This window comes from Meriones unguiculatus, chromosome 11 (genome assembly GCF_030254825.1).
Source record: "Meriones unguiculatus strain TT.TT164.6M chromosome 11, Bangor_MerUng_6.1, whole genome shotgun sequence".
In the NCBI taxonomy this organism is placed as follows: Eukaryota; Metazoa; Chordata; class Mammalia; order Rodentia; family Muridae; genus Meriones; species Meriones unguiculatus.
Genome location: NC_083359.1, coordinates 110038134 through 110142867, shown reverse-complemented (window position 1 = coordinate 110142867; position 104734 = coordinate 110038134). Strand labels below are relative to the sequence as shown.

At 45.6% G+C, this 104734-nt stretch overlaps 2 protein-coding genes across 6 annotated transcripts; one reads left to right on the top strand and one right to left on the bottom strand.

Annotated features, from left to right (window-relative positions):
• Positions 1 to 6840: 6840 nt before the first annotated feature.
• Positions 6841 to 57084, bottom strand: Ints7 (integrator complex subunit 7). Of its 4 annotated transcripts, XM_060364930.1 has the most exons (21): positions 56770 to 56995; positions 52636 to 52765; positions 51793 to 51939; positions 48689 to 48826; positions 40340 to 40386; positions 38399 to 38598; positions 37740 to 37862; positions 32200 to 32317; positions 29665 to 29799; positions 28269 to 28366; positions 24444 to 24683; positions 20913 to 21050; positions 19609 to 19815; positions 14355 to 14549; positions 13860 to 13963; positions 12588 to 12656; positions 11347 to 11479; positions 10150 to 10248; positions 9634 to 9819; positions 8111 to 8264; positions 7788 to 7922 (listed from the first exon to the last, which is right to left on the bottom strand). In XM_060364930.1, exons 1-20 carry the CDS (start codon positions 56861 to 56863, stop codon positions 8142 to 8144), a joined length of 2724 nt encoding a protein of 907 aa, XP_060220913.1. In that variant the 5' UTR covers positions 56864 to 56995; the 3' UTR covers positions 7788 to 7922; positions 8111 to 8141. The 4 variants fall into 4 exon arrangements, with proteins under 4 accessions (XP_021481834.1, XP_060220914.1, XP_021481837.1 ...); XM_021626159.2 differs by lacking the exon at positions 8111 to 8264 and having other exon boundaries at positions 6841 to 7922; positions 56770 to 57084; XM_060364931.1 differs by lacking the exons at positions 8111 to 8264; positions 56770 to 56995 and adding an exon at positions 52144 to 52196 and having other exon boundaries at positions 6841 to 7922; positions 52636 to 52742.
• Positions 57050 to 99382, top strand: Dtl (denticleless E3 ubiquitin protein ligase homolog). 2 transcript variants are annotated; one of them, XR_009584700.1, is made up of 16 exons: positions 57050 to 57371; positions 61974 to 62099; positions 62896 to 62994; positions 64076 to 64137; positions 64223 to 64343; positions 65323 to 65388; positions 66817 to 66929; positions 70474 to 70547; positions 71794 to 71897; positions 72122 to 72226; positions 76217 to 76329; positions 82145 to 82234; positions 85125 to 85260; positions 92071 to 92900; positions 94343 to 94820; positions 99139 to 99382. XR_009584700.1 is itself a non-coding variant. In XM_021626163.2 (15 exons), the coding sequence occupies exons 1-15, from the start codon at positions 57320 to 57322 to the stop codon at positions 94439 to 94441; spliced, it is 2190 nt and encodes a 729-aa protein (XP_021481838.1). In that variant the 5' UTR covers positions 57050 to 57319; the 3' UTR covers positions 94442 to 96324. The 2 variants fall into 2 exon arrangements, 1 of the variants encoding a protein (XP_021481838.1); XM_021626163.2 differs by lacking the exon at positions 99139 to 99382 and having other exon boundaries at positions 94343 to 96324.
• Positions 99383 to 104734: the final 5352 nt, after the last annotated feature.

Genomic DNA, 104734 nt, shown 5'->3' with positions numbered 1-104734 from the left:
GACACTTGTAAAACCTGTCCCAGGCCACTCTCCTGAGACCCTTGTTGGCTCTCAGGTCAGTCCCTTCCCGGCAACTCTGCTCCCAAGGGCGTGCCCGACACTTCCTGTACACTCTTTCTGTGAGTGTTCTCTAGGGAATTGATCCTGCCTTTTGGGATCCTTCCCACCCTCTTGGGCTTGAAGAGAAGTCCCTCCCCCTTCCTCCTCCTCACTGAGCACTTTCTTGGAACTCCCTGTGTGCACCTGGCTGAGCTCAGGCTGACTAATCAGAGGCATGCTGTGCCTTCAGTACTGAGAAGAGGTGTGGGCTGATGGTGCCTGCGTGTGACGCACAGCCCACCGACCTGCCATGGGGTCTGGGCTGCCCTTAGCTCTAGGCAGCTTCTGTCGCTGGGGCTTTTCTTGGGGAGGTCATTGACCACTCTGCTTGTCCCCCGAAAGCAGTCATGAAGGAAGGTCTCAGTGATGGCTCTGGAGAGAAGGGTCGGGTTCACCAAGGACTGGTGGTCTGAGGGTTAGAGCAGCCAGGTGGTGCTGGCCGCATCCAGGGTGCCCGGCACAGCTCCCCTGTCAGCTGCCTGACTATCTGGGAGCCGTTGACAGAGGTGTGGCTGAGGAACGTGGGCTTCAAATGCCTTCCCCCACTGGCATCGCTGCAGAAAGAGAAGGGGAGCCACACATGGAACAGCTGCCTCTTTCGGCCTGTGTGATCTGCTAAGTACCTGTCTACAGGTAAAAGGCCTAGCACACTGTGGGCTGCACTTATGTCTCACGGTGTTGGTGATAAGAAAACACACACATGCTTTTTCCATCCCTGTGATAGGTCTTGGGACGTAAGTAGTTGAGGTGAGTCCGTTTCTTACTGTAGCTCTATAAAAAATTAAATCTCATGAATATTTTCTTTACTTAAGTAATACACATACATTAAGGGTCACATTAGTTTTTTATTTTATTATTTATTTAGTTGTTTGTTTTTGAGACAGGGTATCTCTGCATATGCTTGGCTGTTATAGAACTCACTCTGTAGACCAGGCTGGCCTCAAACTCAGAGATCTGCCTGCCTCCGCCTCCTGAGTGCTGGGATTACAGACACGTGCCACCGTGCATACAATTGAAAAATTTAAGTCTACGTGCGTTCTGCCTGTAGTGCGTCTGTGTATCACATGTGTGCCGGGTGCCTACTGAGGCCAGCAGAGGGCACTGGTCCCCTAGAACCAGAATTACAAATGGCCATGAGCTGCCATGGGGGCTGGGAATTGAACCAGGGTCCTCTGGAAGAGCAACAAGCGCAGCTTGGTCACATTTCTATTTGCTAGCCTTCCAGTCTCCTCCTACTACCTGAAAGCAATGCCTTGAAGCTATGAAGCCAGGAGTAGTGGTTCGCACCTGAAATTCTAGCCCTTGAGGCTGACAAGAGGGGATCCTGAGTTTGAGGCCAGTCTGCTTAGTGACTGCCAGGCTAGTCAGGGCCACACACCCAGACTCTGACTTAAAAAAGCAAAAACCAAACCGACTAACCAAACAAAACTTTATCTTGTTTCCAAGTTTTGCTTTTTGAATCAGTGTTTCTCAGTGTAGCAGTGGCTGGAAGTCACTGTGTAGACCAGGCTAGCCTTGAACTCATAAAGACCCGCCTGCCTCTGCCTTCTGCATGCAGGGATCAAAGGCGTGCGCCACCACGTCTCACTTTGTGTCTAATTTTTATACCAATATTTCAGGTTTAAAAAAAAATCTAATTGTTGTTTTAGGAAAACATCTTAGAACTATAATCTTTATAAGACTGCTGGCGCAAAGCCACTCTTTCATCTAGAGAACGCCTAAGCAGTTCATAACCTTCTCTACCAGGACTGGAATTTTAAAATAACTCAACAATTGTTTCCATTAAGTATAAAATAAATATATTTTTACTAGCATTTTTACCTTATAAGGACATAAGAATAATAACACACACACACACAATAAAGTATCTGTAAAGCCATCATCTAGCTTGGCATTACTAATGCCCAGAAGCCCCTCTGGCTTCCCCAGCTCCAGCTGCCCTTCTCAGAACCCCCTTCCTGAGCTGGATCTCCTAATGTGTGGCCAAGTGCTGTATTGTTTTCTTTCATAAAAACTGAACTGTAGTTGCATGCTTTTGTATGACTCACTTTTTAAAAAGATTTGCATTTTTAATTATAATTGAGTTAATTTATAATTAAAAATTAAACTGGGGTGGGGGCCCTGGAGAGACGGCTCAGTGGTTAAGAGCACCGGCTGCTCTTCCAGAGGTCCTGAGTTCAGTTCCCGGCAGCCATATGGTGGCTCGCAACCATCTATAATGTGATCTGATTTTTGGCGTGCAGATAGAGCAACCATCTATATAAGATAAATAAATAAATCTTAATTTTGGTATCTAAATTTGCACTTTTTATGACATACACGTGTGTACATGTGCCCTTGCACACGCTGTTCATTGGCCATCTTTCTGTTGTCTGTTTCCTGATGTCTTGTTTTTCGTTCTTGTTTGTCTATTTTTGAGACATGGTCTCCTTGGGTAGCTCATGCTAGTCTGGATCTCACTGTTTTCAGGCTGGACTTGAACTCCTGAGTGTACTGTCTTAGCCCCCAGGTGCTGGCATTACGGTGTGGGGGCACATGCATGAACACTGCATGTCTACCCCCTATTTTATGTGTTGGTTGTGGTGATTTTTGCTGTTCAGGAGCTTTATTATTTTGTGTAACTAGAGCCCCATTTTCTTACAGGTTCTGCCCTACCTGCTGTCAGAGCCGTGTTTGAAAACATACATGCAGAGTGATGTGGTTTTTAAGGCGTTTCGTTTGCACAGACGCAGAGCAGCTGGTGTGAGAACTGATGTCTGTGATTTCAGAGACAAACACGGTGGCAGTGCCCCCTCTGCCCAAAGACGGTCGCGTCCTGCAGGAACGGAAAGCCAATTGCGCTGCTATTTCTGGGAAAAGTGAAAAAGGTGGAGGGCACAGTTGTCCTCTTGGAACTCTGACGCTCAGCGTTACCCGAGGGGCAGCACAGCCGCTGAGAACAGCGCACTCTGCGGGGCCTGCTGGCCAGCCTCGGTGGTCGTTGCTCGGCTTGCACTTCTCTTGTTCCAAGGAGTGCAGTGGCTTAAATCAATGTGCTTCTGGGAAGGAGCCCTCGCTCGCATTAGCTGCCTCACTCTCACCCCTCTATGGCTCGGCGCCCTCTGTCCTACAGCTGTGGCATTCAGTACTTTCAGGATTTCTGAGAGCTTTCTAATGAGGACCCACAACATCAGGACAGAGGAGGTTCTGAAAGGGAGGGACGGGGACAGAGCTGCTCGCTGGTCACAAGGAGTCCCTCTGAGGATCCGCCACAGCGCCTCTGTCTCAGACCACCAGGCCCACGGCAGGGGATGACATGCTTTGCAGTCCTGTTTAGGGTCAGCTACTGTTGGCTGGAGGACTGAGCGGAGCAAGACCCAGAAGATGCTGGGCAATGACAGCCTTCACGTGTGTAGTCAGGTTGTCAGGCCTGGCCTGGAGGACCGGAAATGACATTAATGCTAGACCACTTGAATCTCACGTCTAAGTAGCGGAATATCACTAACAGCCCTGCTGTATGCTGGAGGCCAAGGATGCGAAGCTGCACGCCCAGATGGCAGGATGGTGTAGGAAAGGACACAGCGAACTGAGAAGGGAGGCTGGAGGCTGGGCGGCCCAGCCTGGGGGTGTCCTGATGGCTCCTGGGGCCCCAGCCTGGGGGTGTCCTGATGGCTCCTGTAAAGGACTTTGGATCCCACAGACAAAGATTGCCGCAGTGTGCTGGGAAGGCTGGAGGAGAAAGCTTTTCTCCAGACGAGTCTGTGAACTCAGCTGGTTCCCGGCTAGGGCCCACGGCTTGGGCAGCATTTGCAGGTACCCGCCGCTGGAAGTGTAGCGGTGGACCAGTCTCCCACTCAGGGTCCAGTCTCTCACGTTTGGACTGTGCCACTTCCTGTGTCTCACCCAGACTGTGAGCCAGGGGTTGTGGACCTTGTGGGAACTGAACTTGGGCCCTCTACATACCGGCACTCTTAACCCGAGCCATCTCTCCAGCCCGGCTATGAGGAACTTTCCTAAAAAGTAAATTCACAATACTTAGGAATTTCACTAGTCTGTGGAAACAGTGGTTACAGCTCTTAGTGTTGAGGAGAGGAGTGGCAGCTGCTGTGTTCCCAGTTACAATTCAAAGCTCACTTTGTGACACTTCAAACTGAGGCACCACGGGCTGAGGGTCCAGCAGAGCCCATGAGACATAGCTCTGACGCAAAACCGGTTCCCAGGGAGGTGACTGCTAGAGGGCTGCTGGCAGCGAGGGCAAACCCCCTAAGCACTGGACTCTTCACTACACCCCAACACACACCGGCTCTCGTGAGCCGCAGAGGCTCCGTCTGCAGCCCTGTGGAAAGAGCAGGTTTGTCAAGCGACATGGGGCCACCAGAAGCAGCCCTCGTCTGGTGTGTAACGGGCCCTCACCTCACTCACAGCTACAGCGGGAGCGGGCTGTCTGACCAAAGGGGAGCCAGAAGTGGGAGTCCCCGCACACTAGCTCAGGGACTGAGCAGCTGGCGGGCCCAGCAGCCACTGCAGCTCCTCCAGAACGCTCCCACGTTGCCCAGGGATGGTTGTGTTCTAGGTACCAACAGGGAGCCGATTCTCCAGTCTGCTGGCAGGTCCTGGCACAGAACGATCAAGCGCTGTGCCGGAGGGCCTGGCATCAGTGAGTCACGAGCAGGCCTGAGCCCTCGCCGCTGACCAGGCCTGGCTGCCTGCTCTGTCACTGAGCCACCCCACCCCAAGCCCCTGGTGTAATTCTGATGTGATGGAGCCCAGGGTCTCGTGACCTGCGTTACACCCGCCACCTACCTTCTCCTGAGCCACAGGTCCCATGGGGGGGGCTCATTTACACTAGAAAGAGCCAGCGCACCATTGGCCTCCTGAAGGAGTCGGCGCCTATGGTTTTCTTTGTATATTTGCTTCTAAACAAGCCAGTGACCCAGGATACACAGTGGTAAGAAAGCCCACTTTGGCCAGGTAAACCTCATGTTTCACTACTCAGTGTGGTCTGCATGGTGTGGGCAGAAGACTTAAGGATGACCCGGCCACCTGGCGCATCACACCTGGGGGGTGACGCGGTTAGTAGGTCACAGCCAGCCTCGGCCACACAGCAAGATTGAGGCCAACTTTGGGCTACTTGAGACCCTTCTCAAAAAGAACGAAACCACCAACCCTGAAAGCAACAGGACTGTAGTAGCACTGGTGACAGTGCCGAGCGAGCAATGGCGTGGCCTCGTGCTCCACTGTAGCAGTCCTGTGACACTCAGTCCCTCAGCCACTCACAGCAGCCTTGAGGCTGGCTTCAGGGCGGCTCCCCCAGCCGGGGTCGTGGGAGGAAGGGAGTTCCTAGGACATGGGGAGGCCCCGCCCAGGCGGAGGTGCCACCCTGGGCTGTGGTCCTGGGCTCCCCCGGAGGAGGCTCTGCTTCAGCTCCGGCCTCCGGGCTCTGGCCTGCTGGAGCCCCTCCCTCGGCTGTGTCAGTGGAATGAGATTCAGGGTAAATGAGCCAAGTAAACTTTCCCGTTACCCATGCTCAGTGTTTCCTCACCAAAGTCCCATGCCACACACAGCGCATCCATTCCCTGAGGTACTCGCATTACCATACTGGGAAACGGGCGCATTTCCTAACTAGCACATTTATCTTTCTAAAATTATTTTCGTTCTTAGTGTTGAAATTATAAACACAGTCCTCTCCCTGAGAAACAACTCAAGGTTGACACAAAAACACAGTGCGCAGCGCACCGAGCACAAAGCCAGCCTGTCTGGCGTCTACTGGACGCACGGAGTCATTCACAGCCACCTCACATTCTCAACTATCAGGACCTGCTTTTACACTGTTTGCTCTCCACATCTGCACTGGGGGAGGGGGGTGACCGCAGTACACGAAATCCAAGAGTTTAGAACCACAACTATCAACAATCCTTTAATAACACAAAATTTGGGAGGGCCAAAAAAGAAATTGGTGGCTTACTAGATTTTCTTTCTTTCTGGAGAATTCTTCTGTGAAGCAGTGTTAAAGAGACCTGAACTCACCGCCACACCAGCTGCTTAGGTGTGGTGGCATACCTCTAATGCCAGCACTCAGGCGGCAGAGGCAGTCTGTTAAGAGGCTGGCCTGCTCTACCTGCCGGGACAGCCAGAGCTACACAGAGATCCTGTCTTGGAAACAAAGGAGGTGCTTTTTCTGGGTGCTAATTGGGCTGGTGACGGAGTGAGTGGGGTCCTTGGCCTTGGTTCAACCTCTGGCATTTACGCCATTCACCCCCAATTTTTTCATCTTTAGTTTTTAGTCACTGGAAAGAACTGAATTAGATTGGAGAAATCTAGCCTAATTCAGTCATTCTGCAGAGACTAGAGTCTGACTCCACAGACAGGACAACTCACTGCAGAGGCCAAAGTCTAACACCAACTCAGCTCTTTCCATCTGGCAGAGCACAGCAGGCTCCACACGGGTCTTCCTGGCATCGGGCAGGCGTCCCCAGGGGCTGACCGAATGCAGACTGCGCAGCTGGGTGGCTTTGGGATGCCACTTAGAGTGGGCACAGCAGACCTGCACGTGCTATGACAAGCAGAATTCGCTATGCGGGGCAATAGCTCATAAAGCAAAGTGACCTCAGGAGAACCTACGTCGGCAATCACTTCTCAATCCCGGAGGTAATGGGACAGGAAACAAAAACAAACTCCCAAACACCATAAAGAAAAAAAAAAAAGTCAAGTCCTCTTATGAATCAGTATGACTTTGAAGAGAAAAAAAGTAAAACACAAGCAAAGAAATTAAGGGATTTATTTGCACAGGGAAGTGTATTTCCCCACAGCCCACAGCCTTGGTAGCTGTACCCAGGGCTTTTCTGGCTTTTCTGGCTTTTCTTGAACCTGCTCCCTGAGCATCCCCGATGAGATTACGTCACGGATATGGCTGTCCGGACATCGTTGTAGAGTCAATACCTCCTCCAGCAGACACCAGAGGGAAGGAGCACATGGAACACGAAGACTCATGCAAACGACTTCTCTGAGAAACAATAAAAACCTACATACAGTCACACGTCACAAAAACAACGCTATTCACGGCTACCTTCTCTAGGTAGCTGCTCTGGGGTCAAAGTTAACACAAACAGTTAGCTAACGTTGCTTCAGGGCAGGAGGCGGTGAAGCAGCAAGAGGCTCCCACCGTCCGGGAGGCAGGTGCCGTAGCCGGTCCAAGCCCAAATGCGTGGCCAGATAGTACTTCCGCTGCCTACGTCAGAAGTCCAGGGCTGGGCAGGTGGGCACAACAATTTGGCAGGGACACAGTCAAATATGTCAGCGGTCTGCGGCTGCTCTTGGAAGAAGAGCTCAGCAGCCAGGGCGGTGGCACCACTCACACTGAGGTGCAGGGCGAAGGAAGAATGCGGCCCCCTGGCCACGAGCAGGCCGCTTCTTGAAGTCCACTTTGAAGAAAAAGTCTTCAGAAGTCAGCGAGCCAGGGTGAGTCAGCCCCACACTGTGACACTTACACCGGACGCACATCAGACACAGACTTTCCCTGCGGCCCGAGGCTGTGCAGTGTGCTGGTGGCTCGGTTAAAAGCGGGTGTAGGCACTGCGCGGCTGCGGCTGCGGCTGCAGAGGCTGCTGGGCCTGCTGCTGCTGCAGGCGGATCTGCTGGGAATAGGGGTCTTCCAGGGATTTGACAAACATGGTAGTTCTGGGGCCAGTCTTCCAGACGATGCCATTGGCGTCTCTCACCGAGGACTCCACGGTGATGCTGTGCGTCCCGAGGACAGCGAAGTTCAGCAGGAACTGGGTGCTGAAGTAGTCGTTGTGCGGCTCCACCCTCTGCTCCATCTCATTGGTCACGCTGTCGAGGGGGATCTGGAAGACAGTGCAGTCAGCACAGCAGAGCCCTCCGCAGGGCTCTCGGGGGCCAGGTCCTGTCTAGGCTGGGGGAGGCCTGCCCACCGGGATGAGCTGTGTGGACTCCCACGCCCATGCCCGGCCACAGCCCAGACCACTGGGGTCCTGTCAACAGTCCACAGCCCATCGTTCACATAGCCACACACCTCGGAGTGCCTCAGGGCACAGGCTTTGTCACTACCCAGAGAAAGGCAGGGAAGAGACTGGAGGCTGAGCGTGCCAGGAGCAGGCACTTGGCGAGAGGACGCCGTCAAAGAACACAGTGATGGTGCCGACCCGTCCTTCCCTCAGCTTTTTAGCCTAAAACCATGATGCCAATGAAATGCTGTCTGTTTGTGTATGCACACACGCTTGAACACATTATATACTTGCTAGTATGGGTATATGCATGTGGGCATGCAAATGTGTGTCTGTGCGCGCATGTACAGACACGTGCGCGCATGTACAGACACGTGTGCGCATACAGTAGAGGCCAGAAGTCAATGCTGGTTGTTTTTCCTCAACCATTCTCCATTTCTTGAGACAATCTCATGGATTTGGCCAGGGTGGCTGATCTACACATCTTCACCCCATCCCCTAGGGTCAACTTTGTACATGGGTTTTGGGGATTCGAACCCAGATCCTTACACTTGCAAGAAGGCACTTTACCCACTGAGCATTCCCCACCAGCCCTTGGAAACCTTCATCCCATCTCCTGTTACACAGACTTAGCTCAAACACACCAGAGCAACCTGGGCAGGTCCTGGATTAAATCACTTTAACCCTGGAGCTGTCTAAGCGGCACTGCACAGGCACATGCGCAATACCCTGATTTGGACAGGAGCACCAACCTGACTGGTGCTAACACTGACCCACCTCAGGACACCTAGAGGATGGGACTCCCCAAGGCTCCCTCGGGAGGAGGTGACAGGCCTGCCCTGCACACACTGCACTATGGGAGGCTGCGTGAGCAGCTGGAACCCGAGATGGCTCCAGGGTAGGGTCTCACCGACAGGGTTTCAGGGCAGGAAGCAGGCGGGAGGCGCTGGGCCCCTTTGCTTTCCTGCTGGGAGCACAGGGCCAGGCGCAGGCTCTCTGAGTCACACAGGTGGGGGTGGGGGGCAATCAGAGGCTCAGGCTCACACAGCTCGGCGCCACACCTTGCGCAGAGCACAGGATTTACTGATCTCTGCTGGGATGCCCTGTCTGTCTGCTGGGATGGCCTGTCTGCCTGCTGGGATGCCCTGTCTGTCTGCTGGGATGGCCTGTCTGTCTGCTGGGATGCCCTGTCTGTCTGCTGGGATGGCCTGTCTGTCTGCTGGGATGCCCTGTCTGTCTGCTGGGATGCCCTGTCTGTCTGCTGGGATGCTCTGTCTGCCTGCTGGGATGCTCTGTCTGCTGGGATGCCCTGTCTGTCTGCTGGGATGCCCTGTCTGTCTGCTGGGATGGCCTGTCTGTCTGCTGGGATGGCCTGTCTGTCTGCTGGGATGGCCTGTCTGTCTGCTGGGATGCTCTGTCTGCTGACCCAAGCAAGGAAGAAAACTGACCAACAGTCTCCCCAAGGTCCAGCTGTGCTGCTGAGTTATGACCCCCTGGTCCTTGTGGAGGACCCTCACAGACGCCGCACGAGCACGGGCACGTGTCCCACCCGGAGCCAGAGCCCTGCACAGCACTGCCTCGTGTGAGTTACCTTGTAGTCTTGGCTGGATTTACTCTGTAGTGTGGAAGACACATTTAGACACACAGACTGAATTCTGCGGAAGAGTCCTGGTTTAGACCCATGCTGGACCACGCCTTCTACCTTTAATGCCAGCTGCTGGTTGTTCTGTACAGCAATGGGCTCTGCAGGGTTCCGGGGAGAAGGAGACAGAGCAAGCTGGAATAGAAAAGTAAGGTTAGCGCTAGCAACCCAAGCCAACCTTCCTTCCACAGACCCGGCTGCGCGCCTCACGGGAAACAGGCGGGCACACTCCCGTGACTGTCCCTGGCAGCGAGCTGGGCCCACGGCCCACTGAGCTGGCGCCACCCTGCAGAGGGCCTCCACAGCACGTGTGCAGGACAGAGACGCCTTGTAGCTCTTCTCTTCTGCCACGTGGCTGGGGCCTGAACTGGCGCCCGGTGCCGCTACTCACCACGCCGTCTCTCCAGCCCCACCTGGCTGGTTTCAAATCTATTTTATTAACCTTAAATGTGTTTTCTGCCTTACCTTGATACTGGTAGACTGCAGCTTTTGGAAAAAGTATCTCTGAAAGGAAAGAGGAACTTTCAGCAAGGCGATGATGGCATTGCAGAGGCAGGCTGTGTGCTGCGGGTGAGAGAGACAAGTCAGCTGGAAGAAACCTGCAAACTTCCCGATAAAGGGCGCGCTCAGCAGTTGGAGCACATATGCTCAGACGACTGTTTCCAAGAGTACACCACTCGGCCGGAAGGCACAACTACACAGAACACAACCATCCGTGTCAAGAGATGCAGTCAGTAGCAAATGCACCGGCTGCTCCTCCAGAGCTCATGGGCTCCATTCCCAGCTCGTGCGGTAGCTTACAACCCTCTGAGCAGGGCATCTGACACCTTCTCTGCTTCCTCAGGTACCAGGCACACACATGCCACACAAATAAACCTGGCAGCATGATGGAATCATGGACACTGTCCTTTGTCTCCCAGCAGGATTAGGCTTTAACTGAGCCCACAGGAGCTGAAAGCACTGAAAGCCCGCCTACATCAACGCGTGTGAGTATGCTGAACACAGCGGACATCAGCCTCCTTAAAGATGCCCCTGTCTGGACAAGGCCAGCCATCTACCAGGACGCCTGTTTTATAATAAGGTAGTCCTCCGTGTCCTTTACTCAAGACTACTATAATGAAATGGGCTGTTTACTCTCAAACATTTGCTATCAATAACTCTGTGAGGCTCTAAGCTCCAACTCCTGCTATCGGTGCACGGGTGCCAGGCCTCTGTGCCAGACTTACAGTCAACTGTCTTTGGGGAGATGGTCAGGGAGGAAATGACTGGTTACTGACGTAGTTTTAAAGCTAGTCTCAAGTGAGAGTAATGAGTCACTGCGGCTTCAGCTGATGGTTTAAAAAGCTGGTCTGCACCTACATGAGCAAGCTCTACTAAGTTAGTGTGACCACGCAGTCAGGAGATGGTGTGCTGATCCTCATCCCTGAGATGTGATGGGCAAGTGCATAAAAATGTACTCAATAGTCAAGACGTAAGGACAGCAAGAGGCGCTGCAGCGTCAGAATGGCTGCTCCAACCACATAAGCCCACTCACAGCCACAGACCATGGGTGTCCTAACCGCCTTGTGTGAAGTTTTCATAAAAAATAAAGATAAAGTGCCAGAGGTGTATTAAAAAAACCCCTTCCTCAACGAAAAGAGCGCATAAAATGAATCTACTTGCCATGTAGGAAACGGGGGCGTACTTCCGGTTGAGCGACCCCACCTCCTCTAGGACACGACTGTACACGGCCATCATCCTCCTCTCGTACTCGCTGTCAGCATGGGCGGCTCCCGTGCACCCGCACTCCTGGAAGCTGAGGCAGAGACCAGCACAGCTAGTCCACCCGAGCAGTGATCCCTCCACACTCCATGCACGGCTAAGAATGTCACGGCCCACTTCATCTTTTAAAAAGTCCTTCCACTCCCAGACAAGGTTAATCTGCCTACAGTCATGTCACCATAAGCAACAAACTGGAATTTAACCCCAAATCTGACTACAAATTGTTAACTACTCACAAAGGGGTTTATATTTGTCAGCACACAGGAAGGTGGCACCGGTGAAGGGGCCAGTGGGCAACATCTTTACATGACATCACAGAATCAACAAGAAAGGCTAACAAATCACCAGCTCAGCGCCCCATCACGCTTGGAGGGATGGTGTGAATGCAGAGTGAAAAGCACCGAGATGAGCAGGGGCTGCTGGGACAGAGCATGCTAGAAAACATGCTTAGATGCTAGATGCTTGCCTGCTGCCTGGGAGGAAGGAACTGTGCCTCTGGTGCACGGCCATGCCTCACTGGGAGCTGACTCGCAGAGCCGGCAGTGGCAACGCACTTGTGCTCACCTCTGCCTGACTCCAGGGTTCTATTCCACACTATATGCAGCGAGCGGGAGAACAGCTGTACAGCTGAGCCTGACACCCTCACGGAGACGACAGAGATCTAGGCCAGAGGCCACTCGGGGAGCCAAGCCTGCTCGAAGACAGGCTTCCCTGGCTTCAGACAGGGTGACCCGAGGGGCGGCACTCCACACACTGCTCTCCCGCTCTTCCTTATCGAGTACAACTGTTCTAAACAATCAGTTGTTGGGGGAAGGGAAAGAATTTTAATAAAGCAAATGAGGAGTAGCTTTGGGTTTGGGAAACCAGAAACTCAAGTTTAGCTTGGAGTTACTAACTAAATTTCCCTACCAAAGCTTAATTATACAAGAAAGTGCTCTATTTAAACAATCCTTTCTCCGTTGTCTTTCTAGGTCAATGATGTACATGCAGAGGGAAGAGCACCCGCCACATCTTTTTGTCCTAGCCCCGTGACCCGAGGCAACCAGGAAGAACACTTTGGTTTTCTTTTCTTTCCAGGACACTGTTGCGACAATCAGGTAAGAGCTTTTGAAACTTTATAAAGAAAGTGTGATTCAACTTACTTTGCTGATTCTGGGTCCAGAACCAGGGCTTCTATGGCATGGGCTATCAGCAGGCAGCTCTGCTGCTGTCTGGCATGTTAAGGTCACATGTGTAAGCATGAGGCCATTTCCTGTCTGAGTACTGATAGTCAGCCCTTTTACAGTCTGCATGCCTTCCCCCCACCCCCATGCTTGCTCATAAGGGATACACACTGTTTAGATTTACATCCTGTCCCAGGCAGGGTGTTTCAGGACCCCGTACAAAACCATCAACACCCATTTAAATTGCTTTCATAAAATCTGGAGAACCGGGCATGGTGGCACACACCTTTGATTCTAGTACTCAGAAGGATCTCTGAGTTTGAGGCCAGCCTGGTCCTAGAACAGCCAGGAATACACAGAGACCTTGCCTTAAAACACTAAAATAGAAATAGAAAATCAAAATTTTTCAGAAGTTGCCAAGAAGGGCCCTGAACTCAAAATTTTCCTGCCTCAGCCTCCCACGTGGCTAGGGCCACAGGCATGCTTCTTCATGCCCACCGCACCTCTGCTGATTTTCACCTTAGGTACAGCAATACCTCATGGGAGTTACAAACAAGGAAACAACTAAGTTTCATTGACACAGGGAAGGAAGGAGGGAGGAGAGAGGAAGAGAAGGGGTGAAGGGACAAGGAGGAGGAAGAGAGGGTAACCAGCTGAGGAAATTTCTTTGGCTGGCTCCTCAGCTGTGACTCAAGCAGTCTGCCCTCCCTACTGTTTTGTGCAGACACAAAGCTGCATGCACACTTGCCTGCATGCACACACCTGTATGGCAGCACACCCAGAGCATTCATTAGGCTTCAATCAGTCGACAAACCAAAATTCCAAGAACCTACTCACAAGCCTGACAGCCTCAGAGCAGTGAGACTGGAAGGCGCTAATAAGAAATACATAAGATTAATAAATAAGATAGCTTCAGGGGGTTGATGGACAGCTGTAGCAGTGCCCCAAGAAAGGGCTGGAGCTAAGATGCTTTGATGCCAGCACTTGGGAAGCAGAGGCAGGTAGATCTGAGTTTCAGGCCAGCCTGGTCTATACAGTGTGTTACAGGATAGCCAGGAATACACAGGGGAACCCTGTCTTGAAAAACTAAAACGAGAGAGAGAGAGAGAAAAGTAATTTTGCTCCTCCTAAATTTTAAAGGAGGAAATCACTAAATATGAGGATTATTTAATGTGTTTTAGTTGAACAAATTTACTCTAAATAACGGCGAAGGCTTCCCAAGAACAATGAATTCTGAGCAATACAGGATACAGCGCTACGTTCCTCAGAGTTGCCGAGTCAGCGTCAAAGGAAGCCTGATAGAGATCTCGGTACCGGGAAGCAAGGCTTCGGAATTCGTCCATGGACTGCTTCATCTACAAAGAGGGGAAACACAGATTAAAGCACAGGAAACTTGCCCTCGATAACAGTTCAAATAAAAGTTGAGCTGTCCTTCTCATACCTTTATCACATTAAATCAACAGAGATGGCTAATGAGATTATCAGTGTTCACAGGGCTTAGTAATTTACTTGTGCTATCTAGAAAGACACCTGCATTTTAGTGTCTGAAAGTCTTACTAAGGTACCTAACACTGTTACAGATGTTTCCAGCTGTTCAGTGTCATTCCGTTCTTGCTGGGGCTGTTGAAATAACACAGCATTCAATTTAGCTATACAGGTGAGTAGGTATTTGACACAAACCATTGATTTTAATTTGTACAACCTTTCTCTTCACAATATCCATGATGGGGAGAAATTGAGACATGCCTGATTGGAGATCCGGCCGCACCTCTGAAGATCATTTCCTAAGGTCATGGCGATTGTTGTGGCGATGGCAGGGGGAGGGCTTGTCTTCAGGCTGTTACAAGTACAAATGAGTTGCGAGAAGGCTTGGAGAAGATCAATCCTGAGTTTTACAAATTCACACTGAAAGCTTAGAGGATTCAGTGGTGTGCTGGCGGCCTGGAATAAAGAAAGAGGTTTTACACCGAGTACCCTGCCTCTTTTGATTCAACCAAGCCGAATTAAAAACTGCTCAGGAAAACAATGCACTGAGGACTTGGTTTTGTTGGCCTTTTTGGAGCTCCGCCACCTCAGGTCCTTCTATCCACCCCTTCACTTTTCCACACGACTCCCTACACTTTGCCCAATGTTTGGCTGCGAGTCTCTGAGGGGAAGAGGAGCCACTCAGTCCTGACGCGGCTTGACAAGCTCTCCTTTCCTGAGGGGTAGGGAAGGGAGCATGGGGGAAAAGCGAATAAATATTTTCATATTACTTTTATTAATGCCCTAATAAATGCCTTAAAAACTAAATGAACAGAATGCGAACAGACTGCGTCTCGTCTCTTCTCCATAAAACATCTCAGGCTGCTTTGGCACAACATGGCAGCACAGAGCAGTTATGTGGCACTAGGACTGTACATCACCTAGGATGATCTAAAGCACACGAAGAGTGCGGGAGTGTATGTAAATCTGAACTTTTCTTCATAATGGGACTTGAGCACCCAAGGATTGGGACAGCTATGCCACCCTATGTGTCTTGGAATCCATCTTCCTGGAAGCCACAGAGGATGCCTTGTCAGTTTATGCACAAGTCATAACATGGACAGGCAAATACCTAAACCACCATGAGAACCACGTGACCTCAGAGAAGCTCCCTGTTGGTAGCGCTGCCTGAAAACCTGAATATGGTGTTGACATTCAGTGGTTCCTCACTGCCCACATGGAGCTCGTCACTTGCTAAGCCCTCAGTGAGACATCACAGGAGGCTGTATGGGCAGTGTCATCTCCCTACTCCTTACCCTTCCCTACCTCCCTAATCTGCACTTTCTGTCACCACTGCTAACTGTGGGCTGTGAGGAAAAGAAGATCAAGCAGGAGAAACACATTTTTAGATAGTTCCATGAGCCAAAGCTGCCTTCTACTGCATAGTATCTTGAGTTTCTGAGCTGACGCTGCAGAAAAAGAGAACATCAGAGAGTGGATGATCACGAACACGAAGGTTCTGAAGGATGGAAGCACGAGAGAGAAGTTTCCAAGAGCAGGGAAGAAGCCGTTCACAGTGGACAGTGGACTAAGTCCCAGCAGCACAGCAGAGAACTACCACAACCTCCAACTGTCGCAACATCCTAGTAGAGAAGCCAGCAATCTATTTTCAATAAAAAGCACACACTGAAACTATGCTAATCTAGCAGCAGACGGATGCCAGGTAGAGCAGCATTTCTCCATAAGATGGCTGCTGCAGATACACTGGTGTGGCTTCTTAGTACCACCTCACGGTATTCTATCAGAGGGAAGCAGGGAATGTGAGCTGGGTTCCAGGAGCCGGTTACGCACTCCCATCCAGCCGGGCTGCACACGCCATCCTCCGTGGCACACCTGCTTTGTAACTGACCAGCAGAGTGTATACAGCTGCTCCTGATCCTCCACGGAAGCACACATTTGCCTGCACCATCTCCAACTACAAGCCTACAAGCCTTGAAGCACTGTGTATGCTGGAGAAATATCAACTATGCTCAGTATTTGACTGTACTGACTTTTAAATTTTTATTTATTTAATGTATCAATGTTCTGTGTGCATATATGTGGCAGGCCAGGAGAGGGCATCAGACCCATTGTAGATGGCTGTGAGCCACCATGTGGTTGCTGGGAATTGAACTCAGGACCTCTGGAAGAACAGCCCGTGCTCTTAACCTCTGAGCCATCTCTCCAGACCCCATGTTAACTTTTTTATCCTTTCAATGTTTTAACTATAAAACAGCTCATATTTAAGATACTAAAGAGACTATTTCAATTGTTTTGAATGTCACGTTTGATTTACTCTTGTAGGAAGATGGAAGGAGGGATTTCTCTTTCCTCTGCCTCTTCAGCTGTTACTCGCAATTTCTAACGTGTATCCCTGGGCTGGAGAGATGATTCAGAGATCAGCAGCACTGGCTGCTCTTCCGCATGACCCAGGTGCATTCCTGGCACCGATGTGGCAGCTCAGGACGACCTGTACCTCCAGCTTCAGGGGGCTCTGACACCCTCCTTTTGCTTCCTTAGGCATGCCTGTGATCCAGAGGCACACATGCAGGCTAAACATGCAAAGTAGAAATAAGTTTAATTTGAAATGAGTATTTTAAATTAGTGTGTGTGTCTACCATGTACGTGTCAGTCCCCACTGAGGCCAGTACAGGGACTTAGCTGCCCTGAGTCACAGGCAACTGCGAGTCACCTGATGTGGGTGCTAGGGGACAAGCCTGGGCCCTCTGGCGGGGCAGCTCTCTCACCTCTACTCACTGTTTTCAACTTAGTGTTTGTTACCAATTTTAGGAGAGACGGGAGTACAAGTAAGTGTATGTGACAGGGCTACGTAACTGAAAAGTGAAAGGCCCGGGCATTAACATTCTAACGTGATCGCTAAAACATGACAGGAAGAAGCTGGGAAGGCCCGGCTGATGATCTGAGGTGATGAGCTTGTGTGTTACAGGGAGGGAAAAGCAGCGTTAGTACAGAACACAGCAAAGACCAGTGTTTGTCATGGCCAATGTTAACAGGTCACAGTTCCTAAAGGACAGGGGTGGGGGTGTCGGGAGACACAGCCTACACTGTGTGAGTCTGCCAGTGTCACAGGGAGACACTGGGACATGGTTCACTCTTCTCAACTCTGGGCTAACGCTTAGACGGGCTCTCAGGCTAGCAGAGACAGAGAACGCCCGCCATCAATAGTCAGAGTCGCACAGTCCCAGGAAAAGAAAAAACAAACTTCCTTTCTGGAAAAGCAGTCCTAATCCACCTCAGAGGCTACATTCCACTCCACTGCTTTTTTCATGCCTTTCCCCCTAACCAAACAGTCATATTTGTGTTACAGATATAATTAGGCTAAAATAGAAAAAAAAAAAAAAAAGGCATGAAGATAGATGGATAAAAACAGTAACAAAGTTGTCATCTTAGCTACTTCTAAATATGTGCTTGGTTGTGTAAGCACAGTCACCATTCTTATACTGCAGGACTGAAACTGTATTCACGCCCATACCTATCCCTGCCTCAGGACCGGGCATACCGTCTCACTTTCTCGCTCTGTGAATTAGAGTATGTGTGTTCCTATCCCCACCCACTGCAAAAAAGGATAGAACCAGGGCTGGGCACCTGCCAGGCGAGTCTCAGACCTAGCCCTACACACGCACAATCTTCATTTCCAGGAAGCAAGAAGCCTCTATTATAAAGCATTGCACCGGGAATTAAACACTGCGCTGCCATTGGCACACAACTAGGAACATAATAAACACACAATTTTGAACCCTTCTCACTTCTCTCTTGTTTTTGTAATGTGCTGAATACATTTCAGGAGAAAAACTGCAGCCCAAAGCCCTACCTCAGGGACACTGAATCCACAAAGTCCAGTCCACGACAAAGGAGCTCATGCGTCAGCCATGTGCTCTACCTGTGCAGATTCCGTCTTTACTCTCCAGCAAACCTCATTAACTACAGACACTATAAAACCGGAAGAGTGCTAAATGTTCAACAGATTCTTCATAAAACCACTTCTATCTGCCTCACTTAATGTGAATCTATCTGCCTAGCAGATTAAAAAAAAAATATTTTTATGTAACGAAGGGTTTTGTCAGTAGGCACTGGACCCACTGGAAATGGAGTGCCAGGGCTGGAGCCACTGTGAGTGCTGGGAACCAGAGCTAGATCCCCTGGAAGACCTGGAGGCTGAGCACCACGCCGCTGCCTGGCACCATTTACCATTGAACAATTAATTATTTCCCATTCTACATAAACTAGAAAACCAAATAATTTTACTGATCCCAATCTGTAACCTCACCTTTAAAATTTCTATGATTTAACAACCTGACAACCTAAGCCTAACAACCCTTCCTTTTCCAGAACGGTCAATGCTGCTCTTTAAAATGGAAGTGGGCAAGAGAGTCTGCTCAGAGACTAGCCTGAACTTCAGGGTTGTGAGGGGTGAGATGGATCTTTATGTATTCTTGTTTTAAATATCTGTCCATTAGTATGATTTCAAATGTACCACAGTTGTCTGCATAGCTAGTCTCTCTATGACATCCATTCTTAGTTTCATTTGAAACACTGCTTTTGGAATGGCCTGGCCTTAATAATATTTAAAATGTTATAAACATATGCAAACAGGCCCCAGCTCAACACATACAATTCTTTTAGTTGGGTAACAATACTTTAAAAATGTTTAATAATAAGTGCATAACCTCTTCACATTCAAAGAAGAAAGACCTTTTGACTAATAAAAAAAAACACTCTTTTTAGGGATTAAGTTCTTATTTAGGGATGCAACTCATTTCAAGAAACTGGTAAAAATGTCAAGAAATAAGATATATTAAGGGTTTCCTCTCTGCAATCCTTTCCTGGCACAATAAGAATTGTATGCGACTGACTGTTGTTTCGGAAAACACAGAGGGTTAAACAGTGGCACATTAAGACTTTCAGCATTTTTTTTCTTAGTATAAAGCAGTGCTTTCAACCTGTGGGTCATGACCCCTTTGGGGGTCAAATGACTCTTTCACAGGAGCCTCTTAAGACCATAAGAAAACACAGATATTTACATTTTATGATTCAAAACAGTAGCAAAATTAGTTATGAAGTAGCAATGAAAATGATTTCATGGTTAGGGTCACCCCAACATGAGGACTATATTAAAAGGTCACAGCATCAGGAAGTTATTATGAAGTAAGCATCCCTGGGGATGCTGTGACAGAGTATCCACCCAGCGTGCAGATGGCTCCAGGTTCAATCCTCAGCACCTACAGAACACCCTGCAAAAACTTCTCTGGGCGAGCAGCCGGACAGGAGGGAGGAGAGGGGCCTTTGCTTGATGGAGGATCTGTGCCAGCTAGCATCCTACCAGCTAAGAATCTGCAGGAAGAAGCTCGTCACCTAAGAATGCTGACAAGAGTTTTATTTCCGTGTGTGTGTGTTATCTGACGCTGTGACAGGTATCACAAACTGTCAAAGTGAGAGGAGAGCATCTCACACCAATCACGACTGGGAGAGGACTCACCGTTAAGGAGGCGATCCCTTTGTGGTAACATTTCAAAGACTCAGCAATGCAGGAAAGTGCTGAGCTGAAGCTGTCCTCCTGCAGCCCAGTCAGACACTGCTCTGCGTGTGAGAACTCCTTCAGACTATTCAGCCAGAAGTAGAAGTGCTCTGATGCCACCTGCGTCAGCAAACTCTGGTAGAGCTCTTGGGCCATGTCATGGTTGCCCTGAGAGAGAGAGTTCGAGGTGAGGCTCCACAATGAGCAAATCAAAGACAAACCCAGCGCCAGTCTCGGACCCCGTCGCCTATTATGGAAGGCCTTGAGGCAGTCTAGGCCTTCCTTCAGAAAAACAGAATGAGCGCCTCAGTTCTCTACTAAAACAGCTCCCACAGGAAATTAGGTAGAGCGAGTGTAACCCAGGGCAGGATTTTAGTCTAAAACACACAAGGTAAGCATGTGTGCATCACTTTGCAGGCGCTTGGTAGGAGGTAGAGGGAAGTCCAGGGGCAGAGCACCATGGAGGCAGAGACACACAGGCTCCTGCAGTGCCAGCATGGCACGCTGTGCACAGAGCAGTCCAGCTCATGGTCCCCTTTGGGAGATGACACAAAGTGGCACCTTCCCCAGCAGAGCCTGGCTCCTCACACACTATTCTCCGGACCAAAGCTCCAGGTTTCTGCACTAACTACACTTTGTATTTCTTAAAGAAATCCAACGATCAGGTTGGAGAAAAGAATGAGAAGAAAGCCTGTGGGAAGCGGCCCTGGGTAAAGCAGGAGTCATGCTAACTCTGCCCGGACTCACACAGCCACCAGTTATTCCACTGACAAGCAGAACACAGTAACCACTCAAGAGGAAAGTTAACCTCGATCGTCTCCTTCGCCACCCTCAGAGCCCACGAGTAACAAGCAATTCCCGAGAACGGCCCCACGGGCTCATGTCTGAGCGCTGAGTCCCCAAGGAGTGGAGCTGCTTGAGGAGGTTACGAGGATGACAAGGTGAGGCCTTGCTGGCGTAGATGTATCAGTGGGGTGGTCCCGAAAGTCATGGCAGGCTCAGGGTCTCTCAGCCTGCTGCCTGTGGGTCAGGATATAAAACTCTCAGACACTTCCTGAGTACCTTCCTGTCTGCAGCCACACCTTCTGCCATCATGATAACAGCCTAACCTGAAACCACCCCAATTACATGCTTTCCTTTTATAAGGGCCATGACATGTCTGAGACAGCTTCCTCCTGTGCTGTGGGCTCTGAGTGCGAGCACATCCAGTAAGGTGTGTGCCCTGACGTCCCACCAAGCACCTCCACTCGGGAGGGAAGCCATACCATTCTGGAAGCCTGCCGGGCAATCCGGTACACAGTCCATCCACTGGAGACACTCTCCAGCTGCTGCTTGATGACTGCCTTCACCTCCGCAGACAAGGCTTTCTGGCTCGCTACAAAAATCACAGTAGCCAAACTTACCTAACAAGTAAAACAGACATGTTAAAGACCAAGGTAAAAATGAAAGATTAAGCGTATCAGGCCAGAGAGACGGCCTAGCGGGTAACCATGGGCAAGCCTGCCGACCCCGGTGCAACAACTCAGAGCTACACAGTGGAGGAGAGCTGGCTTCCTAAAGCTGTCCTCAGAGCTCCAGTGTGCACACCAAGGCAAAACACTACATAAGCACGAGAAAAAGGAGCAAAATGGGTTCTCTGTTGTCATTTTATTTATCATCTTCAAGTCTTAAGCAATTCATTTTTTAACTCAGAGCACTGCTTGTAAAGCAAGTAATTAGAGAAAATGATCATAGCTAAAGTCAAATGAATTTTGATCAGATCACATAGTGAGATACACCAGTGGAATCAGAGATCAATATAAATTACTAGCAAGTCAGGCAAACCACGAAAGCTGACTTACAGCGCCACACACAAAGCTAAAATATGCAAAACACTGTATAGATTACTGTGGACCACGTACTGAGCTTATCCAAGAGCAGCACACAGAAAGGGTGAAATCACATTCAAGAAGGTTGTTTCCACCCCTGCACAGATGTAGCCCAGGGCAGTTCAGTGTCCAAGTGGGTTCCATAGTAATGGGAAGAGGGACTGCCTCTGACATAATCTGATTGGCCTGCTCTTTGATCACCTCCCCCTGAGGAGGGGAGCAGCCTTACCAGCTCACAGAAAAGGACAATGCAGCCATTCCTGATGGGATCTGATAGACTAAGATCAGAAAGAAGGAGAGGAGAACCTCCCCTATCAGTGGACTTGGGGAGGGGCATGCATACAGAAAGGGGAGGAAGGGTGGGATCGGGAGAGGAGGAGGGAGGGGCTTATGGGGGGATACAAAACGAATAAAGTGTAATTAATAAAATAAAATAAAAAATTTAAAAAAAAGAAGAAGAAAAAAAGAAGGTTGTTTCCCCAGGAGTTAACAAAGGGAGAGTTAACCTATTCATACAATTCATTTGTCTTTAGCTGTGATCATTTTCTCTAATTACCTGCTTTATAAGCAGTGCTCCGAATTAAATTGCTTAATGACTTGAAAATGATAAGTGAAAATAACTGTCAACAAAACCCATTTTGCTCCTTTTTCTCCTCACCTCCCATGATGAACTGCCGTGAAAGTGTAAGCCAAATAACCCCTCCTCCCCACGCTGCTCTCTGGTCAAGGTGTTCTGTCACAGCGGTGGGAACCCTGACCAGGACATCATGGATTCTCATCTCAGGTGCATCTGAAACAGGGTTTCCAGAGCAGTTTAACTAGGTGGGGTGACTCATCCTGACCTCCCAGGGGGGGGGATCCTAGACTGACCAGCAGGTAACAAGTGGGGCACTCCAAAAGGCAATCTGCTTCCTGATGTCACCTGTCATGTGACCACCCTCTCAGGCTCCTCTAGCCACGCCCTCCTCACCACGATGGACAAATGTGTGAGTCCAAAAAGCCCTCCTCGGTAAGATGCTCTTTACCTTGTCATAGCAACAAGTAATTAAAACAGGGTGGAGATGGGGTAGACTGTAACTACTGAGCTAATTCTGTTTTCTTTTAAGACATGTGTCTATAGGGTTCTCATGGTCCTAGAACTGACTCTGCTGTCCAGGCTGCCTTTGTTCTGCATCCCTAATGCTGGGATTAAAGGCATGCCTTGCCTAGCACTATTTTTTTTTCAGCAAAGTTACAGATACAAACATTTTACTGTATTCCTTCTTAGATTAAAACAAAACAACCACAACAAAACCCTCATGTTTTACATTTTAAAATTGCCTTTAGTAGTACTAATAAAAAGGATAGAGATCATTAGTTCAAATGCCACTTCACTAAACAAAACTGCTAAGACATTATGCAGAGAGTGAGAGACTTTGAAACACTCAGCCCTACATGGGGTGTCTCCATCAAATCCTTCCCCTCAGGGTTCAGGGAACTCTCAGTAGCGGAGGCAGAGGAATGTCAGAGCCAGGAGAGCACCAAGAAAACAAAGCCCTCTAAAGCAACATGATCAAAGCTCGTATGAACTCAGAGAGACTGAGGCAGCCTGCCCTGGTCTCGGGCCTGCACCAGGCCCTCTGCATATAACTACGGTTCCCAGTCTGGAGTTTTTAGGGGATTCCTGAGTATTTGAACCAGTGAGTCTCTAATTCTTGTGTCTTCTCTTTTCCTTCTATTTGTCTTGTCCAACTCCAATATGTTAGTTTTTATCTTATATCTTATATTATCCTTTAGAAGCTTGTTTGTTTTCTAATGAGAAACACAAAGGGGATGGATCCAGTTTGGAGGGAAAAAGTAGTAGAGGAATAGAGGGAGGGGAAACCATAAATACAATAAATTATGTGAGGAAAAAAAATCTATTTTCCAAAAAAGGAAAAAAACCTCAAACTTGGTTAAATGGGTCTCTGTATCATTGATCCGTACTGTGGTCACTGAATGATGTCACTACCATGAGCACTGCCAGTGAGTTCCCAGGGCACCGTTTGAGACAACACATGATAAAGTAGTGTCAGTCCTTCGTGCAAATCTCCATGGAGGCACCTGCTCCCCTACACCTTATTCTTTCATGTACTCTACAATGCTCATCAGCCTTGGAGACGTCCACTGCTCCTGCTCCTTCCTAAGCTACCTTTGTACCAGGACTAGTTTATGTTCATTTTTGCATTTTAAACACATTTTCTAAGTTCACAATACTGTATTTTGTTTGTATGCAGCTGAGGCTATCCTTTAACTCTGAACACTCTAGCCCTCTACCTTCCAAAGTGTTAGGATTATGTTAGGAAATGTTCTACCATGTTCAGCTAAAAAAACCGTTTTAAGCCTAAATTTGACATGGCTTCTAAATCAAATGAGACAGGCTCAGGGCCTCTATTTGAAATGCTTGTGACCAAATGTGTTTCAGATACTGGGAATTTTAGCATAAGCTTTGTTCGCTGAGTGTCCTTACTTAAAAACCCAACGCTGCTTACAAGCTTTGGGATTCTGGGCAGCTCAGGCAACTTAACTTGTGAAGTGGGGGTTTAACTTCTAGAAAAAGCTCCAGGCAGCCAGGTACAGCGATTCATGACTGCAATCCCAGCCAGCAATCTGGGGCCAGAGGACTGCCTACCTGGGCTGTCCGGTCAGACCGTGTCAGAAAAGAACAACTACAAAATAAACAAACAAAAGCTACGGGCACTGTCTCATCTTTCAACACTGTGACGGCAGAAGCTAGGGCCTTCCACACTCTGGGCGGCGCTGTAGCACAGCCCTCCATCTCTAGTCCCACGTGGCCACTTTAACCTGTCTGCTTTCCAACCCGTGGCGAACAGTAGTGCTCATGTAGTTGTCTCCCAGCAGAGCGGCTCCCAGGGTCATTTACAGCAGGTTTAAAACACAGTTCTTTACCAGAAGTTCCTGCTGCTTGTCTGTGGCTGATCGTCCAATCACCTTGTAGAGCTCCACAAGGTCACCAAGCATTCCGTCCCCCAGCACCGGGAGCTGCATGGCGATGGCCGCCAGGCAGTGGCACATGAGGATCCGGGCCGCATCCTGAGAGCTGTGCAGTTGAGTCAGCAAAGTGTCAACCACCGACCGGCTCAAATGGGGCCGGCCCTTGGCCAGCTTGACCATACAGTTGAGAGCGATCTGTGCAGCAGACAGAAAACACCCCGGTTAGCGGCTGCGGCTATGGATAGAGGGACTGCCTGGCATGCATGAGGTAGCAATCCCTAGTGTGCAGAAGGGCTGAGGTGGAGAATGCACTGGCTACACCTTAAAGGTCCCGTAGGAAACTTTAAAGGAGGACACCTTGTACAAACTTTGGCATTCAAGGGCATGCTCTTTGTAGGCTCAGTGTTTTCTCCATAAGAAACACAAGACACTAAACCCACACCAGGACTAGGAAGCGCACTATGCTTGAAGCAAGGCCAGAATGTACACCAGCTACTCAAGTCAGAGTATTCAAAAGACAGATGGAATCATGGGAACCAACCCAGCTCCCAGGCTCCTCATCCCCACGGTGGATCTCAGGGTGGTGACGGAGCATCTCTAAGCTCCATGTTCTGCAAATGCATGCTCAGTTTACCGACGATCTGGATTCAGACACCCTCAACCTGCACTTTGTGAGCATCAGTGTAGGAAGATCCTTGCAATTTTCCTTTATTGCTCAACTGACACCTAAAACCTGACATCTGCAGTTTCTCCCTTAGGCCGAGTTTATGACCTGCCCATTACCTTAGCTAATGAAACTAACAACACAGAAGCCTCTTGCTTTCCCAATGATTCTTTGATCATGTGTCTAAAACTCACCATTAGCTCCCTCCCATTCTTCTATGATGACACACATCTCCCTAGTTCTAATCTCTAGGACAAATGGGCTCCCCAGTCTTCCCTTCACACTACACTATGCAAGCTGTATGACGAGCGCACATGTGACAGTGACAAACACAAAGGTGATCACTTTGTCCTCATTAGCTAGGTAGCTTTGAACATGTTTCTTTCTCCCTCTAAGCCTCAGTTTTCTGGTAAGTATATGAGGGAAACACACTTTAAGAAATACATACACACATCTTCAACAGCCGAGCACATATGACACAACAGATGAGGACAACGGGAGGCTTGTATGCACGACCTTAAAATTCTATTGTCTCTGCACTGCCTACTAAGTCAAGCTCTTTAGCAAGCAGATCTAACAGCTCTATACTTTCCCATTCTGTCATTAGTCATTCAGATACCATCCTTTCATGAAGGCACATGAAAGGCCTGAGTTGTCCGTAAATACTGCTTGTTTAGGCTCAACAATCCCGCCTAATTCCTAGAACTCGCTCTTCCAGGCTCTACTCGTAAGGCAATCACTCTCAACTCTGCTCTCACTAGCTCTGCTCCCACGTTTACAGCGAGGGCTTTCCTGCCCTGGCCTGGCACTACAGTTCCTTGCTGAAACATCTTACTGCAGACAGAAGAGTGTCTACCTGGAACCTTCCCGAGCCTCTTCACACAGTCACTCTAAATCCAGAATCTTAATCTGTAATTGCCCAGAGGCTCCTGAGCTGGAAACGACCTGAAAGCCTGCTCCTGAGAACTAGCTTTTGCGGTACCAGACGGTTCCAGGCAAGTGTCCAAAGAATGGAAGCAGCCAACAGTCCTTCTCAGTGACAACACAGTGAACCACAGCAATGACCAACACGACACAGTAAACCTAAGGCTGCAACAGTGGCAAATATGCCTTTTCAGTAACCAATAGCTCTCTACGTGGACCCGAGACCCTCTCAACAAGAGGGAAATCATGTCTGGCACTGGACATCTAGCCAATTCCCCAGGGCTTGAAAAGTCATGTATCTTGGAAAACCTACAACTTTATTAAAGCGGCATAATCCTTAACTACATTTTCAATATTTGATTTACAGATACGGACAGGCCTCATCCTTTATCAAGGAAATGTCTCTTTGCAACAGATAAAGATCATTACCAAAAAACAAAACAAACAAAAACTACCCCTCAAAATGCAGAGTTGTGGAGCCAGTCTTAATGGATATATCTACAACCACCTTACCTAAGGCTCACAGAACACTATGGAAGAGGGGCAGAATGACAGTTAAAAAGTGACAGGATCAGGGAGTTGCTGTGAGAATGTGTCTCCTAAAAATGTCAGGAACTACATCCTTAAAATCTCACCAACACATCTCCCTAAATATGGCCTGAACAACAACAACAACAACAGACATAACACGAGGAGGGGAAAGCCCAAGAGGCCTAAACTCTACAGAAAGAACACAGGCACCTAAAGGAACTGAGAGTGGGAGAGGCAGTCTTCCCAGGGACAAGCACACGGACTGGTCAGCCCGGAAAAGAGCCATACAGTAATACGATGCAGAACAATACAGGTAGCAGGTAGCATTGATGTATTTAGGAATATATATATGCACGCATGTGACAATTAAGGAAAAACAGAGGTCATAAATCTGAATGAGAACAGGAATTAGTATATGAGAAGGTCTGGAAGGAGGAAAGGGAAGGAAGAAATAATGTAATTATATTAGAATCTCAAAATAAGTAGCAACAACGAAGAGTCTTACCATGTAGTCTGGGAGACCTAAACTAACTGACAGCCAGGCCAACCTCCAACTCCTAACATCCTGCCTCTGTCCGGAAGTCCAACAGTACTGGACTGCTGGACTGAAGGTGTAAATTCTTTAAAAACAGAAACCCTTTCCTCTTTTCACATGTATGTGTCTGCAATGTGTGTCTGCATGTGTGCCTGCAGTTAAGCGACTCCCTAGGGATCTTCCTCACTGGCTCTTCCACCTTCTCTTTGTGGCATTCTCCCTCCCCCCACCTCGTGTCTCCCTCCCCCCTTCCCTCTCTGGCCCAGAGCTTCTGGACACAGCTGCTTTGCTAGCCAGCTTGCTGCAAGTCCGTTGTTTCTATCCCCAGAGCTGGGGTCACAGGGCTACCACATCCACCCGGTGTTCACACACACACACACACACACACACACTCTGGGATCTGCCTTCCGTCTTGCACAGCAAAGCAAACACTAACTGCTGAGCCATCTCCACAGCACCTGAAGGTGAAAATTCTTATCCACAGGTTTTCCCTTTGCTTAGGAACTAAAACTTCTATACTCCAAAAATTGGTAAATACTGAGACATCAATACCTAGTAATTTTATCAGGTTTTTATTTCACCCTCAATTCAAGGTTATCGCAGATTGAGAGCGTCAAGAGCTCTGCTGTTTATACTGCCAGTGACCACCAGAGGAGGCCACAGCACCTTAATAAACATAGCTCAGCAAAAACATCCCAAGCCTCTGACCTCTATTTTGTTTTCCTCTTAGAATATTACCAGTTGAAAGGCCAGTTTACCAAGTTGGACACAGTAGTACATGTTTGTAGTCCCAACACTCAGGAGGGCAGTGTGGAAGAATTCTTTCCATTTTGAGGAAATCCTGGGCTACACACTTCAGGGTAATCCCAGGCCAGCCTGAGCTACAATGTGACAATTTTTAAAGTGAATGTCAAGGGCAAATGTTTAAGCCAGGGGATGAAAAGCTACTGCCTGTGGGCTAAGTCTAGGGCCTACTGTGTCACAGCAGGGACACCTCTAGCTAACCCTCACACTTTGTCCCTGGCTGAGTTTGCCTTTTAACTGGGGAGCAACGGTAGAGGGGAAGGCCTGCGCTAGGAATCACTTTAGGCTATGGAAACAGGAGTCGAGTGAGTGGTGTCTTCACCTTCACTGTGGACTGAGCGCCCGGACTGTCGTCCTGACTACACAGCACCAGAAGGGACTCCAGGCCGAAGACAGCATCTTGCTCCAGCGACAAAAGATCTGGAAGAAAACAGTAGGCTTTAGGGTGGTCAGGGGAAGATTAGCACACGCAGAGAGAAGACATCAAGCCTAATGGTGAAGACAAACATGCAAATCTAACTTTCCTCGAGAGGGGGAAAGAACAATCAAAATATGAGCACTGTATATGAAAACTTTAAAAAATGACCTTCTAAAATCACATGCAGGATTTCTGAAACATAAAGGCTCTCTTCAGATACCTTCTTTAACTCCACATTATTGAAGATATATAAAGTACTCACATTAAATCAACAGGTAAAGTCACGAAGCTATGAAGAAAAACTGAACTATTACTATCAGCTCAGCTAGCAAAAATACTAGGGGCGCTGGAGAGATGGCTCAGTGGTTAAGAAAAACAGCAGGAGCACAACACCGGGCTCTGTCAGACACAGACTACGCAGGTGCGTTCTCCAGTGATCTAACAGCCTCTCTTATGGAGGACCAGCAAGCTCTGGGTATGTCCTGCAGCTGCAGCACTGTACTGTCAGACGCCTGGAGGACCCTGGGACTGTAAACACCACAAGTAACTTAGGTCACTGAGAACACACAGCAGTTTCCCATCACACATGCAAGAAATGTTTTTTGTTTTGTTTGTTTGTTTTAAAACTAGGCTCAAGTGTTCAAATCAATCGAATGTCTACTTTGAGACAGTTTCCCCAGTTTACTGTAGGACCTTGGCAAACAGTACAGAAACACGAGGTGCGGGGGACACAGTGCTGAGGAGGACTGCTGAGCTTGGGGCAACATGAACACTGAGGCAGATAGACTGGTCAAAGCGCACTTCCCGTTCTTGAATGCAGGCATGAAAATTTTCAAGCCTTCACTTAAAGATGTCAGAATACTAATGTAGATACTAAAATGCCTCCTCCCTGTTTGTGCAGGTCAGCTCAATGTTACATGTATCTAGAGATGCAGGCTAAGAAACTCTAAAAGCATGCTCCTGGCAGCTCAGGCACCACTAAATAGGAGCACCTGCTCTGTGAGCGCATGGCTAAGCTGCGTGAGAGGGAAGTGCCTGTCTCATGCAGGCCGTCTGTCCCCGCACCGCACACAGCACAGTGAACAGAGGGGGAACTGACAATGCCCAGGAGACACTGCACCTCCACAGTCACGTCAGCCGGGCTCCACACAAACTAGGCGGCCGTAAGACATTGTAGATGGATGCAACTGCAGATCAGTGCACACCGGCTAAAAACGAGGGACTGGGCTGCCCAGCCACAGAGGTCTGTTCACACTGCTCTCAAGAGCCACAGGAAGGAGCCAGTCCTGTGCACACTTACCTTTTTCTTGACAAGACACAGTTATATTCGTCAGTACTCTCACTCCATGAGCTGCGATGCCCCTGTTGCTGTGGTAACAGCACTCTTGGGCTAATTTGACTAAATCAGAAGAACTGGGAGAAGAACCTACATTTCCTAAACAAGCATAGAAAAGCAACACATCACAATTCATTCATATGGTTCAAGAAAGCAGTTCAGCTTGGAGGCTCAGTGTTCTTAGTTTTATGAGAAAATCTCTCGTAGAGTAACAATATTTTCTACCTGACTCCACTGAAAATACAGCACCACCATTTCTTCCTCCTTGGTTGGGGTGCCATCCCATTTTTCAATGACTGAATTTTAAAATCAATCTAGGCCTTTCTCCATAAAAACATTACTGAAAATTGCTGATAAACAGTGCAGAAGCCAAGACAACTATACGCTGCACTTCAGGAGTTGATGGATTCCCATCCAAATGGATGACGCCACTGTCATCCTTGTCAGATAAAGCAAGGTCAAAGAAGAACACATTGCTTGCTCCTTCCTGCCCCAAACAGCTGACGCTATACCTCAAAAGGTTCACATAAGAATCCATGAACACGCAGCTATCAAGGGTACTGGATTCAGGGAATTAACTATTTTTACAAAAGAAACCAGTACAAGGCTTTTCGTAGCCCATCATCATGGTCATAAAACTAGTTGACCACTCAGCACTCTTCTACAGTATTCTTAAAACAGATTTCCAAGTCTGTGAGGTAAGGCCTTCATTTATAGGAGACAGGCTCCCGACTCCAGTGTGTGAGCCTCAGGAACAATCAGAGCTCTGCCCCCCCACCCCCCCAGTTACATAGGGTTTCTCTGTGCAGCCCTTGGCTGTCCTGAACTCACTTTGTAGACCAGGCTGGCCTCAAACTCAGAGATCTGCGTGCCTCTGCCTCCCTGAGTGCTGGGGTTACAGGCATGAGGCACCACACCCAGCTGATCTCTGCCTTTTTTGCTCCTCTTACAACTCCTGTCCACTTCAACCTGTCTGTCTCACCAAGAAGACCTTAATCCTTGAGCATGAAGTCAACACTGCTGAAAACACAACAGGCAGGAGCCACGATGGTAACATACAGAACCATCTGCTGAGTGCTGTTTAGATGTGACAACACCTGTTAGGTGACATCTTTGTGTTTTACGATGGACAAAACATTACAAAGCTGAAACTACACAACCAATTTTTTCAGAACTGTGGAAAAATGAACTCCTAGGGTGTAGCCACTACTTTTCTTGCTCACATGATGTTTTATAACTTCACATTTTTTTCCTCTATTAGAATATACTATAAGAAATTTGTTGGGAAGGGAGCAGAAAAGCCCAAAGAAAACAGTAATTTCTCCAAATCTCACAAATCAGCATAAGCTTATTGCTGACTTTTTAGAAAATGCCTTGTGTAACAGTATCTCCATTTATGCACATCAGTGCAATCTGAAATTTTATACACCATCAGGACTTGTAGATATTGACCAATATCATGCTTTTAAGGCATAAGATTTTTTAAATCCTCATTTTTCTTCTTTATTTATTACTTTTTTTTTTTTTTTTTTTTTTTTTTTTTGCCAGACAGTCTCTCTGTTCCCGGCTGTACTGGAACTCAAAGAGCTCCTCGGCCTCCCACATGCTGGGGTTAAATACATGTGCCATCACACAACTGATGAATGGGTGACCTTAGCCAGTTCTGGTCAAAGCTCTAGAGGACTGCAGCCAGGAGCGACCTCTAAAGACCAGAACCCAATTAAAACTGCTGAATGACAAACATGAGCAAAGAGAAGTCATAGTTTCAGCCACAAAATCTTGAAAAGCTTGTTATAGAGAACAGGTAACATATAACGAGCAGCACAAGGGATTACCAGAAAGAGGGCAACACTAAGGTTTCCTAACCTTGGAAGGAGGCCGAAGAACAGCGCAGATCAAAGCCCCAGACCCATATGTGATCAGGCGAACACACTGTGGCCTCACTTTTGGTTCTAGGTCACAGCTTACACAGACACCACGGGGACCAGTTGTGACACACAGCCTCTGGGGCAGTGCCATCTACAACTGTTCTATCACCACAATGGATTCTCGCATATTCGGGATTTATTATTGGCCCTCAATTCAGTCTGTCACGGAAACCATTAGACTACATGTGGACCCTCACGGCAAGGGAGACGTACAGTATTAAGAGAGCGATAGAAACATCATGCTTTGTAGTTCCTATCAAGACACATGGCAGAAATTTCCTTTACCCAATATACTCATGCCAAGTGGTCACGAAAAGAACAAATCCATATATACTAGAATTATTTAATTCAAATTAACTGATTGTAGAAGGCAGCAACAGAGACGTAACAAAACTTTCATTAAAAGTCTACCAGATAAGCTGGCTTGTCCCCAGGAGCTACAGGCCAGTTCTATCGACGGCACTAAGAAGCCGTCCTCAAACACATCACCAGTACACACCACAGGTCACCGAAGAAAACAGCCTGAGACAGGAACACAGACACAGGAGTCCTCACGTCACCTCCGCCTCACCTGGAGCCACACTGAAGTAATGTTTAATGGCGATGGTCCCGGACAGCGTGGCAAGGACAGACAGCATCCCTAGCTTCAAGCTGTCATAAGGAGTCTGGAGGGCACATTCACAGAGTGCCTGAAATGCAGAGGAGAGATGAACACAGAATGTGACACATCAACACACATATTTCCATATTATCAAATTTACCTCAGTTTATTAGCATAAAAAAAAAACAACAATGTATTCTTTCCATGATGAAAAACAAAACAGGTCAAACTATCAGACCCCTTGGAGGAGCCTCTGAAGACATGGTAACCAGATGTGATGTGGGGTTCTAGAGCAGATAAAAGGCCTCGGGTAAAACCCAGAGCCATCCAGAGTGTGGGAACGAGGACAGTGCATCGCTCTCAGTTCACGCACTCTCTCACCACACGTTCTCAGCACTGAGGCTCAGACTCGGGTCAGATTCTACACGCACACACTGCATTCTGACTCCCGCTCCATGCTGGGCCCTCACCACAGACGTGCTATACCAACGTGAATTACCCATGAAGGGGAACTGGGTACGGGTGTGACCTTCTCGGTAATTCAGCACATGTAAGACCTGCAGGCCTCTGGCCTGAGGTCACCCCACAGACTGCAGTGGCCTGAGCACAGCACAAACTCGAGGTGGATCTTTTTTCACTGCAGTGGACTAGGAGCATGTGCTCAGAGCACAAGGCCTCTACTGCTTTCTGGGTAATGTGAGCCTGTACCATAAGACAACTGTCTTGTTGAATTAAACTAACTTAGAGGGGAAAATTAAAATAAAAATTTTAGAAATAATACATGCAGTAAGATCTCAATAAAACCACTAACAGGATTTGGAGAGATTTAATTCAGAACATATAATTACATATATTATGTGGTAATACATACACATGCATGCACGCACAAGCACACTTTTTTTCTTTTTCGAGACAGGGTTTCTCTACATAGTCCTGGCTGTCCTAGATCTCACTCTGTAGACCAGGGTGGCCTTGAACTCACAGAGATCTGCCTGCCTCTGCTTCCTGAGTGCTGGGATCAAGGCAGGTGACACCACACATGGCATGGATTTTTTTTTTTTTTTAATCCAGAAAAGTTCTGGCAAGAAATAAATGTAAATATGTACTAGAATTTAAACCACGCTAATGACATTTCAAATCAGAAATCCCGTAAGCTCAAAGTACAACCTTGAGCCAGTCATCCAGCTATAATAAAGTTAAATCCCTGTTTCTTTTCTTACAGTTAATAAAGAATACAACTCTAAAAAGTGTTAAGAGTCAATACGATGACAGTGCTATGGTGCAAGGGAGGCAGAGGCAGATGGATCTCTGTTGAGTCTGAGATCAGCTTGGTCTACACAGTGAGTTCCAGAACAACCAGGGCTATAGAGAGACCCCTCAAAAAATAAAATTAAATAAAAAAAAATCAATATGGAGTAGGCTGATACAAGTCCACTGGCAGAGCTTGGCATGCAGCTTAGCCTGCACGAGGCCCAGGGTCCATCCCTACACCACCTAAATCAGGCGTGGTGGCACACACCTGTGATCCCAGCACTTGGGAGGTGGAGGCAGGAGGGTCAGAAGCGCATGTCAATCTCAACAAGATCTAGTCCCTCTTAGGACAGCCTGGGCTGGACCAGAGTCTGTTTTGACCCTTCCCCACAACAAAAATAGTCAATATGGAAAAACAAAAAGTAAAAACCCGACAAAACTGCATCTCATAAGATGAGTAACAGGCTAGAACGTGCACACGAGGTTCCGGCTAATAACAAGCAAAATCCAGTGAAAACTGGTACAGGCAACTTTATAAAAACCTAATTAAATCAGGTATTTAAAATCATCTATACTTTTCAAATTAAAGATACTAAAATAAATGTCACTGGACCTACCAACTCCTCTTTGGAAGCTCATGTTTACAAAGGTGACTGACACTGTTCCCGTGCCGACGGCAGACGGGCAGAGCACTGGAAATGACTTTAAGAGCTACCAGGGAAACTGGAACCCAGCTAGGGAGAATGTGCCATTGTCTGCCAACAAGGAATGCTCTCCAGAGTAGACAGTCATGTGACAAAGCTTCAGAGCGCACACAGTCTTCTCACCCTTACAGGGAACACAGCAAACGCCTCCTTGCATGCTGATGGAGACACTGACATTCAGTCATCACTTCTGCAGAGGAAGCCCACGAGAAGAATCGTGTGCTTCACTCACAGTCCAGCTTGAACTCTGGGAATTATGGCCAGAGTTTTTCAACCACAAGAAAAACCTACTTCCACAACTGCATCAAATGCAGCAGCTACTGCCACGGGCAGAGGATTAAGAAGCTGCAGCAGGTTGCTGTTAGTGGGACAGGAAGGCAGCCATGGTGAGCACACAATGCTGACAGTTACAGCAGAAGGTGCAGTGCTCGCTGTGCCTAACAGAAATGGTGAATGCGTCAACACTAAGAGCCAGGAGGCTGGGTGGAACTGTGGAGAGCCTTAGGAGTTAGGCAGGAAAACGTCCAGACTGAAAAGCACAGAAGACTCGGAGGGGAGTGGCGCCTGCCCAGTAACCCTAACCTGGCGATGGAAGAGGAGAGTCAACAGAGTGAGGCTTAGACAACCTGCACCTCAGGCCGCGGCCCAGGCCTCGGGGGAAGACCACTGCAGACTCCGGGGAGAGACGAGAGGCATCTGGGCTTTGAGGAGGGCAGTGGTTCCAATTTAATCTAGGGCCGTGGGCATGGCCACTCGTGCACTCTACACTGACTACCTCAGAAAACAGGACGAACACGAAAGATTCATTAATATTACAAAACATCAAGCCAGATGCTGAGCCCACTAACGCAGAGTAGCAATCTGTGGGGGACAAGAGAAGCCAATTTGAGAGGACACAGAGGGGGGGCATGGAATCCAACCAGCAGCAGCCATTAGACATTTGGAATCTAAGATGCACAGGACTCGGACCACGTCACAAGTCTGGCTGTCCTTGAACTTGCTCTGTAGACCAAGCTGGCCTGGAACTCAGAGATCTGCCTCCTCTGCTTTTTTAGCGCAGGGATTAAAAATGTGAGCCACTGCATCTGGTCTAAAAATGATAAATTTTTAAAAAGAATTTTACCATTTGGAAAACTGAACCAAACCTGAGAAGATATTATGCTGTGATAAAATTACAATATTATGATAGGCTCTGCCATTGTAGCATGTTATCAAACACCATGGTCTCAGTAAGTACACTGATAAAAAGGCTTCAGGAGCAAATCATGAAGCACCTGGAGACGCTACCTCCCCACCTGTCAGTATGAAACATGCTTCACTTTTAGCATCCACAAAGGGGCCAACAAACCTCTTCACACGGAGTTTCCACTCTCACTGTTCTTGCTAACTCCCAATTTGCTGTCCTTTGTGTGAGTCTCTAAATACAGGTTTCTTTTCCAGCCTGAGTGGGACTGGCTACCAGGGATGCGTTCCAGAAACATTATAAAAAGATCACAATCAGAGCTGGTGGGATGGCTTGGAAGTAAGGGCACCTGCCACCACGACTGACAGCCTGAGTTCAAGCCCAGAACCCACACGGTGGAGCAGAAAACTCAATCGCTGCAAGTTCTCCTCTGACCTCCACATTCATGCCACACATATGAACCTCCCATCCTGCCCCAAGAAACATGTATTTTTAAAAAGCTACATTTCTTATAATCCCATTTATATAGTCTATATAATAAAATTGTTTTAATTTTATGGTGTGTGTGTGTGTGTGTGTGTGTGTGTGTGTGTATGGCACACATACGAGGCCAGAGGTCAATTTGGTGAAGTCCGCTCTCTCCTTCCACCTTTATGTGCTTCTGGGGACTGAACTCAGGTTATCAGGCTTGCAAAGCAACTGCTTTTATGAACAGAGCCATCTGCCTAGCTCCATAAAACACAATTAGAGGGGCAGAAATCAAGCTGGGTATTATAAATTGGAGAAAGACTGGCTTTAGACAGCTCTGAGGAAGTTTTAGAGTGGGGGAAAAATGTCCTGTATTTCAGTTTGTGACAGTTAGAGAAATCAGTTAAAAGCCAGTAAATTGGACCCAGAAAGTTTCTGTAAATAAATTATAGCACATATAAATCTTTTAAAAATACATTGCAAATTAATTAATGGCAATGCTAACATTATATAATAATTTATGGGATATGGACAATCTGTGAAACAGGAGATTAACAGTGTTAAGTATTTTCATTATTAAGCAAGAAGAATGAAAATAACACAGTTGAGAAGCACAAGAAAGCCAAGTTTCTGGCAGTGCAGGCACTGGGGGTGCGTGCTGAATCCACGCCCAGCACTGTCCAAACAACACAGCCAGAAAGAAAGGAGGCAACAGGACACACACTGATCTACAGGATTTGGAACACAGCAAATGTACTATAAACTGAAACACATATTGAAGAGAGATGACTTCATGCCAAGAACATCCAACAGACTCCAGCAGCGACCACAGTAACGGGAAGTGCTCTCAGGACACTTCCTGGAGAAAGTTCTGACTCAGGTGGACTTAGAGCACACTACATGCTCTCAGGAAATAGGAAACTTCTGTGACTGTTCGTAGCTGCTACAGAGCAGGAGAGAGAAAGCACTCAGTTCACTTTATTAAGACTTTGTAGCCCCAACTTTCCTGTACCAAAGCCCAGGAAAGGAAAAGTCCACAGTTACACATTCACGTTACCCTCTCTCATGCTCCACGTATTCCTTCAGACCCCCTCCTACTTTTACGTCCTATTATGTGTGTAGCTTGTACAAGGAACCAAGGCTGCTAGGTGCTCATGATCTCCCTGGTCACGTCATATCGAGAAGCTCAAACTCCTACTGTGCCCTTCAGAAAATGAGCCTCCTGATAACTCCATCTGTGGAAGGCAAGGAGTCTCCGTGCAGGGGTTCTTGACCTTCCTGATGGTGTGACCCTGTAATATAGTCCTTCATGTTGTGGTGACTCCAACCAAAAATTTATTTTCACTGTACTTCCTAACTGTAATTTTGCTACAGTTATGAATCATAAGGTAAATATCCGTATGTTCCGATGGTCTTAGGTGACCCTTGTGAAAGGATGGTTTGACCCCAAAGCAGTTGTGACCCACGGGTTGAGAACCACTTAAGCCTCAGAGCTGCCGTTGTTTTTACGCTCTTTCAAACACGTGGCTCACCGGGTGGGAGGAGGTAGAGGTTACAGGGAGGGCTCTGCAGCTGACAGCAACTTGCAGAAGACCTTGTTAGGCTCTGCTCACTGGGTGTCTCACAACTTCCTCTAAGGCCAGCTCCAGAAGGATCTGGTGCCTTCTGGCCTTGGAGGTCACTTACACTCAGAGGAACACACATTCAACTGTCTGATAATGGACTGAAATACACACAGCAAGACAGAAGTTTACAAAGCTGTCACTCTGGTTTGAGTCCTTCTTTGGAGGTTTCATTTGTTGAAATTTAAGCCTCACTTTGAAGTGTGAGGGGCAGAAACTTGGTCTGAGCACAGTGCCATCCTGGCTCAGGCCATTAGCATCTTCTTCTTATGTACTGTGTACCTGAATGTTCTCCTTACTCCACGTGTGTGGTGTCTTATTAGCCAGCAGCTTCAGATCCTGAACAGCAAGCCTCTTCACTGCTTTCCTGGGGTCACTCTTCAAATACTGCAACAGGAGCTGAATCTACAAAGACAGCAAAGTCCCTCTGTCAACAGCATGCTTCCTGAAACTGTCAGTGGGGGCCAGTGCTACTTATCAAGTCTGGTAGATTACATCCAGGACTCCCTGCAGATCAGAGCCCTCACTGTTACCTACAGACTCAGATTTGGACCTTTCTCCTTACACACAAATGTGCCATTAAACCTGTAAGCCTTGAGCAGAGAACCTGGCATTTAGGGTATTCTATCGAGATCCTGCCATCTTTCTGTGTTCTGATGACTGTGTTCAGTCTGGACTCTTCAGATGCCTCTGCCTGCTCTCTCCCTCATATCTATGATAAACCTCTCTCAACCATAAAAAAAAAAGTCCATCCTTCCATCCTTTCTTTTCTACCAACAATCCTTCCACACATTTACTAATGCCTCTTCGCCCTCCAGAGCTCACAAGAATAGAACTCTAAGAGAGACCTTAACATTATTAAAACTTGGGATTGCTTCTTATTTTTATCACAAACTAGGTATGTACATTTACAAAGAATAAGCAGTTAAAATGGAAATTACCTGCTTGGGTGTGTCAACCAGTGAGGAGGCTGAAAGCAGAGTGAAAGTATGCAAAGACACGATGACCATTTTGGTGGAGGGATAGGACGTGACCAGCTGCTGTAGGAGCTGGCGGGCACTGGAGGCCAAGATGGCATCATGGTGCATGTGCTGCAGGATGGGGATCAGCTTCAGCTTCAGGTCCACCGGTGTGGCCAGCCCTGGACACAACGAGTTGTTCATGTGTCTGACTGCTACTTAATGTTACCTCAGGTTTCTCTGAGACTAAAGGTCTGACCTTAAAAGTTTCATTTAAAAACAATTGTGCAATACATCATAATGGTTACAATAGTCAAGATAATTATAGTAGAACTAATCAGTAGCTTTATCAGAAAGTATAGTTATAAAAAGTGCTGTATTAGTCAGTCTTTGGAGAACGGGTCTATGTAGCCTGGGCTGGACCAGAACTTGCTACCAGGCTGGTTTTGAACTCATAGAACTCTGCCAGCCTCTGCCTCCCAAGAAAGGCTTGCACCATGTTTGGCACAGTAGGGTTCAGCAAGATGGTTCTGCTGCCTAGTTCCTGTCCCTGGGCTCCAGAGGGCTTTAAGAGCTACTGGGTCTTGAGCTACGTTAGCCCCTAGAATGTGATACCTGTCGCTCTGTAAATGGCTCCTTCATAGAAACTCCCCGTGAATGATCTTAACTCAACCAGTGCGCCTGTTCCCAGGTGAGACCATATGTACCACAGCAGGCACGCAACAAATTCCTGCCCTGGGGGCTGGAAGGACGGGCCAACTGCTAAGAGCACCGGATGCTCTTCCAGTTGACTGGGCTTCCTTCCCAGCACCCACACGGTGGCTCACAACCTTCTGGAGTTCCAGCTCCGCAGGGTCTGATGCCCTCTTCTGGCCTTCCTGAGCACCAGGCATGCACACAGCGCAGACACACATGCAGGCAAAACACCCTCACACATAAACGCAAAACAAAACCATCAACACAAACACCTGCTCAGTGAACGGGGGATGCTCTTCCTAACGTCTCAGTGCTAGCATCTTAGGAATGCCATTTTTGGTGGAAGAAAAAAAATTTAAAAAGAAGACAAAGGAAATAAAAGGGGAGAGGGTAAAGCTGGATCTGTCTTGCTCTCTGAGTGAGCAAATTCTCTTTACCTTTAAGCTCCATAAAAACACAGCTCTCCTAAAGAAACTCTACTCTAGACAGGCAACACAGCACAGGAGACTCAGGACCAAAAGGCTTGCTACTCCTTAGCTGTACAACCTCGAATAATGACTGAGCTCCATCTCCTTTGTGTGGAAAGCTCTAAGTCATCACCAAGCTGAGTGGCACAGCAGTGCCAGCTCTCAGAAAGCAAAGGGAGCAGTGGCCCTGGGAACTGTGCAATGAATGCTACAGGCGGAGCTGCCTTTACTAACGTTGTCAAGATGACATGGGGTTAACACTTGAAATCATTCAGGGAAAACTAAGACGTGATACACGATCTGATTTTAGGTGCAGGTAGAAATCTCAGGAGGGATGCTATCAGACAACTGCAGAGCTCCTACTGGCACTGCAGTCCTCTCTCTGCAGCCATGCCCAGTCCCTCCTTCATTCTTACTTCATTAGGGCTCTGTAATCAACTCAGGTAGAGCACAAGTCCTGCTGCCTTCCCACCGCTCACCTTGTTGGGACTCTCTCCCTACAGGTTTCCCACAGCACCTCACACATCCTGTCTGCACCTGTCTATTGCTCACTCACCTCCCAAGTAGACCTCAGGTTACATGACAGTGAGGACCCTGCTTCATGTCTATACCCTAGGCACCTCAGGCATTTTTGACATACAGAGGATATTTAGCATTATTATAAATAATGACTAGCACACAGTACACACCTACTAAACACAAGCAACCATTGTTAACAAGACCCTGTTAAGTCTCTTCACATTACCAAAAATATACATACCTTGAATCATTTCACTGATTTTGTTACAGATTCCCACAGCAAAATCCCTTTGAAAGAGAAAATTAAAACAGTTGGCAACAACATAGAGAATCAAAGAGGGTTTTTTGGGGGGAAGGGGGTGGACCGTTGGTTTTGTTTTTTTGAGACAGGGTTTCTCTGTGTAGTCTTGAGTGTCTGGGAACTAGCTCTGTGGACCAGCCTGGCTTCAAACTCAGAGAATAAAGGCCATAATTAAGGTTCGTAAGTGCAAAGAACACAATCATCACAGCAGCAATACTTCCTTACGCCTAGGCCTCCATCCAGTCCTGCACTGAGGGAGAGATGCTCAGCAGTGGGTGCTGCTTCAGGCTGAGTCTCAGCAACCCTCTGTGAGAGAACCAAGGGGACTACTACAACATACACTTGAGGACACATGTTAACATGCAAGTTCTGACGACACAAGCACAGCCAATCCCTAGCACTGAAGTGGCTTACACTGAACACTGACAGACTCTTCAAAAGCCAAAATACTTAAAAGAAGACATAGTTTGTGATCCTAACAGAAATATCACCCAATACCAAAAAACCCAGTGACATCAGCACTTGGGAGAAACTATCATATGATTTGGGAGACAATGTAATCAAACTTGGCTTATGCAGCCAAACTACATGCTGTGCAGACATGAGGGCCATGCAAGTCTAAGTGAAGCCCTCCCTGCTGCTAAGGCGATTCTGCGATCTTAAGTCTCTAGACGTGGAGACTTCATCTCCTATCCATCAATGCAATGTGTGCCTTCTGTTTTCTACAATGTTCTGCTGTTTTGTGGTACTGGGAACCAAATCCAGGACTGAGGAAGCCTTCTACCACTAAATTGTATCCCAGCCCTAGAAATGTCTTGGGTGACGAGCTTCATTTATAAATATGTCTGTGACTGACCCAGCAAGCTCTGAGTTCCTCCAGTATACTTGCTTTATCCTAGGTTACCTATGCTGATCTGTATAGCCTCTATCTGTATAGATATCTGGTATACCTACATAATCTATCAGCCAGTCCACCAAGATTTTGGTATCATGAACTTTCCCTGTGTCAGTGCAAAAACATACCGAGTTGCCTAGCTTGGGCTAAACAGCTGCCTGTTCCTGCTTCCACAAGACCACAGCTGGACTTGTTGGCTGCTGCCACTCCCTCACACAAAGGACCAGGGAGGGCTATGGAATACTTGAGTACCTCACCAACACTCCCAACCAGTTAGTTACATGTAATTCTGCCCATGTGGCCTCCGGGTCTCAGGGAGGGGCTGGGTCATGTGAGGAGAAGACTAGGCTCCACCTGCAGGCATGGGAAGCACCATCCTCGCCTGTGCACACTCCTGTCAACAAGCCTTCACCCGCCAGGCACTGTGAGGAAGCCAATGAACTCGGTGGTTCCTCAGTTACAATACTCTGGCTGTCAGCTGTCACTGGGGCCTTCCAGGAGGGACAGGTGTTGCCTAGTGTCACCAGGGAGACTTCTTGCAGCATGGGCATACTTTGCTTTGCCTCAAACATGTGTTTGTGTAATACCCTCTTGCAAAAAAAAAAAAAAAAAAAAAAAAAAAATTAAAATATGTATCTGCAGAGTATTTTTGTTATACTTAAGGGAAAATCATTGGTTTGAAGGAAAAAGACTTGTCTTCTCAGGTTGTGGTTATACTATAGATGACAAGATGCTGAAAGCTGGGGTTCCTAACTCAGTCTAGAGGACTACAAAACTCCAAGTAGGAAAAACAAAACATGTGACCACACAATTCCTTGGCTGGACAGATGCTAATTTATTGTCTTCCTTGTTGTAAAGACGGTAACTTACTTTCTTACTCAACAAAACACTCTGACAAAGAATTAAGGTAGCAGTGACCGTTCAATTACTATGTTGAGATGATTAACTTAGAATTCAAATAGAAGGGCTGAGTATTTTAGTGACAGACAACTTGTGCCCCTCACCCTCCGGAGAGGTGGCTCGGGGCGAGAATGCTGCTCTTGCAGAAGACCCAGCTCTGGTTCCCAGAACCTACCCAGTAGCTGACAACCACCTCTTTACAACTCCAGAGCCAGGGGATGCAATGAGCTCTCCTGATCTGTGGGGTCTCTAGGCACAGCTCTGCACATACATTCAAGCAAGGGTTAACTGGCAGGGTGCCACAGCCACACGAGCACGTGCATGAGCTGAGAGACTGACAGCGCACAGAGCACAGCCCCGTGCGGCAGACGGACCACGCACAGCCAGCTTCCAGCTGGGGCTGGGGATCTGCACCACGTCAGCACCACCCAACTGAAGGGCATTTTCTCTTATGTAAAGTCTTGACAACAAACACGTTTTTCAAAATCAGTAACATTTGTTTTTATCTCACGGTTTATCCAGGTATGATGACGTTGGCACCATCCCTTCCTCGCTCCCTCCCTCCCTCCCTCATGTTTGGTGAAATAACACCCAGTAAAATCCTGATGAGGTGGTAAGAATCAAGGCCACAGCAGCAGCTGTACTATGGGTCATGAATTCTTCCTTACTATAAACTCATATCAAAAAGAGAACACAAGCCAGCTGTATAGAATGTTCTTGCAAAACTGAAATTACTCATTGTATTACATTTCAAAACACACAGCGGCATACTTCAGACACAGTACCAGAGCAACTGTTTGCGTTGAGATATAAATAGTATGTCTTCCTGGGACACAGCTACTCAGCCTTGCCTATCAGCCAGAGAATTGTCTTGGAAGATGATGAGTTAAAGTCAGCATGCAACTTTAGGCAAACAACCGAGACTCTCTTATGACAATTACAGTGCTCTAGTTTTATCAGCAAAAGCTACAATTACAGAGAACATACTTGTTCCCAGGAGTAGAAAAGTGGTGGCGGTGTTCTCAAATGCAGTCCTTATGTGGTGGAACACTGGAAGACCCGAAGAACACAAGTGAGCTAGTGCTTCCTAACAGACCACCTCAAAGGTCCTCAGTCAGCCATGAACCTGGGACAGCTTCATAAGCCCTCCGCTTTCCACCACTATCTGTACAAGACTGGACTTTTTTTCACACACTTTAATCAAAATAATGTATTTTGACAAACGTTAGTGCAGAAGTACATAAATGAGAATTTAGCCAAGCCTTAAAGACGTTTGTAAAAATGTTAAGGCTACCCTTCTCACAAAATTGTTTGTTTGTTTTGGGAAAATAAGCACTCCTATTTTACACTAACATATTTTGGATCTGTTATTCCTAAAGCTTATATTTAATTATCAGCTCCTTAAGTTTCTAACGACGTACACATCTGTAACACGTTTGTTTTTAAGAGTGTGAAGGCAGGCCAGATGTGGTGGCACAGTTGGGAGCTAAGGCAGGAAGATCTCAAGGCTGAGGCAGCCTGCACAAAGGCAGATCCTGTCTCAGAGCCTGTCTTCTTCAATACCCGGCCTTGGCCATTCGCCAGCTCCTTGGAGCGGCCTCGTCCAACAGACCTGCTCAGGCAGCCCACTGGACCACGGCCACAGCAGCACACAGCTAACAGAGCTGTTGTTGTGGTGGTTGTTTTACTGTAGGAACAGGTCCAGGAATGGAGTCCTACAAGAACTCTGAGTATTCATGGGAACACTCCAAGAGAACAAGACAAGAGTCTGTGGCCTGTTTCTTCAAAACACAGAACGTTCTTGGGATGGTTCCGGGCTCCTCCCAGGTGTAGCTGAATTTACTTTAAACTGCTCATTATTGCTTGCTGCTGTTTTTCAATTAAACGTTTAAACTATCCTTTATGTGCCTCTATGGAAGAACTTGCTTTTGCCACGTGTGAGAACTTTACTCAGGGGACCTTTCTTAACCCTTAGGGTATAAGCTGTGAGAGGCTCTGACTAAAGCTGGCACTGCATGAGACTTTCTTCCGCCTCATAGCGGCTCCACTCTCTCAGTTCCCATTGCCTCTAGAGCAGTGACAGTGGATGTTCAGTAACTACCTCAACACATTTTATAACAATTCCAAAGTTTAAAAAAAAAACCCGGTTTAAGCCCTTTGGGCTCAAAAAAATGCAGAGTAGGAGCCTGCTGACTTCCCCCCTTTTTGGTCTAATAATAAATTCTTGCTGTCAATACTGAAACTGCTGAGACTAGAGTCATGTGGTGCCCTAGTTGCACACCCAGGCCCCGCCCCACGCCACGTCAAGCTCAGCAGCAGACGTTCCTCCTTACAGCAGTGGGTTGGTGCTGCTGGACAGCACCCCTCTAACGAAGCCAGGGCTCTTTAGTTGGTGACTGAAGAGGACACTGCTCTGACTATGCTCGCCTCCCCCCTGAAAGCACCGGAGCTGACCAGCTCCTCTGTGAGCCTAGCCAGAACACGCTCTTGTACAAAGCACCATCTTAACCTTTTACAGCAAGTGAGATACAGCACAGATTTAAAAGTTCTCTTTCTTTTGCCTTTTGATATAGGGTCTCACTATGTAGCATGAGCTGACCTTAAACTCTCGGAGATCCACCTGCCAGTCTCTTGAGTTCGGGGATTAAAGGCATGTACCACTATGCCTGGCTAAATAAAATGTTAAGTTTCATTTGGCCAGTTACTCTGATTTCAGCAAGATCTAGAATGACAGAAATAACAGAAATCCACCATGTTGGTAGAGATACATAATCTCAAGCAAGGTCTTTAGCTCTTCAAGAAGAGATAAAAACTCATCTAAAAATTATGTATTTTTTTAACTTAAACTTTGATATGTAAGTGCTTCGGGCTTTCCTATTATACTAATCTGGTATTATGTAATACAAATACATATGTTATTGAAGGATAGTGTTGTACGGTAATTTTCTCTGAATTGAAACAGTCTGTCCCTAAGACTACTTAAGACTTAGGAAGTAAGCAAAACTTACAAAGCTCAGTAGGCGCACAACTGGCAAGTATCAGGAAGTTCCCGAAACTCAGAAACTTCACAAGCCACCTCTTCACATCACATAAAGCATAACTGGCTGGATCTCCTACTGGCTCAGGTACAGGATGCTCCAGGGGTGCAGCTTTCCTGAATCACCACCTATGCTGGGGTGGGCTTTTTGGTGATGCAGCTACCTGTGAGCCATCTCTGCTCTTGTAAGCAATCACTCACTCGGCCTCCCAATAAACTAGTCAATGAAACATTTTTTTGTCTGTCATCAGTGTTCATGTCTCCACAGGAGGAGTCTGTGTTGCTGGGAGTCAAACCCAGGGCCTTGTACTTGCTAGACAAGGACTGTTCACTGAGCTACATCTGGAGCTTCATAGACTATTAATGTGCATGTTACTGGTCATCAGTTCCATAAAAGAACAAGCAGTTTCTGTGATACGTGTCTTCATTTCCCAGATGGTACAGAAATTCCACAGCTGAAATAAAACCAGCCTCTGATAACAGCACAAGAAATGAACTAAAAATAATCCTCCTACCTACATTTAGTCACTAAATTATCTATCCAACTTGAGAAACTGAACGGAGAAAACTGCTTCTGGAGCCACTGCAAGTCACCCTGACAGTGTTCACGAGGACACCTGTGCACAGCACAGTCCTAGGTAAGACAAGTTCTCCCTGTAGCAGTAACTCACGCTTGGTAACAAAACAACACAAGCTACAACAGAAGCTGGGAATCGGGGTGTTTCAGCACTTGAGGGTGTTTGCTGCTCTTCCACAGGGACTGAGCTTGGTTCCTAGTACCCACGCCGAACAGCTCATCACCACCTCAATTCCAACTCAAGGCAGCCAGCCCTTGTTTTGGCCTCAGCAAACACACACATGCACGCAAGCATGAATGCAGACAGACAGATGCATGCATGCATGCATGCACGCACACACGTACACACACGTCTCTATTACTGCCATACTTGCTAATTTGAAGAGTAAAGTTTAAAACTCCACACTTAACTACTCTCAACTTTTCCAATGAGCAGTCCTGGAATTCTAGAGGTATGATAGGAATATATGAAGAGAACATACATATAATTAAGGTTGGAATAAAATTAGGATTTCAAATTTTATCCAACATTACACAGGTATTTAAGCAAACTGTTGATTCATTCATTCATCTGATTATAAAATTAAAGCTCTCTGGGCAGGACATATGCTCAGTCCTACGTGAGACAGTTCTATCAAACCCAACAAGGGTGGGGAAGGACAGGGCAGAAGGAGTGGTGAATGCTGTCTTCTGGACGCGGCACCGCCACTGCATGCACCAACTCGGAGCAGCTGAGGGGGCCTGTATAGGCCCTGCACAAGGACAAGCCACCAGCACTCTAACGTGGCCAGGGGAGCTCACGAGAGGCAGCGCACACTCAGGAACACGAGTCAAGTCAAAGGGAGACAGAGAAGCACTGAGGGCCTGGGGGAGGTGGGAGGGCTGGCTAGAGCCAGATGCCGGTGTAACATGTCTGAAGCTAACAATTGTTTTAAAGTGCAGATAGAAACAAACCTTTAGCTATATCCCAAGTTGCCTATTCCATAAAAGCAAATACTTGCCATGTCAGTATCAGCATAAGCAGCACCCTGAAGCTGCCAGTGTCCCTTGTTCATCCTTAGCCAAGTTCTCAGGAATTAAGTCGACTGGCCAGAGGAAAGCACGTGTTTATGGCTTCCCATATAACAGTCTCCAAAACAAAGTTAGTTTTGGCTGTCAGGGAGTGACACACTCCATTACTGATAAGCCCCACAAGGGAACGACACTAAGCTCAACATTCTATTTGAGAATGTATGGGGCGGGGCTGGGTGTAGTGACTGACGCCTTTAATCCCAGCACTGGGAAGACAGAGGCAGAGGCAGGAAGATCTTTGCCAGCCTGGTCTACAAATGAGCTCCAGGATAGAGAGAGCTACAGAGTGAGAGCCTGTCTCAGAAAACAACAAAATTATGGGGCCAGAGGGATGAGCCAGTGGTCAGAGCACAGTTCAGGGAATCCGATGCCCTTTTCCTGTGTCTACAGGTGCCTACATGCATATGGCACACACACACATTAATAAAAAGAATTAATAAATACTATTAAACTGCAGAGATAGCTCAGTTGGTAACGGTCTAGCTTGAGGACCCGAGTTCAATTCCTAAAACCCACACTAAGAAAAGCCAGTCATGGTACGCCTACAGCGCCAGTGCGCGGCGTCAAAACACAGTCCCAGGGTGGAGGCGAGTAGGGGGTTCTGAGTGTTTTGGAGAAAACGCCAAGACAACAAGAGTCTGGTGACCTCAGTTTCTTCAAAACACAAGCGTGCTCGTGGACTGTGTTTGAGCTCCTCCCAGGCGTGGCACACGGGAGTGCGATCACGTCAGCTGTGGCCATTCACGCAGCCGTGCAAAACCGCGCCCACCACATGCGGCTGTCCTTGTGGCTGTGCTCTTTGCTCCACGTCCTCTTAGCCCGCAGAGTGTGACCGACTGATGCTCTGACTAAAGCTGGCTAGCTCGTGTGACTCATCTCCACATGCGGCTGTCCTTGTGGCTGTGCTCTTTGCTCCACGTCCTCTCTTAGCCCCCAGAGTGTGACCGACTGATGCTCTGACTAAAGCTGGCTAGCGCGTGTGACTCATCTTCAGCCTGGCTCTCCCAGGTTCACTCCCCAACTAGAGCCCTAACGCGTGGGAAGGCAGAATCAGGCGGATCCCTGGAGCCTGGCTGGCCAGCTTGGTAAGTTGCTGGCCAGTGACCCTGTCTCCAAACAGGTGAAGAGCACCTAAGAACTATGACTAACCTGGGAGTGTCCTCTAGCCTCTACACACATGTACACACGCATGCAGGCATGCACCCACACATGTACACATCCACACATGCGCACACACACACACACCTACACTCTTCTACACACACACTCTTCTAAGACAGCAGTGCAGCATACAACATCCTAAATACATCAGTTTTTTTAAAAGATTTACATATTTTATTATGTATACAACCTTGTGCCTGCATGTACACCTGAACGCCGGAAAAGGGCACCAGATTTCATTACAGATGGTTGTGAGCCACCCTTGGTTCCTGGGAATTGACATTGTGACCTCTGGAAGAGCAAGCAGCGCTCTTAACCTCTGAGCCCTCTCTTCAGCCCCAAAGTCAGTTTTATTTTAAGTTATTATGTTGGCCAAACTGTGCCAAAGACAATCAGAAAGTTGCAATTTTGAATCATGGATGTTTTTGTGGAAGGTTATTCAGTAGACATCAAAGCTACCGAAGGCAGCTTCCACACACCAGGCGAGGAGGGCCTTGTCTCTTTGGGCCCAACATCTGCATTTTCTTTCCCCAACATGGTGTAAGACTTTTGGAAAATGGACCTCATAATTTACATATTTACATATTACAGATAGTGGTAAGTTACTCTTTAAAAAATTCCCACGGGAGCCAAAAGGCCCATGCTTACTTGGACTGTGCAGAAAAGTTCGCAGCCGCAAACACAGCAGCTTCAACCTCTACATTATCATGGGAATCCAAACTCTGCCGTATACTGTGATGGGCGTTCTTCCTTTCGGGGATGATTGATGCCAGACTCCCCAGCATCCTATAGACAGAAGCCAAGGAGGAGAGGACAGTTAACCACAGGCAGGACAGAAAAGGGAGGCAAGCTAGATTAACAACCCAGAAAGTTTAGGGTCATTCTATAAAGTTCAGGTAAAGAATGCCAGGTGGTGGTAGCACATGCCTTTAATCCCAGCACTAGAGAGTCAGATGCAGGTGGATCTCTGAGGTCAAGGCCAACCTGATCTACAGAATGAGTTCGAGGACAGCCAGGGCTACACAGAGAAACCCTGTCTTGAAAAACCAAACCAACCAAACAAACAAACAAATAGAATGAGTAACATTGGGAATCCAGCAGTGACCCAGAAATAGTAAAACAGCTCACGTAGCATAAGCTAAACTTCCTGCTCCTCTCCCAGCTCCCCCTTCTTCTCTCCCTCCTTGGCCCTGGATTGAACTCAGGCAAGTGTTCCACCATAGAGATACATCCTGTCTCTACCCTGCCTCTGACACACACAAGCTACATTTCTAGAAAACTACCTTGAAGTACAGCTCAAGGATCAGAGCAGAAAAGAACTTCTGAATTATTAAAGCACCCCAATATCAATACAGGAAAAAAAACAAAGAGCCCACGTTAACAAAGTGTTAGGAATACAACTTCCCTGCTATCAAGCAGAATCACAAAACGTAAGCCTTCCCAGGCTTTTCCCACATCAATAGATACCAGCAGGATGTTTTTTTAAGCTACCGCATCAAGAGAAGATTTTTCCTGGAGGTGAAGGGTGCCCCCTGCAGCTCATGCCAGTGTCTGCAACAGTGAGGAAAGTACAGCCCTGAAAATGAATGGGCTAGAGACAAGCTCAGTGGGTACCTGCCGAAAGCCTCCAACCTGAGAGCAGTCTTTGGGACCCACAGTGGAAGAAAAGAACTGAATCCCCAAGTCTGTCTTCTGCAAACACATATAATAAAAAAACGTAAAAAGCAAATTAAAAAAAATGTAAAACATTTAGAAAAGTAAAAATGAATGTTGTTTAAACAAAAACCACAGAGAGCTTCAGAAATCCTTTGTGCAGAAAGCAGCAGGCCACCGAAACAAAGCCATCCTGTTCCCACAGTGAGCGTCAGCATCCTCGGTAGTGACCTCCACCTTGACACATCCTCACCTTGACACTTTACAGAGATGAAATTCCTGCACAAAAGCAGTTGACTTCCTCATAAGCAAGACAGATGGCAGGCATGGTGATGCATGCCTTTATCCCGGCACTGTGAAGGCAGAGGCAGGATCTCTAAGAGCTGAGCGCAGGCCCCAAGCCTGTGCGGTGAGACACTAATCTGGAGAAACACCATAAACTAGGTTGCTTTAATTTGTATTAAATTTCAAAAGAATAAGTGAAACTGGCTGTTTCTTACAAGAAACAAAGCATTACTATTAATCTAATGCCCTACCAGGAGGGACCAGCATAGGCCAAGAGCACCGATGAGGCCAGCGTGTGCCACAAGACGCAACCCGCCGGTCACCTTCATGCCACTCTTTAACACTTCCTGTTTCCAGAGTTACCACTGAAGACAGGGCAGAATTCTGTCTTTAAAATATATCTCTTTTAAAACTTACTAGAAACTGCCAATTATATTGGCAGCAACAGTTAGTATGGGCCCGACTGCTGGAACTCAGTGACTCAGACTTCACATGGAGTGGAACACTCAAAAATGGTGTCAGAATATTCAAACTGGACACTCTCTTCTGGCCTGCAAGGGCCAGGCGTGCTTGTGGTACACGCACACATACAATCACGAACACATCAAAATCTTTTTGACTCTCCTTTTCTGTGTTAGTATTAACATATCTTGCTTTCTATCAATCAACTATCTGACTGAGACGCAATCTTCCTCAACTTTCCATTCTAGAAAAAGGTCTCAATCATTCATATGTAACAACCTTTGTGGTTTTTTTTTTTTGAAGGACAGGGTTTCTCTAGCCTGCAGCTTGCTATATAGATAAGGCTCTCCTCAAACTCAGATATCTTTCTGCCTCTGCCTCCCCAGTGCTAAGACTTCATGTCTTAATGTCAAATTTCCCATTGGTTATAGTCTCTGCCCTCCCAGCCTTTTTCTTTGTGTGTGTGTGTGTGTGTGTGTGTGTGTGTGTGTCTGAGTGTGTTGGGAATTGAACCTACTGTCTCAAGTATGCTAGGCTGGAGTTTTTAGAAGGTAACACTCAATAACATTTTTTGTGTCTCATATAGCTCAAGCTGGTCTTAAACTTACTGTGTAGGCAAAATGACCCTGAACCTCTAAACCTCCTCCCCTAACTTCCGAAGGGCTGGGATTACAGGTGTGCACACCACACCTAGTTTCATGAAGTGTTGGGAACTGAACCCAGAGCTTCAGTGGTGCTGGGGCCACAAGCACTTTTAACAAATCAGCGGCATCCCCAGCACCAAGAACTGGCTTTAAAATATCATATGACATTTAACTTAATCAAAAGGCAGGAGAACAACAAAGCAACTAATTCTGAACCGACGCTTGACCCTGAAAAAAGAAAACTCGGGGAAGTAGTGATTTTCTGCACCTTCTGGTTAAAAAGAGAACTATGTGGGCAGGAAAAGCCACAACAAAGAACAATAATTTAATTAACTGAGTTTCAAATTTCCCCCCTAGTTATACAAGCAAAGGTGAAAGAGAATGGAGCCAAGCACGATGCCAAGACATGGACTCTCAGCTGCTCGGGAGGCTAACATAGGACTCCCACGTTCAAAGCTGACTAGGGAACTTCACAAGTTCAAGGCTGCCCTGTACTGAAATCCACCCAGTTCTGAGACTGGAGCTTCGACATAATGGGATGCTTGAAACACAAGCAAAGCAACTCACAAACCAAATAGCACCACAGATGTTAACCTGATTTACAGACGAGGACGGTTACCATACTTTTGCAGTCCTAGTGAGAAACAAGTCCTGTTAGCTACATCATGCCAGCTTAACCATCTACGCTGAGTCCTAGCAACACAGTACCGGAGGGTGATGGCTCTCGCCACAGGGTCGTTACTATGGATCACTGAGAACACCCTCTTCACAAACTCGTCCACATTCAGAATCTTCTCCAGGTGCTTTTCACTCTGCTGAGTCACTTTGAGAACACACAGCCTCAGGAAGTTGTTTCTAATTAAAGAGAGAGAAAGAGAGAAATTAGCTCAGTCTAGGAAAGGAGTATGTTTTGTAACCTGGGGTCAGAGAACTCCTATCAGCCAATGTTTCGGAAGCGCCACTAAGCTCTGCATGTGGGAGATCTTGAACAAAAGCCATTGTCACAGCTGTAGCCCTGCTGCAAGATGCCCGACACCAGAGCATCTCCCCAGAACAGACCTGACCTCTGGAATCACAACACGGCCATGGGGCGTCAGGCGATCCTCCTTCACCTGACACGCATGAAGAGAAAATAGGAGAGAGAAGTAGGAGAGCTCAGAGCAAGGAGAGAAATGAGGAAACGGGCATTTATTCAGAGCTTACGTGTTTCAAAACCTGCACACATGTGTACCTCAAGTTACAAGTCAGGAAATTTCATAAAACAATCTGTAAAAAGACTAGGTTTACAAAATACATATACAGAAGTAGAATAAGGCTGTTCTGACTTAATTTATCTTGTTCCCTAAAGAAATAAGTACTCTCTGAATTTTACTTTTCATTTTTGCTAAAAATGTTATTAATTCTCATACCAAAGTGCAGTGCAAAGCAATATGCATCCACAGAGAGTAACTAAGTGGCAAAAAGTCCTAATGGCCTAGAAGAAAAGCCAAATACAAAACAGAAACACAAGCAGCATGCCCCAAAGGACACTGAGGCATTAGGAGCACTTACCCAACCCTGAAAACATCCGCTAACTTTAGGAATGCTGAATTGATGAGAATGGGGAACGGGTACTTCTGGAAAAGCCTGGGAAATCGTACAACAGCTTCACACTGTTCCCCAAGTTTGCCAGAGCGCAGACCTATTGAAAAAGCACAGGAGCTAATTACAGACTTGTAGCCCCAGGCAGAACCATTGAATACTGACTTATCACACAGCAGGACAGCAGTTATTCAGCGATTAAAAGTAGCACCTCTACACTCCTGTTCAAAACTGAAAATGGAAGGCTGGGAAGATGGCAGATGCCCAGAACCCCAACCACAGGAGGCCAGGCAGGAAGACTGTAATTTAAACAAAATAAAGCAGTTGATAATCAAAATAAATGAAGACTGCATCTATAGTGGTTACTTGGCAGGTGGTACGGCAGCACTGTGATCATACCGCGTGAGAAGCGGAGGCAGAGTCAGTTCAAGGTCATCCTCAGCGACAAGCAAGCTAGGGGCCAGTCTGGGTCCTTAAGGGTATCGCAAAACACAAATAAATGCCATAATATAAAACTACCTCAAAAGCAAAACAAAATGGGCCCCAAACAAATAAGTAAATACCTTAGTAATTTCATAAGCTAGCACTTTTTTAAAGCTTTTATCTCAGGTGTACAGCTGAGTGGCTGCCAGAAGGTGAATCCCCGGAGTCACAGCTGCTGTGAGCCTTCCAACTTGGGTCCTCTGGCAGAGCAGCGAGTGCTTTTAACTCTGCGCCATCTCGCCAGCTCCTAAACAGATTCTCTCAGACACACAGCAATGAAAAAGAAACACTTTCTAAACTGCTGAAGTTGATTAAGACTATTCAGGAATATAAACCATCAGTGAACTTTAAGGAACTGAAGTCAGATCCTAGATAATCAGGCTGAGGCAAGGGGATCACAGTTCAAGGCTATCCCGGGGCTACACAGCACGTACAGAGCAGCTTGATCAAGTCCGTAAAGCTCTGCCTCAAAGGTAGCCGGGAAGAACAGACTGGGGCTACAGTTCAATGGCAGAGCACTCTCAAAGCCCCCCTTCAACCCTTGTTACTATAAAAAATAAACTACAGCAAGCAAGCAAAAGACACATACAATTTATGCTCTCTGTCACAATGGAATTGATTAGCCATCAGTAAGAGAAGAATGTTAAGAAACCTTCTAAGTATTTGGTAATCAATTTTCTGCTAAGTAACCCACAGGGGAAAGAAGAAATCAGAAGGAAAATAAGATAATTTATTTTTAGTTGAAGAAAATGACAATATAATTTGTGGGTTATGGCTAATATAGTATCTCAAGAAACATTTACAGTATCAAATACTCATATTAGGAAAAGAAGAGACTCCAATCAACAATCCAATATAATCTAACAACTGTGGTGGTTTGAAAATGAGTGTTCAAATCTTTGATCCCTAGTTGACAGCGCTGTTTGGAAAGGATTAGGAGGTGTGGCCTTGCTGGAGTAGGTGTGGCCTTGCTGGAGGAATGGTGCCACTGGGGTGGGCTTTAGTGTTCTGCCTACTTGTATACATGTGTGCCATGTGCCTGCAGTGGCCACAAGAAGGCATCGGGTAAAGGCTGTGAACAAACAATGCGGGGGACTAAACCAGGGTCCTCTGAAGGAACAGCCAGTGTTAACTGTTAAGCCATCTCTCCAGCCCCATAAACTGTTTTCAAAACAAGTGTTGGAATTTCTTAGCTGAAATCAGCAAAGGTTACTTTGTTGACTGTATAGTTAATCTCTTCAACATTTTTAAGACTGAACTTCTTGGGTTTTGTTTGATTGTTGAAACACAGTCTTGTTTTTCAACACTGTTCTGTCACTCTGCAGACCTGGCTGCCCTCAAACTCACTAAATACGAGATCAACCTGGAGTGACTATCCTGCTCTGCCCCAGGCCCTGTGTACAGGTGAGTCGCCACACCTGCCAGTCAAGGCTGCCAAGCTTCTAAGAATACCTAAGCTAGACTGCCAAACTGGTTAGATGAGGATAACTGCTGTTGCTAAGAAACAAGAGGCGCTATGGCGAGCTCTGTCACTTAGGACCAATGCCGCTGGCACTGCTGCTACCACAGGAACCATGAGCACTCCTGGGCCTTCTCTGCCATTTCCAGCTGCTGAATCAAAGCGTGCATCTGACTGGCAGGGCTATCAAGTCTATGCAGTTCTTGAAAGACAAGCTACAGAGTTTTTGCTTCTGCTTCGACGAGAAGGGCCTCAGATTGGCCACCGCACAGGGCTAAGATACAACTAGGACACACCACACAGGGCTAGAATCCAGCAGGGCAGCGGCACATCAGGAACAAGACCCTTTGTTCAGACCTCAGCACCGAAGAACTAAACCAATACAAGTACACACCAGAAGGCAATCCACAATCCACAGTTTAATAAACAGACAACCACACATTCACATTGTATTTAGGAAGCAGTCAATTTAGGACATAATATTCTTTCCCAAAATTTCAGAAACAATTTCAAATGAACATGCTGACATATAATATCGCAGAATGCATATGAGAATACTGGTTTAGAACAGAACTCTGAGATATGTCATAATTTGCTCTGTAAATTATAAGAATGACAGTCATACGTAAATGTGAGGTTGTGGTTTCAGGAATCGGATTTCTGGGTAGTGTATTTGACTTGGTCCATCAGTGGTCACCAGCCACTGCAAAGTCCATGCTCCCTCATTCAGCCTCAATGTGGTGAGCTAGCCTTTGCCCCAGTTCTATATAACTTGAAGGTTCACTTATCAATGCTGGCAGACTCAATTAGTCTGGTAATAAACATTCTCAAGAAAAAGAATCTGACTCCATATGGCCTGCCCACATGTCCACTCTCAAAACCAGCAGGTATGACATGGAGTCCGTCACCTGGCACATACAAGAGGCTGAGGCCCTTCTCTCAAGGGCTATGGAGTAATGTCCTCACCCTAACACCAGTTACATCCGTGTGGACACGGGCAGTCAAAAGAGATCTTTTTCACGGGGGTGTGTGGAATTGAGCCACACCTCCAAGGGAGACAGAGGCAGGCAGATCTCTGCGTTTGAGGTCAGCCTGGTCTACAGAGTGAGTTCCAGAACAGAGCTACACAGAAACACCCTGTCTCGAAAAACCAAACCAAAACAAACCGTTGAAAATCATCCTTGGCTTTAGGGAGTTCTGGGCCAACCTGGACTTCATGAGACCCTGCTGTAAAACGTGAGAAACTCCTACCCACAGCAACCCCACACAAACGTTCACTATTTGCTTCAAAGTCCCTAACGGCCCAACAGGCATGTTCAAGTCAAAGGGACTAAAGCGAACTTGAGAGCAGACCCTTCCAGCTCTCCACAGGTTACACACTGGCTACAGTTACCAGGAAGTGTAGGCCAGCTGTAAAAATCTTTGCAGCGCGTCGCAACAAAGGTTTCACAATAACACCTGAGTTCTTTATGCCTAACTGTCTATCCTTGCCTTCCTTACGCACGTCTAGAAGTATCGAAGTACTCCTTTGGCATTTAATAAAGGCATCTTTTGCACACCACTGCCATTTAATATTTGCAACAGCGCCGCCAGCTCAGGGGTACTGTGCGCACTTTGCAGACAAACCGAGGCTAGGCAACGTCGCCTTCCATAATCACACCAGCAGAAATGCGATTCAACTCCTAACCCAAAATCTCTTAGCTTCCTGTACCAGGGAAGCTAACTCGTGGAACTTGTCTGCAGACGGTGTGCACCCAACCGTGCTTTTCAGATGGTGTCAGCCACATGGAACTGGCAGTAGCAGTCACAGAAGACAAACAGGCATACAACGCTCAGCTCACAGAACCGTTTGGCTCATCTCCACTGAACGCTTTACAACATAACGTCAAAAATCAGTATCTTTAGGATTTCTCCCATTTACGGTTTGCGAACTCGGGAGACAGTGCCCCCAAGTGGTCAAAGGCGTCCTCTCTGGGACGGGCCTCAGCTACACCACGCAGGGCCACTCCCGCGGCGCGGCCGGCGCCAAGGCGCAGCTCCCAGGCCGGCAGCGGCGCTTCCCGCCCCGCACATCGGCGCATGCGCCCTTCCAGGCTCCGGCCGCTGCCTCCAGGCGGCGCCGCCTCCCGCAGGCGCTTCGCCCGCTCGCCTCCGTCCAGTACCTTTGTCCAGCTCCATAAGGGCGGAGTTGGCGTCCAGCTCCTGCTCGCCGTAGCCGGCATCGGCCAGGAAAGACTTGGCGGAGTTTGCCGCCATGACCCGAACAGTTGCTGGCCTCGCCTGGTCACAAAGACTGCAAACTCTGGCCCAGCACCGCCATCTTCCCCCGCCGCGGTCTCGCGGATTTTTCCCTCCGCGCGCTGTCAGGCCGTGCACGCATGCGCCCCAGCCGCCCCGCGGTTCGCGGGCGCCTCAGGGGGGCCCCCGCGCAGGCGCTCAGGGAGCTCCCGAGCCCTGGGTTCCCGCGGCAGAGCGAGAAGGGGGCGGGGCCCGGGAGGGGGAAGCGCCTCCGAGGCGCCAGGACGCCGCGGCGAGAGCCAATCGGAGAGCGTGACGTCAGTTTGGCGCGGAGTTTGGCGACCGGGGCTTCCAGTGGCGGGAGTTGGAGGCGAAAGCGGGTCGCTTCGCGGAGGGCGTGGAGCGCGGCTCCTGAGCAGCTCGGGGGCGATCTTCTCGGCGTTTCCCTCGGCGGAGCCTTCTCCTCGGGCCCAGATGCTCTTCCACTCGGTGCTCCGCCAGCCCCAGCTCGGCGTCCTGCGGAACGGTGAGTAACGGTCCTAACGGCGCCCGCTCGCCGCGGCGGGAACCACCTCCCCGCGGCGCGCCGCCTTGGACCGCTGCCGACTCTGGGCCTTGAGGGCCCCCGCGGCCAGGGGAGTCCTCGGGAGCGAGGGCCGCCGCAGAAGACCGCGCTGCGGCTCCCTCGGGACGCCTCCCGCCCTGGCCGAGCTCCTGGGGTCGCAGCGGAGGCCGAGGCTGGCACGTTGCGCTGCCCGGCGCCCCCGACCCCCGGCTGCTTACGTCAGGGTCGCGCGCTGACCAGGGAAAGCGTGCTCGTGTGGCCGCGGGTGGGCCATGCCGGGGAGCAGCGCCCGCGGCCCTTGCAGAGCTGCCGCGGTCCCTGCAAGTCTGCGGGGACGCGCCAGCGCGCGGCCCGCCGTGGAGAAGCTCGGTCGGGCGCGGGGACGCGGCAGCTGCTCTCACGGCGCCAGCCCCCCTCCCCCATCCCCGCGGGGTCCGAGAAGTTTAAGCTACAGACTGAAGGATGCCCATAGCCACTCCCACGAGGTGACCGCGGGTAGGGCACGGAAGGGTATTGTTCCAGATGCTTTTTGAGGCCCGCGGAAGATCCAGAAAGGGGATTAACTTTTTTTCGCTTCACGGTGGAATTCGGCCATATTCTCGTTATAGCATATGGAAAGCTAGCTCGTTGTGTGTCCTTAAGCTAAATCTTTGAAGAGTAGGCCTGAGAAAACAATGTTGGTTGGATGGAAACCCCTTAGCGTCTTGCTGCCTTCTAAAACTTTGTATTCGTGCTTTCTTCCTGGGAACTCCTACAGTCACGCTCTGCCTCTTTCTTTCTCTGCTGGAACTTGACCCAAGAAACTTCTTCCCCTGTTAGGAATGGCCGCCATGCACATTGTGAGGTGGTAAGCTGTCTTTGGAGTTACAGCACCTGAATTTCAAGTCCGCCTTTTTTTTTTTTTTTTTTTTTTTTTAATGTAACCAAGGAAGGCTATTCAGACTTACTGTGTGACACATTTTCTGTCTATCTGTCCACTTTCCTATTTGTAGATACTCAGATTTCAGTGGTAGGCACAGGAATTCACTTTTCCCCTCTGAAATGTGTGCATCTCCAGGGTTGTGTACCACCCGTGGTCACTTAGTCCACTCCTGTAGATGATTATAGTCATACCTAAGGATTCCACTGCTGCCTACAGCCTTAATTTCTGTAAAAGCTGTGGGGGTTGATATTCAGATTGTCAGGCATCTTACATTCTCATGCCGCAAACTCAGTTGGCTTTGCCCCAAAATCTGTTCCCTACCTTGGGGAATGACATTATTTTAAACTTAGATAGCCAGCCAAAGCCTGAGAGTCACCCAAAGATTCCATGTTCCTTGTTATTACGTGATCAGAAGGTCCTGTAAGCTTGCATCTATGTCTTCATCCCCACTGATGAGCTCCTCCACACACTGAATCTGTTCCCTCCACTGGAACCTGGTACTTTACTCCTGGCTTATAAAAGTGGGCTTTTAGTTTTCTTTCTCCACTGAAGTTTGAAAAACATAAATATAATGGTTCTTTTGTGAATTTTTGAATTCGTACCTAAAGGTTTTTAGAATATGCTTAAACATGAAAATCTATAATCTCTAGCCTTATTGTGACTGTTAGCATCTTAAGATTAAAAATGCTATCATAACCTTTTAAATACATCTGACACTATAGCAACTTGGTAGTCAGGGTCTCTGCTTTTTAAAATGTGAGTAAACGCTTTAAGTATTGTGGTGTGTTTTGTTTTTTTTTTTTTTTCATAGTTGCCTTTTCTTTTGAATTTATTTCTATCTTCTTTCTCCCCCAAATTTATGCTATTATAATTTAATGTATCCTTGAAAAAGTTCTTATCACCCTGTCATGCCCTCATCAAAAAAAACATGCAAAGGGCTGTTTTCTGTGGTTTTAATACCTGTGAATCCTGAAGTTAATGTTTTAAGCAAAAAGAAAAATTTTTATTGAAAATACATCTTTTAAAGAAATGGATTTAGGTATATATGGTACCTAATGGTTTCCATTGTCTCCCAGTTAGGACTTCACTAATTTTTTTTTATATTTATTTAAAAATATGTAATAGACACAGGTTTATCTTGCAACAATGCAGGGTGTAAGACAGGCATTCGAGAATTCCTTCCTTTTGTAGAAGTAGAGGAAAGCCTTCTCAGACAAAGCGCTTGGGAAACAATGTGTGGAAGTGGCTGATGTTGAGACGCTGATGCTCTGGGAACGCGGGGCCGCGTGTGTTTGTGAGCACGGGCCTTCGGCTATCCACTGACGGAAGAGTGGGATTTTTCCCAATGAGTCTTGGGGGATGGGGAACACTACAGGTTTGTGTAGCATGTTGAAAATCCACACGTGTTGTGGGGAGCTGCAGAAATGGTGGAGTACGGAGGGATTGTTGAATAAGTCACTTTACACACTAAGATCAAATATTAGTTGCAGAAGAAGTACTGAGGCGGAGTTGAGGAACTAGCTTAATTATGAAAATTTCCAGATCACACATTGTAGCTTCAGTTTTACTTATTTGATTCCTCTTTAAATTTGTCTGTTATAATTAGTGTGTTTAAAAATCGCACATCATACATGTACATTTACATCTTAATATATGCAGCCTTTAGTTTTCAAGTTTTTAGATGGGTATTTGTGAACCTAACAATCTTTTAGTGGTGTTCGCAGTTTACTTCTAGTGACGCTTAATATTGAAATTATGGAGCAATGTTCCCAAGAGCAATTATTAAATCAAGATTAAGTACCTTTTCTCCTTTATTCTCATTCCTTCTCAAACTAGATTTTCTGGAGGTTCTGTTGGGCTAAAGTGTCTCCTCTGTCCACTTCTTTTCTTATACTTTGCAAAAGGAAGGCATTCTCCTGTCCCCATCTAATACCTTCCGTTGTCTCAAGAGATACAAACTTTTGGGTGTCTGTTACGGATTCTTAAATAAACAAAACTATGGGAATTGGTAGAATAGAGAATCAGATGTGAGTTGGACATCTGCAGCGCTCTCAACTTGTTAGCTCCTTACTGCATCCCATCCTTAGCATTTACTTGTTGACTGAATGTTTTTCTTACTGAAGCTGAGCATGTTAATCAAAAAAATCAGAGTTTTTGAGTGCTAATATGTTCAGAAGCTTCAGGATGCCCATCCAGTAAAATCTATGCAAATCTGAAACATTTCTTGGCCTCAGGTATTTTGGGTAAGAGTATTCAACCTTTATTTAAAATGAATTAACCTACATGTTAATACAAACCAGATTTTGGGTGATGACTTACAATTTGGGACCGTGATGTACATTGGAAGGTTACTTTAAGAGACAAACAAAAATGTACTTTAAGTTGTTCTCCAAGCCTCTCTGACTTTTTGACAACATTTCTCTGTATAGCCTTCGCTGTCCTAGATGCTGAACTCAGAGATCTACCTGCCTCTGCCTCACCAAGCTTTGACCTCATTTCTTAGAGACAGGAACATACCACTCTTAAGTCATTCTTATATATGTTAAGGTACTTTAACAGGGTTCTTAGAATTTTAGGATCCTAGCATTTCCAGCCCCCTTAGGAGAAGAGAAGTTAAACTGTTAAATTTATGTCTGTATAGACCTACTACAATAGGCAGGTTGATACGATAACCCTTTGAATGCTGATAGTATATTCTGTTTTGTTTTTCCAGACAAGGTCTCTCTGTGAAGCCCTGGCTGTACTGAAACTTGTTCTGTAGACCAGGCTGGCCTCAAAATCAGAGAGATCCACCTGTGTCTGCCTCCCAAGTGCTGGCATTACAGGCGCGTGCCACCAAACGCGGCCTGATTGGATGTAATAATTGCTATTGACCTGAGAGTTTCTCAATAGAGACTCCCAAAACAAACTTTTAGTGGAAGGGAGTGACAGTTTAGTTGGTCATGCTTAAGTGACTGTTTCTGTGCTAGAAGAATCACATCTCTGTAGTATACAAGGGCTCTGGTGCCAATCGTGATACAATAGACCTTCCACGTTTGAGACGCTAAGACACAGCTGCTGTGGTAGCACATGCCTTTACTCCCAGCACTTGGGAGTTAGAGGTAGACAGATCTGAGTTCAGGCCATGGGTAGCCTGGTCTACAGAATGAGTTCCAGGACAGCCAGAGCTGTACATGATGAGACTCTGTCTCAAAAAAACGTATATATGGTATAGCCTAAATGGCCTCAGAATTGGGAATGTTTTGTTTTCTTTCTTAGAATCGCTTAAGAAAATAACAGAAATGTCTGGGCAGTGGTGGCAAATGTCTTTAATCCCAGCAAGAGGCTCTCCAAGTTGGAGAGCAGCCTGGTGTACAGAGTGAGTTCCAGGACAGCCAGGGAACTCCTGTCTCAAAAGTAAAGAAAATACCAAACATTGTATTCTGGAGAGCCATATGTAAAGTTCTATACGAACAAACATTTAGCTAGGAATGGTAAATCATAACTATGAACCCCATTACTGAGAGGCAGACGCAGGATCATTGTAACTTCCATGCCTCAAAAGACAAACAACAAAACTAAAGATATTTATTTGTAGATTTGTGGGAAATGCTAAAGCATGATGCCACATTTTAACTCTTAAAGGAATTGTCTTGTTTTAGGGTGGTCTTCACATTACCCACTGCAATCCCTTCTGAGTGGTTATCAGTGCAGCTGTAATGATGAACACACATCTTACGGAGAAACGGGAGTCCCTGTTCCTCCTTTCGGATGCACCTTCTGTACTGGTAAGAAAATGACTGTCTACACTAAGTTTGAGCAGAACTTTATTTCCTACTTAGAGGGAAAATACACATTGAAAGAAAAGTAACTTAGGTAGATGTTAAGATTATTCTCATAACTGTTCTCATGATTTATAAGATATATATTTTTAAAACCAAGTTTTTTAGCAATCATTTTAAAAATGTGAATGGAAGCCGGGTGTGGTGGCACACGCCTGTAATCCCAGCACTCACAGAGGCAGGTGGAGTTCAAGGCCAGCCTCATCTACAAAGTGAGTCCAGGACAGCTAGAACTGTACAGAGAAACACTGTCTCAAAAAGCAAATCATTATAATAATATATTTTTAAAATGTGAATAAAGCTAGAAGTTCTTGGTTCCAGTCTTATAGTTTAATTGAAGAAAGATTATAAAAGGGAGGTTTAAAACCAGTAGGTTCCATCTGTTAGTTGTCTGTATCATGCTTTTATTCACCATTGGCCAGTACAACTCTTGATTTAGTCAACTCAGAGTATCTGAAGACTATTTTAATGGTTTTGAGTCAATTTTTTTTAAATTTTATTTTATATGTATATGGGTGTTTTGCTTGTGTGTATGTCTGTGTGCCACAGAGACCAGTTTCCAAGGAGTTACAAACAGTTGTGAGCTGCTATATGGGTACTGGGAATTAAACCCCAGTCCCTAGTCCTCTTTAAGAACATCGAATCCTCTTGACCTCTGAGCCATCTCTGTAGTGCTGTTTTGAGCCATCTAGTACTTTGTGTTCATTTGGAAAGTCCTCGTGTTTTCTTTGTGTCTCCTCAGCTCCCGGCATGGAGCACATATTAGCAGTTGCTAATGAAGAAGGCTTTGTCAGGCTATATAATACAGAGTCACAAACCAGCAAAAAGACATGTTTCAAGGGTAAGTCCGTCATTTTTAACATTTTTAATTCAGAAAGCCTTTGGCAAATCGCTCTTAATACAAATATAGTGAGCGTATGGCATGGCATTATCTTGGTTGGAATAAGATACAAATCATGTGAGTAGCGTGAGAGATGAGCTCCTCTACAGAATAGGGCTCAAAGCATGCCGGACCTTGAGTGTGAAAAACCAAAGTCACGCCTGACCCTGTCTCCTTGTTAGGACCTTGTGAAGGTTGTTGACTGAGAATGTTTTGAGAAGATCCTGTTTTAGAGACTACTTCTGATATCAGAAGATCATTTTATTCATCATTTATTCATGTACACAACTGTACATCAGTGTGGAGCCAGATTCAGGTGTCTTCCTGAATCTTCCTGAATTTTGCTCTTCCTTGCTTTTTGAGACAAGATCTCTCCGTGAACTTGTACTTCCTTTGTTAGACTTGTACCTGTATTTGTTTGGGTGTTGGGCATATGCACCCAGGTCCTCTTGCGTAGGCAGCAAGTGCTTTACCCACTGAGCCATCTCTCCAGCCCTCGTTTGACTTTAGATGGTAGCTGTCACATGTTATGGAAATGTGTGATATCTGTGATACCATAATGCTCTTTGGTGTGTTGACAGTAGTGCCCTAGCCATTGTCTTAAATTAAAACTTCCCGGGTGTCTTAGGGTTTACTGTTGTGAAGACACCATGACCATGGCAACTCTTAGAAAGGACAACATTTAACTGGCTGGCTGCAGTTTCAGGGGCTTAGTCCATTGTCATCATGGTGGGAAGCATGGCGGCATGCAGGCAGACACGGTGCTGGAGGGCCTGAGAGTTCTACATCTCGGGCTGCAGGGAACAGAAGGAGACTGTGCCATATAGGTGTGGAGGAGACCGTAAAGCTGCCTCCAGTGATGGCACTTCCTCCAACAAGGCCACGCCTCCTAATAGTGCGTTTCCCTATGGGACAAGCACTCACACACATGAATCTATGGGCCCATTCCTATTCAAACCACCACACAAGGTGTTTAAACATGTACTGGTATGGCTGTTGTGGAACAGTCTAGATGTGTCACATTTACGTTTTCTTTGTTTAGAGTGGATGGCACATTGGAATGCTGTCTTTGACCTGGCCTGGGTCCCTGGTGAACTTAAACTTGTAAGTGGCTTCATGTTATTAGGTCTGAGTCGACGCTTATACATATAGGCTTCTTTCTTAAATTTTACTGTGTTATTCTTGGAAGGTTACAGCAGCAGGTGATCAAACAGCCAGATTTTGGGATGTAAAAGCTGGTGAGCTGATGGGAACGTGCAAAGGCCACCAGTGCAGCCTCAAGTCCGTAGCTTTTTCCAAGTTCCAAAAAGGTAGGTTGGAGTTCACGGCCCTTTCTCTCCTTAATGGTAGGGAGACACAGTGCCGTATTTGTTTCTGTCTTTGCCTTTTAGTAGTCGTTACCTGGCTGGTGCATAGGGGGTAAACTGTTCAAACAGTGTTTAGTTTACTCAGAGCTGTGCAGTAATTAATACAGGACAGTGGATCGATCAAGTCACTATGTTAACTAACCCCAGTCAGTGTCATCCGAAGGTTCTCTTTCTAGCTCTTCTGCACACACAGCTCTTCTCCACCCCAAGCTTTCTCTGTCTCAAAAGGAAGATGGCAAGTTTTTCTATCCATTCAGTTACCTTGTGACTCGTTTGCTGCAGTCTAATATCTTGATTTAGTTGTTGGCTCCTACAAAATTGTGTTTTTGTTCAGTATCCATAAAGCTCTCACGTAGTTTGGTACTATAACTATTATAGTTGAATCAATTTGTTAGTTGCTCACTCTTCCATATAGGAAGCAGAATTTTTTTAGATTTTTTTTTTAAGATGTGCTTATTTTGCAGTGCCCTTTTGTGCACTAGGTGAGTGCTGTGCCACTGAGGCTATATCCCCACCTTCACGTTTACCTAAAAATAACATTACAAATAAGCAGCAGGTCTGCGCTCCCCTCAATCCCGGTACCCTCCTCCGTGCTCAGAGGTAGAGCTTTGACCTGCTGAGAGTACTTTCAGACGTTACTGTTACTTACCTTTTCTCTGCCCGTTGTCAACTGTAAAACAGGAGGAGTGGAGCTTACCTACTGGACCGACAGGAAATTTTGAGAGTGTGCTAAGAGCATGTAGAGTAGAATATATTACTTAAGATAGTAAGCTCTTCTGTGTGTTCACAGTTGCCTAGTTATCATTTTATTACATAATTCTACTGTCAAATTGAGTACTTTCAGGGAATGCGTTCTCTGGGAAATTTAAATGGAAATGTGTCTTTGACTAGTTTTGCTAACATTTTGATTAACTTCCCACAGCTGTATTTTGCACAGGTGGGAGAGATGGCAACATTATGATCTGGGACACCAGGTGTAACAAAAAAGGTAAGCTCGTTAATAAAGTGTGAGATCACCCTATGCTTAATAAAATAAGATACTAAAAATAAAGTGAAAATATTTGTGATTTCATATGATACCAGCAGGGGGCACTTGTGTTCACAATCCTACATTTTTTGCACATTGCTCAATTCTCAAGGTAATGATTATTACAAAGCTATTAATTCATGTTTTTAATCTCATAGCTCTGAAATATTTTATTTACATAAATTATTGATAGAACTAAACTACTAATGCATAGGTTCACTGAATAAAAGTTTGCTTTAGGTATTGTTTTATTAATTTTTCTTTCTTGGGGCTGGCAAGATGGCTCATCAAGTAAAGGAGCGTGGAGAGAGCAAGTTCCCTTACATTGTCCTCTGACCTCTGTGCTCTGGCACCATAGGATACATACTCCTCCCTCTCCCTTCACACTAAAAACACAAATTTTGTCTTTTAAAGAATCAGATAAATTGTATTTCACCATGGTGCTATTAAGGCAGGTGGTCATTGATTTTTTTTTTAACCACTAATTTATGTGTTGATTTTAAAATATTAAACTAGTTTGTGTAGCACTTAGTTTCCTAGTAACATTAGAGAGCAGAGTTGCATGTATGCTCACCACCTATGCGCACACAGCCTCCCAGCAGCACCCGACATTCCGTTGGTGCTTTTCTCAGCTGGCAAGTGTTCGTTGACACTGGTTATTCAAGTCCATAATTTCCATTAGGGTTTCTTCTTCATGTTACACATGCAATGGATATTGACAAATAGATGCTATGTCTGCCATTGTAATACATAGAGCAGTTTCATTGCTCTAAAATGTGTCTGCTCTGGTCCTCCTATCTGCTTCCTCATTAAGCCTTGCCACCACTTTTTTTTTAACTGCCTCTGTGGCTTTCCACATTTTCATAATTGGAGTCATCTCATAACTCATTTCTTTTTAGCACAGAATAATATTCTGTTGTCAAAATATACCACATTGTATCCATTCACCTCTTGAAGGGTACCTTGGTTGCTTCCAAGTTCTAGCCATTATGAATAAAACTACTATAGAAATGTATCTGTATTTCTTTCTTTTTGAATGTTAAGAGTTCACCATGGGAGATAAACTGGGTCTGGAGGGTTTCTATTATTATTTTATTTTTTATTCATTGTATTCACATGCCACAGCACACATGTGACTATCAGAGGACAACTTAGCGGCATCCATTCTCACTTGAACATGTGAGTCAGGGTAATCGAACTCGGGTCATCAGGCTTGGCAGAAAGCACCTTTAACTACTGAGTCCTCCATTTGGGTGTTTGTTTGTAATGACTTATCTTTTACTAGTTAGTCAAGTCACATAATTTTGAGGTCTTATATACAAATGTTTAAATGTTACGTTCAGCTTGAAGTCTGGAGACACTAAAACCACTTTCCTTGGAACTTTGCAGATGGATTTTACAGACAGGTGAATCAAATCAGTGGAGCTCACAATACTGCAGACAAGCAAACACCTTCAAAACCTAAGAAGAAACAAAATTCAAAAGGACTCGCTCCTTCTGTGGTAGGCTTTAGAGAAGTACGGGTGTGAATAGGGGTTTTGTTGCTGTGTTTGTTTTGACCTAGCTCCCTGCAAGCTTAGGTCGGCCTGGGAACATGTTGTTTCTGCTGGTGAGGCTGCAGACATGTTCCGCGTACCTGGAGTTGGTGGGCATCAGCAGTAGCAGAGAGTCGAGTCTGCTGAGGAACTTGTTGGCCATAGAGATGGGGGTAACTCTTGATGTCTTTGCTATTGATTATAGCTTATTTGATACCATTGTAGGGGTCCTCAGACTCCAGTGGGTTGCATAGGGAACATGGCAAAGATTCAGCCTCTGAGCATCATAACAATTCCTAAGCACTTTGAAGAAGCATGTTGAACTCCAAGTGACAGCTTTGCTTATGGGAAAGGAATCCTTAGCTTCATGGTAGCTATAGAAAAGGTGTACATTTTTAAAAATTTATCACGTATACAGTGTTCTGCCTGCGTGTATGCATTCATACCAGAAGAGGGCAGTGGTTCCCATTATAGATGGTTGTGAGTCATGTGGTTGCTGGAAATTGAACTCAGGACTCTAAGAAGAGCAGACAGTACTCTTAACCTCTGAGTCCCCTCTTTCAGCACCGTACATTTTTTTTAATGCTTTGAAACATGCACCATGTTATTTTTAATAAAAATAAGCAGGTAATCTAAAGATGGGAGGGGCTTTAGTTATTTTCATCTAGGTGTTTTGATCAACTTATTGTAAACATGGTGCTGGTATGTATTGCATTTGTAATACATTTTTAGATGTGCTGGATTTTTCTCTATTGTGACTTGTTTTTTAGAGTAACATCGAGGCATTCACAGTCATTAAGCTCTGTATCCACATTCTTCAAGACTTGAAGAAGATTGGTAAACAGGAACTACACTAATAGGCAGGCCAGCTCCTAAGTCCCACACACTGTAGATCTACACCAAGACCTCGGAGTCATGTGGACTTAGGAAAAGGAGCAAGTGATATTCAGCGATAGAAATATATTCAGGCCATGGTACATGCCTTTAATCCCAGCACTCAAGAGACAGGCAGGAGGATCTCAAGAGTTTGAGGCCAGCCTGGTCTACAGAGTGAGTTCCAGGACAGCCAAGGCTACACAGAGAAACCCTGTCTTTAAAAAAAAAAAAAAAGAAAGAAAGAAAGAAAAGAAATATGTTCATAAGATGAAGGAGCACTGGTCTTTGGGGCATAGTAGTTGCTGTGGAGTAAAAGCACATACATCCATTAAGCGGTTCTAAGCCTGTGGGTTGTGACCCTTGTGAGGGTTACATCTCAGACATCCTGCATATCAGCTACTTACATTATGATTCATAACAGTAGCAAAATTACAGTTACAAAGTAACAAGGAAAATAATTTTATGGTTGGGGTCACCACAACATGCGGAACTGTATTAAAGAGTCACAGCATTAGGAAGATTGAACCACTGCTTTAAACCAATAGTTAAAAAAATAAAAAATGAGCTTGAATTTTTTTTGTTTTTTTCTGCAAAATCTTCCCAGTCTTGAAGAATGGTTTCAGAGCTTAATGAACCCGAAGAAAGTGAAAAGGCCGTCACACTTTAAAAATTTTATCTCAGTAGGAGAGAGGAATTCTTTGGTCTTGTAGAAAAATGGGAGCCTTCAGAACTAACGAACAAACTAACAAACTGGCAAACATTGTATTGTTTCAGCCACAGATCTCAGACCCCATCCTCAGGTGTCCATGGTGCCTTGTTTTAGTCTCTCGTGACACTCTTGCTTCCTGCAGAGTGTGTGGCTCTGATCTTTTTCCCCCAATTTTTGAGGATAAGCAGCAGCTCTGTACTTTGGGGTACTCTGTGCTTTGGGGCACCTCAATGTTCCCATTTCCCTTGGGTGAACTAATGAGGGTGACTCATAGTCACTCAGGAGCTGGTGGTCTTGTGCTTGTGGGAAGCGGGCATATGTTTCTTACAGCAGTGAGGGCAGCTTCAGGCATGTGGGGAGTCAAGATCAGCTTATAAGCCCCTCCCCCAAACTGTTGTGACTGAAGGTGGCATTCTTCAGTCCAACTCTACAGACGTGAATAGAAACAGTGGTCTGTGGAGACCAGATGATATCAGAATGTCAAATTTCATCAGATTCCAAGAGAGCTTGTGAGGTGGTAGCACATAGGAGCTAAAGCTCCGCTAACCAGTGCCTTTTCTGCACCTGTAACTGAAATTGCAGCAGCATTTTCTGGTGACGCAGACACAGGAGGGGTCAGCTTTCCATGCTGTGCATCTCGTTAGTAGGGAGTTTACTCCTCTGTTTGTTTGAGTGTGCTCACGTTGATGTGCATTTGTAGGAAGCAGGGCGGCTCTCAGACGCCGTTTCCCCACCTTGGTTTCTTGTGACCAACCTCAGGCTGTCAGGCTTGCACTATGGGTGCATTCTTATCTTCTGAGCCGTCTTGCTAAGCTAGTGTCCGCATATTAGCAGCAATGTTACGGCTGCTTCCTTAGGAACATATCTAGAATTATTTGGAAAAAATTGAGGAGACCAGTAACATGGCTCAGTTGGGTAAAGGAAGTTTTTGTTATTCCTGATGCCCTGAGGTTGGTCCTGGAACCCACAGAGTAGAAGCAGAGAATTGACGCTGGCAGGTTGTCCTCTGACCTCACATGTATGTCCATGGCACACACATACACAAATGGCATACATATAGAGATCAGAGGACAGCTTATGGGAGCCTAGTTCTGTCCTGCCATGTGCATTCTAAACACTGAACTCAGCTCTTTAGGCTTGACAGCAGGTGTCACTACCCACTGAACCATCATACTAATGTAGGGAAAGTTTTCGCTTTGGTTTGTTTTGTTTTATTTTTGTATGGGTTATGTTGGTTGATCAGTTGGTTTTATTTTATTTTACTTTATTTGAGACAAGGTCTCTGCGTAGTCCTAGCTGACCTGGAACTTATTATATAGAACAGGCTGGCCTTGGACTCACAGAGATCTACCTGCCTTTGTCTCCAACGTCTAGGATTAAAGGCATATGCCACCGTGCCCTGCCTACATTTTAAAATAAATTTTAAAAATTAAAATACGTTCTTTTCCCCCTTTACTCCTGCCTCTGACCCCTCCCTTTCTCTCTCAGAATTGGGGCTTCTTTGTCTTTGTTATTGTTGCATACACACACATATACATACATGCCTAAATATATAAATATATGTTCTGTTTGTTTAGTGTATATGATTTCAGGGCTGACTACATGGTATTGGATAACTGGGTGCAGAGCACCCTCCTGCTCTCTGCATTCCTTATATTGCTTATCATTTGTTGTGTAAGGCCCTGTGAGAGTTCCCTCTTCTGTGTTAGCATGTCTGTTGGTATTGTACTTTAGGTCTTATTTAGCAGCCAGATATGACTGCCTTACAATATTGAAGTATTGTCAGTGAAGCTTCCTGACATTTTTTAGAACACACAATCTCACAGCAGCTTCAGAAAAGCGAGTTTTAAGTACCTTGTTCTCTACTCCTGAAGGCTGTGGTTCCCAAAACAGAATTTCCTTCTTTTTTCTTTCTTGTGCTATTAGGATTCCCAGCAGAGTGTTACTGTGGTCCTCTTTCAGGATGAGAATACATTAGTCTCAGCAGGAGCCGTGGATGGGTAAAAGACTTTATTTCTTCTGCTTTTTCCTCAGTGCCTTTGTGAGCTACACTAGAACCTAGTCCCATTAAATAAATATGTATGTGCCTTTAGACATAGTGGATGCTGTAGCTGGGAAGAAGTTTGCAGGTCACACTGGAAAATAAACATAATTGAGGTGATCGTGTGCTGTCTCTAGCACACAGGAGCAGCGTTTGCTGCTGTGGGTTGGGCAGCTTGCTTGCCTTCTACCAGTCCAGCCTACATGTCTCTATGTACATGCCATCTGTGATTGGTCTAAATTCTCATGGCCAAGTAAGTCTGTGCGCTGTTCATTTGTTCCTTTCTCTGCAGAGAGCTGTAAAAAATATTGTTTTTATGTATAGGGACTCTTAAAGTGTACCTCTTTGCCTATTACATTTCCAAATGCAATTCAGTGTTCAAGTTTTTAACTTGAAAAATGTCTTACTCATTAGGATTTCTATTGTTTCCTGTGTGTATTAATTACAATCCTTTAGTGTGAGCCAGGTTCTCAAGCAAGAATGAGGAAGTTACCTAAGAGTTAGTGCTGTGTTTGTGAATGACTGAAAGTTTTCCATTTATTTCTAAAGATACTACCATATAGTGATAAATGTGTGTGTTAGTTTAAGGTTACTCACAACGTAGAAGGTTTAAGACAATTATTCCAATAGTTGAAATGAAAAACATTTCCCCCTTTCACAGGAAAATGTGTTTAGTTAAGGAGTTGTGTATAGAAATAAAGCATGAGGGGTGCACCCTGTGTTTCAGGGGTTACATGCAGAGTGTTACAGGCCTAGGAAGTGTTTTTCCTAGGAGAACAATGGAACGGTGACTATCAGCATCTAACTCCATCTTCCTTTTCCCCCTGCCCTGGAGTAAGTGCCAGGGACTCACCACTGGGTCAGGTCACACCTGTTTCCGTTTGTATGAACTATGACCTTGACACTGGAAACAGTGGTATGAAGTGGTTAAATGAGTTCCCAGGGAGATGTCCGCAGTGTGCCAGAGGAGAGACTGGCAGTCCTCAGCCCATCAGTCAGGGACCTTCTGGGAGTCGCCTAAGACCTCTGCATTTCAGATATTTACAATTCATAATAGTGGCAAAATGACAGTTAAGTAACAGCGAAAATAATTTTATGGTTGGGAATCACCACAACATGAGGAACTGTGTTAAAGGGTCGTAGCAGTAGGGAAGTTGAGAACCGCTGGTCTGGACAGTTTATAAAATGCTTGTCTTGGTTTTTAGGATAATCAAGGTATGGGATTTACGAAAGAATTACACTGCCTATCGACAAGAACCCATAGCGTCCAAGTCCTTCCTGTACCCAGGTACCAGCACTCGAAAACTAGGTAAGCCTTTGCTTTGTTTGGAGGGTTTGGGGGCATGAAATATAAAATTCTTTTAAAAAGAAAAATATTTTAATACCAGGCTAATTTCAGCAGATTGGGGGGGGGAATGTGGTTATAAGGACAAAATCTTAACATAGTTTGATTTCTATATATTTGAAACAGAATGGCATGAACTGTTTTTCCCCACACCTTAACCTCAGTGACATCCTGTTAACTCGTCCCAGGGTACTCAAGTTTGGTCTTGGACTCCACCGGCTCTGCTTTATTTGCTAACTGCACAGATGACAACATCTACATGTTCAACATGACTGGCTTGAAGACTTCTCCGGGTGCGAATTCTTTATTATTTGTTCACACACCCTTACTGCGAAGTAGTACTTGATCTTCTGTTAATGATAATTCAGTAGTGGGTTTCCTAAAATAAGTATTAGCCACATGAGGACTCTGCCATCTTTTTAGTTCCTGTGCTATTTTATGAGTGTATGTTCCTGTGACCATTTCACAACCAAGTAGACTCCTACTTTGTGTGATAGTGAGTCTCCCAAAACCAGGCTTTTTGGCTTATGTTGAAGGTTATCTTTAATTTTTTTAAGATTTACTTGTTTTATATGTCTTGCATGTGTGTGTGTTGAGTGCATGCCTGGTATCTGGACATTGGAAGGGTATTAGATTCCCTTAACTGGAGTTACAGATGGCCGTAAGCCACCAAATGGGCGCTGAGAGTCAAACCTGGACCCTCTGCCATAAACCACTGAGTATCTCTAGCTTTCAGAGGACAGAAAACTCAACTTCGATCCTGTTAAAATAGAGGATTGGGTTTTTTAGGCTTTCCTGGTAATTTTCGCCTTCTCGGTATTGAACGAAACCATTTATCTCCTGAGATGTTTCTTCCTGAACTTACCTTTTTTTCTTTTCTCTTTCCCTCAAGAATATAAAATTAGGGGGTGGGGGGCTACAGAGACGGCTCAGCAGTTGAGAGCACTTGCTGCCCTTTCAGAGGAGCCAGGCTCAGTTCCCAGCACACACAAAGCAGGTCACATCTGTCTTAGCTCTGGGTCCCAGGGATCAGGTGCTCTCTGCTGGCCTCAGTGTAGGATACCAGGCCTGCACATGGTATACAGATAGACAGGGGAAACACTCACATAAAATGAATACATATTTTTTTAAAGGAAAATATCTGATACTTAAGAGTAGAAAATATTTTTAAAAGAAAGCCATATTTCTAAAGCACACTGTAGGGAATTGGGGATTGCATTATTTTAAGGTAATCTGTATTTAAGCAGTCTATATATGTACTAGTACCATAGTTTCTTCCTCAAATTTAGTTTGATTAAAGGTCTTTGAATTCAGCTGGGCCTGGTGGTGCACATCTTTAATCCCAGAACTCCAGAGGCAGAGGCAGGCAGATCTCTTAGGTTTGAGGCCAGCCCACTCTACAAAATGAGTCCAGGACAGCCAGGGCTCTGGTACACAGAGAAACCCTTTCTCAAAAAACCAAAAAGAAAAAAGCTGGATGTGGTGGCACATACCTGTAATCCCAGCACTCTGGGAGGCAGAGGTGGGTGGATCTTTGTGAGCTCAAGGCCAGCCTGCTCTACAAAGTAAGTCCAGGACAACCAGAGAAATTCTACATCCCAATTCCAGAGCTACTTGGTTCCCAAATGTGCTGATAAACAAGAAATTTTGAAACACTGTGGACTTGGGTCATTTTGAGTGTGCACTTAGAAAAATTTCCAAATATTTTTCCCCAGCCATCTTGTGGATTATGTGGTCTGTGGCAGCACCATAATTGGTATGACCTTTCAAATCTTTCTTCAAAAGACAGAATCAAGTAGGGATCTAGCTTTGTGGTAGAGGGCTTGCCTGGTGTGCACCAAGTCCTAGGTTGAATCCTCAGTACCACCGAAAGGGGGTGGTGGAGGGACCACTGTAGGGCCTAGAAAGATGGCTCAGCTGGTAAAGTGCTCACCATGCAGACATGAGGGCCTGAGTGTGTGCTTGTGCAGCACACACCTGTAGATTCCCCTGTAGATGGGAGAGTCCTGGGGCTTGTTGGCCGGCTAGTCTTGTGGATTTGCTGAACCTCGGGCTCAGGGAGAAACTTGTCTATAGAATTGGAGGTAGGATAATGAAGAAGACACCTGATGTCTTCGCCTTGCGGCCTCCACGTAATGTTATACGGTGCACAAGGCGCACACATAATGTTACACAGTGCACGCACACAGACAAAAATCTAATCCTGGTTCATTATCAGGCCTATTCTATTCTATGTATATTTTCCTATAATGTAGCACCAAAGGGTCTTGAGTTTCGTTTGCCAGTCTGCCATTAAGCGCTTACTAATAATTTAATACCCTTTTCCTGCCCTTTTAAAATTGTTCTCGTGGATAGATTTGTTTTTAGAATACTAGCCTGGTGTGGTGGCGCATGGGTTTAGTCCCAGCACTCGGGTGGCAGAGGTAGGTGGATCTCTGAGTTTGAGGATGGCCAGGGCTACATAATAAAGAGATCTTGTCTCAAAAAATAAAAGAGAGGAAGAGTGTGAGAGAGTGTGTGTGTCTGTGCCTGGTAATTCCTTGCCTTTTCAAGACTTTGGAAAGGACAAGACTTTTGGTGTTTTGTTGTTGTTGTTGTTTGGTTGGTTTTGTTTCTTTTTAAATTCACGGTATTATAATGTAGTAAGTGATAGTTATATCCCGTGCCCCCATTTCGGGGGCATAGAAAAGCTAAGCTGAAGCCAGGCATAGTAGCACACGCTTACAATCCCAGTGTTTCAGACACTGAGGCAGGAAGATCAGAAGTTCAAGGTTGCTTTAGGCTACATAGTGAGACTCTTCATCTCAGAACAATGACAAATGAGAGTTCATTATAATGAAAGCTGCTATTGGGTATTAGAGTTTTTGCCATATTTGAATCATTTGCAATATTTTATACTAGCTTTTCCTAGACCAGCAGAGGGCAATAAAACGGGGTTAGTGGGAAGGTGAGTTTATAACTTTACATCCATAGTTCATGCAGAAGACGAGTAATTCAGTTTGGAGCAGTGCTCAAAATGAAGGAGACTATTACATCGGTTTTTATCACAGTAAGGGGTTTTTGTTGTTGATTTTCTTGGTTTTGGTTTTTCAAGATGACAGGGTTTCTCTGTACCCTGCTGGCCTAAAACTCAGATTACCTGCCCCTGCCTCGAGTGCTGGGGTCGTGTGCTGCCACCTCCAGACTATCACAGTGAGTTTCTGACACATCTACGTTGACTTGTGCTGAGCTTCACTTTTCTATTCAGAATCTCTGACAGACACGGAGAACACTTGATGTAGGTGTTTGTTCTTTTTAATGGGTGTGGGTATTGTGTCCGCAAGTACATCCCAGCTGTGGACAGTTATGAGCATCATGTGGGCACTGGGAATTGAATAGGGTCTTCTGGAAGAGCAGTCAGTGCTCTTAACTCTGAGCTATCTCTTCAGAACCATGTTTTGGTTTTTTTTTTTTTTTTTTTAATGTATAAATACAGTTTTTTCTGTTCTAAAAATGGAAGGAATTTCTGCGAGCACTTCCTTACCAAAAGCCATTAAAATTCTTGCTCCTGCCTCTTCGTCTGTTAAGCATTCAAATGTTTTGTTTTAGCTTTATTTCCTGCTTTATCTTTAAATTCTCTGGTAATTAAACTTTCTCCTTTAAATATTCTAGTAGTGTCTTTGACCGTGGATGGTGAGAAACCTAATACTAACTAGATGAACATACATTATATCCCTCTGGGTCCATCTATCATTCTGCCTGTTAAAACAGTTGAATTTAAAAAAAAAAAAAAGGTGGGAGTGGGGCACTGGAGAGACGGCTCAGAGGTTAAGAACACTATTTGCTCTTCAGAGGTCCTGAGTTCAGTTCCCAGGAACCACATGGTTTTCTCACAGCCGTCTATAGTGAGATCTGGTGCTCTGTTTTGGCGTGCAGGCACACACAGGCAGAATGCTATATACATAAAGTGCTAAGGTCTATAAAAAAGTGTAAGACTGTTACCAATGGAGAAAATCCTCCTCTAGGATAGATAAGTATTTAGGCATGGTCTGTATGTACTATAGAACTAGGCCTCTTGCATTTTTTTCTTCATGACATCGTCATGTGACGTTTAATTCCATACTAAATAATTTATGTTGATTTCAGTAGATTGAGTCTAATGCATGACTTAATTTTAGGTTGTGTTTTGTTCTGTTTTTAGTGTTTAGCTCCCTGTAGTAACACTTGTGTGTTTTGTGTCATTTGCATCCATTGAAATAATGGAAGTGATAGGAGCCAAGTAATTTGGTTTTCTCCTCTGGCAGTGGCTATCTTCAATGGACACCAGAACTCTACCTTTTACGTAAAGTCAAGTCTTAGTCCAGATGACCAGTTTCTAATGAGTGGCTCAAGTGATGAGGCTGCCTACATTTGGAAGGTGAGTTGTCAAATCCCCGTGCAGACAGAAGGCTATGGCCCAGTCGGAGGTCTGTTTAGTGCAAACACACGGATGACTTCTTGCATTGAATATTTGAAAGGTCGCTGCTTGCTAGCCATTTCATTTTATGAATATCATGCACCAAAAAGTTGGGGGTGGGGCATTCTGTGTCCTCCTTCAGGACATGGAGGTGAAGAATTCTGAAAAGTCAGAGCCTTCAACAGTCTTGCTTCTTGAAAATTATGCACACTGCCCATTCTGCTCCATATTGTCAGCCCCTTCCATGGGTGTCAGCCCTTCTGATCCCACACTGTCATTTTATAGATGTCCATTACTGCTTATTAAGGAAATGTATGCTTCTTAAAAACCACATTTATATATCCATACTCTAAAACAACTGCCGTAAGCCAAGAAACGTAAATGACGTTAATGGAAGGATGTCCTAGAGGAAGGGCAAAAGAATGATTCTCGTACCTGGAATTGCAAAAATGACATGTTTCCCACAGACAGCTTTTTGTCAGTCTCCTCAGTGGTCACAGGTGGGGCTGCCGTTCTAGCCGAGGCGCTTATGTTAGACCTGTCTAATGTGGGTGTTTCTTTGCTCATTGGAGGTTTAATGAAAGTTTCCTTATGAATGTACACTTGAGAGTCTCGCCTTTTTTATTTTTTTATTATGTATGCAATGTTTTGCCTGCATGTGTACTTACACACCAGAGGACACCAGATCTCGTCAAAGTTGGTTGTGAGCCAGCATGTTGTTGCTGGGACTTGAACTCAGTACCTCTGGAAAAACAGCCAGTGCTCTTAACCTGAGCTACCTCTCCAGCCAGAGGCTCCCATCTCAAACAGCGGCCTCCCCTGCTTTCTGCACAAGTGTCTCTGTTTATTGTTGAGAGAGGTGCTTCCCTCTTACCTTTAAATATTTGAGTTTCAAAGTTTTGCTCTTTGTGTTTTCTGTTTCTCCTTCCCTCACTATCTCACTACATTTATTTCTCTACTTCTAACTCCCAACTTACAGAATTTTATTAATTCCACAAGTCTGTGCCATTTGATGTTTCTTTCTTGAAAGAAAAACACCAACTGAAATTAGACATATCAAGTAACAGAATGGCCAAGGCCATGACAAATATTGCAATGTTGATGTAAAAATACATATCTACCAACCATTCTTAAGCCATTTAAATGAGTTATTTAATGATAAATATATATAATTGTATATGTAACTAAATATATATAATACATTTTCTTGCCCATTCTTAAAATTTGTCTGGTGCAGGATCCTTTTAAAATGTTGTCTTTGGTAAATGAGACTCGAGGGGCTGCACACTGTGGACTTGGTGGGGTTCTGGCCCATTCTTAGAAATCTCATCTGTGACCACCACATACACGGATTGCCAGGCTTGGTTCCGCGTCACCACTGAATGACATGGTTCAGACAGGATGTTCTCCTGCCTGTCTGCACATAGCTCAGTGTACAGGCCCTGATATTTGAGATCTTGGCAGGCTTGCTGCTCCTAAAATTGAATTTGTCCAGTGAGATGGCTCAGTTTCTCTTTTCCATTATTACAGGGAGGAGGAGTTTAGACAGGAGTCCATGTAAGCTGAGAGCCTTGGTCACTGCAGTGGTTTTAACTCTGCTGCTTCTCCAGGGTTAGCTTTTGCGTTCACAGTGAATCTGTTCTGTGCTAAAGCCCTTGCATGAGGAAAGAACAGAAGAAAGGAGTTTTATATCTTCGGGCACAAGAGAATGGCCTTTTGTAGAATCCTTATTCCTCATTAAAAGGGAAATGTAGTATCTGATACTAAGGCCAAACATTCTAAAAATACAAACATTGAACATTCTGCTTTTTAATTTCCTACCCTTCATTCCACCCCCTCTTCCTCCGTCTGCTTCAGATACAGCCACTGAATAGTATTGAAGTGGTTATAAATAAACTGATTTGGCATGGCCATTCTACCGCTGACTGGCGGAACACTGAGCCTGACACTTTAGGAAGTGTAAATGATCTCATGGCAAAAATAAAGATTAGATTTGGTTTCCAATTGGGCAGAGTAAGGAGATTTTTTTTTTTTTTTTTTTGAGGAAAAGTGCTGATGGCTTTTTTTGTATGCTTAAGTGCTCAAAGTGCTTTAATGAGGGTAGAGCAATTTGCTTTAAGAGCTGCCTCATAAATTCAACTTTGAGATTGCTGTAGTCTTAAACATTCTATAAAAGATATAGTAAAAGAGGACAGTTTTCTGTCTTGACCGCCCCAAAGTGTTTAGGTTCTTTTTTGTTTTTTTTTTTTTAATAGTTTCTGTCATACTCAAGGGAAGCTTTTAAAAAATGAAATCAAATAATTATGGCAGTGGTTTTTTATAATAAATTGATGTTAAAAGTTACTGGAATGAAAGTAAATTCAAAGCCATCTGAGTTTCATGAGAAAAAAATAATCCTATTCAAAATAGTCAAAGAGTACAACTTGTACCTTAAGATAGTCCTGAACTGTCAAAAGCCCTTTTTATCAAAGTCTTCACCCCCCCCCTCCAAAAACAAAAACAAAAAAACAACCCTTATCAACAGGGCTGGAGACATGGCTGTCCTGTGGTTCTCTAATGCAGGTGCAGAAAGAGAACCTCACAGAGCTCTAACATTAGCTTGTGGATACAAAAGGCGAATGGCGTGTTCCTGTGCTGGGCAACTGCTCCTTTCAGAACGGGAATGTGCCTCCTCGCGTCTACTATTACACCTGTCGTCTCTATATGTCCAATTGTTTGAGCACTGTAATGACTTGAGAATAAACTGCTCAGAATTCATTTAAAAAAAAAAGAGCACTGGCTGTTCTTCCAGAGGTCCTGAGTTCAATTTCCAGCAACCACACGGTGGCTCACAACCGTCTATTGTGAGATCTAGTGCCTTCTTCTGGCGTGTAGGTGAACATGCAGACAGAACATTGCATATATAATAAATAAATCTTAAGGAAAAAAAACTTAGAAATGGTTGTCTTCTGTCTCTTCCTCTCCTTATTAAAACAGAATTTAGGAGTCAGGGGTATAATTGTGCACACCTGAAATTACAGCACCTAGGAATTAGACACAAGAGGGTCTCAAGTTTAAGGTGAGCCTGGGCCGAACAAGACTCGGTATTTACGAGAAAGTAAAGCGATGTACTTAGAAGTCGAGAGTGTAGCGCGGTGTCCCTGTACTTGCCGAGCCTGTGGGGGCCCTGTGTTTGGTTCCCCAGCTTCACTGAAGAATAAAGTCTACAGTTCAATGTGATCAGGGTTATGTGGCCTTGTCCACCGTCGACATTCTCGATGTCACACTAGGACATCTCTCTTCTTAGACTCGATATTTTCTCCATGGATTTTTGCCTAATTGAGACATTCCATATAAATAGTATAACATAATAGGTGGCGTTTTGTACATGGCTTTCATTTAGTATATTTTCCAGGTTTAGGCATGTTGCATATTACCTCAGTCCTTCCTAAGGCTGAAGACTTTCATTTAATAGGCAAACCATATATTTTATCTGCTTGCCAATTGATGGCCATTTGAAATGATCTGAATTTTTTTTACTCTGTTAAAACGGTGATATCACTATTTTTATACTTTAAGTTTCCCAGTATATACCAAAGAATAGAGTTATTAGATCATGATATTACGCATGTGAATTTTTTGAGGTACCTTCCACCTATATTTTGCTGCTATATGAAGTACCTGATTTATGAATTCAGTGAATAAATGTGGACTCTATTATTGTTGCTACTGAGTCTGTACTGTCTAAGGTATTTTTGTTGTTGTTTATTATCACCATTTATTAGTTTTGGTTTTTTTTTTTTTTTTTTTTTTTTCAATATGATTCCTAGCTGTGGCCCCCTCCCTTGCTCCTCCCAAACCCACCCACCCTCCCTCCCTCTTCTTCCCCTATGCCCCTCCCCTAGTCCACTGATAGGGGAGATCCTCCTCCCCTTCCCTCTGATCCTAGCCTATCAGTCTCGTCAGGACTGGCTGCATTGTCTTCTTCTGTGGACTGTGGAGGCTCCCAGGGGGAGGTGATCAAAGAGCCAGTCACGGAGCCAATACCAGAGAAAGTCCCTGCTCCCCTTACTAGGGACCCCACTTGGAGACTGAGTCTATGGGCTACATCTGAGACAGGGTTTTAGGTACTCTCCATGCATTGTCCTTGGTTGGGGTATCATTCTCTTCAGGGGCCCCACGGCTCAACTTTTATGATTCTGTTGCTCTCCTTTTGGAGCTCCTGTCCCTTCGAGGTCTTTCTATCTCCCCCTTTTTTCCTAAGATTTCCTGTACTCTGCCCAAAGTTTGGCTATTAGCCATAGCCTCTATTTCAATATCGCCACTGTCCGAGTTTTTATGAAGGTTGTTTTTCTCTGAGAGCTACAACAGAATGGGTACATTCTGTTGGCAAGCACTTGGTTTATCTTAAAACTTTAATATTTTATGTATAAGGTTAGGTGCTCCTAGTTACTGTGTTAAAAGAACTAAGAAATGGGCGGTGATAGACTGACAGGAAGAAATACTTTACCAGAAATGCTCACAAGGATGTGAGGATTTCCTCTTCCTTTCATCTGAGTGCTGGGGAAACAGAAACTTAGTGTACTAGGTTGATCACAAACAGAAAGGAAGGAAAGTTCCTGACAGCTGGGACAGTAAGAAACCATCTAATTTTAAAGTTCTTTCTGAAGTGTGTTTTCCTGTGAAAGAATGGCATAGTCTGTGGCTCATAGGAATAGGCAATACAGCCTATGTAGATTGGGGAAAGCCACCTTAGCTGTTAATACAGTAAACTTTAACAAGGCAAATTAGGCATTGTTCTTTGTTTTTGCCATTTTAATCATTGTGCATTTGCCTTGTGGCAGAGATAAGAGTGGTAATGATTGACTTAGATAACCTCATGAACCAGTCTCTTAGCTGTAATTTAAAGACTCTCTTAAGCAGACTTAGTCATTATCACAGATAGTCTTTCTAAAGTTGCCTGCACTTCATGCAAATGATCCATGATTCAGAGCCTCAGGAAAATAGAGAATGGGTTCACCAAGCTGCATATTTTCAAATAGATGGACTAATAATAGCAGTGTGAGCTTGTACTGTTTATTGTGCTGGGTTCCTGTGAGCTGTAAAGGATATTGATAGCTCTAGAAAGAATTGTGTGTGCAGTGCTCTCAAGTGCCTGCCACTGGAAGCATCCAGTGATGGGAAAATTAAAATCTTAGTGATATGCACAGCACTTCACAGTCCGAACTCTCTTAATTCATTACAGATTTGTTAAAATGTGCTGGGATCACTGGAAATTGTATTTTTTTTTCAAACAGATTAACTGAAAAGCTTGAATGAAAAAGTGTAAATTATAGCATATGTGTCTCCCTTCAAATTGGAGGTTATCCAATTCAAAATGAAAGGACAATACTTTGGATTTTGGTCACAGTCAACATATCTTTTTAAAACCTTTCCCCTTGTCGTAAAAGAGCTGGTTGCCCTTTTCAGGTACCTGCGTTCCTGGAAGTGGCTGACCGTAGACGATCTGAGCGTGTCCATGCTGTGGAAGGCAGGACTGGATTGAAGAGCTGTGTCTGGAACTGAACTTCTACCCAGAAAGCTCAATGGCTTTAGTAGAATGAATTAGAATTAGCACTGCATTTTAACTGAAATAAGAGCTCTCCTGCAGCTTGAACTTAGTCTTGACTTTGACTATTGAACTTAGATAGCTCTGTCTTTGTTAACCACCCTGAAGCCCTGTAGCGTAGGTAAGGAGGTTCCGGCCTCAATGGGGGACCTAACACTGATCTGCCGACTTGTTCTTTGGTTTGGACAGGTTTCCATGCCCTGGCATCCTCCTACTGTGCTCCTGGGTCATTCTCAAGAGGTCACATCTGTGTGCTGGTGTCCATCGGACTTTACCAAGGTTTGTGGCTGAATCTCCATAACCGATTTTAAAAAGTGGATTCTAGGTTTATACATTTTCCTAAGGTTTGATTGAAAATGACAGTCTTTTTATGTTTAGACATTTAAAACAATCCACAATGTGTATTGCACATCTTTCATACACACACACTTTTCCCCTGCTTTTCTCACCAATATGAGAAATCATTATATACTAAAGGAGTAAAGTTGGGTTCTTTTTTGTCATCTTAAAATCTGAAGTGAAGGTCTAGAGAGGTGGCTCAGTGGTTAAGAGCAAATACTGTTCTTAAAGAGGGCCTAAGTTTGGTTCTCAGAATCCACCCTAACTTCAGGTGGCTCGTAGGCACCTGTAACTCCAGCTTCAGGGTCATCCAGTGCATCTGGCCTCATGTGTACCTGCTCTCACAAGCTCAGAGACAAACACACAATTAAAAATAAATAGGTAAAAAATTTTTAAAGCCAGTGCGTAATGCCAAGGCTCAGTGCATAAGAGTGCTTGCTATGCAATCATGAGATTTCTCCAGCAGCAACTGGGAAGCTCGGGTACTGTGCTTTCCTGTAGCCCTATTGGCATGCCAGAAACCCGACAACCCGCTGGCCTGCCCCCCAGGAGTGATTGTGACCTTCTGGCTTAGGGGAGGCCCGCCTCAGGAGATTAGGAGGGGAGCTGTAGAAAAGCATACCCCATCTTTTTCCTGTGGCTTCAGTGTGCCCATATATGCCCTACTCACACATGACAAAATCCTCCAAAGTTCAGAGCACTACATGAAGATGTGAGAGTCACAACAACCCAACAAAATGGAGATTAACAGTGGCGTCTGGCTGTTCGCCGCAATGTTCACATATAACTGACAGTGGTTACTGTCAAGTTTTAACAGGGCAAGTTACCTGTGGCTAAACTACAAGAATTGGGTCAGAGTACTATAGCCACACCGCTTAAAATGTAAGAAGACCAGAAACAGAAGCTGTTTATATATAGGAATCTTTGCTGCTTTGCTTCTCTTGTTCCTCACTGGAACTTTCTAGTCTTCCAGAAACTTAACTCTAGTCTACTCGTGGTGTTGGCATCCTGTTAGCATTTCAGAACTGCTGTGGATTTTTCCTAGTGTTGGTTTGTATGTGTCCGTATTACATTTCTTAGCTTCATGAGAGATCTTTTTTACAATCATACACAGGAACAGGCTTCACTATGACACTTGCATGCACTTTAAGGCGTTATTCCTTGCCCATACAGATCTTTCTTAAACTCATTGCTACGATTGTCATCCTGGTGACATTTTCTCCAAGATTCCATGTAATTTCTCATGAAGTGTCTGCTTTGTGTATGGGCTATCATGAACTTAACTAAAATGAGCCACTTTTACTAGTCAGTTGATTGTGCCTACTTTTTCCAGCTATCATTTCCTATGAGAAAAGATTCACTGCACTCATTACTGATCACTTCCTTTTAAACTTCTTCAAAACAATTTTGTCAGAGGCTTAGAATTAATGAGGTTGAGTTTTTCTTTTTAAGCTCTAAATTGTAGAATAGGGGGAGGCTTGGTTTAAATTCTGCTTTTTCTCATTTCATGATATTTTGGACAAAAAAAAAGTCCCAAGATAATAGGATTTCGTATTTTCTTTGTTCGGGTGGAGGGGGGCTGCTTCTGTAAGATTATTTTGCTGTTGTATAGCTCGGAGCTTTGAACTCAGTCTTCCTGCCCTAGCTTCCTAGTGCTAGTCTTACTGGTGTGCAGCACCGTGCCTGGCTTTCAAGCGTTTTTAATAAGATCGAGAATGTGATGGAGCATATGTATAATAGGTGCCTATAAATATAATTATTGTCACTACAGAGCAGTTGTGGAGTTCCAAACATTTTTCGTTGAGTAAAATTTGTGTCTTCTTTTGGCCTCCCAGTAAGGGAAGGAAAAAGTTGCCAGTCTCTTGGGGGCCACGACTTAACGTGTGTTCTTTTTTCTTTCTGTTTAGTGACTGAAATAGAGAAATTGTATAAACAAGTGCTAGGGAACAGATCTGGCATCAGTGGCCATTGGCCTCCAGCTCTTCAAGCTGCCTTTCTCTGCCATAAAAGGCTGGGGACCAAGATCGGGAATGGTCAGATATTTTTAAAGGGGCAAAGGTTATTTTTAACTTCTTTCAGCCTAGTGAGCTTTTTTGTTTTTCCAGAATGCTCCTTTACCTATCTGAAAAAGCATCTCTAAGGAATGGCTTTGTGATTGTCATGGCCTCCTGGAGTCACAGGCTAAGTCTGATCTGGGAAATGTTCTCATTTTAGTAGTAAGATAAAGCATGTAGAATTTAGAAGAAACTTGTAGAAATAGAATAGTGATAGGTATTGCTCCATCATTTCGCAGAAGGAGAATAAAGGGGAATTTTAATTCCATAATTAATAGTTATGTAAAAAGTGTCAAATATGTGAGTTGTCCGTCTCCTTTAGAAACCAAAAGGAGATGAGCCTGTAATTTTAGAGCTGTAAGTTAGGTGAGAATAGTGTGACGGAAGACAGCCCTTTGCTTTTCTCGCAGAGGACTCAGATTTGCTTCCCAGCACACACAGACAGCTCACAACCATCTCTAACTGCATTCCATAGGCTCTGTCGCTCCTTTCTGCTCTCTGCGGCACACATGTGCATGCAGGCAAAACACCTTTAAAAAATGAATCACTGTTAATAAGTTTCTCAGAAAATACGTTTTAAAAAAGAAACTAAAGTTTCTATCAGAAATGTAGAAAAATTATCTAAAAGAAGGTATGAAAGTAGGTGCTTTTTAAAATATCATCAGTGTTGTGTGTTTTAGCAAAAAAAAAATAAACAAATAACAAGCCGCTGTTCATGAGCCCTTAGGGCTCATCCACCTCTTGTTTTGTTTTCATCATTCTCATCTGGTTCCTAGATTGCTACCTGCTCTGATGACAACACACTGAGAATCTGGCGCTTGAATAGAGGCCTGGAGGACAGACCAGGGGTTGACAAACACTCCATAGTGGGCTGGACCTCGCAGAGGAACAAAGAGGCAAAGGCTGGCCCAGGTAAGGACAGTATGCATTTCCCAAGGTTTTTGTTGTTTCATTAGTTGAGTCCTGCTGTGTTCTATGGGAGGCTCGATTTGCTCTTGTTTGTAATATTTTTAAAGAAAGGCACCATCTTGGCATTTCTCAAAGAGAAATTGTCTGATCACAACTCTGTTTGTCATCTCTGAAAGGCACAATAATGGATTCTGTCAGTAAATATTTATGGACTGTCATGTGCTGTGTTACTCTTAGTTTTGTTTACCAATGAACAAAACTAAGACTCAAATCTCAGATATAAACAGATCTTGTAAGTGGCAGTAAGTAACAGGAGGTGCTTAGCGTAGTGGAAGAGAAGAATGGAAACTGCTGTCAAATGTTTCGTGATAGAGAGGCCTCATTGACCTAGGTAAGTGAAGACATTGGTGAGCTGTGTGAGTGTTTAGAAGACTACTCCAGGCAGATAGCATGGCGAAGATGAGGCACTGCGGCAGGGAGAGTACCTGGCATGTTCTCTCTGCCTCCAGAAGGCTAATGTGCAGGAGCCTCTAGCACTGCCGCTGTTGAGAAACAGCTGGAAGGTGGCAATGGAGAATGACCGAAGTCATCAAGGCCTGTGGGTGCCATATACTTGTATCTCAACAATCAGGAAGAGGGGGAGTTTGATGCCAGCTTAACCTTGTCTCAAAAAAACAAAAAGCAAAATAAAAAAGAATCAATTTAACAAATTTTAAACTCTAATTCTGTGTATATTTACAAGAAAGCCCACAGAGTATACGAAAGGATCACAGGTAGGGTCTAAGGGAGATTTTAAGGATCGATTTCAGGTTTTTTACTGGGTGCTATAGGATATGGTTGCCTTAACTGAAATAGGAATCCCTGTAGATTTGGGGAGGGAGCTAGAGTTTGATTTTGGTGTGGTGTGACATTATCTTACATCCAAAGGGAGGTGTCAAGGAAGCAGTTAGGTATTTGAGTCTGCAACTTAGAATAGGGGTCGTAAATTTGGGGTTAATTATGAGGTAGGTGAAAAGAGCTGTAGATAGACGAGCAAATAGAGCACGTGCCTGAGCTTCTGAACGCCAGTGTTTCTAGAGAAGCATAGCACCACAGGCTACTGCAGGGCGCTGTCTGGCCAGGTCCAGGAGCCCCAGCAGGGTGAACAAAGGAAATGGTAGGCCAGAGTTTGACCAGATGGTCCCACTGTACACAGGAGGCCTTTGACTGGCAGTTTGTAGCTTATGAACAACGACAGTGGAGTGATGATGGCCTAGCTGGTCCATCACAACAGTGGGGGAACATGAAACATTGGTTGCTACCACTTTGTGAAGGGTTTTATTGTGAAGGAAAGGAGCACAATTCCGGAGAAAACAGTGTTAAATGGGGTGGGATTTGCTATTTTATTCTTTTTTTCAAATGAGAGTTGATGGAGGTTCCTAGTGTAAAGTTTAGAGCCAGTGCTCAAGGGCTTTCAGGCCAGTCGTAGAGCGATGGGGAGATAATGTGCAGTGACATCTTTTTTCGCACCAACACAGCAAATGAAGCTCCAGTGAGACCAGCCTTGGAGTGGGGTGATCATTCCATCCTTAGGTGATGCTGACATCACTCCAAATGGCACTGCAAAGGAGCAGCCTGACCTGGGTGATGTGCTTGCTGTTTGACCTGTAAAGCCATGTTCCAGAGCTACTGACCACACTGCCAATTTTTGAGAATTGTGTTCGTCTGCTTTTCCAGTTTTATTTATTTCTGCCCTGGGTTCAAGTAGACTCTCTAAGCTTTCTTAACACTAACTGCAAGGCATAGCCTTCTTCCCTTTGACCTACTTTTTCTAGCCAGCACCTGCTCTGCTGTTCTTTGACTTTGGAGATCTCACAGCATTGTTGATTCCAGAGGTTCTCAGTCTCGGCTAGGCACCAGAACTACCTGTAGAGCTTTTGGAAACTTTAGACTTTGCTACTTGTGGATTTTGTAAGCCTTGCATGGAGGTCAGCTGCTTGTATTTTCATAAAGGTCTAGGTAAATTTGTTATGCAGCCAAGATTGAGACGCTCTGGTCTGGGCATTGAATGACAGGATGATTATTGTAATTGCAAACATAACGAGCTCTTACTTGTTCAAGCTCAAGTGTTTGTTGTCATCTGATTAGACAGCAGGATAATTATTGTCAGTCTTCTAATATGTCTATCGCCCTATCATTAGCAGCTGTGAAATTTCACGTTGTTTAACAGCGTTCTTACCAAACACTAAATCCTCAGCCCCCTATGTAGTAACTGTACTGTAAACATTGCTCCTGGCTGTATTAGTGAAGGGTTCTGAGAAGCCTCATCTTCTGTGAGAACAGAGCTGTTTTGGGAAAAGAGTCTGAATATGGGGTTAGTGTTAACAGATTCTTGAAACATTGGGATTTTTGCCTGGTTATGTGCAAAAATGCACATAAACGGAGACAGGTGAAACAGCTCCCACCCTGTGGAGAAGAGCAGTGAGTAGTCTCCTATTGCAGGGTCTAAGCAGCATTCAGAAGACAGAAAGGTTGGGGCCACGTGACTATCCCTTGAATAGAAAGAAGCGACCGGTTGAATAGTCACGTGCTGTAGAATTCTTGAAAAGAACTAACTTTGTTTTTAGAATAGGGCTGTGGCCCCAGACTTCCTACATGGTCTGTTGAAGACTGGCTTTCATGGATGATGGAAAAGAGTGGGTCATTGGGTGTACAGGCAGTGTTGTGACACGCCGTGAGGGTGGTGCACCTGCGTCCTGAAAGCAGTCACAGAGGAGCGGGGTGCAGGATGTGTCAGCATGGTTGATCCGTTAGTGCCTGTTTGGGGTTTGAAACTGTTATGCCTATGCCTTTGCATGTGTTAATAATAAACACATGGGCAATTATGGCATACACATGACATGAGAATGTTGAGTAGGGCTCTTTTATACTGTTGGGGTTCTTTGCTGAAAGGCTTCATAGTTGTGTAATTAGTTACTAATTAAAAACAAAAATTTAATTTGCCCAAAGTTTTGCTAATCTTTAATGTTCACAAATCCTTCTCTTTGACCCCAGACTAACAGCCTGAAGACATTGAATTACCCAGTTTCTTAACCACTGAGCCATCTTTCAGTCTTTCCCCAGCTTTCCAATTTCAGGCTGTGTTAGCCTTTAGAAGACACTTGTAGAGTGTGGTTTTCGAGTGTCAAAAACGCAGCTATTCTTTACCCCATCTTTCCTTTACCCAAAAGCCTCATCTAGTGATGCCTAGCAACTTGGTATGTTGCTAGGCATGCACTGTTTTAGGATTTCCTATACGAGTCCTAAAGCCTGTGTCCTACACATGCAGGCTGTTTAAATGGAGGAAGTGACTGTCAGCCTGAATTGAGCAGCCAGTGACCGCTGCTCTCTTCTTGCCATAATGACCTCATTCCGGTTCGGGAGCAGATGTGTGGTGGCAGTGACCACCAGACAGTGAAATTCCAGCTGTGATTTATAATGGAAGGGCGAATTCACTTTAGACAAGTCTCAGCACTTGCTTAAGGTAAAGAGTTGACGGAAAAGCGTTTATACAATTCCTGTATTAAGCTCTCAAGAAGCCTTAGTAGGTAAAGTAGCTTACCACCAAGCCTGACAACCTGAGTTTGTGCTTATGGTAAAGGACAAACCAGTTCCCACAAGATGCTGTCTGACTTGTGTGTGTGTGTACAGGATACACACAGTAAATCTTTTAAAAACTTTGTTTCAAGGCACTTGCAAAACTTTATTTTTGCTAAGAGAGTTTACATTTCCTTTTTAAGATATTTTTAAATGAGTATTTTGCCTGTGTGTATGTTTGTGTATGTACCACAGTCCTGAGGAGGCCAAAAAAGGGGAGTTGGGCCCTCTGAGACTGAGAGTTGCTATGTGGATGCTTGGAACTGAACCCAGGTCCTCTACAAAAACAGCCAGTGCTTGTAACCCCTGAGCCAGCTTTCCGGCCCAGATTATGTTTTCTATCCATCCATTAAATTCACTTTTCCTGTAAATGAAATTCGGTGCTTATCAAAAAGGCTTTGTGACTGAGAATCTATCAATGGTTCTTTAATTTGAAAAGCTCAAAAATAAATGAAAAATATAATACTGGCTGTTGAAATTTGACGGCACATAAGCATACAATCTGTAAGAATTACTCCTGTGTGTGGAATAAGAACACAGGAAAACTATCAGCAAACTAGATTTGCGTTACAGAGAGCAAGCGTTGGATTCTGAACGTGCTTTGGTATTCCTCGACTTGCAGATATTAGTAGCCATTTGTAAATTAAGCTGGAAAGCCAAGGCCTGATAACTTCAATAGGATCGCCTCTTGTGGGGATAAAGTTTGTCACTTCACAGATGTGAAAGGATAAGTTGGATGGTTGCGTCCAAGTTCCATACTGAGTGCTTGTGCCAAGTTTTAAGTCTGCGTTTTTGTTTGAGAACCCTGCGAGGTGTTCTCTGCCCTCAGATTGGTCAAGAGTGTTTCCAAGAAGGCAGTGTCACATCATTTAACTGAGAGACCGTTAGTAACCTGCATTCTTGCTGAAATGCACTGCGATACCGGCCAAGAGTTATATCGCATCTGTTCTTCGGTGTGCTGCCAAGAACGTCAGTGGACTCTGTCAGTGTGAGATGGGTTGACGATAAAGTAGAAGGCAGGTTGGTTCTTCCTCTCCTCCTCCTCTGAGATAGGATCTTATTTTTAAAAACATTTATTTTTAGATTAGAAATTTTTAAATGAGCAAAAAGCTGTTAGTAAACATTTGTCAAAGGAAGACATTTCAAATGGCATGTAAAAAATGTAAAATGCCACCACCAATCAACAGGAGGGCATAAATTCAAACCACAATCACAGTCACGTCAGCTGTCGAGCAGGCATGGTGTTGGACGCCTGTCATCCCAGGAGGTTGAGAAAGTCTATAGTTTAGTTTAAAGTCTGAGAACATGGTAAGACCCTGTCCCAAAATGAACAAACAAAAGGGTGACAGCTGTGGGTGCTCCTATAAATTATTTCCACTGTTTTAGGAAACTAATGCAGCAGTTTCTCAGAAAATTAAGAATGGAGCTCCCTTATGACCCTGCAGCCCCACTTTTAGGTATTATGGCCCTAAAATTACGAGGGCGTGATGGCTGTGTGGGGAATGCACATGCATGTGGTCATTCAGGGTGTGCACAGTATCCAGGTGCAGAGTCAGCATGAGTACCATCCAAACAGATGATGTAATTGTATGTCAGTCGGATACTGCTTAATGGCGAGCTTTAGGTTGGGGGAAGAATCAGATTTTTTTTTGAAACAGATTTACTGTGTAACCCTGACTGGCCTTTAACTCATGGTCCTCCTGCCTCAACCTGTAAGTCCTGAGAGTTCAGGTGTATCCCATCATACCTGGTCTCTTCAGCCTTTAGAAAGGATAAGGTTCAGCCATTAAGAGAGCAAGCACAAAAAGGAAATATGCTACATGATATATTTTTTCTATGTAGAATCTAAAAACACTGAGTTTAAAGAAACAAGTTAGACAGAGGCAGGAGAATCAAGAGGCCATTCTGAGACACTTGGGACTGTGTCTCCTCCTTTCCTCCCTTTTCTTTTTATTACTTCTGTCATAAAGATATGAGAAACTTGTGTTTTAAGGTTTGTTTTATCTATGTGTGTGTGTGAGTATATGCCACACGTGTGCCGTTAGCCATGCAGGGCGGTGTGTCTGCGTTACAGGCTGTGGTGAGCTGCCAGATGTAGGTTTACCATGGGAAACAAACCCAGGGCTGGGAAAAGCAACAAGTACTTCTAACACTGAACCGTTTGTCCAGCCCAGACACCTTGTCTTAAAAATAACAGAGAGCCAGAGAGGTTGCCCCAGGGTTAAGAACACTCATGGCTGCTCTACCAGAGGACACCTGGGTTCAGATTCTTACCACCCACTTTGTTGGCTAACAACTGTCTATAACTCCAGTTCAAGGGGATCTGACACCCATTTCTAGCCTCCAAGGGTACAGTCATGCATGGGGTATACAAACATAATTAAATAAAACACCCATAACCTTATTATTGTTGTTGTTGTTGTTGTTGTTATTAAAAGGAGAGCTGAGTGTGGTGGTACACACCTTTAATATGCCAGTGCTTGGGAGGCAGAGGCAGGTAGATAGCTGAGTTTGAGGCCAGCCTGGTCTACATAGTAGGTTTCAGGACAGCCAGGGCTACTTGTTATACCTTCTCTCAAAAAAAAAAAAAAAAAAAAAAAAGCAGAATTGATTACCAGGGTCTTGTAAGAAGGGCATGTCAGCAAAATGGGAGATACTGTTTGAAAGGATGTAAAATTTTGTGTAGACACGCATGAGCATGGAAAAGGTTCTGGATAATTGTACAGCATGGTCGCTGCAATTAGTAACAATTGTGCACTTAAACTGCTGGGACTAGATTTCTAAATGCTCATATTATTTGGTGATGGGTTGTGTCGTCTATTATATCATTCTACTGTATATATCAGAATATCACATTTCTAAATCCATAAAACAAAATGTACAGATGTGGAAGATTGAGACAGTCTGTACCTTTTGATCTCACTTTGTATAGCAAGTTTGTGGTGTTTGTGTCACTTGCACACATGGGAACTGTTAGGAGTGGTCTCCTGGTGCTTTAAGGGTTTGTCTTTCTAGATTCTACAAGTATATGTTTTATATCAGGGTCTTAGGGAGGAAGAATGCTAGAAGGTGAGGTAGAAATGGGGTGATTTCAGGTACCCATTTACTGACAAACCAACCTTAGATGATGACTTCCCTGAGAACCCAAGGCCAGTGCGTCTTTGTCTTTCTGATTTTCGTGCTCCTCATCATTTTCAGGAACGGCACCAAGTAGCCAGAGCACTCCTGCCAAAGCTCCCAGAGCCAAGAGCAGCCCGTCCACTTCCTCACCGTCAGCCGCAGCTTGTACTCCAAGCTGCGCTGCAGACCTCCCTCTTCCTTCAAATACCCCCACGTTCTCAGTCAAAACCACTCCTGCCAAGACCCGGTCTCCAGTTGGCAGAAGAGGCTCCATCTCTGTGTCTCCCAAGCCACTCTCATCTTTCAAGATGTCGCTTAGAAACTGGGTGACCCGAACACCTTCCTCATCACCACCCATCACTCCACCTGCTTCTGAGACAAAGATCCCGTCTCCCAGAAAAGCCCTCCTCCCTGTGAGCCTGAAGTCCTCCCAAGCAGATGCTTGCTCTGAATCTAGAAATAGGGTGAAGAGGCGTCTAGACTCAAGCTGTCTGGAGAGTGGGAAACAGAAGTGTGTGAAGAGTTGCAGTTGTGTCACTGAGCTTGACAGCCAAGTAGAGAGTATTCATGTGGATCTGTGCTGCCTTTCTGGCAACCAGGACTCCCTTAGCAAGGAGTCTGCGGATCCTACCAAATTGAGCAAGATCGAAGGCACTGGCACAAGCATCTCGGAGCCTCCTTCTCCTGTCAGTCCTTACAACCCTGAAGGCTGTGGACCACTGCCTCTTCCTCTGAGACCTTGTGGAGAAGGGTCTGAGATGGCAGGCAAAGAGAATAGCTCCCCAGAGAATAAGAACTGGTTGTTGGCCATGGCAGCCAAACGGAAGGCTGAGAATTCATCTCCACGAACTCCTTCGTCTCAGACACCCAGTTCCAGGAGACAGAGTGGAAAGACTTCACCAGCTCCGGTAAGCCTACAGTGTGGGAGAAGGAGGATGTCCTATTTGAAGGGGTCCAAGTATAGCTCTCAAGGTTGTCTGGAACTTAGATGGACTGTGCTGGATTATTGACAACCCTGTTTCTCCATTAATCCTTCATACTCCTCAGTCTGCTGCTTGATTGACTAAAGTCTTCTCTCACCATCCAGAGTGTCAGTTCAAAAATCTCTCCTGGTACACAGCATGCTTTTTTTTTTTTTTTTTTTTTTTAAGTAAAATTTGTTCTTGAATAACTTGCCATCATCCATAAGTAAATTTTCAGCTTGTAATTGCATTTTATGATCAAAATGAAACATTTCAAAGCAATTAAATTACAAAATCTTTGATTTTTTTTTAATGGCCTTTCTTCAAGGTTATGATTTTCTTGCATACCTCAATATTCTGAAAACTTTCTGAGACTCATTTTTCATTGACTGGCATGACATAATGGGATATGGTGGCAGAAATAAGTGAGCCTGAGCACTGGGGAAGCCGGTGGCCACCAGCAGAATAGAGAAGTGCTTCTACTGCGTGTGCAATGTGGGGAGGGCCAATCGGCTCCGCTATGCTTCACAAAGCTCCTGCTGTGTACTGAGGAGAAGGGTGGGAGGGACGCCAGGCGATAAGTAGGAGCAGAAGCTAGGTACCCTTAGGCTGCTACTAGTGTGCTGAGTATCTGCCCGTTAATGCCCTTACCCAGCCTGTGCTCCTGGGAAAGGACACAGAATAGATAATGGCTCCTTATAGGAAAACAAAGTTTCTTGGTTTCAAAGGTAGGTAGTTGTGTTCTGTGCTCCTAGCCTCATCAGTGTCCTAGAATCCCTCTGGCCATGCGTCTTCTCCAGCCGCCATGACCAGGGTTGAGGTGAAAATCATTTTCACTGATAATATAAATCTTAAAGCTTTAAGAGAAGTTTTGGGTTTGTTTAGTATTTTTATATTTTATTGACTTACAAGTTCTCAATGTCCCAAATTGGCCTTAAACTCAGGACTTTCTGACTTAGTCTCTTAGGTACTGACAGTGTGGGGGTGCCACAATATACAATTTCTTTGGGGGGGGCCGTATCAAGACAGGGTTTCTGTGTGTAGCCTGGCTGTCCTGGACTTGCTTTTGTATGCCAGGTTAACCTCGAACTCAGAGATCTGCCTGCCTCTGCCTCCAAAGTGCTGGGATTACAGGCGTGCACCACCACACCCAGCTTCAACTAATGTTTTCCTTTTTTATTTTTCATGAAAATGAAAATTTATCAACTAATGTTTCTTTACCAGAAAAAAATGTTCTTTATTGGAAAGTAATGTATAAGTGCTGTTTGATTTCTCAGTCAAGGAGGCTAATTTTATTTGCTCAAAAGAACGGCAGTTTTAGCCTAGACACTTGCTGAGAGGCTTGGGACTTTAACCTGGGAGGTCTCTAACTCTCCGTTTTCTTTTAGGTCACCATCACTCCCAACTCCATGAGGAAGATCTGCACATACTTTCGTAGAAAGTCTCAAGATGATTTCTGTAGTCCTGAACACTCGACTGAATTATAGATTCTAATCTGAGAATTCACTGAACTTGGGTCTACAAAGAAGAAAAAAGACTTTATAATTCTGGTCTTGTAAGAAAATGGTCATGTTTTCATTCTGGAAAAAGTCTTTCTACTCCTTAGCAGACCTAGTCAGGTCTCACTGTCTAGTGTAGAGACAGCTGCCTGGTGAGTGCCGTTTCCATTTCCTGTGGTGATTTGTCATCTGTAGCCTTTCCCAGCAGTCTGTGGTAGTGACATCCGGCTCATGGAGGCAGAAAGGAAAGCATGCCCCTTGTTACCCTGGCTGTGTGTATAGTGGAGTGCCCAAAGTCCAACACATGGCGTCGGCGAAAGCCAATCTGAAGACAGAAGGTGCCTTCTGCAAGCACGGCCTTACCTGGGTATGTATCTGTTCACTATGCTTGTGTGTTTTCCAAACTGTAAAAAAAAAAAAAAAAAATGATATTCTTGTGTACATTCATGGTGGTTTCCATGTTAAAATACAATATCTTGAGTTGAGGTTGTGATTATCTTAAATGCGGTGCTCAATGTCAACTCTTTAGAGAAAGGAGAAAACAACAGAAAGCTGGGTTTGCGTCCCTGAGAGCTGTGTAGGTCTCATTTTTTCCTAGATTTCTGTTACAAACCAGCATTGTCATGTAGTTGGAGCAGTTGAGCACTTTGAGATGCTTTAAAAAGTCGGTTACACTGAAACCAGGGCTACATGTTAATGTCATAATCAGGCTTTTAAGATTAAAGGGACTTCTTACCACTTTTTATAAGGATGGTAGTGCTGAACTAAAGAGCCAGACCTGGAAAACAAGCATTGGTTTTATTTTGTTTTCACAAAAGGCACTAACTAGCATATTGTTAAGCAAAGAAACCCACAGCACTTTATCTTGACCTTTAGTGCAGAGGGTATGTCAGCTGACTCTAAATAGTGTTTGAAATACTTTAACTTTTCTTTCCTTTAAATGCTACATGTCATTCCTCATGAAATGAGCATCATATCTCCCTTTGCAGCCTCTTGGAAAGAAACTTTATCTTCAGGGAAAACGTTCCCATACAGTTAGGAAAGAGTTTGTTTCATTCAGATCCCTAGGGACTGGTTAAACTTTTTCTATTCTTGTGATTTTTAAACCTTTTATTAAAAACTTTAATTCCTTTGAGATTGTGAATTAAGATTATAAAACAAACAGGACTGAATAATAAGTCAAGTAATAAGCGTTGGTTTTCTGTGGTTTTAATCAAGGAGAGAAAAAAAAAACATTAAAGGACTCGGGAGGCAGAGGCAGGCAGTCTCTTGAGTGCGAGGCCAGCCTGGTCTGCAAAGCAAGTCCAGGGCAGCCAGGGCTCTTTTACACAGAGACTCCCTGTGGGGTGGGAGGTGGGAGAGAAAGTCGGATTACAATTTAAAACACACATGGTAGCATTAACTGATTATTGGAATCTACAGCGGTTTGCTTTTAGAGTATTAGGCAGTAGGAAGGTATTTTTCGTGATGCATACCTGCCAATAGTGTTGAACACATCTTGCTTTGAAAGCCAGTGGTGGTCAGTGAAGATGGCTTGTGTCCACGCCTGGCAGCACTGCCAGGTGAGTCTGTGGGCTGTGCCTGGAAAACTGGTGCCACAGATGGGTGTTGTAGGTCACGTGTGACAAAGCAGTAATTATCCCTACCTTTATTTTTTATTTTTTAGTATCAGACTTTGAGCTGACCCTGAATAAGCCTTTTATTATCTGGTGTCCTTTCCCAAGCTTTTTACAGTGACCTGGAAGCAATCTACACAGAAGTAATACTATAGAGTCCCTTTTTCTTGTTTATGGAGTAAAATGTGCTTGTTTCCAAAGATATAATCTAGTTTAAACTGAAAGATGCTCTAATAAATGCCTTACTTTGTCAAACCTTGGGTGTCAAGATGGCTTGGGTTACTTGGTGCACTGGTTTGAGTAGGAATGGCCTCTATGGTCTCGTATTTGAATGTTTGGTCACCAGCATATAATCCCTTTGAAAGGATTAGGAGGTATAAGGGGTGTGGCCTTTCTGGAGGAAGTGCATGGTGGGGGCGTTGCTTTTACTTCCCCCCACCCCCTCATATCTACTGTTTTGACTTGTGAATCAGGATGTAGCTCTCAGCTACTGCTCCAGCTCCAAGTATACTGCCACGCTTCCTGCTGTGATAGTTGACCAGACCTGAAACTGTAAGCCAGCTCCCCTGTAAATGCTCTCTTTAGTAAGAGTGGACTTGGTCATGGTGTCTCCTCACAGCAACAGAGCGGAGTCCATGACACTTGGTAAGGAGAATGGCTGAAGTCGTTCTTTATCTGTTGGTGTACTTTAAAAACAAAACAAAAACCAAAAAACTTTAGTTGCATTTCTTTTATCTTCCTACTCCACCTTAGTCCCTTCCAACACCCCTACACCAGAGAGAAGAGAAAAAGGGTTAGTGGGAGAGGGGTACAGTTCTCTTACCTGCTTCCTGCTGGTCAAGGTCATTGGTTTCCTTGGATCCAGTCCAACCCTCATTTCAGGACATCTCACAACAGCAACGGGGTGGGGGTGGGGGCGGGGGTAGGCAGGAGCAGCCTTGTTCTTTCCCCGGAACCTTCACACTCTCTGGGCTCTGGAATTTATTCTCTCTCCAGAGTCCTCAGATCTAAACTGTCTACAGCTGGCAAAGAGCCCCTCTTGGAGACCACAGGAGGCAAATAGTCTGCTGCTGTGGCCCCTCTGAATCAGTCCCACACACCACACCTGGGATTAAAACAAAGCCATGTTTATATCCACAACATTTGTCTAAGCAAGTACTTTCATCGCAAACTTTTCTTTCCATTTGGATACGTTTCAAGCACTGTGGCTATATTACTATTAGTTTCTTTTGCTTAAAATGTCTTATGTGGGCTGCACATATGCCTGAAGTGCATTGAGAAGAGGGCACCAGCCAACAACCTTCCTTCCTGCCTCTGTTAAAACTGCACTAAACTGGATGGTGCTAGCACACATTTAATCCCAGTCAGTATTCAGGAGGCAGAGGACAGCCAGGGCTGCACAGACTGTCTCAAAAAACTGCACTAAGACTTTTGAATACCTGGTGGATAGGAGGGGTGTCTGTGTGTGTTTGTACTTCTCATACACATGCTCAAAATAGCTCACAGAGCCTGATGATCTGAGCCCCTATCCCGAAGACTCCCTGGTGAAGAGAACCAACTCCCACAAATTGTCTTCTGGCCATCATATGTTCTTGGATTCATATTCCTTTCCCCCTACACACGTTTTTTTTTTTTTCTTTAAAAACAAGCCTATTAACGTCTTGTGGAGGTCACATGTCTAGTCTGTGTGTCTGTTGCACGCCTATCATATCATTCTCTTTGGGCTGTTTTTGTCCTTTCCCTAATCCTAAGAGAATCAGGGCACCCTCAGAGCAAAAGCCAAGTACTCTGACAGAATCCACTCACACCTAGGCCATGGAGACAACATCTCACGGTGTGCTTGGGAAGGGAGCCGCGGATAATGCACTAGGAAGCTGGAGCTAAGCCCTAGCGGTTCTCAGAGGCGCTTGCTGCTGCTTGCCTTCTGCCTGCTGCTTATGGGGCTTCATGGGAACCCATGCCATCTTGCACACTAACCAGTTTTCCCATTAAGTCTTGAAATAATGAAAAATTTGGTGTGGCAGCCCTTTGGATATTGGCTTAAAGTTACAGGCATGCTGAACCCCTTTTGTTGGATTTGAATTTTATGCTTTGCTACAACTTTCAGATAGCCATGTTGTAGAATGTTAAAGAAAATCCTGTTTCTATGTGGGGCTAAATTTAAATGCAGGCTGCTGGATTGTGTAGAGGTTACTCAAGAATGCTGTGGAATAAGCTCAATCAATGCTTTAAAAAAAAAATTAGTGGCTGGGAAGAGGACTGGTAGAGTGAGTGGAATAAGTGCTTCAAGCTGGGGCCAGAGTTCAGATCCCCAGAATCCACAGAATTGCAAATGCCAACTTGGTGTGGCAACCTGTTTTCATTCCAGCTCCAGGAAGGGAGAACACAGGATCTCCAGAGCAGCCTGGCTAGTTAGACTAGTCTTGAGAGAGTTCTAGGTTCAAAAGAGAGCCCTTGCCTCAAAGAATATGGTAGGGAGTGGAAGACTGAAGTCAGCCTTGTGCTTCTACACACATGGAAAAGAGCATACACGTATGCCCTTCTGTGTACATACACATGCTTAAAATTATCAATTGTTCTCCTTGCTGAGTGCGCTTACAGCAAGCCTCAACACACCTGAGGGGCACTGTGTGGCTAAAGAGGTTTGTTTGCTTTCATTACCCTCTCTGCCGAGCCAGAAAAGGATTTCAAGGATTCAGAAATGTTCCCTTTCTTCTCCATTTCTCTGTGATTTCTCTAACTGGCCACATGTTCTAAATTTGTGTTCAAGCCATCTTGTGGACATACGACAGCAGTAGTACATTGCAAATGCCCTTGATTGGAACTTTCATTTCACCTGCCCTTAGTATTAACCACCTGGGTCCAAGTCCTGTGTGAGGCACCTGCTTTTCAATTGTCACCAGAAGTTACTTTGTTGATTGGCCTTCCTGAGCTCAAGGCAGCACTTGAAGAGGAACAAAGATCAGATTTCCAAGCCCCTTGCATGAGCCTGTGTGTAAGCAGCTCTGTGTCAACAACCAGTCTCTTCCCTGTTAATAATTTAGATTTTTCTTTCCCTGCTGCTCACAGGGCCTGTAGTTGGATCTGAAATTCCCCATAGACCTTGATGGTCAAGGCGGAGCTGCTGAGGTGATGGGAAGCGCAGGCCTAGTGGAAGAAGCTAGGTGGACAGGAACGTGCCTGTGAAGGGGATGCTCTTTCTCAGCCCTTGCCTGTCTCCTGCTTCCTGGTACCACTGGCCCAAAAATGGGCCCAGAGGCCATGAAGGAAACGCAAAGCTGAGTCAAACTTCTCTGTGAAAGTTGATTTGCCCAGAGTATTTTGTCACAGCCACAGGAAAAGAAAAAGTTCATCTTCTGCTTGTTCTTATTGTGTTCTTTAAAACATGGCCACTTCCTGGATTTGAATCCCAACCCTGCCTGTCGGTTCTGGGCAATTTCCTGTCTGGAAGGTGGGCTTGTGGTTCTTACACATTTGGTTTTAAGTTGGTGCCTGGTACAGATCAGCAAACAGTTACTGTTGGCCATTCTCAGAACGCAAGAAGGGCAGGAGTGGTGCCCACGTTCCATGGCCATAATGCTTAACCCCCAACCCTCGTGTCTCCACCAGGTTGCCGCCCACAGGGGCGTGGGCACCAAGGGTCACCTAGGAAGCTTTTCCCGTGGACCCAGGCCCCCCACGGCTCCCTCACTGATCAAAGATGTGAGCTCACGTCCACCAGGTGTGGAGATTTGGGCCTTGTCCCACCTAGTTCACATAAAGACTCCACAGATGACTTCATCTGCTGCCCAGAGCCACAGTTGAAAAGGGCTGTAAACTAGAGGTGTGTAAGAACAGCTGCGCGCCCCAGGCTACTCAACGCCCGCTGCCCCTCTCCTGACTCAGCCTCCAGCTCTGCACCCCTGATGCAGATGTTCCCACCTCTGGGGAAGCGGCAGGGCTGGGTCCCACCACTGGCTCTGTGGTAAGCTTGGCAGTGAGCAAAGCACACGCTTGCCGTGTGCACACCTGCTCCACTCCAGACGGAAGATTGACACGCTGGCTGCCAACAGTGGTCACACTGCTTTGCTTGCATGACATCCTTTCCCGGGCTGCTTCTGGTGCTGGTAAGATTTATTACCATCATCATGTGGGTGCCAAGATACCATCTGTGACAAATCCAAAGCTGTGGCTCCAACAAACCCATGCTGCCGGTGTACTTGAGGTGCTGGTTTCCAATTTACAGGAGCATGCAGAATGTGGCGGCCTCCTGTCTGTACCCAGCAGTCTTGCTGCCTGAATCCCTTCCCAGATGTGGGGCTGGTTCAGAGGGTCCGCAGCAGCAAACCATTTCCCTCACACAGGCTCTGAGGAGGCTCTGCCGGCTGCAGAGAGTTTAATTCCAAGGGCTCTGGAAATAAATGGCGGGGTGGGGAGAAGGCTGCTGGTGCTCCCCACTGCTGCTCGTGGTTGCTGTTGATGCAGTTTGACAAGAACTTGAAGATCTCCTGAAACCAACATTGGACTCGCCCCAAGGAACCCAATAACCCATAAACAGCAGGAAGTAGCTGAAGAGAGCTATGTCCTCTCTCCCCACTAACCTTCCCCTCCTACCTAGTAACCTGGTTTTGGGGCATTAGAAGGGTTAGGGTGGAGTAGGGAGGAAGGGGACTTTAAGAAACAAAAACAAAATAGTTTAAAAAGTAGCGTCTACATGTTAGGGGCTGGGACTTCCCACCCTCACTAGAGTTGCTCTTAAAGTACAGTAATTCTGCAGAGCGGTGCTTTCCTCCAGCAGCACACCAGGCATCCTTGCTGATGAAACAGACTTTCAAGGCTCTGGCTTGCTGTTGACATGGAGCTGGCAAATGTGCCATTTCACAGATGGTCATTCAGCACTGTCCTGAATTTTACATGTCCCTCCCGACCTCCTCCAGGGTGCACATACACAGTTTTCCAAGGATTATTTGAAGTTCTTATTCTCCCTTGCCCTTTGCATTGGACCTGAGGATCCAGAGCCTTGCACATACCACTGAACTACACCTCCAGACCTTCCAAGAACTACTGAAAAGCAGCATTATAGAATTTATTGAATCTGTCTATAAAATAACTTATTAGCAGTTCAGGCACTGAAAACCCCTGTGGGCCTTGGTGTGACTGTAATATGTCCATTTGGAAATGGTGCTTCCCCAAAAGCCTTAAGATTACAGAGTTCCAGCCTCCCTTGGGCAATAGGAGCCCTGTTTCCTGCACCAGCATGGTGCCAGCAACCAGCTAAGGACTGTTACTTGTGTGTGGTTGTATCTGGTCGTCCTGGTTGTCCTCTTTGGATAAAAACTAGGAGCTGAAGGAAACACATGTCTATATTCTCTTCTGTTTCACAGAAGCCAAGGCCCAAGCAAAGAGAAGCTTTCTTCAAGACTGTTGGCCCTGGAGGATGACAGGAGATGTCCTCACTTGACCTTAACAGTGACCTTGCTGCTTGCTAGGTGTTCCGCCCCTGGCATTTCTACCTACTCCTAGGCAGTAAGCAGAGTATAGAACAAGAAGCAGCCCTGTGTAAAAACCTATGGGCTAGAAAGGGCCATCGTGACGAGCCTGCAGATGTGAATGGCATGTGTGAAGTGGGCCACCTGGAATATGCCTAGTGATGAGGCTCAGTGGCTCTCCCTGGGTACCAGGGCAGGGGATTGGAAAGTGAGCTGAAGAGAAGCTGGGGTAGTGGAGACAGAAAAGCCCCCTTTTGTCACTCTCCCCTGTGTGCCTCTGCTTGTTCACCCTCATGTGTTTACACAGACCTTTGAGCAGAGAAGGGAAGCTTGCATCACTTCCTTTCCCTCACACAAACCAGATTACCTGCTGCCTGCCTGACTGTACCCAGGCAACCAGCCAGTCTCTGTCTCTGTCAGTCTCTCTCTTACACACACACACACACACACACACACACGATATGAAAATACATTTCCCATGTGTGACTCTGTTCACTCTAACCACTCATTCCCAGCTCCTTGGTTGTGCTGTCACCTGCTCAACCCTCAACACCCTGCATCTGACAGTTGCTCTTCTGAGATTGCTCTTGTAATGATCTCAGGGTTCTGAGATCAGTCTTCAGTGGTCTAGTCACCTTTCACTCCTCAGCTGTTGAATAGCTGAGTGACCATTCCGTCTTTGTTAATGTCTTCTGTGGGTTTAGTAGTTCCTGTACCTCTGGCTGCTGTTGCTCAGGCTTATCCTTCACCTAGTCACTCCTTGTTGGAGTTCACCACTAAGGAGCCCTCAAGTCTGTACTTAAAACTCCCCGAACAGTATGCTGAACTGACCATCAGGATGTACATATATATCAAGTATATATTCCAAAGTCTCCCCGAACCTACAGAATTACTTTAATGAGTGCCCACTGTACCATGACTGGCTAAGCAATCCTGATCGCGGCTACGTAGGTAGTTTTCACTATTATTAACAGCTTCATGAGGAATATTTGTGTGTCAGCTATTCTTGCATGTGACTGAACAGTGCCAACAGGTCTGGTGAGATGGTTCAGTGGGTAAGGGTGCTCGCCAACTCTGAAGATCTGCATGCAGTCCCCAGGACTCACACGGTGAAGAAGAACCAACTGGTCCTCTGACCTCCATGGGCGGTGCCATGGTGACTGCACGCCCCTCCCCCCCAAAACACATAAGTATAATTGTTAAGTCTGCTAACAGTTGTTACAGTCAAATCACTAATTGCCATGGGGAAACTAGAGGTGTCTGGGATGTACACTCGAAATAACATGGAGGCAACCACAGAGTAACATTGCCAAGGACAGTATGAGAGTCAAAAAACATGAGTCATTTGGCCCAGGTAAGAGGTCTGGTCTTTCCTTTTTCTGAGTTCCCAGCATGGGCAACACTATGGGACTGCCAAAGGGTTCTGGCCAAGGCACAGCTCCCTCTAGAAGTTACGGGCTGTTTGCCTTATTCCTATCCTGTGTTTTGGCAGAAGAGCCCCTTTGCCGGAGCCAGGTGAAGCTTCAGTGACTCCAGAAGATTCTGTGGCTGTTCCCTGGTTAGAGGAATTTCTGAGTCAGCCTAGATCCCGATGGCCATGGAGGGCAACAGGCCAGCGAGCGGTGCCAGACAAGGCTGACTGCGGCCAGTGCTCGGTTGGATGGGAGATGAGATGGCACAATGAGATTGCCTCAGCATCGTTTCTGCTTCCCCTTCCTTCCTTCCTTCCTTCCTTCCTTCCTTCCTTCCTTCCTTCCTTCCTTCCTTCCTTCCCTCCCTCCTCCTTCTTCCTTCCTTCCTTCCCTCCCTCCTTCCTTCCTTCTTCCTTCCCTCCCTCCCTCCTTCTTCCTTCCTTCCTTCCTTCCTTCCTCCCTCCCTCCTTCTTCCTTCCTTCCTTCCCTCCCTCCTCCTTCTTCCTTCCTTCCTTCCCTCCCTCCTTCCTTCCTTCTTCCTTCCCTCCCTCCCTCCTTCTTCCTTCCTTCCTTCCTTCCTTCCTCCCTCCCTCCTTCTTCCTTCCTTCCTTCCTTCCTTCCTTCCCTCCCTCCTTCCCTCCCTCCCTCCTTCCTTCCTTCCTTCCTTCCTTCTTCCTTCCTTCCTTCTTTCCTTCCCTCCCTCCCTCCTTCCTTCCTTCCTTCCCTCCTTCCTTCCTTCCTTCCTTCCTTCTTCCTTCCTTCCTTCTTTCCTTCCCTCCCTCCCTCCTTCCTTCCTTCCTTCCCTCCTTCCTTCCTTCCTTCTTCCTTTCTTCCTTCTTTCCTTCCCTCCCTCCCTCCTTCCTTCCTTCCTTCCCTTCCCTCCCTCCCTCCCTCCCTCCCTCCCTCCCTCCTTCCTTCCTTCCTTCCTTCTTCCTTTCTTCCTTCTTTCCTTCCCTCCCTCCTTCCTTCCTTCCTTCCTTCCTTCCCTTCCCTCCCTCCCTCCCTCCCTCCCTCCCTCCCTCCTTCCTTCTTCCTTCCTTTCTTCCTTCCCTTCCTCCCTCCCTTCCTTCCTTCCTTCCTTCCTTCCTTCCTTCCTTCCTTCCTTCCTTCACCTTAACTAGGCTTTTGGCTCCATGTACCATCTATGCTCAGACATTTTGGATTTTGTGTTTGTAGCCTGGCTTCTAACCTGAACTCCTGGCTTATGTGTCCAATGGTAAAATTAGCATGCCCACCTGGGCATTTAGCAGGCCTCTAAAATTTAACATGTTTAAAACTAATGATGATGATGATAATAAAAAGCCAGGCATGGGGCTGGAGAGATGGCTCAGAGGTTAAGAACACTGGCTGTTCTTCCAAAGGTCCTGAGTTCAATTCCCAGCAACCACAGGGTGGCTCACAACCATCTATAGTGAGATCTGGTGTGCAGGCAGAATGTTGTGTAAACAATAAATAAATCTTAAAAAAAAAAAAAAGCCAGCATGGTGGTGCATGCCTTTAATCCCAGGCAGATTTTTGTGAGTTTGAGGCCAGTTGGTCTCCAGAGCAAGTTCTAGGACAGCCAGGGCCATTACACAGAGAAACCCTGTCTCAAAACAATAACTTTTTAAATGCTGATCTAGCCTTGGTTGGTGGCAATGCCATCTTTGAAATTCAGGCCAGACACTTGGTCACTTTCCAGGTATGTCTCTCTCTCACAACCCAAATCCAGTTCATAATCAAATCCTGGTCTACCTTTAGAATTCCAGCTGTGATTCTATCAACAAAGGAATAATTGATGTAGGA

Excerpts from the sequence above, each read along its gene's own strand:
- Dtl (XM_021626163.2), top strand. The coding sequence starts at position 57,320 with ATGCTCTTCCACTCGGTGCTCCGCCAGCCCCAGCTCGGCGTCCTGCGG. Across the intron at positions 57,372-61,973 it reads GCTCGGCGTCCTGCGGAACG|GGTGGTCTTCACATTACCCA; the intron begins GTGAGTAACGGT and ends GTCTTGTTTTAG. Across the intron at positions 72,227-76,216 it reads TGGCTTGAAGACTTCTCCGG|TGGCTATCTTCAATGGACAC; the intron begins GTGCGAATTCTT and ends CTCCTCTGGCAG.
- Ints7 (XM_021626159.2), bottom strand. The coding sequence starts at position 56,863 with ATGGCGGCAAACTCCGCCAAGTCTTTCCTGGCCGATGCCGGCTACGGC. Across the intron at positions 32,318-37,739 it reads GGAGTAAGGAGAACATTCAG|GCACTCTGTGAATGTGCCCT; the intron begins GTACACAGTACA and ends TCTGCATTTCAG. Across the intron at positions 28,367-29,664 it reads TGTGTCTTGTCAAGAAAAAG|ATCTTTTGTCGCTGGAGCAA; the intron begins GTAAGTGTGCAC and ends GTTTTCTTCCAG.